The sequence below is a fragment of the Strongylocentrotus purpuratus genome, unplaced genomic scaffold (genome assembly GCF_000002235.5).
Source record: "Strongylocentrotus purpuratus isolate Spur 01 unplaced genomic scaffold, Spur_5.0 spur5_scaffold_1, whole genome shotgun sequence".
Taxonomy (NCBI): domain Eukaryota; kingdom Metazoa; phylum Echinodermata; class Echinoidea; order Camarodonta; family Strongylocentrotidae; genus Strongylocentrotus; species Strongylocentrotus purpuratus.
In genome coordinates this window covers 45,375,532-45,482,235 of record NW_022145594.1, presented here as the reverse complement: position 1 = coordinate 45,482,235, position 106,704 = coordinate 45,375,532, and the positions used below count along the sequence as shown (strand labels likewise).

The 106,704-nt window shown below is 35.8% G+C and overlaps 2 protein-coding genes and 1 long non-coding RNA gene across 3 annotated transcripts; 1 reads left to right on the top strand and 2 right to left on the bottom strand.

Annotated features, from left to right (window-relative positions):
* Positions 1 to 1,293: 1,293 nt before the first annotated feature.
* LOC591425 (protein AAR2 homolog) lies at positions 1,294 to 5,776 on the bottom strand. Its single transcript, XM_790986.5, has 2 exons — positions 5,660 to 5,776; positions 1,294 to 3,603 (listed from the first exon to the last, which is right to left on the bottom strand). The coding sequence occupies exon 2, from the start codon at positions 3,585 to 3,587 to the stop codon at positions 2,460 to 2,462; it is 1,128 nt and encodes a 375-aa protein (XP_796079.2). The 5' UTR covers positions 3,588 to 3,603; positions 5,660 to 5,776; the 3' UTR covers positions 1,294 to 2,459.
* A 7,570-nt stretch (positions 5,777 to 13,346) lies between these two features.
* On the bottom strand, positions 13,347 to 89,083 carry LOC105444985. Its single transcript, XM_030978306.1, has 11 exons — positions 88,823 to 89,083; positions 77,794 to 77,820; positions 71,271 to 71,324; positions 43,907 to 44,008; positions 42,681 to 42,705; positions 39,562 to 39,606; positions 31,158 to 31,224; positions 27,831 to 27,875; positions 24,744 to 24,820; positions 23,647 to 23,722; positions 13,347 to 14,257 (listed from the first exon to the last, which is right to left on the bottom strand). Exons 1-11 carry the CDS (start codon positions 89,064 to 89,066, stop codon positions 14,138 to 14,140), a joined length of 882 nt encoding a protein of 293 aa, XP_030834166.1. The 5' UTR covers positions 89,067 to 89,083; the 3' UTR covers positions 13,347 to 14,137.
* LOC105444984 lies at positions 14,844 to 20,196 on the top strand. The gene is made up of 2 exons (XR_973241.2): positions 14,844 to 14,964; positions 20,028 to 20,196. It is a non-coding gene; the product is annotated as an uncharacterized LOC105444984 (long non-coding RNA).
* Positions 89,084 to 106,704: the final 17,621 nt, after the last annotated feature.

Here is a 106,704-nt window from a genome sequence, read left to right as displayed (position 1 = left end):
TAAGACACTCCTTGCCCAGGCTTTAACCCTTTGAATCAGTTTCACTGCCATTTTATATGCTTTTTACAGGCAGGTCCTATCAAATTCCCCCATCAACGAGCTGGTATAATGAAAGTAATTGTATTCATTCATAACAATTAGTGCCACACTCATCGAGAGGAAAATTTATATCACAAGGGCATTTATATTTTACATTTCCCTCTTCTTTGTCTCATTCAGGTTTTTAGTGGCAGATATCCGGCTCATGCATGATTTCATTTGTAATATCAATTTCTTTCACTTTGGAGCACGTGATTTGGGTTTTTTCCACGTGTAATATGCCAGCGGGTCCCAAGGGCATTAACTCATATCTCATAATAATTATTGAGTTAATGACCTTATGATTCTCAGCCGATGGTGCGATTGTTTATACAACTAGGCTAGTTCCGTGGAATAATTGCATTTGACCGACAGGTGTTATGGTCTTGTAAGAACATCTCTTTTGATTTCGAAGCAGCATCTAATATATGGAAAAGGAGATTGTCAAGAAAGATTACTGAGAAATCTATCGCAAGTTTAGCTATCTTGGAAACAAGGAAAGAGAATTGGAAACTTCTTGAAGGCACTTCCAAGACGTTCTCCACAAGTTTTGTAGACAAGGCAAAAGGGTAAGTAATGTACAAAAATAAAATTGCATAAAGATTTCCATATCCATTTGTTTAAATATGCAAGTGATTAAATGAAACTCTGGCTCTACGAGTACAGTGCAGAGCAGACGGATGGAAGGAGGGAGGGGGCTGGGGTAGAGAATAGAGACAGAGCTAGTGAGAGAGAGAGAGAGAGAGAGAGAGAGAAAGAGAGAGGGAGAGAGAGAGAGAGAGAGAAAGAGAAAGGGGGAAGTATGGGGCTAATAAAAACAAAGGAAGACAATTTTATTGTAGGGTAGGTACAATAAAGACACTAAGGTGATAGATACATGTACCATATATATATATTTAATATAAATGTTTTATGGAAAGTGATTAAATGAATTACTCTAGCACAAATGACTCTAAAAGAAAGAAGAAGAAGAAGAGGAAGAAGAAAAAGAAAAAGAAGAAGAAGAGGAAGAAGAAAAAGAAAAAGAAGAAGAAGAGGAAGAAGAAGAAGAAGAAGAGGAAGAAGAAGAGGAGGAAGAAGAAGAGGAGGAAGAAGAAGAAGAAAACAAATAAGAAGAAAAAGAAGAAATTTAAAAAATATTATGTTGATACTTGCGACAAATGTTAACATGTTGCAATGAATACACTGCACACAAAAACATCACAACATACAAAATTTATGATACCTTTCATTTTATTGCATAAAATTCCTTAGTTACATTATAAGTTGCAATTCTCACAAAGAGATCTGGAGGTCTTACCATTACTGAAGATTATCCTTAAAATATTTTAAAAAATAGATGGGAAACCCAGTATTAAAAAAACAAATTAAAAATTACGAACATACACGTTAAGGCATTGTTTAACAATGTTTCCAGTTCTACAAACCTGAGATGCACGGGCCTACGTGTTATTCGTGTCTGTGATATGGTGTAATACTGAAGCCCTAAAAAAAAAAAGCTGCGCTTCAAAATGATCACGAAGTGATTAAAAAAAGTAAAAATCCTTGAGTGACAGGTTTTACCATACTCATTTTCCCCCAAAAGACTGTAGTGTTATTAACAAACTGTTCAAAACCATTTGGCAAACCGTTTTTGACATTTCTAATTCCAATCATAAATATCTTGATAATCAGACAGGCAATCGACTTGTAAAAGTCTTGGGATTTCTGACTGAACGAAAGACTTATCATTATGATTGCAACATGAGCTAAATCCAGGATTTTGTTTAGAATCTGAGGCAAAGATACCCAATCCCTATAATTTTTAGTTGTGACTTATTGAATGTTGAAAGTTGAAAGTTTTGATAGACCAACACTGGTCATAAATTCTATTTCAGAACATACTTTTTTCCCCGGTTCACTGAATGTACATTTTCATACTATTTGAAATATATATATTTTGTTGTGGATGTTGTTGAAAAGCTCACCTCAAAGTACTTTAGAGCTTCTAGAACTTGTTATTTCACAACTGCTTAAAGGGTATTGCAGGGATTAGCACAGTGAAAATGTCAAGACATGTAAAAGGGCCAAAATGTTGATTAAACAAATCATAATTGAAAACTTTACTAAAACTATGATGGAAAAGTATTGATTATTAGCCAAGTTAGAGTCATTTTTCTTTCTAAATTGGAATTTTTCGAATGGTATTGTTTTATTCACCCCATTCGTTGTGTACAAAATTAGGGCATACATTTTCACTCAAAGAGAGAAAAGCACAGATTATTTCGATCTGAAATTTTGTACATACAGGTACACATTCTTTCACAAACTCATCTCGCTGCTACAAGTTAATACAAGTTATTGAGGGTTTGCCAATCCCTGATTTTGCAAAAGTTTAGAGATCAAAGGTCAACAACAACAGGAGCCTCGTCCTCGGGCTCCTCATCAAAGTCCCAAGTGAAATGTTTTGTCAGGTTCTTCTTGAACTTCCTGCCTTTCTCCTTCAAGGCTCCCTCCGCCTCAGATTGATGCAAGTTCAGAAAAAAGTCCCTCAAGGTCACCGTCAGGAAGTTATTGCTGGAGACAATATCCACAAAGAAATCTGATGGGATCTCCCTGACCTGGAAATGAAGGATACTGACTAACGTGGAGTAGAGGTCACCATGAGTAGCCATTGCTTCGATGCAGGAACAGAGGAGATGGACAAGCTTCTTCCACTGGTCAAAGGCGTCATAGACTTGTCCTACGAGGAAGCACACAAAGGCAAGCTGTAGCTCTGCTAAGACACCCTGAGAGTCTGTAGGATAGTTTTCCGCAAGGAGTTTGTCCAGGATGTAAGTATGATCCAGGCTGTACTTGGTGATCTCCTTGGCCGTTGCGCCCTCTGGGTAGTTCTGTTCGGAGATTTTGGAGAACCTGATCTCTGTTCCTGGTTCCCGATGCATCTGAGGAAGGTGATCCTCGGGGTTCTTGCTCTTCAGGAGTTCCTTGTTGGCTTCTGCCATCAGCTTCCTATCAGCCGTTGTCCTGGTGGCCATGTTAGGGACAAGTTGAGCCACCGATACAATCTTCCCACTCAGCGGGGACAGCTGCGCGACAATATCCGCACTGATAAGATTAGTCAAAGACAACCAGCGTTTCAGACTCTCATACGGATAAGCTCCGAGGGATGGATCACACTCTTGCAGCTGGGCTTTCTCTTCCGCATCAGAACTGTCTGTCACTTTCACATCGACCAAGTCCTCGATTCCTGCATCCCATCGTTTGATGACGATCTCCCTGGGTTTGAAACAATGAAAGAAGCCTGTCCTAGGAGCACAGTCTCTACTCTTCAAATTCACTGCACTGTAGTAGACAAAGTGCACTCCCGGTGGAATCATTTTCACTCCTTTGAAGCGGTTACCGGTGTTCCAAGAATTGTAATCGATACCAAACTCTGTTCCTGGAGGAACGTTAAGGAGGATGAGAGCAGCTCCTTCCTCAAACAGGACATTAGCAGTCTTCTGATCCATAGTACTTGAGGATGCCATTTTGTCTGCTGTTGTCCTAAAAGTAGAATGAAAGTAAATAGAGTACAGTAATACTAGTTTGTCAAGAAGAAACTATCTACCAAAATCCTCCACATATTAATAACTATATATTATAAAGCATATAGACAAACCCTTTCAACTTGAAATGATGACATAATTTGGCGTGAGTGTGACATGCATCATGGAGCATCATCGCTGAATCTGTTTTTTGCATTGCCAATGCGCGGAATCGGAAATAAGGATCGATTGTCTGCGAAAATTTGGAGGTGTACGCAATTTGTCTGTGTTTACAAAGATATCCTCTTTTATGCGGACGATCCTTATTCTCAGACCAGTGGCCATGATCATCTTGATCATGTTACTATCATTATTACAGAGATGCCAAGTTCAAAGATCGGCAATGCGTGACATTTTCATGATTCGGCGCGCGATCGTGCGTGCGAGGGTATAACACACGTGTAAGGTATAGCGGTTTTTCAAAATCTAGCGCACGCGTCGTGCGTAAGAGCATTTTCAGACCCTCGAAATGCGTGATGTCACGCCTAATGCGTGATACTTGGTAGCTCTGTTATTATCCGGAACTTCACTAAAACTTCAGGAAACAGCTTTCCAAAGTGTGTTATCACCAAAGCCCAAGGCCTAACCAATGTAATGATTGAATGAATACGAAGATCAGTATAGTAATACTAGATCTAGTAGAGTATTGTCATGGATGGACACACAGGTTCATGCACAGATGCACATGCCTGTATATTTCACACCTAGATCGATGCGTACACACATTTTTGACATGGCACACACCACACTGCAGCTGCAGTGTGCAATCTTAGTTACATGATACATGAAGTAGCAGCTAATGAGGAAGAAGGACAGCCGCATGCCGCGCAGACACACACATAGGAGCATCACTATCCTGGCTGTGTAGTAAAAGCTGTGCTTTTGATTCTCAACATTTCAAAAACCACTGTACATTATCATAACTCAACTGATTTCACTCAAAATCGCTACTTTAGTGACAATTGATGACACCTAAATAGCAGTAAAATACATCTTTTTCAACTTACTGATGTTAAAAAGAATAATTTAAAAATTAAAATTGCAAGTCTAGTGTCAAACTTTGCTTACAAGTTACAGCTGCATCGACATAATTGTGTACAGTCTATGCGATATTGTGTGCTGTGTGTATCTGTGTATAGACTTCTAGGTCCCTGCCTCACAGCATGTATGCAGTGCTAGAGGTCAATACGCATTTAGCATTGACTCTCTTAGACCGAATTTTCCGTCTCTTTCGTTCGTTAGCCTCTTATTGGGGTAGGGTCGGCTCTCTCTTTAGAGACGGAAGCCGTTTATACACATGTCCTTGCTAACGCCACGGCCAGTCCTGGCCGTAGCGTTTTGCCCCCAAAATCCCCCAAAATGTCATTTTACCTCGAGCATGTTATATTGTAAATTAGGCCTAGGCTATAATAAATCAGTTCCACTTACCAACTTGACTGAAATAATCAGTTTAATAGTCCCTTTTTAGGAAATTATGGGTCAAAATCGGAATCCATGTTGAAAAAGATTTTCAAAATGGATTTCGATTTTGACCCATAATTTCCTAAAAAGGGACTATTAAACTGATTATTTCAGTCAAGTTGGTAAGTGGAACTGATTTATTATAGCCTAGGCCTAATTTACAATATAACATGCTCGAGGTAAAATGACATTTTGGGGGATTTTGGGGGCAAAACGCTACGACCAGGACTGGCCGTGGCGTTAGCAAGGACATGTGTATAAACGGCTTCCGTCTCTAAAGAGAGAGCCGGCCGACCCTACCCCAATAAGAGGCTAACGAACGAAAGAGACGGAAAATTCGGTCTATGACTCTCTATGCTTTGCTGGAGTGCGCAGACAGATCCATGATAACGGACACAGAAGGGTACACATGGGACTGACCTTACAATACACAATATTCTTCCCCTAATTTTGCGGCTCTGCATTTAATGTAGCTGTCAGAATTAAGTTCAAGTGTTGTCTATTTATTACAATTCCTTAGATCTTTCATGGCTAAGTCAATCAAAATCACTTACCGGTGTAATTGTAAACGGAGTATGACAATCGTTGGCAAAAGTTGTGAAATGATTTACAAGTTGTACATAACCTGCCATTGATGGCGCTAGAGTAGAAGTTAGCGATGATAAGATTGACAACTTCTCATGTTTAACTTAAATTATCAAAAATAAAAAGAAAAGCGTTATAAGAACGTGAAAGATGGATTTTGTATCGCAAGAGTGATATTAATTGCTTCAGTACCGTATATCTTCTTTTTATAATCATCTTCTTCAATATGGTCATCATCGATCATCATAATAATCATCTTCATCATCATATTTATCATTATTTTTCATCACTATCATCATAATCATTTTCATCATCTGTACCGTATTACACTATCAATCACAATCATAGCATAATCATCATCAATATCATCATAATCAACATAATTATGTATCATTTCTACACTATATAACATGAACACCACCATTGTCAATCACATGAAGGCCTATTATCACTATCAATCATCATCATCAGAAGCGGATCTAGAGGGGGGGTTGGGGGGGTTGCAACCCCCCCCCCCCCCCCCCCTTGGGCGGCCCAAAAAAAAAAAAAAAAAAAAAAAAAAAGGAAAAAAAAAGAAAAAAAGAAAGAAAAAAAGAAAGAAAAAAGAACGCACGCTGGAGAGAAACCCTTTCAAGTGCAAATATTGTGAGAAGATATTCAACTCATCTGGTAACTTAACCAAACACATGATAACTCTGGATATAACTATGTATTAAACTGTTACTTGATTAAAAAGACGTTATCATGCACTGCTTTTTATGGTCTCCATTGTGTTAATAGATGCCAGGAAAACATCACTTACGGGGTTCAAAAAAACACCCCCCAAAAAATCGGCTCGCCGCTTCGCGGCTCGTGGACGATGCTTCGCATCGTCATTATTTTGGTCAAACCCCCCCCTTAGCAAAAAGCTAGATCCGCCCCTGATCATCATCATCATCAATATCATCGTCATCAATTCATCATAATTATCGAAGTGTGGGGATATGAAGATCTGAGTCAAATTGAAATATTCCATAGAAAATTTCTCAGGTCAGCGTTATGTGTAAATAAATTTACACCAGATTGTATGATATATGGAGAAACTGGGAGGGCATGGTTAGTTTCTGGTTAAGAATAGTAAAAGGTTCTCCCTCTAAATATTCAGTCAAATTTTATTTTTTGCAAAGGTTAATTAGTCAGAATGTAGATATGTCTACATCTTTCAAGTGGTTATCTTGTATTGAAAAAATATTGAACCATGCTGGTCTTGGTATTGTTTGGCTAAAGCAAGGGGAAGGATTTAGCAATAGTTGGATACTGAGCACTCTGAAGTTGAGATTAAACGATATTTCAAAACAAGATGTGATGGCAACAATTTGGACAAACAGTGTGTGCCTAAATTATAGGATCTTTAAAGAGGATTGTCTCTTTGAAAGTTTTTTTTTTAGTATTTAGTTTTGCTGAGTAAAAAAGATAGAATAACACTGAGCCGTTTTAGATGTAGGTCGCACCGTTTACCAATTAATAATAACAGATTCAAAGAAGCTGTTAATGAAATTAGTATTGAATGCCCATGTTGTGATATGCATGAGTCTGGTGATGAATTCCATTATGTTTTTGTATGCCCTTTTTCAGAAAGGAAAGAGAGTTATATTTAGGTCGCAAAGTAATAGTTAAACGCCCTTGCACATCACACATGTTGAATTTATTTTCATGTTCCGGTATAGGACAGCTGAAGAAATTAGTACTCTTCTTAAGGATAATAATGTCATATTTTGCTCGTCTATATACATGTAAATCTGAACAATCCAATCATATGTCGCCCATAAAAAGAAGTGTTAGGTTAATTAAGCAACCAACAATTCTTGATCTGTAGTACAGTCTTTCTTTAGGTCAAGTATAGTTTTGATGGTTTGTTTGTTCTTTTGTTCATTTTTTTTTGTTAGTATACTTTTTGTTTTGTTTGTCTTATTACATTATATTCCATTATGTTTTTGTTTGTCCAATGGACGACTATAGGCGTATTTTGTTAGTCTGCATATATCTTAACAATCCAATCTCAACTCACTTACATGTACAAAAATGAAACTTATAATTTCTTTTTTAGTTAAGACAATAATGTATTTAAAAAAAAAAAAAAAATTGTAAAATTATTTTTTGTTTTTTATCTTTCTTTTTCTTTGTGTTTGTATTTAGATTGTTCATGTGGTATTTTCCACTTTTCATGTATGCTTGCCATATTGTATAATATTGTATTTATGTTTAGCATAGGCTAGGTTTAGATCATTCCTATTTATCGTTATACTTTTATATTGTTGTTTTGTTGTATTCTGTATTATTTGTATTATTAAGCTATGTTTGTATTCTTTATTATGTTTCATTATCATGACATGTACATGTGTTGTACTCTCATACCCCAGAAGGGGGTCGAATGAGTCAATAAATTCTATTCTATTCTATTCTATTCTATTATCATCATCGATCATAAGGCATTACAAAAAAAAGATGTTGTGTTGCCCTTTGAGACTAGCCGACCCCAAAATCTTAAAATCTTCGAACGGCTATTTATATTTAAAAAAAAAAAATGCTAAATAAATGACTAAAAAAGAAAGTATTAAAGCATTCAAAACTGAAAAATATCAGCCCAAAGAGGGAGAGAGAAAAAAAAAAAAAAAAGTAAAAAAACAGAAAAAGATTTTCGACCGACCAACCCATGTTTTGGCACCTTAAGGGCATTACATTTTTTGAAAAGCCCAAATTATCATCACCATCACTAGCCACCACCGCCACCATCTCCTTCCTCCTCATCATAACCATCATCATTATAATCATAATCATACCGTCACTGACCACCACCATTTCCTTCCTTAATCCTTATCATAATCATCATTACCATCATCATCATCAATCTAAGATCATTTTAAAACACAAGCTCAAGACAGATACACTGAAGGCAACTTATTGGCTTAAAACACTTTATTCCAAACTTTAACCGTGAAATGATCAGTAAAAGTGAACAGTAACACAAAATTGGAATTTAATTTTCAAAAAATGAAGAATTAGAACTTGTAGGCCATAGCAAAACGAGAAACCTGAACCATATCCACTGAGAAAAGATCTTCCAACTCTCATTATTTTACAAGAAAGATGATATCTCATCAGACAAACCTAATGGTAAGCACAATTAAGAACGTTGTTAATTTTCTGTAAAACATTCTGTTGAGAATAATCTACATGTACTACGATTTTGCTAGGCTCTGCTTTTGAAATATGCATCTATTGTCACCAATATATCCTCTAAAATTGGTTTGTTTGCTTTAAATGATTCACAACTCTATGATACAGGAAAAAATTATTATTCACTCTTCGGTGGCACTTAAAAAAAAAAGACAGTATAGAAAGAAATAAGTGAAAAAAATGTAAAAGAATAAGAAAATGAGAAATGGGGACAGGCAGAAGGGACGACAGACAAAGATAGAAAGAAAGAGAAACACAGAAGTAGAGATATAATTAAAGGGTAAGAGAAAGAGAAAAAGAAAGGGAGAGAGAGAGGGGAGAAAGAGAAAGGAGAGATAGAGAGAAAAAAAATGCCTATTATTGGTGTTGTTTAAACTTTCAAAGAAAACGCATGTAATTATTTTTTTTAGAGAGCAATGGATATGTTTTTTTTCTCACTGAGTATCAAAGCAACTTCTTCTTTTCTCCACTTATATAATATTCACATACATGTATGCTACAAGCATATCCATGTATGCTACAAGCTTATAAATGTACAATCGGTGTATCTGACACAGTAACATCAACTCACAAGTTAAAAATTAACATCTTTCTATGTACATAATATGTAACACACAGTGTGAACTGAGTCAGCATTGATTGAAAATAAACCAATTATCATGTACAATAGGCAAAGATCTAGGGTCCCATTCAGACAAAGGTTGTAAGCCGCGTAAAGAGCATGTCGTCGCTGAACAATACAACACCAGAAGTCCAGCAAAGAGTTCTTCATTTTTCTACATCTTCTTAAATTCGGGATCCCAGTTTGTTTCTCTATGTGAGCCTGAATGAGAATTTGACATGTGGAGTCCCATAGGTACCGTACAATATAAACCTAAAAAATACTGCCCCTTTCCATTTATTCCGAGAAAGTTTTGTCACCATGTTTTATTTTTTTCTTTAAGAGTTTTTTTCAGTACCAAGTCTGAATGGGCTACAATGATAATCAAATAAGTATCATCATTCATTACATCCCAACACCAATTAATACAACTGAAAGATAGAAAGAATTAGGAGAAGAGAAGAAAATGATAGGGATAAAAAAAGCAAACAAATGATGATAATTAAGGAATGAATCACGGACATAGAAAAGATAATGGCTGTGAATATAATTTGTTCACTAATTTATAATACATACTTTATTGAATGCTCCGTAACTTTATCTACAGCATCAAATCAACCTTAATCAAATCAAATTTAGACAAACAGACTGGTGCTTCAACACTTCTACAATGCATATCATGTAATGAATAGATTTAATCACTACCAAGTAGAGATTGGGCACCACTCAAAGATAGACTTCTATCTTTATATTAAGAATCTGTTAAATTTATTAGATTTTTTTGTCAATGTTGTAAAAATTAACAAAATTACATTGAATGGCTGCAAAATATCACACTCCTTTTTCAAAACGTTCTGGGTAAGTAAAGCAAGAAAATCTTAAGCTGCGTATTGTTATAACCACAGAGCTACAATTTCATGACTTAAAACTACTCAAGAAAGTGAACAGGCTACATGAAATAAGATGGCTTTTCATAATCTGTACATGTATTGAAAACAACAACATTGTATATTCATGATAATTATCATAAAAACAATTGATAAACAATTGATTTCATTAAGTATCTTGAAAAACTAATTGTAAATGTGGATCTCACTGCAGAATTAACCTGCTTAATCCAAACTTGAAAGTTAGTGCTTCTAGAACAGTGACTTTAAGAAGGATAATTCATATCACATAGAGGTTCACAGTCATAATAAAAATATAAATGAAAAAAATAATACATGCACACAAATTATATATTATAGGGATGCCAGTATTCATTGACAATGATTATTTAATACATTAGTAACAACTACAATGATATGTAATAAAACATTATCTAGAGTGAATATAAATTCCAGATAATAATATAATTCATGAAAGAATTACAAATATAAGAATTCACGATCTCTGATTATGGTAAACATCTAAAACTTGACATTTTGCCTTGACAATAACTCAAAGGTCACAAGTTTGAAATCAGCGATACATGAATTCTTTGTTAAGAGACAAAACACAATCACAAACCAAGGCATTATTTAACGAAAGTGTCATAGGGAAAAGTTCATTGACATTTCATTGAGACATGAGGTGTCGACAAACTTGGACTTATGATGGCTTCCACAAAATGATGCCCATGTGATCAACCTTTTAAATAACTACGGTAGCTTCTGGCATAAAATATTTGTAAAGGTCACAAAATTCCACTTCAATTTTTATACACCATTCCTATAAAATATAACTCATTTTTGCTATGCTGTCTCTTAACAGAAAATAATGGAGTTACTACCCTCATCATTAAACACAAATTTTCTCCCCATTTGGAAAGAATTTATTTACATCCCGGATTTTTGCACCAATTCTTGTAGACTAACAACATTCTTACAAGTACATGTATATGTACACGTAGCAATCGTACATTCTACAGTATCAAAAAACACACAAGAAATATAACAATATTTATAAACAGAACGGATACAAGTAACTCATGCAATTAATACATCTCAAACGATAATTACAATATTCACAATATAAATGGATATCCAAAAATGTACAATCTTAAACATGATAAACGCAATCAAAAACTGAAAATTACACATGTCAATTGGCTAAAGTACTTTCTGATTTACACTAAAAACCAAGCTAACTTTTCTTTTTTTTCCTTTTCAATGTTTTGTTTAGAAATGATTTAGCAGCTGAGGGGAGCAGAAAAAAGTTTATACACAGACGAGCTCACAGACGTTGGATGCGAAAAAGGAGAAGCAAATAAGTAGTTATTCCTGAAAAGCAGAAAAAGTCAAGATATCACTTAGGTAAAAATACTCTTTTTGTTTTGTCGAAGCAAAGACTTGTTTTTCTGGTCACAATTATAATTTTGTTTTCTTCTTCTTTTGTGTCTATTTCAAATTGATGATTAATTTAAACATTAACGCTGGGTAAAATATCTTTGGCTTAACTGTCTGCAGAATTTTAATCAAATGGAATGTACATCTTTCAAAACACAAACAAAATTTTAAGGCACAGCAGAATATTTCAAGACAAATTTAAGTAGTTTATTGACATTTTTTCCTAGTACCTGTGACCATCTTATACATTTTGCCTGTGGTTTCTTATTTTCCTATCAGTTTATTTTTCTGGTACTTAAGATCTGTGATCTTGTGTTCGATGCGAAGAATATTATCAAACAAAAAATGCTAGATTGATCCATTTCCATTCCTGTTCCATGTTCCGAAACATCAGTGAAAGAATTGAAATTTTTGTTTCACTAACTATTTTCTTTCTTTAGAAATATAAATAATTCTGTGGCAGTTTTGGATGATATACCTGTAAATGAAGCTGTACACAATGTTATAGTGCAGGGTGGAACACAAGCAGTAGCCAGACACACCCATAGCCAACCAATCAAAGTCTGCATTGCACGCCCTTGGTCCTATCAATTGATAACATTTCAAAATATAAAGAAACTGAACTTGAAAGATATGTTTTCTTGTTCTACCTTTTTTTCTTTTTCAGGGGTTGCCAAATATTTCAATCGTGTTTAGCTATTGAAAGTGGGAACATATCTTTTGATTAATATGCTAAAAGGTTACCCCAAAAAGGTTACCCCAAAAAGGATCCACAGAAATTTTGGAGAATGACCTGCATTCGCGAACAAGAACATACTAAGAGAAAAAACAAGATTAAATTTATTTATATATTAGATAAATATTTTGTGTTGCAAGCATGAATTTGTGATGGGCAGCAAGATTTGAATATATTTCACTAGGTAGCTTGAGCATCAGGAACAGTGCAAAACACCAACTCATTTACAATTTGCATCTTATAATTTTCTTGATTGTTTTTCCTTATTGAATTCCGCAAGCATTGCCAATTTGGCGATCAGCAGGATTTTTTCAAGCAGGGGTATAGGATAGACATGAAAGCACGTTTACAGAAAAATTGCTGGTTTTTCTTCTAAATAGATCATGTACAGTGTCTGATTAAAATCATCATCATTAGATAACTGGTGCATTTCAAAGCATATATGCCATTTAAATTATTGATATGATACCAAATTCTTGTGTACAGTTTTTCACACATTATCTAAAGTTACAACCTAAAGCATAAAAAGTTACAACCTAAAGCATAAAAAGTTGTTGCTCTTGAATAAACGTGATAGCATCACTCTGAATAACTAGCTTTAAACATAAAAATTGGTCACAGTAATAGGAACTCATACTCCTCTATCTCTAGGGAAATGGCGGAACTTGCGAGTTATGGTATAGGTGCAGACACAAACAAAAAAGCATAAATTGGAATTTTAAAGATTCTCTTCCTCTCTCATATTATGGCTACATCGTGCAGAGAATCTGGGTTTGTTTTTATTTTTTGTTCATTATCTTCCAAGAACCTAATGTTTAATACCGACAGACAATATGAAGTCCAGTTTTGTTTTCCTTGGAGCAGTCTTTCTCAGCTGTGCAACAATTATAAAGACCATTCTCCTTGTACTCCTTTCTTAGTCAAACATGCCTTTGTTACAACCTGTATATATCAATCACCTGTCTAGAAAGACCTCTTGGTTGCTTCAAATGATTTTCCAATACAGGTTTGACTGTACATCAACTGTATTTTCATGCCAATTTCATCTTGAAGGAAACAAACGTGTAATGACCATCCTTCCCTGAACCTGCTCAACATTTTCATCTATTTTCATCATTTCATCTATTGAGAACTGAAAGGGCATTAACACCTCATACTTGAACGTATATTCATTTGAGTTAATCCATTGTCAATGGCCCCATTTCACAAAACTTGTCATCAGGGACAAATGACAGCTTTAGTTATAAGCTACTGAAATCCTTGCTTCTGATTGGTTATCAGCAGGTTCATCACTGCTTTTTGTCATTTGTCATTGAAAAAAGGCTCTGTGAAACAGGTCCCAGGTGGTTCCTGTATCAAAACCTAAAGGGATGAGAGAACTGGGTAGTCTGGGGGTTAATACTCTTCTAGTGCTCAATGGATGATCTGTCGTTGTGACAGGACTTTCAAAAGTGTTCTGGATAAAATCATTTTCTGCTCTGTCTGGTAGGTCTTGAGATGCCGAATCAATGATGCGGAGAGGATGTAGTACCGTACAATGATTATTTACAGAGCTTGTGAATCACGCTCACACCAAGATGGAGGAATAGACAACAACATCGTTTTCGTTTTTAGGAACATGTTTGTCGGTGTGGCCCGCCTTGTGTGACAGGTCTAAATCGGCGTAGAGCATGCCTTGTGGCTCATTCTGAAATAAGAGAATGAAATAAAAACAATTACTATGGCAATAACATAGAGTGATTATAACAAAAATAATAAAAGTAATAGTAATAATAATATTAATACTAAAATAATAAGAAACAGATCAAAGAAGAAGAACGAGAAGGAGGAACAAAGAAGAAGAAGAAGAAGAAGAAGAAGAAGAAGAAGAAGAAGAAGAAGAAGAAGAAGAAGAAGAGGAAGAAGAAGAAGAAGAAGAGGGAGAAGAAGAAGAGGAAGAAGAAGAAGAAGAAGAAGAAGAAGAAGAAGAAGAAGAAGAAGAGGAAGAAGAAGAAGAAGAGGGAGAAGAAGAAGACGAAGAGATAAAGAAGAAGGATAAGAAGACAACTTCAAATCATTATAACATCACCATTAGAATTCAAACCAAAAAAGAAATGTGCACCAAACCACTTCCTGGGCAGTATGCCTTAATTCTCTACTACACGCATGTGCATCATCCCCATGCATGCATGCATGCAGGGCATTAAGACATTCAACAAAATCCAACCATTACTGATTTTACCACCCTCCCAGGTCTTGCATCCCTCTCCCGGGTTCAGGGTGGCACATTCATACAAATGCATGACAACGAGACAGACAAAGGTGCAGTGCGTCGCATGATAATGCAGAACTACATGTTTGGATGGATACATTGAGCTGGAAGCTGATTCCCTTTGATTAACATCTAGATTAGAGGTAATCAAACTTGTATTTTGTTTGAAGTTTATTTTTCATGTTTATTTATTGATTATTTTTGCTAATGCACACACGATGATGAGCACAGTATTATGTAATAGTTTGTGGAATGAAGAAAACCAACATATATGTACATATCTGCAGATCTTTCTAAACAGTTTCTTATTTCGACATGTACTAAACACCCTTAGTGGGGGATGGGGTGAAGACGGTGTGCTAAAAAGCACCAAAACGTAAAAACTTGAATTTCTCGTTTGTATTATTTATGAATCGGAGCAAGCTATTGGTAGACGTACATCCACCACAATAATCTAACAACTCCCCCCCCCCCCAAAAAAAAAAACACCTCCAGGGGGGCGTTTCACAAAACTTGTCACCAGTGACAAAAGACAGTTTTTGTTATAAGCTACTGAAATCCTTGCTTCTGATTGGTTATCAGCAGATTTGTCACTGAGTTTGTCATTTGTCATTGAAAAAAGGCTTTGTGGAATAGGCCCCAGGTCAAAACAAAACAACAAATCAAAACAACCAGCAAATCAAATTGGGTTTATATCACAAGGAGCTGTCAAGATACATTATGCCAAAATCTAGGAATGATCATTCCCTCCCCCCCAACCCCCCCCCCCCTCCTGAAATAAAAATATAGATACGCCACTGCTACACTACATGTAGTTCTTGCATGATTGAAGGGCTAGCGTTCTAAACGACAAGTATACACATATCACTGCATTCAATTTGCCCAAATTCTGCAAGCACAAACATCAACTACCTTTAATTTTTTTAAATCAATCAATTTTTGTCCCAATAACCAAGGTTACAATAGCTTCAGACTCAAACTGACAAATTCCACCACTATCATTAGAAACAAAAATACAATCAAGCTTTGACGAACACTTGGCAGGGCAGGTAAATTTATGACCATGAAAATCAGAAGAAAAAAGGGTGAACAAACCTTCAATGCCAGTTTCTTTTTTAGTGAAAGCAGAAAAGAACCAGAGAACACATTTTGAGAAATGTTTAGAAACTTTTAAAAAGGTTTCCAGTATTTTCATCCCACAAAAGAAAGCTTATCCAAAAACAGGATCCCAATTTAGGAAAGCAAGCATGATAATTTTTTTTTTAGCAATTCATGACAAACCCACTTAATTCTTTATGGGGGGGGGGGGGGGCATGAAAAGATAATTAACCAAAAATTACATGTACAATGTACATCTATGGGAGAAATGTTTCTTTTATTTGAAGAAAAAGGGAACTGATGTAAATTTCATGCTTGATCAAGTAGCCATGCAGTGATGGTAATTTAGACGTGACAGAACACAGAGCATGATAGTAAATGAGTGAGCGGGGTACATGCAGATAGTGGGGCCGTGTCAGGAGTACCTCATGCAAGCTATGCCACCTGATATCCAGCATTAGATGCCCCTCTCTGTGAAGTCTTCTGATCGCATTAAAATAAAATGGACACTCTCCAATCAGGCCGAATCAAAATGCATCATTCATTCACATTCTGGGGAGTGTGTCACAAAGACTAAGATCGACTTTAAAGGTAATACAAAGTTTTGGTATGGGGTCATAAATTTGGTTCAAATGAAATGGTCAAGATATTGATTTAGCTATAAAACAATGTTATTTGACTAAAATCGACCGATTTGCTATTACCGTTTGGAATATATATATCACAACTGCATATTCTGAGATTTCCATGGTCGCAGCTACCATCGTTTAGCCGTAGGCGCTATTTGAAATTTATTAACATTTACTGAAGGCACCGGTAAATTTTTATATTCAATTTTTCTCAAAAGCAGAAGTGTTTTAGGGGCTAATTTTTTTAGTGTTTATAATACATCTATATGGGCATCCAAATTTATCAAAATTGTAAAGAATCACTATCCACCTAATTTTCAAAATTTACCAAAACTTTTTAATACCTTTAAGATGGACCTAACTATGGCAGGCCATTCATGCCACTGTTTTCTCTACCATTTACTGGCATTGGTCTCTCAAGAAACGTACAAATCATGGTCACAAATCTACAGAATTTACATATTTTATAGTTCATTATTGATTGTTTTTTATCTAAAGATCATTATGGTAAAAGCAAACAGTGGCATGAATGGGGCCTGCAGTAATTAAGCCCAAGTTAAAGTCGATTTTAATCTTTGTGAAACACCCCCCTGAAATGCACCTTAGAACCAAATTCCATGCCATCATATAGCATTAAAATCCTTAACTAATTGATAAAAAGGGGATTCTTCATATAAATCAGAAAAAATACTGGGTTTTTTGTTAGCTGAGCTTTGTTAGATCCACTGGCCGCTTGTCTCTCAGTTCTATTGGTCTTATATCCTACATCATACAGTGACCCCTAACCCCACTCTAAAACTAACTGGAATTAAGAGCAAACTTGTAGAAAAGCTCAACAAGTCACATTGGTCTTAAACGTTAAAGGACCAAAGAGAGATTAGAACTATACAGATGCCCCCCTACTCAAATTGTAACATTGAGAGTTCATAAAAGATATTTTAAAATCACAACTAGAAGTAATATACCTTTTTAGAAACATTACAATATTTCTTTGCAATATTTAGCGATCAAAATTAAGTATTTGGAAGTACAAATTCCACATTCTGTGGATACAACAGTTAAGTGTCTCCCGTCATCTTTATATTTTAGCAATAAAATAAAAATCTAAGAATTTGTAAGAGTTAAAAGAAAAGGAAATCTGTCTACAGAGTGTTATATACTCATTGATATGGGGGGTGTTTCACAAAGATCCTAAGTAGAACTTGACTCTAAGTTGGACTTTAAAATTATAGAGAGCCATTTGTAGCCTTAAAATGAAATATATTCAAAAGCAGAAATTCAAATATTTTAGACTTTCATAAATTCCACATCAAGGACATGAAATCTCCTTGATAATAGAAAATATGAGCGATTTTAATCAATATTTTATGCCTTTTAAATAACTTTTACAAAATATTTTCAAAGATGCTAACGGCTTTCCATAATTTTTAAGTCCAACTTAAGAGATAAGTTCAACTTAGGATCTTTGTGAAACGCCCCCCTGGACATGTTATTTACTATGATAACAACTGCCAAACAAGGGTGCTTCAAAATTATGTTTTCTTTTTAAAGGAAGACGAGTGGTTCCAATTTTAAGAATTACTTTTGAGAGGGCAAATCTTGAAACAAGGAAATGCGGCACACTTATTTTCAATGTGTTCAAATCTGTTAAAGGTAATACAAAGTTTTGGGAAATTTTGAAAATTGGGTGGATAGTGATTCTTTACAATTTTGATTTGGATGCCCCTGTGGATGTATTATAAGCACTAGAAAAATTAGCCCCTAAAACACTTCTGCTTTCGAGAAAAGTTGAATATAAACATTTACCGGCGTTCCCAGTAAATTTTGAAAAATTTCAAATAGTGCCTACGGCCGTACAATGGTAGCTGCGACCATGAAAATCTCAGAATATGTAGTCGTGATATTTAATTTCCAAACGGGAATAGCTAATCGGTCGATTTTAGTCAAGAAACATTATTTTATAGCTTAATTAATATCTTCACCTTTAGAGGGAGCTATACAACATAAACAGTTTATTATTTATAATTTCATAACTTTAAACTCGATTTCTACGGCGACAACGATCACTGAATATTGTAGGATCGAATATGCTTCTAATAATGTTCATTTGAACCAAATTCATGGCCCCATACCAAAACTTTGTATTACCTTTAAGAAGAGGATAAAGATCGATGGACAGACCACTTGAAAAAAACATTGAAGTTTCAGTTTCCATGAAAATAGTTCCTTAACTCTCTCTTGTTTGAAGTGGAATTTATTACGGAATGTTGAGTTTAAAACTCTTGTAACCTTTCAGACTAAAAGATTGGTGTCCACTATCATATTCAGTGCCCCATGCGTTTAATGCTCTTATGCTTTATGTCTGAGCCCTGCCCTAGACACAACCATAATTGAACATTTCTTCTGTTCCGTAGGATGGTTGAGTCCATCAAAAACACATCCTGAATAAAAATATTGCAAATGTCCAATGGCAAATACGACAGTGTAGGCAAAATATTCTTCTACATATCCTTCTACATATCCTTATCCAAATTTGGACCTGCATTGAGAAATATTATATTACTTTGTTGATGCAATACAATATCTATTTCATCATTTTCCATAGATAAAAGTCTGAGTCATCTCTAGTTTTGTACTCAGCAGGTTAACCTCCAATGAGAACAGAACAGAAATTGGGGGAATTTAAAAATTCATATGAGGATATATACTCTTAAGGATCGTTCAGATGAGGGGCGGTAAACCACCCCCAAAAAGCTGTTACGGTTTTATTACACGTAAATGAATGTCAACTGCACATAACAAAGGACTAGCGCGTATTCACATAGCTCTGTGTTATTACATACAGAAATGTGGAGCGCATTACACTTTACGTCATCATATGTTTGGTCACATGATGCTATGTTGACCAATCACTGAACAGGATTTCATTGATCAAAAATATAATGAAATCTATAGCCATCACTATCTGTCCTACATGATGTGCATGTGAATGGGCATAACTTTAACTGGTTACGTTCTAAAGTTCTGTCAGCATGCCCCATGCACCCTAATGCAGGAATGATGCACCGTTTTTTTTTTACAGGGCTACCACTGACAAATACAAGGGGGTGTTTCACAAAGATCCTAAATGGAACTTAACTCTAAGTTGGACTTAAAAATAATAGAGAGCCATATGAAGCCTTAAAATAAATACATTCAAAAGTGAAAAAATAAGTATTTTAGACTTTTTATAAAATCCACATCAAGAACATGAAATCTCCTTGGTAATAGAAAATATGAATGATTTGAATCAACATTTTATGCCTTTTAAAATACATTTTACAAAATATTTTTGTAGATGCTAACGGCTTTCCATAATTGTTAAGTCCAACTTAGAGATAAGTTCAACTTAGGATCTTCGTGAAACACCCTCCAGGTATGATTGTAAATGAGCCACATGCCATGTCACTCGTAATCTTTTAACAATATTTCTATTATAGATGAAGGAAGGAATGTGTGGACTTCAAAGAGAATCTCGGAATGACTTTTCATCAGCATCAGGGAAGAGATTAGACTTCAGGAATAAGAGGCTTCTTCATCTACAGAGCAGAGGGCAGAGGTTATGTCAAGGGTGCACAAGAATAAGTATTAAGAACCCCCCCCCCCCCCCCCCCAAAAAAAAAAAAAAAAAAAAAAAAAAAAAATAGAATAAATTAATTAATACAAATAAAATAAAAATACAACAACTTGGGTTCAAATTAAACCCAGGTGGATGACTGAAGCCTGCATTGTCAACATACCCCTCCCCTGTATCATGGACGCAGGCTATGTTAATGTTAAGTGGCAAACACTTTGTCCCTCGGATAGGATGTTAAATAGAGGCCCCGTGTAGAGGAGAGTCACCAGCTTTGCATGTTAAGAACCCACTGCACTGCTCATATAAGAGTAGGGGAAAACCCCGGTGTAGTGGTCCCCATGCACACCCCCAATCAGTTATGCAGAGAGGCGAGACCAAAGGGTAAAAGTGATTCATTTCGCTTTTGCCTCCCAGGCACAGGTGAAGCCAAATACTTAATAGTTTGCCATCCATGTTCATAAGGTATGTAGAAGCAGTTTTCAGCCCTCAAATCAGTACTAGGCAGTAGGCAATCCATTATCTCTGTTGGGACATAAACTTCTTTAATTCCGTTCCAAATTTCATCATGCAAGAAATAAACGCATGATACCACATACTTCTGATCGACACAATGCCTGCATGCATGACGTTTAAAGGGCACTGTTTACCAAAGCCAGAAAGATTTAAGTTTTCTCTCAAAACGCCCGTTAGTGACGGGGGTAGCTATAATAAGAATTTCCCTTTTTACGATTATCCAGAACAAAGATAGCGTACGCCGTCTGTGCACCAGGCAAGAGGAAAATAGTCGGAAATGTTAAAAAAGTGGGTAAATGCATGAAATATATTTTTTGAAAGATGATAGCTTATTGGAGGTACTTGACTTGTGCAGAGTTACAGAGAGAGGGAAAGAGAGAGGGAGAGCAGTGTAGGTAATGCAAAGGAAAGATTCTCAAATTTGCATAGATTTTTCAATTATCTTCAAACTTCATGCAAATGTTCATCAAATTCATTTATCAGTAATTTAATCTAAATTACTCTGACTTCAAATCATCATAACAGATCTAAATGTTGTTGCACATGCCACATAAGGTAATGATATTATTTTATCAGAGTCGGAACAATCCAAATTTGTTCAAAGAGCAGAGGATTACAGTCTACCCCTTTCAGGTCAGGATTTATTTCTAGCGCAAAACTGATCACATATTGTTCTTCAAATTAGCAACATTAACATTTTTCTTTTATTGCTACCTTGTTACATTAAATATAAAGCCTCTAACACAATATATATGTATATATATGAAAGAATGTTGTTGAAAAATTGCCAACTTTGATTGAAAAACAATGATTTTTAAATCGCTCAATCTGTTGCCAATTTGAGGATTTTTTAAAGATTAATTTCCTTTAAAAAAATTCCTGTCATGGAATGCAATAGTGTCATGAAACAAAAATGGATGCGGTGTATGCAGAAATTTTAAAATATTTTGTTTAGGGCTCTTAATCAAAAGTCATTTAAATGGCTATTTTAGATGATCTACCAGTAAATTTATTAAAGATTCCTACTGTATCCTGTTCTGTTAGAACGACAGATGAGTCAATATATTCAGTTCAATTCATTTGTCCATTTTTTAGGAAATACTGATGTGGGGTCTACCGTGGCATCCGGTGCTTGGGGATCTTTGGATAAGTACTAGAACTCAGACCATACTATGTGCACCATCTCCACTTCCTACAGAGCATCTAATTCCCCGGTTTTTCCCTAGGAAGTTCATTTGATCAGTTGTTTGTAACCCTGGGTCTAGAGGGCAGTGAAGAAGGGATGTCTTTTATTTTTCTTTTTTACAGTTTTAATGGTTCAGATATTAGCTCTAGTTGCTGAGAAGCCAGTTATACCTTGCGCAAACATCATTCGACGTCACTCCTGAAGCATGATGCATTATGGGTAATTTGTATGTAGTATTTTTCAATTTCTTTGACTATTGCAGAATCTCAATGCAGCTGTTTAGATGCAGTGATGTTCATAAACCATCTCATATCAAATAACATCAAAAGAAATCAAACCAAACCAAACTGTGACACAAGAGGGCTAAATTGAAAACCTACCCCAAATAAGTTTGAATTAGCTTCTACTACACCGGAATCTGAAAGTCACAATGCAATTCGCTGCAGTTAGGAAAACACTGAACTTTCTACTGGTAATTATGCCATTTTCGGTATCGGTACTCCATTAAAAAAAGATAAAGAGAAAGAAATTACAGAATTGAGGCTCATATTACTAGATGGCACTTGCAAGGCAAAGTTCTAGAGAGTTGTAAGTTTTGAATAAGTGTGCACCATAAATTTGACATTAGTTATGAAATACAGAAAAATAGTGAGCTAACCTTTTCTATACTACACAGCTTTAAGTGAACAGGTAAGTACCATGCATAACTTGCCCAGACATTTAACATGTGTACTACAATTAATGCTCGGACAAACACTACATTGAATGGCCTTTTTTCCCCTTCCAGAAGCAAAAGAGATGTACCGTTCCCTAACTCTTGGGATGGTAATTCAGGGGGTTAACACTTTTAAACAAGAGGTCTGATGCACATGTAGGCCCTGAGCAATTACAAGGAGAGGGCCATCAGTTTCCATGTGCAGAAGGCCATAATTCGCTGACACCAGACTTGGTGAAAATACCATTAACGGGTGCACAAGTCTGCACACAGCAAACTGGAACTCCTGTCTTTAAGAGATGACTTTTCCATACAGGGGAATGGGTGGAAAATGCAAAGCATTACATAAGGGCCGGTTGGTCATAAAACTGAAGGCTAATCCTGGTGACTGGCAACACCTATTATTGGGTAAACACCCAAATGGTGTTGAATTCCCCATGAGAGCCCACTACTTTGCGTCTTTAAATCTGGACCCCCATGCACAAACGAGTGGAGTAGAGCCTTCAGTGATTGTCAGTCAAATGTGATGATTAAAGGCCCACTGTACTACTTGTAGCTACTTGCTCCCTCTATAGCAACCCTCCTGGGTGGTCTAGTCCCTCCTAGCCAAACAAGTACAGATGAGCTTTAAAGCCTAAATATACTCTGGGCCTCTGGCACATTTGCTCTGCATTACTTCCCAACATCTACCAAATACATACCTTCAACCCTGCACCCAACGCTATACGTCACCCTAACAACCTAACCCTAATTCTAACCTAACGCCCAGTCATAACTCTAACTCTTTGTCTTTGACAGAATGATAAGGCCTAGAGATAATTTGATCAGAGGCATGTCTCAGACCACCAATTTGACTGATCAGAGATCTATGCATATCTGACAGGATTTGAAAATGGCAAAGTGTCCTTCTGAGAGCGAGGCTTAATGGAACACAGCGCTATTAGATGCCCATCCATCATATGTAGGGTTCAAGCACCAGGATTGAAGGGACTTTAGACAAATATCTGAACAAATATGACCAAATTGGATTAGTTGGGAGGATTGGAGGTGGTGGGATTGTGTGTTTACCTGGCCTGGTCCACTCCCTCTATCAGGGGCATCCCCTCCTCTGCCTCCGGATGGTTTCTTATCTACCATGGCGTACCTGAGAGAGAGAGAGAGAGAGAGGGGGGAGGGAGAGGGGGGAGGGAGGAAGGGAGGGAGAGAGGGAGAGAAAGGGAGGGAGAGAGAGAGAGAGAGAGGGCGGGTGGGGGGGGGGGGGGGGGGGGGGAGGGGGAGGGGGAGAGGAATAGAGGGAGAGGTGAGGGAGAGTGAGAGACAGTCAGAGAGGGGGAGAGGGAGGGAGATAAAGAGAGAAACAGATTGAGGGAGAGAGTGAGAGACGAAGGAAGAGAAGAGAAAGAGAGAGAGAGTAAGAGTAACAAAGAGAGAGAGAGAGAGAGGGAGAGAGAAGGGGGAGAAAGGGGGGGGGGGGGGGAAAGAGGGGCAGGGGATTCATGGATAGAAAGAAGGAGCAAAATTATAAATCTAGAACATTGTGCATTCATGAGCTTACAATCAATTATTTTGTATACTTGTAGTTCAATATTTTTTACATGTATTGGGGGGGGGGGGGGGGGTATCTCTCACTTTTCTTTCCTTTTCCTTTGTTCTTTTTCTTGCGCTTAGAAACATTAGTATTAAGCACTTTATAAATATATTGAATTATTGTATTATCATTTGATGTGTCCTTTCCTTTTTATCATTTTTACTCCAACGTATTGAATACAACAAGCAATCAATTTCAGCTACATTTAACACCGCTGCTTTTCAAGTTAAACATATATATATTTTCATTCACATCAAGGTAAGTTATTCAAACTTTCACCTCTGTGCTTAAAATTTCATCATTTCCTTGAGAGAAACTTGCTCTTAAGCTTTAGATTTCTCATTAAACAAATTAATATACCTTACTTTAAGAATCTTTTCTTATCTTGTCATCTGATAACGGTTGAAAGTGAAATCGTGTTTTTAACTATGCCTGCAAAAACTGCTTTAATATATGAGGCTTAATTGTTTCTATAGGCGCTCGGGGACGTTACATCCTGCTATGACCCCCAAGGCGCGACGCGCATAGCAGTCAATATATCTATTAGTGAATAAAACCCCTCACACTGGTCACTTACATATCTTGATTCGGGTTATCGTTTGTATGCTGGATAGAGCCATGGCCTCTCGGAGCAGCTTCAGGTTTGGTCTTCTCCTAAAATGATGCAACAAAAGAAGAAACAACATTTCATGAAAGTACTGTAAAGCTGATACTCAAGCAAACGACGAGAGAGATCTGGGGGGTGTTTCACAAAGATCCTTAGTCGAACTTATCTCTAAGTTGGACTTAACAATTATGGAAAGCCATTAGCATCTATGAAAATATTTTGTAAAATTTGTTACAACAAAAGGTATCAAATGTTGATTCAAATCATTCATTCAAACCTTCAATTGATGAATGTTTTCAATCTGCACGAAATGATCTTTAAAAACAATTCTATCTGATCAGTGTATTACTGTTGTCGTCTTTTTGTCCCTTTTTCTAAAACTAACTTTTGTATTACCCTGTCATTTCTAGATTTATGTGCGCCTTGGGTGCCACTTTAGGCAAGATATGTGGGTCTATTCAAATCTAGAATTCTGCATCTAATTCTATTTATCGCAGCTACTTAAATTCGCCTTCGAGCTAAATTTCATGAAACTCATGACACAAAAACCCTCACAAAAATAATGGTTTATACAGTAGACAACCCAGGAATGAACACAATGTAATATAGTGAGGGTAAAGGAAGATAGACCATCGGGCAATTTTATCTTCTGACAATGACAATATATGCATCTTTGACAAATTTAGGATTAGGTTTAGGGCAACGAGGTAGGGTTTAGGCATGTGAGGATAGGGTTATGGTTAGGCTTCATATATGTAGGTAGAGTCAATTTTATCATTTTGCTCCTGTATTTTTGTCACAAACACAAAGATAGCCCAAATCTCCAGAAATTGTCTTGAGAGAACAAAACAGACAGATATAAGTGTGAGTACTTGCAACACAGAAGTTTGATACAACATTTATTTACAAAAAAGGATGGGTTTATTTTACCTGAATGCCTTATGTCTTGGAAAAATTGAGAATGGGAAAGAGGGAGGGGAGGGTTAGGGTTAGGGGTTAGGTATCCTACATTTAGTATTCATGAAGAGAATGATGGTTTGAATGCTGGCACATATTTTAAAAGGCAAATTATACAGAAACACTTTCTTTTTGGCTTTGGCAAAATTATGATTGAAATGGAATTACTTCAGTCTGTTAATGCCCTCCTGGCTCTCTGCGTATGAAATGTTCATGATTTATGACCTTCATTAGATCTGTGTATAGATACATCTAATGTATAGCATGAACATGATGCACAACTTTGCCTACTCTGAAAAGGTGAAAACTGATGAAAATGTTCATGCATGTATATGTACTTGAAATGAGATTATGGAAGAGCAATTTGTGATGGTCTGTTTGAAATTTAAACAGAAACAGCATTGTAATATGTGATTTTGAGTCTACATGATATGAAATGACATAAACTAGCTCAAAGAACTAAAATGAGCATAACCTTAAATTAGAAAGCTGATGTTGAACATGTAACTATGGTGATATTAACCTCCTGCTAGTGGCAAGATCAAATCTTTTTGAATATCAAGACGACCTTCCGACTAAAACTTCAATTCTAAAACAATTTATGACTCAGGAGGGTCTTTCCTCTTTAAAGGACCTATGATAATATATTATCCATGATATATTTTGAGTAGTGCCCCAAGGGAGAAGGCACTTTGGAGAAAAACAGAAATTAACAATATTTTTGTACACGACAAATGGGAAAGTTATCTGCGAATACGTCGCAATCCACTGACCAAATTAGCAATTTGAGATATCCAAAGGCTCATTGACCTTATACCTCAAACATTCATTACGTTCTTATTATTGGTCCGATTTATTTCAAACTAGTGCCATTCTTTTTATGTTATTTTTATGCTTTCATTTTGTGATTTGCATAGGCCTAGTGATCTCATATTTCAAACATTCATAACTTTCTTATTATTGGTCTGATTTATTTCATACTTTCCCTATTCTGTCTGTCTCATTTGTTTGCTTGGATTGGATTGCTAATAAAGAGCAGGTAAATTTCGTAATGAAATGACTATATTTGCACAGTAGATGATTTGCATGTGACATAATCCGACCAATGATACATTTGCGCTGTGGTTTACGATTTAGAATACTGGATATGACTACACGTTGACAATGCTATTGACATGAGCTGACAAATAGTAGTTGCATGTTGGTTTCTAAAGCTATGGTCACATTACCCAAAAGTAGCCTGCTCGGCGGCCGAGCGGCGAGTTTTTAACAAATTCTGCCCGGCGGCTGGCCGCCACCGAGCGGCGGCCGCCCAGGCACCGCTCGTTTTTAGGGCATCGCTCGGTCGCCGCTGAAGTTTTAGCGCGGAGTTAAAATTTGGGCGGCGCCTGCTCACTTTTCACTCGCCGCCCAAAATACGCTCGGTGCCTGGGCGGTCGCCGCCCGGGTACCGACCTAATTGCTGGGCGATGCCTAAATTCCAGCAGCGACCGAGCAGGCTACTGATCGGTCGGTCGCTGCTCAGATTTGTGACCATAGCTTAAAGCATGTGGAAATGGCAAGGTCACATTTGTACATGATCTGGTTTATTGCCGTTTGGTGTACAACCACTTCGTCTACTTCCCGATTGGTCTATTGATCTATTCCCATATTGTCTACACTCAGCTTGTCTACTATCCACATGGTCTCATAATCATTTAATTACAAAATCGTTTAATCATAACTAATAACTATAATTATATAATAATTAGACCTCACAGGTCACTGGGCATTTGACAAAGTGGGAATAAGAGTTAATGAACAATATACCAAAATTAGTAGTAGACTTATTGGAGATTAGACCAACTTGTAATCAGACCAAGTGGCTATTATCCTAAATGTCATTAGACCAAATTACAAGTAGACGAAATGATTATTAGACCAGGTAGATAGTACACAGGCTGGGTGTAGACCATATGGGAATAGACCAATTGGGTAGTAGACAAACTAGTTGCATGTAGACCATACAGCAATTCACCCCATGAACTGACCGATGACATGTTTGTGCTAGCTGTGGTATAAGTTTTGCATGTGAAAGGGGGAATAAGATCCCATACGTACCTCGGCGGTAACATCTTTTACACCATTTAATGGTGATTCAACATCCTGAAAGTCACATCAAAGTCATGATTTATTCCAAGTTTAACCTTCAGTTTCAAGATTAATTTTATGCCGTTTTCAATACTTGCTTTTTAAAATTGTTTTCTGTATGTTTTATCATTGCACAGGGAGACTTAATGTGCCATCAGACCTATCGATGTATATGAATGTTGGTAGTGCACAACCGTAGATTTAATGTTTGTATGCAGTACATTATGATATACACTCTATGGGAACAAGCCTGTGCGTGATGAAGGGAAGGTAAGGAGTGGTGCACAAGAAAAGCAGGGACTGTTCCCACTAAAAGTAAATCATGCAAGAATATGATAACAAGTTGAAAAAGAGTTGAAATAGTGAGGGAATCACAGCAAATTTGGGCCACCTGTTTTGTGAATGGTGTTCACATGTGTCCTGGTTAATAGTGGAATATCGACATGTACATTTACAGAGTACACATATTTATCATGGAAGTCTGCACTTAGATGGTTGATCCATTACTTGCTTGATTGATCAATTGATTGAACAATTGAACTGATTGAATGCTTGATCAATTATTTGTTAATTGATTGATTAATTGAATACTAAATTGATTGATTGAATAGTTGATGAATTATTTGTTGAATTGATTGATTGATAGAATACTAAATTGATTGGTTGAATGGTTGATCAATAATTTGTTTAATTGATTAATTATTTGAATACTAAATTGACTGATTGATTTAATAGTTGATCAATTATTTGTTTAATTGATTGATTAATTGAATACTAAATTGATTGATTGAATAGTTGATCAATTATTTGTTTAATTGATTGATTAATTGAATAATAAATTGATTGATTGAATGCTTGATCCATTACTTGCTTGATTGATAAATTGAATACTAAATTGATTGGTCGAATGCTTGATCAATTATTTGTTTGATTGATTAATTGAACAATTGAATTGATTGGTTGATCAATTATTTGTTTAATTGATTGATTAATCGAATACTAAATTGATTGATTGAATGATTGATCAATTATTTGTTTAATTGATTGATTGATTGAATACTAAATTGATTGATTGAATGCTTGATTAATTATTTGTTTAATTGATTGATTAATTGAATAATAAATTGATTGATTGAATGCTTGATCCATTACTTGCTTGATTGATTAATTGATTGAATACTAAATTGATTGGTTGAATGGTTGATCAATAATTTGTTTAATTGATTAATTATTTGAATACTAAATTGACTGATTGATTTAATAGTTGATCAATTATTTGTTTAATTGATTGATTAATTGAATACTAAATTGATTGATTGAATAGTTGATCAATTATTTGTTTAATTGATTGATTAATTGAATAATAAATTGATTGATTGAATGCTTGATCCATTACTTGCTTGATTGATAAATTGAATACTAAATTGATTGGTCGAATGCTTGATCAATTATTTGTTTGATTGATTAATTGAACAATTGAATTGATTGGTTGATCAATTATTTGTTTAATTGATTGATTAATCGAATACTAAATTGATTGATTGAATGATTGATCAATTATTTGTTTACATGATTGATTGATTGAATACTAAATTGATTGATTGAATGCTTGATTAATTATTTGTTTAATTGATTGATTAATTGAATAATAAATTGATTGATTGAATGCTTGATCCATTACTTGCTTGATTGATTAATTGATTGAATACTAAATTGATTGATTGAATGGTTGATCAATTATTTGTTTAATTGATTAATTGATTGAATACTAAATTGACTGATTGATTGAATAGTTATTTGTTTAATTGATTGATTAATTGAATACTAAATTGACTGATTGAATAGTTGATCAATTATTTGTTTAATTGATTGATTAATTGAATAATAAATTGATTGATTGAATGCTTGATCCATTACTTGCTTGATTGATTGATTGACTACTAAATTGATTGGTTGAATGCTTGATCAATTATTTGTTTAATTGATTGATTAATTGAACAATTGAATTGATTGGTTGATCAATTATTTGTTTAATTGATTGATTAATCGAATACTAAATTAATTGATTGAATGATTGATCAATTATTTGTTTAATTGATTGATTGAATACTAAATTGATTGATTTAATGCTTGATTAATTATTTGTTTGATTGATTAATTGAATAATAAATTGATTGATTGAATGCTTGATCCATTACTTGCTTGATTGATTAATTGATTGAATATTAAATTGATTGTTGAATGGTTGATCAATTATTTGTTTAATTGAATAATTGATTGAATACTAAATTGATTGGTTAAATGCTTGTTAATTATTTGTTTAATTGATTGATTAATTGAACAATTGAATTGATTGATTGAATAGTTGATCAATTATTTGTTTAATTGATTGATTAATTGAATAATAAATTGATTGATTGAATGCTTGATCCATTACTTGCTTGATTGATTAATTGAATGCTTGATCCATTACTTGCTTGATTGATAAATTGAATACTAAATTGATTGGTCGAATGCTTGATCAATTATTTGTTTGATTGATTAATTGAACAATTGAATTGATTGGTTGATCAATTATTTGTTTAATTGATTGATTAATCGAATACTAAATTGATTGATTGAATGATTGATCAATTATTTGTTTAATTGATTGATTGATTGAATACTAAATTGATTGATTGAATGCTTGATTAATTATTTGTTTAATTGATTGATTAATTGAATAATAAATTGATTGATTGAATGCTTGATCCATTACTTGCTTGATTGATTAATTGATTGAATACTAAATTGATTGGTTGATCAATAATTTGTTTAATTGATTAATTATTTGAATACTAAATTGACTGATTGATTTAATAGTTGATCAATTATTTGTTTAATTGATTGATTAATTCGAATACTAAATTGATTGATTGAATAGTTGATCAATTATTTGTTTAATTGATTGATTAATTGAATAATAAATTGATTGATTGAATGGTTGATCAATTATTCATTTGATTGATTGAGTGAACAATTGAATGATTGAACAATTGCTTGCTTGGTTCATAAAAGTACTTACCTATCATTAGAGTTTGCACTTAAGAATAATTTGTTGATTAATTGGTGAATTCAGATATTACCTAATTGATAGATTAAATAAATTCCATGTGATAACTGTCTGCACTGGCAGAGTGGTTGATATATATGTAAGTCAATTCAGCTATTATTTACTGTATTGATTACTTGATTGAATGTTAATTAACAAAAGAAAACAAATCTCTTTGTTTCTTTTCCTCCTGGTTGACGCCTTACCCTCTCACTGCCGTTACTGGATCCTACGGCGCTTCCAGCAGGTTTGCTTGATCCACTGCTCTTTGGTCTGAAGGTGAAAGATAAACACAAAGAAAAAAAGAAAAAATGACATTAATGAACAAAATACCTCAATGTTCATACACAAATATGAGCTTTAGACTATGCGTTTACTGTGTATGGTATCAATATGAGCTTGATCTACCACCCTCTGATCTGTAAGTAAAAAGACAGACACAAATAAAAAACAGATTAATCGAACAATAACAAACTACTTAAATGTTTATAACCCAATTTAACTCAAAGTCAACGATTATCCTGAGCATAATACAAAGAGCAATTCCATATAACATGTGCCATAAAGGCATATGACATACTTCTTCATTCTTACCGCTTCATTAATAAAAGAGAAAAGAAACAAACAATACAAAACAAAACAAAACAAAACGAAATAAATCAATTTGGTATAAAGTTCGCATGTAGACAACCGGTAGAAGTTTCTAATGATATGTACAACATACAATAAACAGCCATTAGTGCAGTGTGCATGCATTATGCAAGTAAATAATCATGCATCTACATTTTTCAATAATGCATTGTAAAGCATACATGCATGATATAGAGGGATTTTTCCATCAGCACTTAATGTATAGTTGTGCATGCCATTCGTGTTATCAGTAGGGGTAGTAACAGTGCATGTAGTAGTAGTAGTAGTAGTAGTAGTAGTAGTAGTAGGAGAAGAAGTATAAGTAGTAGGAGGAGTATTAGTGGTAGTAGTAGAAGTAGAAGTAGAAGAAGAAGTAGAAGTAGAAGTAGTAGTAGAAGTAGAAGTAGTAGTAGAAGTAGAAGTAGTAGTACTAGTAGAAGTAGAAGTAGTAGTACTAGTAGAAGTAGTGGTAGTGGTGGTGGTGGTGGTGGTGGTGTCAGTATTAAATGTAGTCCAACATGAATAAAAGAAGAAAAGTGAGTATGATTTTTATGTAGTGGTAACACACATAATATCATTATAAATTTGTTATTATTATACATGTATGACAAATAATTAAAGCTAAACTTTAGTACTGGTAATGCGATTGCATTGTGAAAGAAAAGGTGTGAAAGGATCAGAAACAGTTGATCATGTAGCATGTAAGTATTGGTGTGCACTGCAAGGTTCTGGAGTCATCAAAATCATAATAAATTTGACCGAGTCTTGGTAAAGTAACAAACACTCACATAGAAAGCTATATATGGGACAACACACATCGTGTCGGGGATGGTACTACCTTGGTTTCCTTGTCTTTCTATGCTCATTACTCAGCCAGTATACATTTTCTTCCAAAATTGTTTGGCACATGTCATTTATTTGTAATCTTGAACATTCAGTGTAAGTTTCGTTTGATTCTGTGAGAATTAATTTTTTTTTTTTTACCAGTACTGGAGTTTATCTTTAAATGTACAGTATTGGTACTGTAATTTTTCATTACTATGGTATAGTAGAAGACTAAAAAATCAAATTGAATCTACAACTGGAGTTCGAGTACATATACATGTATCTACATTATGTCCATCAATTTAAGACTACCAGTATATGTTTGGTTACATCGTACGGTTCATATATAATGCACCTGTACATATAGCCCCTTGTAATGGTATGATGGTTTCTTTCAGGCCATGTACATGTATCATTAATAGCAACACAATTATCATGTACATCATCTGTATAGAAGCAGATGTAGATGCATTTAATATAATACCATAATAATAAAAATATTAATAATAATGGTGACTTCTTATATAGTGCACATGTCCGTCGCGTTGTGACTTTACTGGCGCTGCCTTGATTATCAACCAGGCTTTTAATAGCAAGGCGGCCATAACGGTGCTCTAGCATTTCAAGGAATTAATTCCTGCCAGGTACAAATTTACTCCTTGTATAAAGGTTTAGGCTGGAGGATCATGTGATGCACTCCAATTCTCGTTGCCATGGTAACTAAAGTGCGCATCGTAATGGAGATGAGAAATTAGTATGAATTTTTGAGCATTTCTAATGCATCAGCACATCCTTGGTCATACTTCTCTCTGCATAATAAGCAATAGAAGCGTTTCCAATGCTCGCATGAAAAAGGTTTTTATTATTCTATCAGAGCCAGAAGGGTGTTAACTCTGTGGTGAAGTATATGAGTTAATGCCCATCCGGCTCTCAACAGAAAAAGCAGCAATCACTTAAAATCTGTATATAATTAGCAAAGTGCTTCTGCACCCTGTACATTCATTGAAAAAATGTAAAAACATGAATCAAAACATGTTGGAGATATGGAATAAAATTTTCTATAAATCTAATCAAGTGTCATTATATTATATAAATGCAGTAAAACATGAAAACTGCACTATCTATGTAATTGATGTTAGGTATAAGATAAATGTACATGTACATGTCGTTCATGTTTTTTTCTATTTCAGTTTGTTCTATTTAACATGTTTTTCTTTTTTGTGTGCTTGTAAAATATATTAATAAACAATGTTGTTTATAATTCAATGTATCTTTCCCATATGTTTCCGATACTGAAATACAGTGTATATATCACATGAAGTTTTATATTTCATTGTCTTGAAATATTTTGTTTAAAGATGCGCAGAATAAAACATATTGAACAATATTCCACTATGCCCCATCACCCTTGACCAAGAACGGAATATCCAAGATGGATGCCAGGGACGCTTAAGACAATGCTCATCAGCACTCAACATCTAAGGGCCTAAGGATATTTCATCTATAACCCGGCTACCCTCAAACGCAATGATGATGTACGGATGTGGAAAGAGCAGGGTTTCATTGTCAGTAATGTTACTTTTTCTTTGTTAGATGCCTTGAAAAAAGAAAGATAGTTTCTCATATATATATGTTATGTATTTGTACAATGGGTGACCAAAACAAATTTCCATGTATTCTTGTGAATTTGGATGAATAAAAAGAATTGAATAAAATTGAATAATCCCAATTGCTCCCAATTGTGGGTGGGAAATTCAAAATGGATGCCATGTACATCAATCAGCACAATGCTCATTATCATTCAGCTTCAAGGGGCCTAAAGGACTTTCTCTCTGTAACGCAGCTGCTCTCAAACCCATCCACGATGTCGACATTAGCATCGGATGTCATCCCTGCTATCTCAAATTCCCCGTTGCCATGGCGCAGCATCACCTTATTGATGCGGTCATCGTACAGCTCCAGGCTGGGTGTGGTGGATGTGTTAACCTTCACTGGTGCTTCATTCAATGCCAATTCACTTAATTATTGATGGTGAAAATGTGTTGACGTGATGAACACAGAAAAGAACATACAAAATTATACAACCAAAAGTCTTTAAATTGTTGAATTTGTAGATCCACATAACTCGAACCTTTCTCTTTTTATTTTGTTTGAAATTTATTTAATTCACTTTATTTTCAATCATCTCATATTGTGCGTGCAAATGTAAATAGCTTTTTGTTTGAGCATATTGATGAATTGTACTTGTTTCAGTGTATGTGCAGTTTTCATTCATCATCTCATGTAGTATATGGAGATACAAGCATCTTGTGTGATAAAACCAGATGGGAATGCCTTACACAATTCAACAAACTTGAAGAGAGTTCTAGATAAATCTTTTATTTCAACATGATGGAAATAATGATTTATCTCAGCATTTGGTATGCACAGATATCTTGTTAGATTAAAAAAAAAAAAAGATGCAAAAGCTTAAGAAAAAATAAAACTCTTCACATGAGACTATCTCAATATACAATAATTTACAAGCTTTGATGCCTTGTTGCCATGGCACAACATCACTCTAGAGGTGCGTTCATCAATAAAATAAATAAAGCTCTTACTTGGGTGGGGTGGTTATATTATCCTTCATACATGTGAATGATGTATTGTGAATTCTATTAATTTTCGATGGTGAAAATATGATGTGCATACAAGAGGTATAAAACCAAAGAGTAATTCATTTTTGTTTAATTATTTGAAGAAGTTTTATTGTATATTTCAGTATTTGTACAATTTTCATTCATTATGGAGATGTAGTCATCATAAAGCTGCTAATTGGGTGTGGCAGTTATATTAAGTGTTACATGTGAACGATGTACTGTGCATTCATTAATCATTGATGGCAACAAATATGACGATGTGCATAAAAGAGATATGAAACCAAGGAGTAATTCATTTTTGTTCACTAATTGAAGAAAGTTTTGTATATTTCAGTATTTGTACAATAAATTTTCATTCATTGCCTCACACTATGTACATGGACAGATGTCTTGCTGTACATAACACTAGATGCAAAGCTTGTCAAAAAAATGAATGCTTGCAAACAATACCATCGTGATATATGGTACTGAAATAGCTCTGCAGCCTTGTTGCCATGGCGCACCATCACACTAGAGATGCGATCATCACAGAGCTGCTATTTGGGTGTGGTGGATATATTAACCTTTACATGTGTGTGCTTGATGCAAAGTGAATTACATTAATTATTGATGGTGAAAATGTGTTTGAGTGAGAAGATAAACAACGCCAGGAACAATGTACGATATGGATGTACACAATTCGGTTTACTGCATTATATGATGGAGACAATTCAAACATTTTTGCTCATTAACGTGTTCTAGGAGATATTTTGTTGAAATAAAAGATATGTGTAGAAACAAACTAATATCTTTGGTTGCGAAGTGTCTTCCAAAAATGCTTCATTATCTAATCATAGGAAAAATATTAATATATTATGTGTATTATTGTGTAGTATCAGATATTCATAATCAGGTTAATAAAGGTATATTTCAACTTCCCCCTTTTACATTATATAATCAATAGCATTATATTGTTTTTACTCTTACCTTTGTAACATGATGAAAACTAAGCGTTCTGGATTATTATAGTGGTTTGTATGAAGTTTTAAAATATATATTTTCCTATCAATATCATCTTCTGAGGAAATGTATACACCACACTGCAATATGTTTCCATTTTCTTAAACAATGTCATTCACTTTAAATTCTGTTTTCATCTCGAAGCCATTTACATTTTGAAACTTTTGAATCGAAATGGAAAATAACAATACTTGTTCGTTTTCTATATCTTTTAATGTTTTATCAATGTACTTTTATGCCATGTACTTTTTACTCTGTAAATCGAACAATTTCAGCTATTAGCTGCATGTTCGATAATTTTTATCTCTATAAACCCAACCAATACAACACAATACAATGTAGTGTAGGTACATCCACGCTGTACAAATGAGATGGCTGCCATGCTTACACACAGCTTCAGCTTGAAATAGAAGTGAGTATTTTGGGCAGATACTTAGTACCCCATGAGAGCATTTCAGCAGAGAATCAATAATGATGAATCTGTTTGAATCGATAACTAGCCTCAGGTCAACTACTCAGCTGTAATGCATACTATATCGCTATGACAGGAGATTGGTGAATATTATGTACACATTATTCCTGTGTAACTTGCATTTTTAATGTTATTTCTATCCAGTAAAAACATGTGCGGTTCAGAGTATTGCTGCTAAGAAAAAGAGAAAAAGAGAAAATAGGAAAAGAGAAAAGAAGAAAAAGAAAAAAAAAGAAAAAGAAAAAAAAAGAAAAAGGGAAAAGAAAAAGAGAAAATAATACAAAGATAAAGGAAGAAAAAGAGAAAAGAAGAAAAAGGGAAAAGAAGAAAAAGAGAAAAGAAGAAAAAGAGAAAAGAAGAAAAAGAGAAAAGAAGAAAAAGAGAAAAGAAGAACAAGAGAAAAGAAGAACAAGAGAAAAGAAGGCAGAGAGGAAGAGATTGAGAGAAGGGTGGGAGAGAAAGAGAGGATATGGGTAGGGGGAATGACTTTGGGAGAGGAAAGGAGAGAGAGAGAGAGAACATTGTAACAAACTACATGTATGAAGAGAGAGAATGGGAAAAGCGGAGTACAGCAAGATGAAAATACAGCTCTTCTCTGAAGAGAATGCTATAGAACAACATGACACAATTGATACACTATTCTTACATTCCTATGAAACTATGACACCAGGGTATGCATGACCTGTGACACATTGAGGTCAGATGTCAAAGGTCAAAGGTTGAACAGGGGTTCATGCTATATGAATGGACTGAATGTCACATGACCATGCTTGGTGTAATTTACCTGTTGGGACAAGAAGAGACCCGATTGCTTTAGATAGTAATGGTGGAAAATGTTTTGGTGAGAAAAATATAAAAATGGAAAAGTTTTGGTCAGAATATAAGCCACTGTGTGATTAATTAATCAGTGATTGTTCTAAAATGAATAGCAGGCAGTGAAGGGGGAAAGAAGGAGGGAGGTGGAAGGAAGGAGGGAGGGAAGGAGGAAGGGAGGAACAAGGGGGAGGGACAAAGAAGAAAGGGGAAGGGAGAGTGTGTGTGTGTGTGTGTGTGTGAGTGAAAGAGAGACATAGAGAGAGAGAGAGAGAGAATATATATCCAGTCTTGGGGGAGAAGGGGGGGGGGGGCGGGTGCAAAGAGAAAGAGGTGGACCAATAAAATCACTTCATGTATTGTGCCCCCATGTAGCAACTGATGTGGCTTTTAACAGGCACACAAATTCCATGAACATACACGTAGGCCTACTCAACAAAACAAAACATTAGGGGAATTCCCTTTGTTTGAATGTCAGCGATGAGAGAAGGGAGGATAGAAAGGTATTTAGGAATGGATGCATGAGGGGAAGATGAGGGTGAATATCGCACATTCACATAGATTATCATCAGAAGATTAAATATAGATGTACAGGTAATGAAGAGAAAGAGAGAGAGAGAGAGAGAGAGAGGGGGAGGAGAGAGAGAGAGAGAGGGGGGAGGGGGGAGAGGGGGGGGGGTGAGCTATTTGACAAGATAGGAAGATACAATGAATGACATGCAGCAGCTTTTTGGGAGAATTAAAAAATAAAGGGTGAAAAGTTGAGGAAGTAGATTGACAAGATACGGTCACAAAATGAAACAAAGATACAATTGTAGTTGTAGATAATGAGAGAAAGATGGGGGACGGAGAGAAGGGTGTTGGGAGAAATAAAATTGATGGAGGGGACAGAGGGAGACACACAGAGAAACAGAGAGAGAGAAGGGTAGAAGAGAGAGAGAGAGAGAGAGAGAGAAGGGTAGAAGAGAAAGAAGGGAGAGAGAGAGAGAGAGAAAGAGTAGGAGAGAGAAGAGTAGGAGAGAGAAAAGAGATGGGGGGGCAGGAAAGATGAGAGGTAGATTAGAGAAAGGATGAGTGAATAGATTGTTACAGTTGTTGCATTAATGGAAAGAAAAAAACAGTTTCGTTTCACCTATGTAATGCATCATAATAAGTTTTATTCAATATAGAATTTCAACTCATATTCATTTGCATTAATTATGCAAATAAAACACTTTCTTCTGAGTGACTCCTTAGAAGTTTTAGCATCCTAAAGGACCAGGGCCCCATTTCATAAAACTTGTCATCAGTGACAAATGGCAGTGTTTTGTTATAAGCTACTGAAATCCTTGCTTCTGATTGGTTATCAGCAGATTTGTCACTGATATTTGTCATTTGTCATTGAAGAAAGGCTTTGTGAAACGGGCCCCTGTTCTATATCTAGATTTTTTTTAAATAGAAAGAATCAACATTCGTCTATGACATATCATTAATAGAGTATACCCTACTTTATAATACATTAGTAGTTTTAGTACATGACATTATATTTACATGAAAACAGGCACATATATAAATTAGTAGATATGTGTATGTTTTACACAGTAAGGTTCAGAAAGTCATGCATATTTGTCATATTATTAGGTTCCAATATACATGTTAATACACTTTGTAATGTACAATATTAAAATACATGCATGATTTTTTATAAAAAAACATATATCTAGTAAATAGTTAAATATCAACATGTATAAACAATGCATGATAATATTACAATATACAGTGGTACACTTTCACATGCAAATTGCAGAGGCATATATCGTCCATTTGAAACCAGGGGGGTGCTTCATAAAGATCCTAAGTTGAATAGACTTAAGTTGGACTTATCAATTATGGAAAGCCATTAGCATCTTTGAAAATATTTTGTAAAAGTTATTTTAAAAGGCATAAAATGTTGATTCAATTCATTCATATTTTCTATTACTATGAAAGATTTCATGTTCTTGATGTGGAATTTATGAAAAGTCTAAAATTCTTCAATTTTCGCTTTTGAATATATTTTATTCTAAGGCTACAAATGGCTCTCCATAACTTTTGAAGTCCAACTTAGGTTTAAGTTATACTTCCAATCTTTGTGAAACACCCCCAGAACGCTGTTAACTGCTTTCATTTTACACAGAGTTGGCACCCTTGTGGGTTCAAAGAGACGATACAAGGAACATGCAGAGAAATTTCAAGAAAGAACAGAGAACTTACGGGAGTGAACATTTACAAGATGAAAAGAGGGCTTGAAAGCTGAAACTGCATAGAATGCAATTTTTAAATTTTTTTTTCAAAAAGACAACGCAGAAGAGATCATTTAAGAAGAGGAACATGTAAACTGACAACAACAAAAAAGCATACATTCAGCTTGAAATTTGACAGAACACAGAATGCAATATAGTTCTTAGATAGAATATTGTATGTTCAGAGAGAGAGAGAGAGAGGGGGGAGAGAGAGAGAGGGGGGGGGGGGGGGAGAGAAGGGGGGGGGGAGAGAAAGAGAGAGAGAGGGAGAGAGAGAGAGAGAGAGAGAAGGGCATCAACTCTGCATTCAAGTATATGTTATATATTGAGTTATGCCCTGCTGGCTCTACATAAAGTGCAGATATATATATTGAAGGACAAGAAACACAAAATGGTAGTGCAAGTATATTTTACAAAAAGATGTGAGCAACAATATTTGATAATCATTATAAAGAATTTAATTCAAAGAATGCCTCGTCTGTTAAAAGCCAGAATGGCATTAACTTTGTATTAAAGCGTACCAATCACAAAAAATCACAATCACAAAATTTGTTCTGTATGTTATGGGTTATATCTGGCTACACTATTTTAAAAATAGGAGCTTTTAACATTATATATATCTATAAAAAGATACTGCACGTTTAAATGCACTCTCTCGATTATCATAAAAAGTACTTGTGAGTTCATGACTCGATGCACCCGTTTATTCTCAAATGGAATTAGGGCCCGAAGTTCCGAACATAACCCATGTTCTACTTGGATTTAATTTTAACTGTTTCATGTTTTTCTTTAGATCTTCATACTCCTTATCCCCTGGCCAAAAGAATAGCGGGTAAAGTTTATTGAGGTTGATTTTATACAGTCTCGCTGTACACATTTTGTTTTTTATTTTAGTGATTGATATTCTTTAAATTACATGAGTTAACACCCTTCTGGCTTTCGACAGACATGTATTGAAATGACAAGTTGCACTCTAAAAAGAACACTTATTAGTCAAAGATGCAAGAAAAATGTTATAAAGAAGAGCATAGAGGAGCAAAACACTTCATAATCTTGCATCAAAAACTTTCATAAAGTTGAGAACTAAATTATTCATACTCCTTGTAAATTTCATAGTTGTCTGTGTATTCGTAACTCAAGAATCAAAGGCGGATTGGTTGAATTAGGACCTTTGTTGAATACTGTAAGCTTCAAAATGTCACATTCTCAAGAAACATCAATCGGGATCAATTCTTTTACAACTTGATAAGGGTATGAACAATTTAGATGTTAACTGTATACCAAGAAAAAAACACATACATATAATCAATCTTTATTTGCAGGAAAGTATTGCAAGAAAAAGAATGCTCTTTTACAATAGACACGTTTCAAACTACATAGAGAGCTTGAAACTCAAACAAAAATTGTTAACAGAATATGCTTGTTAGAGAAACAAAGGATAGATCTAGAATTACTACATTGAACCATTGCAGTAATGAACTAATATTGGTTAAATGAATAATACATTTCATTTCATGTTAGTACAGATAGAGAAGACTCATTAAAAAAACACTTTTACGTTACCGTAAATCTCCGTGTATAAGGCACACTTTTTTGCCGCCGAAAAAATTTGAAAGTCGGGGGTGTGCCTTATACACAGGTACAGGAAAAAAACGTTTTTTTTTTTTTTTTTTTAGTTTCGATTTATGGCGCTATGCCTGGCAATGTCTCCCAGCTCAGTAATCAGTGTGTTGACTCACCATTTGGAAACTACAACAACACTCAAATTTGTCTGTCATCTTGGTTTGAAAGTAATCTTTCTAATAGATCTCAATATGTAGTTTATAATAATAATTCCTCAATTTTTTTTTTCTATTCATATCATGCATGACTATTGATGTTTGGCATAGAACACAGTGCTTCTGCTAGGTGATGTGATGAGGCTGGTATGGGACACTTGGTATCATGAAGCCTTAGAGTCTGGACCTGTTTTTAATTTACATTGTTACTATTTATTGTGACAAGTTCACAACTTCAACTGCACCTTTATGTAAAATGAAGGTCCTTCCCCGCGTGGATTTTCAGCAACAAAACGAAAAACGATTTTTTCCCCCCAAAAATAGGGGTGCGTCTTATACACAGGTGCGCCTTATACACAGAGATTTACGGTAATAAACAGAGCTCTTCTTTGTTAATTTTAATCAAAGATCTTTCTATATCTGATCACTGCATAAAGTTATTATTCCTATTCAAGTCTCGTTCATGAAAAATATGAAGTAAAATATTATGTCATTCATATTCAGAAATCCACAAGAATTGATATCATATTGGACATTAAATAACCAAACATTATGCTCTATGTGTAATTTTTAATACTCCAATGTCTATATCTACGTCGACTTCTATGTACATCATCACTTATTTATTTAGATTATTACTGCTTTTGCAGTTTTGTGTAACATAACCATTCTTTGTTAATTTGGACATTCCTATATAGAAGAAACACAAGAAGAGATCGACAGGAGTGTATCTCAAAGCCATGGGGGTGGTATTGCACAAACCCCTGTGCATTGTAAGCACTGATAATCTCTTGTTGGTAGATGAGGGACAGAAGAAATTTGAGTGGTGATGAATAGGATATAAAGGGCATGGATCACAAACAGTTCTTGAAGAAAAAAAAAGAGATACCATTAGCATGATCTACAAAGAGCACTAGTGTATCCACTTGGTTTTGAACCCAGGATCTCCTGGTAACTTGACCACTGAGCCATCGTGCCTCACTTGAAACTAACTTTGATCCTTAGAAAGAAACTGCTGAGGTTTTTTTACTGCATTATATGTGAACAGGCTGTTAGATCTTAGAGAGAATTAGAGATAATGTGAACAGTTCATTCTAAAGATGAAGTTAGAGCGATTTCAGACGAGTAACATCATTTAGATGTGATTAACAGCAAGGCTAATTAGTTAGTTCAGAGTCATTCGATCTGAAATATGGATTAAAGGAAAGGACAGACGAATTGACAGATGAATTGAGAAAGGAACAGACGAATTCACAGATGGAAGGATTGAAGGATAGATGAATTGACAGAAGAGTAGATTCGGCACACTCACCCTCCAGCTTCAAAGCAAAAACGTTCTGATGGAGAAAAAAAACAGAGAAACAAAAATAGTTTTAATAACGAATACCGATTAATGTGGGGTAAATATACTATCATTTCAATCTATCGCCTCTCAATATTTTCTCTGCATTAGCACTTAACTACTACTTCAACAAGCATCTAAACAAGCATTATTCTACCATTTACATGATTAATATTGAAGGGACTTGGTAACATTGTTCAGATGAGAGAAAATGGTGCTAAGGTAGTGACTTCAATGCTAGATGTACAATTAAAGATAATCTGAAAGTTTGAGTGAAAACAGACCATTACTAATGATAAAAATTGGGAAAAACTGATCTGATCGATTCCTGAATTCTGCCAACTATATTATTATAACTTAAATAAGGGCAATCCAACCCTTCTAATAAGTTTATTTTAATGAAAGCATAACAATCAGAGAAACAGAATGGCGAAAGTTTGAAATAAATCAGAGCAATATTAAAGAAGTTATGAATGTTTGAAATATGAGATCACTACAGCTGTGCGAATCTCGAATCAGCAATTTTGTCAGTGGATTGTGACGTAGTGACGGATTACTCTCCCGCTTGTTGCGTACACAAATATCCCTTATTTCTGTTTTTCTTCCAAGTGCCTTCACCTTCGGCGCACTACTCAAAATATATCATGGAGAGTACATTATTACAGGTCCTCTAAAAAGAACAAACCATCCCGAGTCATCCATTAATGAAAAATTGAAATTTTTCTTTTTGAGTATTGGAGCAAATGGGAAAGTTGTTCGCCACTACATCATATTGACATTATCAATTCAGCCAATTTGAAGAGCCCATTCCTATTGTAATTGCAACTTTCCAAAAATTGTAACTTTCTAATTTTTTGTCTGATTTCATTCAAACTTTCACTAGTATTCTTCTCTGATTTTTCTGCTTTATTCTTGACAAATTTGCTATCAAGGTTGGATTTCCCTTTAATTAAATGTTAGGTGAATGTGGGACCATATTCAATTCAGTAGGTAGACTAAGTCAGTATTTTACTTTGTAATTTACTTGGCTAAGTAAAGTGCCTTAACTCGTATTCAGATCCTATTTGAGCATTTTACTTTACTACGCCGACTTTATGGTAAAATGCTTACTGATAAGCATTGTGATGTTACATCATCATAGTCTTAATATACAAGTTTCAATGTATTATTTAATAAATTCAATTTTTCAAACTCACCTTCTTTCTTACAATAGCATACGGCGATGACGATGATGACAATGACAACGATAGCTCCTACTACACCACCAGCGATAGCTGCTACGTTAGCGCCATCACCACCTGAAGAGTAAAACAATAAAAAGATATCAAATTAGAACAAAGCAAATACAGTCAAACCATCTTTCTATTATTAAAGTCAGTGACCATCTGTCTATAAACACCTACTTTTTGTCTCCCTTGCAACAATGCTTCTCACTGAAACCTGTGTTTTAAACCCCACCTGTCTATAAAGACCATTTCTTTTTCCCCTTGAAGGAAACAATGATTCTTGTTGATTCATGGTCTTTCCATGTACAGGTTTCAGTGTAAAAGAGCAGTGTTTGAAAGAAAGTAGATGTCATTACCTATATATTCTTTCAATTTCATACAACAATTCATGAAATAGAGACCTGAGATTAACATATATTGAGAAGATAATTAAATATAATTCCATTGATAAATGAGTTTTTAAATATACTTGCAATTAGTACATGTATTATAGTAGTATATCAAAGTTTGATAAAGCCTAATGGGTGAGATATTGCATTTCATTCAAGCAGCCAAATATGATATTCTTTAAAAATTAGATATCTAAGAAATAATAATCTATGAAGGGAAGTTAGAGCAGTCACAGAATAAGATATTCCAGATATTTAAGAGTACAACATTATAATGTTCCCAGTTACAGGTACTGGGATTTTGTGCAATATAATAGACAGAAAAAGTACTGCCAGAATGCAAATCATGAATAGACACCATAGCTGGAATGCTACAAGAATGCATTTAAAAGGCATGACAAAAATAGAGGTTGGTTACATACCCGTAGATAAGTAAATAATTAGTAAAGTTTTCACTGAATAGGAACAAAATTGTTGGCTTTGTTGATGCAGGCTAGAGCCATAATGCAAAAAGTCTAAAGATTATCAATAACCACCTTTTTACAAATCATCATATCTAAAACATTGAGACATAGAAGCAAGTTTGTTAATTGTTAGCTCACTACTGTCCCATAAAGCTAAAAACATGATTTGTTTCAAAAAAGGAACACAAACCAGGAGGAGAAGGGGGTGGGGGGGGGGGGTAGAAGGACGAGGAGGAGAAAAACAAGAAGATGATGAAGAAGAAGGAGAAATAGAAAGAGAAGGAAAAATGGAGAAGAAGACAAAAAGAAGAAGTAGAAGAAGGGGAAGAAGAGGAAGAGGAAGAAGAGGAAGAGGAAGAGGGAGAGGAAGGAGAAGGAGAAGGAGATATAGAAAGAGAAGAAGAAGAAAAAGAAGAAAAAGAAGGGGAAGAAGAAGAAGAAAAAGAATGGGAAGAAGAAGAAAAAGAAGGGGAAGAAGAGGAAGAAGAAGAAAAAGATGAAAAAGAAAAAGAGGAAAAAGAAGAAGAGGAAAAAGGGGAGGAAGAGGAAGAGGAAGAGGAAGATGAAGAGGAACAGGAAGAAGAAGAAGAAGAGGAAAAAGAAGAAGAAAAGGAAGAGAAAAGGAGAAGGTGAAGAAAAGAGAAGAAGGCAAAGATAAAGGAAAAAATAATAAAAGAGGAATAAAAGAAAACGGAAGAAAAAATAATCATGTTCTGTTCGCTTTAAAGTGGTGATCCAATATGATCACAAAAAAGAAAATTCTCACTTTCATTCAATACCTTATTACAGTAGCTCATATAACGCTAGTATACCACACCCAAAATGCTTCAGCTCAACCCAATCACCATGCAAAAACAAAACCTACAGGTCAGCTCAACTCACTAACTATTGTGTGAAAACAGAAAGTATTATATGTCAGCTCAACGTTGGTATCCATTATCTTTGCAAAAATAAAATATGATTAGAATCAAATTCAATTTTCCTTTCCTACTTTAAGATCTATATAAAACAGACATGTAATCATGATATGTTTCAGTGTATTTTTGTAAGCCCATTTTATACATTATTGTTCTGCCTGTCTGATGTACTATATTACAAATGACTCAATGTCAATTATTTGTAAGGCAACAAAAGGTTACATGTATTTTAGGTTTATTGTCAGAGACTGCAGTATTCATACACGTTGTCAATGAATTATGCATCGCATGCAAGTTGTTGCCATATGAACACTATACATGTATTTCAAAGGGGGCAATATGGCTCCTGCAAACATTCACTACAAGTTGAGCCATTCAAGTCAAATTCATTTCAAAGGGACAAGGGTCTCTCTCTGTCTCTGTCTCTCTCTCTCTGTCTCTCTCTCTAACAATCACTAGTCTACAGGTATATACAGACTCTTATTTGTCAATTAAACACAACTCTGTGAAGGCTTGAGCCGAACCTAGCTCTGTCAGTCTCTGGCTGTGTACAGGGCATATGGGGTGTAGTAGACCATGCATTCAACATAGTCTTGCAGTACAGGCACTCTGCTAAACTGACAGGGGTTTGTACCTACAAACTATTAACATTCACCACACATTGAGCCATTGGTGTCATAAAAGGTTTTCCTTCCAAGACTACAAGGGAGTACAAAAGGGGAAGTCCCTCCTACCCAGAGTCTGTTGCCATGGTGACCTGACGTTGATGCAGACCTCATAACAGCCCCATATTGATCACACTCTATTGTGTTAAAACTTTCCTGTACTTGAGCATGACACTGCATATCATTAGAGAGCGTACATTGCTAAGTGTGTTTCAATCTACTATTAAAGCCCCACTGCACTACTTATAGCTACTTGCGCCCTCTATACAGCCAACAATGCCGTAGCGGTAACCGTTGGTCCCCCATGATTTTCTTATGTTAATTGAGAGCTGATTTGATGAGATAACCACCTGCCAGTGACCTTGCAGGAAGGTCTAATCTCTCCATGCCAAACTACAGCAGACAGGCTTAAAGCACCACTGCACTACTTATAGCTACTTGCGCCCTCTAAAAAACAAACAATGCCTCATCGGTTACCATTGGTCCCCCATGATGCTCTTTTTCTTATGTTAATTGAGAGCTGATTTGATGAGATAACCACCTGCCAGTGACCTTGCAGGGAGGTCTAATCCCTCCTGGCCAAACTAGTGCAGACAGGCTTAAAGCACCACTGCACTACTTATAGCTACTTGCGCCCTCTAAAAAGCAAACAATGCCTCATCGGTTACCATTGGTCCCCCATGATGATCTTTTTCTTATGTTAATTGAGAGCTGATTTGATGAGATAACCACCTGCCAGTGACCTTGCAGGGAGGTCTAATCCCTCCTGGCCAAACTAGTGCAGACAGGCTTAAGCACCACTGCACTACTTATAGCTACTTGCGCCCTCTGAAAAGCAAACAATGCCTCATCGGTTACCATTGGTCCCCCATGATGATCTTTTTCTTATGTTAATTGAGAGCTGATTTGATGAGATAACCACCTGCCAGTGACCTTGCAGGGAGGTCTAATCTCTCCATGCCAAACTAGTGCAGATAGGCTTTAATGAACATACGGTCTGTATTATATTAACAGTACCAATCCCAGTACGACTCAACGTAACTTAGGAAAATTATTAATTTAATCCAATCCTATTAAAACATTTGTGACTAACTGGCCAGACTCCAGATTGGAGTCTTTCGTTAAGAAAATATAAACATCATTATTATCTCTAAGATTTATATTTATAACACTCAATCATAATATATCTTTTGATACTAACATCACCAACACTCCATCACGACTCAAAATATATCAGGAAAATGAAGATTTAAATAAAAGAATAAAGGTTGCATGGTGTACCCGATGAAATAAAGAAATCATAAAGCCTACATGCAGTCATGCAATGGTAATGACACCATTTTCAACCATCCTCAATGCAAACAACAATGATCAAATATTTCTTGGAGGGGGGGGGGGGGGGGGGGGGGGAGGGGCTAGAATATAAATATTTTCATCATGTTTGACATGGTATATGTAGATTTGGATTCCATAATATAAAAGAAAATAACAGGCCATGCAAATAGTACATAATATGAAGAAAATTTTGATAGTAAAAATACAACTGTGTTAGCACATTTTCTGATGCAAAATTATACAGGGCACTTTAGTAATAGCCAAGAGGGTTGAAATCAAAACCTCTCATCTGTTTGGATGAGGAGGGTATTACTTCTTTTTTGACATAATGTGAGTTAATGCCTTCCAGGCTCATAACAGATGACATTTTAGTTCCCTGAATTTTATTAAATTTTATTACCATTTATATTTATCATATATCTTATTATATGTGTTGGTATTTGTTAGTGCATCACTATATTGTTACTTCAGCAATAAAGGAATAATAATTATAATTGCTATTATATTCTAGTATAGCGCATATCACATTATAACATCTCTATACGCTTCCAACGAGCTTTGGAAATTATTATGGAACAGAGATATTATGACAAGGCAAACAAAGAAAAGGAGAGCATAATATAAAAAGCCTAGGATTTGACCTGATTAATGGTCCATGCAGGGCAGGTATAATTTATAGTTCATTATATTAAATCAAATTATAGCTCTCCATTCTCTGTTTCATAAAGTATACTACATCTTGACAGCTAAAAGTAATATTGACCTTGCATTAAGGATAATATTTGCGCTCATCGATTGCACCAAATTATAAGAAATAGCATGCATCAAATTATATGACTGGACAGATGTGCAAACGATTTAAACAGCTTTGAACTTAATCTTGGTTATTAAAATGCACCTGTTTTTGTCATTAAAGCGTGGTTATAAGAGAGGGGAGTGAAGCATTCTTTTCACTCCTTATTAGCTCTCCTAATTGCTCTTTATTGGTCCTGCCTTCTGATGTATTACAGTAAAGGCCGTGTTCATTTTGGATTTTATTTCTTTTTGTGCTAAAGAGTAAAGATATCATCCAGCTCTCTCTTGTCTTTTGTCCCTTATTTTTTCTTCTCTCTCTCTCTCTTTATCTCTGTCTTTCTCTCTCTCTTGTTCACTCCTTTCCTTTCTCTCTTCTCTGCTATTCATATTAAAGATAAAGACCAGTTCTGGTCATGCGATTGTATTGTGAAAGAAACGTTGTGGAATCGATCAAAACAGGTTAATCATCTAGCATATATTGGTATTGGTGTGTATTGCAAGGTTCTGGAATCATCAAAATGATAAGAAATTTGGCCCAGTCTTGGTAAAGTTACAAGCACTGTACGCAGAAAGATGTATATGGGACAACACGACACATGTGCAACAAGTGCACGATACCTATCAGGTCCAAATAGATATAATAATTTACCAAATATATGAATTAGTAGGCGGTTCCTCGGCAAAATTTGTATCATCACGTATTAGTCAAAACATATTCTTTCACATGATTGGTAATAAGAGCTTCCATTTCATTTTTGAGAGGGGGCGTTTCCAAAACTGGTCTTTAACTTTAAGTTTGGAAGCCTTGTTGCCTTGCAGGAGAATACAGTACATTTGAAAAGTGTCTGCCCGTTATAAATCTATCTGATAACCCATGTTCAAAATTTATTTGTCATGCACAGAATAAACATTCATTTGGCATTAACATTGTTCTTTCTTTACTCTGCTGTGCGTGTGTCATATTGCTAATATCACTGTCGTCAAGGCTACTTTGTCCTTTGTGTCTTTTATGTTGTATGTACATCATGCCTTGTCAAAATGCCAAGAATAGACAGAGCACAGGTCTTGTTCATGTTGGAAACAATCATGTTATTCTGTACTTTGTCCAATAATGGGTTAGTTCACACTTCAGGGTCATAACCATGGTTATAAATGCACCTTGTGCTCAATCCAAAGGATGCATTTTCATTCCCAGTCTATACTTCTCATTGTTCTAGCTCATTTTAAAACTAATTCTACGACAAACATAGTACCACTAATTTGCCAGATTGCCTATAATATTTGGTGACATTGGGGGGTCCGGTACTACACCCATCATTAACCACACCAATAGTACAATGATCAAGAGATGATGCCTTTGCGACTGTCTATTCTGTCTAATAATGGGTTAGTTCACACTTCACGGTCATAACCATGGTTACATACATGTATGAATGTGTATCATGAACAGGTGGAGGGATGTGATGTGATTTTCATTCCCAACCTTCACTTTTGTTTTAGGTTGTTGTCGGTAAATTCTACAACAAATTGTTAACCACACATTGCGTATGGATGACTAGGCCTGCTACTAAAGATGGGCAGATTGTTTATGTATTTGGAGGATAGAGATACAAGGGGTCTGGTGTCTCTACGGCTCATTAATCACATAGTAATGAAGAAATGAAGCTCTTAGAAAGGAAAGACAATAGGCCTGTCTCCATCAGCTCGAGATTGCCAAATAGCCCGCTATTTCTGATTTCGGAAATAATCCAGAAGTTACAAATCGCGTTTTCATCAGTTCGAGACTTGACCTCGAAACTTGAAACTCGAGCTCAAGAAATAATAACTTGAGAAATAATAGCTCGAGATATTTTGCTCACCGTTCGCGCATAGTGCGAGTCATCGCGCTGGTGAAGACGCACAGACAAATAGCGGGATATTTTGCAATCTTGCCCAAGATATCTTGGGATGATCATCTCGACCAAATATCCCTCTAATTGCAACTTCGGGCTGATGAAGACTCACATTAACTGGATAATTTGCAATCGGGATAGTTCAAATAGCGGGATATTTGGCAATCTCGAGCTGATGAAGCCAGGCCTACTAAGTAACCCAAGAGGCCTGGCCTATCAAGGGGCTGTATATTAACCTTCTGCATTCTACCATGGCTCCTAGTCTAGTTGAGAGAAAAATATCTCTTTGGTAGCTTAAGAAAATAGTATCACTGCACCAGATGAAACTTTAAATAGAAGAAGACCATAGAATACAAGTAGAGAAGGGTGAATGCGAATGCTTTGTCGTAGACAGAATATCATTTTGATATGGCTTTACAAATAATAAGCAAAATTTGATTTTTACCAATTTTAATATCTATGCTTATTAAAGGCATCCCATGATACGACTTCTGGTACAACACACACATTGAAATTACAACAGTTACTGCAATGCTTCTTTTCGTTATATTTAACTTGCAAAAATGAAGAAATGATTAGTAATAATTCAGAGAGCTTCAGCAATTTTTGAGCCATATTTCAGCATAATTTCCACTCACAGCTCAAGCAAAACAAGCCCACCCAAATGGTATATCCCCTATTTAGCCCAAACTGGACTGTAATCAGTCAAAATGCAGTATCCCATTATGATAATGAAATAATTTATTGTCTAGATAATGTGCATGATAAACGCCCCATAATGAAGTGCTCCAAAGTCCATGTATATGATTAACAATTGAATATGGTTGGTACATTTCCCAGGGGTTTGGTACAAGTAATAATCTGGTTTGTTCTTTTACTCCCTTCACATTAATGCCAAAATGTAGGCATATTCATTTGAATACACTGCCAAAACAGTATGCGGGATGTAGCCTATGCCACATTTTACTTTTTAGGGTGATTTTTTTTACAATGAAGCAAATATGGTGATGAAACTGACCTCAGATGACAAATTGAACCATGATAATTTCTTACAAAACAATATCTTCCTACACAAATGTATTAAAGGTATAAACCAGTTCTGGTCATGCAATTGCATTGTGAAAGAAACGTTGTGGAATCGATCAGAAAAGGTTGATCATCTAGCATACAAGGTTCTGGAATCATCAAAATTATAAGAAATTTGGCCCAGTCTTGGTAAAGTTACAAGCACTGTACACAGAAAGATGTATATGGGACTACACCATATCTATCCAGTCCGGATAGATATAATAATTTACCAAACATATCAATTAGTAGGCGATTTCCCGGCCAAATTTGTATCATCACGTATCAGTCAAAACATATTCTTTCACATGATTGGTAATAAGAGCTTCCGTTTCATTTTTTGAGAGGGAGGCATTTCCAAAACTGGTCTATACCTTTAAATTCACCAGGGTTGAGAGAGACGAATATAAATGAAATGCCTTGTATGGGTGACAATCTCAGCTTCATGATTTGGAAAAACAAATAGAAGATACTATTTTCCTCTGCTCTCAAAAAAAGACAAACAAGCAAACATAAAACACCTTGATTTCTTTTTTTACCACTACACCCAATCTAATCCACAACATACATTGTATCATTTGTTTCGAGCCAGAAGCCTGCAGGGCATTAACTGATATATACATAGGGTGTGTTCAAACAATTTTTAGAAGCTAGAAACACAAACATGAATCACAAATCAAAACGCCGTTAAAAAATCACGGTTACTGCGGGAATGAGTTCAAGTGATTTTTCATCAAAGCTGATTCTTGCTCATTTCAAGCCCAGCCACTGCTCGTCACACTGTGCTGTTTGACCCAGGAAGGATAGGTCAACTTCACCGCATGCTTTCTGTCTGTGTTTACGGTCAACTGTCAGTCAAACCGGAAGCCGGCCACGATAATGACGTTATAGAATCATGATTGAGATCACCGTTCAAAACGCATGTTTTTCAGCGTTTCATGTTTGCATTTTCAAACATGTTTATTTCCAAGACCGACAAAAAAAATCGCTTGAAATCGCTTCAACGCAACCGTGTTTGAAACTAAACGTCTTTGAAAACCCTGTTTCTAGGGTGAAAAAGTGTCGATTGAACACACCCTTAAACACAGAATAACGCCCTCCTGGCTCTGAATAGATGATATTTTGTATTTTGTCTTTTCCTTGCTGTCATAAAACAGTTCACAATTTGCTGCACAGAGCATAATATGTTTAAAACAAATATTTAGTATAGCTATATAAACCCAGTATTTTCATTTTTTCATGCTGCTTTGATGAAATTTTGCAAGATTTGAAAATAACAGAATGCAGAGAGTTTGAGACAGGTACACATTAATGAAAGACCTCTTTGAATTTGATGGAGTTGTGTGCCAACAAGTACCAGGTAGTTGCTATTCCCAAGTGATAATTCGCTCTTAAGCACAGAAGGAAAATGATTTTCCAAAACATTCAAGAAAGGTGCAGAATGTGCCTACCACATTGCTTTTTGGTGACATTTTTAGGCAAAGGTAAACTTCTTTGCACTTACTAGTAGTAGTAGAAGGATCGGGCATACTTATATCTGATGTTGTAGTTGGCTCAATCGTTGGTAAACCTTGTTGTACAAAATGAAATAGTTAGCTTAAAATCAAGACATTTAGCTGATACGATTTATAAATTATTTTCCCTCCTTTTCTACTTTACAAATTTAGCAAGCACCATAATTGCACAATTAGATATATTTATTCATTGTGCCCTCTGCAAGAATTATGTTAAAGAATATCAAACTCCAAAGGAATATGTGGAATTTACATAATATCTTTCAATTATTTATAGGGTTTACAAGTGCATGTTGTACTTTTTGAAGAAGAAGAACTAGAAGGGAGGGGGCAGGATGAGAAGAAGAAAAAGAAGAAGAAGACGAAGGAGAAGAACAAGAAGAAGAACAAGGAGAAGAACAAGAAAAAGAAGAAGAAAAAGAAGAAAAAGATAAGGATAAGAAAGGGAGAATTATGATAAATAGGCCTACATAAAAAAAATCTTTCTCAGAACTGATTTAACATCAGAAAAATCTATGCATATTACCCACCCCTTATAATTCACAATACCCCCCCCCCCCCTCCCTCAAGGGTCTTATATCTGCCAACTCGGATGATTATTGGTACCGTGATGGTCTACCCCTATCTAGTATGATTTGACACTGCATGCTAATTGGGGTCATAACTGTCCAAAGCAACACATTGTCACCACTTAAGATCCTGGACAGAAAACACAACTCAATTACTCCAGTTCCCCCAAGTACATCTGCTTGTAAAATGAATCCAATATATTACTTTTCATTTTTTGATACTCTCCGTGTTTTGTTTTAAGGAGGAGGGGGTGGCTTAGAGTTTCACATTCTAATATTGTACTAGTTTCAGTTTCCACTTTCAGATTCAGCTACAAATGCGTTATTATCTATTTCAAGAATATGTAGGCGTGTTTGGTTGCATGTGGAAATTATAATTCTGAAAATGTTTTAAACCATTTTTTAAATATGTTGTTTTAACAACCACACCTTTATTCATAAAAATAACTTGTGAGATATCAGTTTGAGAAAAAAAAGCAACTCCATGTAGCATTTTGTGGTCTAGTGGATATATCAATGGACTGCGAATCACATGGTTCGCTGCACCATTTCATCTGGCAAGACTTAGATCTACAATTGTCACTCTCCACCCCGGTGTTAAATGGGTACCTGGTAGGATACAAACATTAAAGGGGGTTGGATGGGCCTGTGCCCACTTGTAAAATGGCTCCTGGCGGGAAAAATTCCCAGGGAAAAATGCATGTGCACTTTTTTTGTGGCAGTTTACCGGGCCATATCTGTACATGCCTTTAATCTTTTATAAAATGAGAAAGAGGAAGTTTGGAGTGAAAATATATTGTGCTTTGCTTGAAAGAAGCTGTATGATCCATGCATTATCAATGGCAGAAATGGTCTACAAACAAGCAACTGGTGAATTATGGGTAGTTCTTATCAAAACATGCCCTAGAGATCTAGAGAAAAACAACATTTTGAATGCATTGAGCATGCCATTGCAAACAGACAATGACGTTGTCCCACTTCATCATAGCTGCATTAAAGTGTGCATACCCTCAACATTGAATAAGGAAGTAATGTGAAAAGGATTGCTTCGAATTAAGCTTTGATCAGCCCAAAATATATCATTCAAAACCATTGCAATATTATGTAGGGTTTCAATAAAAAAATTAACTAAACAACAGAACTTATCTTTATCTATGAGAATGAATGTATTGCCCTTTTATAACTGATGGAAAACTGTAAGGTAGTATACTAATTACTATCTAATAAGATAAAGAGCTACTTTAGTTACAAGCTCATTAATTCATGTTATTACTTTTTCTTCAATTTGAAAGAGAGAAATGAGTGCTAAGCTAAGCTAAAAGATATAATTTGCAGACAAGAACAGACTGGGTAGGTTACACATGTGTACATATATCAAGTAGACTTTATCCAATGTTAATCTTAAACAAACAAATACGCCTATATTGTCAATAAAGATATAAAAATTATACAAGGGGCAGAAACATGCACATACTACAAATCTAGTGCTAAAAAGATGTTTCTAACTTGGGTATCATCCCACCAGTTTTGGAAACGCCCCCCCCCCCCCCCCCTCTCAAAAAAATGAAATGGAAGCTGTTGTTACCAATCTTGTGAAAGAATATGTTTTGACTAATACGTGATGATACATACAAATTATGCTGGGAAAAAACGCCTACTAGTAATTGATATATTTAATAAATTATCATATCGATCCTGTCTGGATAGATATTCAACATTAAACGTTGAGGCATATATTTCTGTTTTTTGTGAATTTAGGTTGAAGTATTGCCATCTAAACCTCAGTAGGCGATATTTAATGCTAACAAATATTTCATCTTGGGTGTCATCCCACTAGGTGAAGTACAGACCTTAAGCATCCATACATAAAGATTAATGAAAGATCACATACAGTGTAACCATGTCTGCCAACCTTCCACAACAGGCCCCCCAAAAAACCCTAAGAAGTAAGAATCTCTTCAGGCAAAATTAGGAATACGTTGTATCTCTTACATCTTTAAACACGAGTTTGTATTAAAGGGAAAAAGTTGAAAGTTCAAGAAATTAGTCAAGGTCAAATGATAGGAATCATTCCTCCAAAATAGGAATGGTTAGCAGCTATGCATAACTATACACAGACTACAATCCTACACAGGTATGCTAAACAAGTTTATAAGCCATTACATACATGTACTTGAGTGACTTCTCCCTTCAAGACCATCTACAATGTACAAACCTACATTGAGAATAAATGCTCAACTAAAAAGCTACTTAAGCCCTCTTGTATACTTGAGTGACCTCCCCCTTTAAGACCATAGATTGCTAACATTTACACAGCGTACAGGAAACCCATTCCTCTATTGACTGACAACAGTGGTTGATACACTTTGAACCCTGTGGTCCCAGACATAGCTTTTCATGTTACTCCCTGTTCAGCCACAGCACATATCCCTGTAGGGAGCCAAGGTGACCATATCTCAATTCCTATCAATAATAAAATCACTCTGTTTTGGGTTATTTCCTATGCCTCTCTCTCCCTCCTCGATTGTTTCAGATGATAATGAATCTCTTAATTCCTGTTCTGTACTGCGTAACTAAAAGATTATATCCTGTTTGGAGCCTAAAAAGTTGTGAACTCTGTAAAAATGATTTGAGTTGACTGACTTTAAACTTCAAACAGATGATATATGACCTGCCAAATACAGCTGACTATATTACCCAACATGTACGATAGATTTCCTACTTCTAAAACCTCAAAATATCAGTCACATCCTATTTTCTGTGGCTATTTGGTCAACAGAATAACTACTGACAGACACAGCCGATACAATTTACTTTCACATACATAATTCTGCAAGATATATTTGCAGGACCATTCTTCTAATAATAACCTGGTTTATATCTATCCAAATAAGCTTGCTGATGATAAACATAAATTATTAGAGTTGACCGACACAAATTATGAATTATATTGTCTGAATCTGATTATGATTATTCATTTTTCTTCAGAAAGAGAGAAACAAATCTTGGAATGTTGTCAAATATGTTTTGCCGGCCAATTTGATCAAGGAAATTAACTAAGTAAAAGAGTTATCAAAAGGAAATGCTTATCCTAGATACTAGACACATGCTTACAATAAAATTCTGGAAGAATTCCCATTGAGAAGGGAAACTAATATACTCCCTACCTTCTACTGAAAGTCTGAAATGTAAAACAATGCTTTTACAATTAATTACAAATCAAAATAGTTTATTATTGTATGGTATTGCAAATAAGTGAGAAATGACAAATAGCCTGCTTGGGAATCAGCGATGAATCATATAGGGGCCTATGTAGCCTATAGTAGAATAAGATGAATAGACAACAATTGTTGTAATGTAACCAAATTGTATGCACCTGCAAAGTGCCTGTAAATGAATGATTGTATTACAATAGTCAGAATGCAAAATGCATATATTATGTGTTGTCAGGTTGGACAAGCCATAATATTTATCCTACCTGGCAACAACATACAGTGTATGTATGCAATTTGCATTCTCATTCTCACTATTGAAATACAATTATTTGTAACACATGTATGAAATAATTTATATTGATGCACTTAACATCTTGACAAGACTGCCTCGTTCTTTTATTTGTACACTTGATGCTATGTATAAAAATTTGCATCTGTGCTGTATTTCTGATAAATGTGTATGTGTATATGCTTTTATTGGAATTAAATTTGAACTTGAACGAAGACATATATATATGCATAAGATTTGGTTACAAAACAAAAATGGTGTATTACCTCCTTGTTCCTACCATGTTCACCAATTCTGAATTAGGGAATACTTTAGTGTATATTTAAAATTCACCCAAAGATTCAAAATAAAATGAAAAATAATGCTTTCACAGTGAATCACAAATCATATGTGTGTATTGTGCATACCGGTATATTAGAAAGTTTAGAAACTACAAACTATTATAGTCCTAAATAAATCATGAAACCAATATTTTTGTTAATATAGCACAATGTAGAGGTGATTAGCACTTTGGCTTTTATAACTGGATACCGGTAGTCTAGTTTTTAAATGAAATATACATAGCAAATATTTGTGTAGCACATTCCATAGTACTGATTAAGGAATTTGATGAGCAATACAACAACTACCCTTTCAAATGGATATAACATATGATTACTGTGCAATTATGTCAAAGATAGTGTTTTCACTGTTTTGTATTATGGTTCAGCCCTGGAAAACTAAGCATTACATTTCCTTACTCATCCTAAAATAGCTTTCTTGTTTGGTCATTTCCTCCTAATTCTGATACATATGAAACCACACACACATATATATATTCAAAGAAGCTACACACTCTAGGCAATATCCTGGTTTGCTTTCAATGTTTGCATTGTGACATCACAATGGGTGACACCCTACTGCAGTGATGACATAGTCTGGTCTTGCTTACTCACTTGCACAGTATAGGATTCTATTGTGTGTGGGTGTACTTGGTAGTAATACAAATGGAATGCTGTGATTTCTTCCCGATTTGGGCTGAAATGAGGAACTTCAGAACTTCCTGTAATTTTTGTCACAGTGTCTTTAGAGAAGAAAAACCACAAACTCTTGTTCGCTGCTTCGCTCTCTTACCCCCATCCTTGAAAATTGAGGGTCATAAAGAACTCGGTCAAGTTTATCCCTAACGTCAATAATAACATGTATTGAAGTTCATCATCACTAGTTAGTTATAATAGCTAGTTATAATGCATTGAAATTATGTAAACAGATTTTGTTTATGTTTAAGCCTGGTTAGTAACTTCTTGCTTGAATCACTCTTCAAGATTCATAATAAATAATAATTAATTGCTCTTTCTGTAATTGCTGAAGGAAATTTACTCATTGGAAATGTATGTAGGTGTCGTGTTTATCATTCATCAATTTGGAATCATAAAAGCTAATATAATTAAAGAGAGCAAATACACTATAAATCCATTCACTGGTTCTTGGTGGAATGTGGTTGTGGTTTTTCTTAGATCATGCAATCACCGATTTAAGCAAAGGATTAAACAAAATGTAGGCGGCAATGTATATTATACACAACTATTACTATGATGTGTATGAGTGACTGTTGGAAAAAATTGTCTACATGAATGGAGTTGGCATTCTTCTGGTTTGACATTTAAAAACAAAATGAAAAATATGCAAACCAAAACTTTACAAAACAAAAGAACCCTACTTCCTCCCCCCCCCCCCAAAGCAATGAATAGGCCTACTATCTATTTGATTCTGCAAATTAGACTTGTACAGAAACATGTCAGCATAGCATATTAAATTAGTATTATTTATTACTGCAAACAGGGTGATTTTCTGTTGTTTTAATATCGGTGCACATAGGCTTACGTTGAAGATTTAAGGATTGAATTGTTTCCCAGTAATGAGTATTATTCTTTGTATGAGGAAAGGAAATGAAAAGGGTCCACATTATTTTGACAGATTGAAAAATTATGAAGACACATTTCCCTATTTTGGTTCTTCTTCACACCTTACTCATATTTTCCCTTAAAAAAAATAATTTCACAAAGTCAAAACTCTTCTTTCGAGTATGTAGGAGGAAAAGAATCCAAGATCCAAGAACCAAGATCCACGGATTAATTGGTTTCATTCACATAGTACTTGCATTTTCTATGCACACATGTAAGTCAGGATTGTCAACCCATAAACTCCTTGGTGTACTTATATACGAACAGAGGCCAGTCTGTGGGAAAATATGCCCTCCTAACCCAACCTTGATGACTAAGCCCATGCAGGCAGGGCCCCCCTCTCTGCACACACTCCTAGCTTTATGAATGAATCGAAAGGAGGAGCAAGGATGCGAAGGAGGAGAGTCTTATCCCTGCACTTGACCTCCAAGGATTGACCCCAGGGTCATGTCGAAGCTAACTTCCTCCTGAACCGTCCTCGTTTCTATAAATAGCACTGACAAGGCTCAGCTGGCATGTGGATGTGAAATGGATGATATCCATTCCAGGAAACTTGACCCCATAATTCATCATAATGATCATGTGGTTGTTGGTATTACCTAGAATGGGATATTATCACTCATTTCTCTTATATGTTCATAATCTATTCAACAAAGACTACAATGATAAGTGACATTTAGCCATGGTTTATCTGGGAAACTGAATTTACTTTCTCTTCTTCACACGCATCTGTATGCAGCCACTGATAAGTTTAGTATAGTTATGACAATGAATACATCAGTCCTTAAAATAAAGACAAAACGACTTTCGTGAATATCAGTTATCTTCTTTTTTTCTCACAAACCCTCTCTAACTCTTTCTCTCTCTCACACTCTCTGAGCTGACATGACATTACAATTCTTTGCCATCTAAAATGCTTGAACTATAATGAGTTCTTTCAAATGGTGCATGTACATGTAGTATTGCAGGTCCAGTGATAGTCCTACAAATCAATAAATCAATGTGCTTTGAGCTGTTGACTGTGCCACAGGGCTTAACCTTGGGGCCTTAATTGGTCTGCAGCTAAGCCCTGTATTACAAGGAGCTTTAGGCTTACAAGGGAATGCCCTATATTAATGGAAGGATTCACCATATATATAATTGCTGCGATGGCAAATGACACATTCATTAATAAAAGCAGATAACTAAATATCCTTGATGAAATATGTTGACTCAGGTGACTCCTGTTCAATGAATATTATAAAGTATGATTGCTAACATTTAACACATGAATGTAAAGATGCATTTTGGGCTTCTTAATGCCGGTATTGAAATACTTCTTGAAACTTGTTACTTTAAATTCTGTTTTGGTTATTTTAGAACATAATTTACAATGTCAAACCATTAGTACAGTGCATCTTTCTATATTTACATGTATACATACATGTAGGTAGTAAACCTACATGTCCAAAAGAGGACATTTCCTATCAAAGAATCGCCCAGTCAAAATGAGACATAATGAGCTGTTATAACATAATAAGGAAGTTTTATCGAACAAGGAAATCAGTGTTTATTATGGTCAGGCCTCTTTAATGTGGCAATTATTCTTGTTAGCGGAGAGACATGATTCATTCTCAAAATAACCTCAAGAGTCAGACATAAAAAATAATACTGGTGATACTTTTATACCTTTTGGGTGTGTACAACAGGGACACCACCACTAAAATTGGGGGGGGGGGGAGAAGAAGGGGGGGGGGGGTGGGTATTTTTCAAGGAACAATGACTACTTTCACAAGATATAATGATATTGACACTGTTTTGGTGTAAACTCAAAATGGTATACCCACTATAAAAGTACACACCATAACAAATTAGTAGTTCTATTTGATAGTTCCTGGTGAATATTACTTTAGACTTTGGGTATGTACTGTGTATATACACACTTTTATGGGTGTAGTTATGGACATGACTTTAGCCTAGTCTATGGGTGTGTGTGTATGGTAGGAATACAAACAAACAGGCTGGGAGGAGGAGGAGGGGGGCTTTTTTCATATGAAAACAATGACTGCTTTTACAAGATAAAACTATAATGACACCAATATGGTGACAACTCAAAATGGTATACCCAATATACACAGTGTTAATGATTAGTATTTAGTTCCTGGTTTATTCTTTCTATTGTTCCTCTCTTTCATGGTCTAGTATTACTTCTCTATTGTGTTCCAAACCCACAGGGAGCTGAAACTAGTCTGCCATTTCAGACCCTAATAAGGACACAAGGCCATGGGCAATGACGTATCTTTGAATGTTGTAATGTAATTGTAATTTAAATCCTATCCGCACTAGTTTGGCCAGGAGGGATTAGACCTCCCTGCATGGTCACTGACAGGTATTTATCTCATCAAAACAGTTTTCAAATAACATAAGTAAAAGGGGATCATGGAGGACCAACGGGCACCACTCAGGCATTGTTTGCTATATATATATATATATATATATATATATAGACGGCGCAAGTAGCTATAAGTAGTGTAGCAGGCTTTAAACGAACATTTAAAAACAGAATAAAAACCCAAGTATGATATTTACAATTTTTAACAATCTATATATTCAATAACTACACAAAATTATGTCATATTTGAAATCAATATTTTAAAAGTTGTTAATCACACCAGTAACCCATGTGTAGTTTGGGAACAGGAGACTGATTGATAAAATCTAACACCTTACAATATTATTACCATTCTGTTTATCATGAGAAATTCAAGAGCCTGTTTCTTTCTATCTGCAATAATGCACACTTGTTCCAATTTGTTCCGGTGATGGCGATTGGTAGGCATACAGCCAAATAGGTCAGAAGTTAAATCCAGCAAAATACATTGCAACAGTTTTTGTTTGTGCCGAAAACGAAATGTCACCCAAGTTTGGTGGCATATTAAATACTCTAATTTATTAATAATAAATGAGAATGAAAATGGAATAACCAGTGCTTTCATCGATTCTCATCATGAAGGCAATCTTCCTCGCGAGAGTGCAACAGGTTTTGCAGACAAGACTATCCTCCATACATACCAGAGGGTTCTTTACAGCACATGCATGCCTCAATGCTTGTATTATTCAGACTGTGTGTGACTCAGATCATTGACTGTGCATACAATGCATGTGTGTGTGTGTGAAAGCCACTGCCAGTACATGTGGAGTGCAGTAGTAACGGCCGACGCCCACCCCTGATAATACATGCTGCCTATACTCAACAACAGTGAATTACCGTTGAGCTATAGGCGGCAATCATTGTAATCATTGCACCCGTCTAATGTCGATCTATACCGTTTGTTATTGATAGTAAAGCCAAAAAAAGACTACTACTAAATACTACACGTGCATCATGCATTAGTAGTAATCAATACATGTACATGTAGGGATTTGCGTACCATGCAATTTACCATGCATTTCATACAAGCATACTGTACATATTTACTGAAATAATGAAGTTTGGAATAGAGGAATCTAACAAATAAACACTTTGTATATATATGCTTGATGTATAACTTGAGCCAATCCAATTTAATGTTGCACATAACATCTCTACTCTCTAGTCTAGACTCCATCTTTGAAAACTGTTTTAATAACGTTGATTATGTCTGTTAAACTATGCTAGCCTAATGCTTTCTGTTTCACAAAGTTGTATATGTTGTTGTATTCTCATCTATAATTATGTATAGCACCATGAGTGTCATGCTTGACAGACCTAAGTGCTTCATAAGAATTAAACCACTATTATCATTACTAGTAGTATAACTATTTGAAGAGAGTATCATTTTAGAAGCTTAGAAGAGATTATATTATTCAACAAGAGTTTAATATTCAAAGAGAGTATACTATTCAAAGGGAGGAAAATAGAAACTATATCAATTGCATGAGTACTCTTCATACATTACTCCAAACTGCTTTATAATAACAAATTGAACTTTCATTATCATACTCCTAATTAATAATACTGGAAGTAGTAAACAATATGAAAGTGAAAGTCATAAACAAGCACTTGCTACATGTACATGTACATGATTAAAGAGTGAGATGGGGAATTCCCAGGTCACATGCCCTGCGTGACGACATCATGCCATCTTTGCAAGAATTCCTCAGGAAGTATTGGGGGAGGCCCCAAACATGAGTGTTTTGTTTCTTTTGCCAATAACTTCCTTCATGGTACCTTTTCATCACCACACCTTAGAGACATGTAATAGACTATGGGTATTGGGTAACATTCACAGACAAAAGTACAATCCCCCCAGCCCCCCCCCCCCTCCAATTACTAGAATTACAATAGACAGTGTACTGCAGACTAGTAGGTTACATGCATTGCATTTCAAAGTGGAAAGTATTCAATGATGTAAAACAATATCTCAAAATATGCCTATTTTTATAGCCAAAAGCTTACATGGTTACTGACAAAAGTAGACACTAAAGACCTCTTTCCAAACACATTTCTTCCTCTTTTTTTTGAGTGTGTTTAATCGTACTTTCATAACACAATGTGTGAATGATGCCAAAAATGATCACCTCAGTGTTAAGAGCTAGCAGGGCGTTACGCTGTACACTTTAACACAGAGTTAATGCCCTTCTGGCTCTAAACACACAATATGAATTTTGGATCACACAAGAATATTCTGTTTGTATATGTGTGTCATCTGTTTTAAGCCGGAAGGATGCTAATTCATATACGTTGTACTTTAAAGTACACCGTTCTGGCTCTCAACAGGCAATATGGGGTTAGGATTGTACATCAACATGTTGTGTATTTACATGTAATTACCCTGCGTGGTGGTGGTTATTTTACCTGGCTGCTAAGAAAGCATAAATGCTTGTTAGTAAGCAACCAGACAGCCGACGGCTTTAGGTCCTCTCCGAGGGACCTGGTAATGAGGATTAATGCCTTACCAAAGGGCACTACATGTAGCGCATCGACTTGGTTTTGAACCCGGGTCCCCAGATTACGAGACCACTGCTCTACCAACTAAGTTATCGCGCCTCCTCTATCGCGCCTTATTCTGTTTGGAGCCAGGATGTTAATTAATATTCATTAATCATACGATCATACACAAACAAAATTGTTTGGCAAAGACCTACATGTACATGTAATGCCTTTCTGGCTTTCAATAGGGAATATGAGACTTAAAATCAAACACAAACATTTTGACATAAACTTGTATGCTAAATGAATACAATGGTCTGTTTCAGATCGCACAGATGGAATAATGAGGGGTGGGGTAATCTACCTTGACAATGAGTACTTCCCCAGTGGGGGTAATTTACGATCAAGTATGGTAATAAACATAATGAGTCATGCAGCTACCAGACACACCCTTATTAATGTACATGTATGCTAGATCAAAGATAACCTTTATGTATGTGCTATGGTTTCAGTTTCTATATCAAAATTAGCTGGCAGATGTTCAGGTTTGACTAGCAGAGTAGCGCAGTCTAAAAGTAGACATTTTTGTTTTGTTTTCACTATCATCAAAATTAATTGTACTTTTGTACGTTCATAATAAACAGCAAGAAACGTAACGTTCTTAATATCCAACACTCTATTCAATTAAAAAGAAAAAACCTACATTAGCATAATGAAGTTTATCAACCCATCATCGTTTTCCCTTCCAAATTTATCCCCACCTATTTTTCCTTTCTTTCCCCAATACCCAGTATCCAAGACCGAAGATTTCATCAAATTCATGGATACTCTTTATCCAAAATCATTCTACAATACAGCAATGCACCTCTTTGATATCAGTGTAACATCCATCAACATTGCCCAAATCAAAAATAAAATAAAAATAGAAATAACATCTTCTTTTAGAATATAATTTACAAACTACTACATGTACTGTACGTACACTATTACAAGAATCCATTAAAAAAACATCTGTATTAACTTATTTTGTTTTTGTTTTGTTGTGAGTAGTGTGCATACGTGACTCGTTGCTGCTCTGTATGTGATAACAGGGAAGTGAGGAAAGTCACATAAGCAAAAAGCAGAATATTTTTTCTTGTGGTGCAAATGCCCCTGATATAACAAGGGGAATTTCTGGGTCAAGACAGTCCTATAGAAAATTAGAAAGTGAATGAAAAGGCTGTTATCCCCTAAGATTCTCATTGTATTTGTGCACAAATGAGATCAGCTCCTCCCAAATTAGCTACTTTTTTTCTAAGAACAAGATACAAAAGCACTACTTCCTTATAAAAGTAGCCTTCATATATATATACTGAGTATAGGCCTACATGTAAGGAACATCTCCTTCCTATGATTTAATCTACATGTTCATATGCTGATACCAGTCACACCCAATCACAAATCAGACAAGTATGGCTGTATAAACGCTATTAGAATATGAAGTACTGCATGTTATAGCTCAAGAATTTCATAATATGTACCAGCAGTTTTATTTTGATGACATACTTCCTTGATTATCATAGAAATTATGGGGGTTGTCCCTCGACTTGAGTGGGCATGTTATCAGAACATGTGCTGTATAAATGTCATGTCTTCATGGATGCTATCTTGAACAAATAGCCACAAGCATTACTGTTTCTTTCCATAATTAAAATGCCATCATATTAATCCATAATTACATTGAGTATAATACATGTTGGATACACAGACTACAGAGTAACAGAGTTACTTGCACAGATAAATGGCTACAGGAATGCAAAGTACATGAACAATTACAATATTAATTACAATATTAATTACAATATCACCATAAAGGTCCTTGAAAGCTGTCCACAGTGGGACATACAAATGTATAAATGATCTTGTAGATCTACAGGTATAATATTCTGGGTCAAGTGTACTTGGAATGCCATTGATAGGCATACTCTGACATAAAACCATCAAGATTGTGTTTCTATTTTGTAACCTGTTGAAGATTTGACCTACAGGTTGTATCATGGAGTTACTAACAACTCCATGGACCTATATTGTGGTTAATATTGTATTAAGCGCTTTATAAATGTAATTTATTATTATTATTATTATTTAATATTGTACATGAAATGCCATTGATAGGTCTACTCTGACACAAAACCATCAAGATTGTGTTTCTGTTTTCAACTTGAAGATTTGACCTATATTGTGGTTAAAAGGTCAGTGTCCAAAACACTTTGACCAGACAGACAGCAAGTAGTGGGTCATGTGTAATTCAATTGGGCGACTGGGAAGCAATTCATTAAGACAGCTGGTAATATCATTTCAGTGTCAGTCAGTCAGTAGACTTGTGATAATTGGGTGACGAGTGACAATCTATTACAGTGTAAGAGCCTATTGATATTATACATATCAATAACTAAAGCCTATAATTTCTCTCTCACTCTCTCCCCCCTCTCTCTCTCTCTTTCTCCCCCTCTCTCTCTCTCTTTCTCCCCCCCTCTCTCTCTCTCTAACTGCCCCCTAGTTCATGCATACCATAGTCATAATCCGCCACCATTCTGTTTCTTAAAATGAAATTATGTTTTGTCTGTTTCATAATTTATAGAGCTCCCACTATCTAATCCTGTATAAAGACTACAAATAATCTATCTTTCCCTCTATGCAAATTATCTTTCACATCCCCCATCCCTCTCTTATCTATTTCTTTCCATCTCTGTAAAAAAGAGCATTGTTGAAAATGCACAGTGCTTTTAAAATCTATCAAGATTTTCCTATCTTAAAAATGTACCCACCCAGTTGCCTTCATTATCTGTGTATCATAATTTGTCTACATTTAAAAAAAAAAAAAAAGAAAAGAAAAGAAGAAAATTAGCAAACAAACATTCCGACTCTCAAAAGTTTGTGATCTAATGCATTAAATGTATATAAATAAATAAAATGTGTTGGTGTACCCGGGAGGCTGCTAATTTCTCAAAAAATAATCTATTAAATCTCCTAAATACAAGAGGATCTGTTTAAGACCTTGCTGTCATTGAATGATAACAAAATACCTTGCCCAGTTTGATACAAGCCTAATGATCAATGCATATTCTTCATTTACTAATTAGCTACATGGAGCAGTGCATCACAGACCCTACAAATCAAGTTATACACATGTATGTAGGCCTATTAAACAGGATATATGAAGAGGCCTATGAAACCTTCGTCCTTGACGAAGTCCCACACAAAAAGCTGCCCACAAGTATACTAATATGTTATCATGTAGTATTTATTGTGCCTATTATCGTACTACATGTATATATGTCCCCTGCAGATTATATAGGGGTTTGACACGAGGTCCTTTATCTAATATTGTAAGCTTTTGGACTAAATAGAACTAGAATGATTTCTTAGATAAAGCTAGCTGGCATTTTCAAGGGAAATATTCAGGACCTTCACATGAAAGATCTACAACAATAACTCCAAAATTTGTGTAGGAATACAAAATACAAAATAAATATTTTGGATTAATAGGCCTAGCCCCACACCGTATTCTACTATCTGCATTTTACAGCGTGCCTGTGAATTTGGACGTGATTACTAATAGATCTACAAAAGGCATTTGAACAAATCTTTCCTCAATCTCTATGCAAGCATACAGTATATACATGTATTTTGTTCATGAAAAGGCCCTAATATGCTCAAGCGACCACTTTAGGACAAATATTGTTTTGTTTTTTTCTTTTATAAAAGAGAAAATTACAATATAAATCTCCACTCATGCATGATTTATGTACATGTATATATTTTTACGATGAACTGTTTTTTAATCTGGTTTTCCTATAAATACAAATTTAAAAAGCAATGTTTTCAGCTTGATATAAATCTACAAATAGGACGCTGGTTAAATTTTAATGAACAATTGTCCTTTGTTTGTACACTGACTAAGTCTTTCAGTATTTTCAAGGTCCATGCCATTGATTATACCAAGTGTCAATATTTGTTTACTTCAAAACATGCCTAGTGTAAACAAGAACTAATCCCACAATGTAAACAACCACTCCATTGATAGCTCAACTAATTCAAAACGATATAGTTAAAGCCTGTTCAGATATTACGCGACAAAACCTCTGCACTTTCAGATTGTATTTATGTAAAGCGTGATACGCACTACATTTCTGTATCTCATTACACATAGCTCAGTGAATACGCACAGGACCGTTGTTGCGCGCAGTAGCCATTCATTTACACATTTTAAGGAAACGCGGCGACCCTTTTTTGCTGCGCTTTCTAGCATCATACCTGAACAAGCTTTTAGTTATTTGGATACAATATGTTAGCCTATAACATTTGTAGAAATGTTCAACTGAAGTTCAACATATCATTACAATTTAGTGAATTTCTTGATAAAATATGAACTTGAAAGAAAGAAAAAATGTATCTTTCAATGTATATTACATATAGTACATACAGAAATGTATGGCAAACATTGAAGAATTTTTTAATTTTAAAAACAGACAAAAACGTTCCATGTTAAATTGAACACAAAAAGATTACAGCAATCGTGCATTGTCCATAGACGATTTCCATGATATTGTCACAAGTGTACATCTACATTATGACAGAGATCTAAACAGGACACTTTTCAATGAGTAGAGTTTGCTAAACAGGAAAACTAATTTCAAAGGAAGGAAAACTGAACACACGTCAACTAAATAAACTTCAGGAAATGTCCTTGATTTTTGTTTTCCACAGCACTTTAAATCCTCTCCATATTGACACTGAACATTGTAGTACAATTATGTGCTTACAAGCCAACAAATAGACCAATAAAATACCATGTCATCAATGTCTGCCCTTATTAATAAAATAAAAAATGTAAAAATTGTCAACCAGACACGACAGACAAGAAGAGAAAATACTGTTAAGTATGTAGTTTAACCTAAAAGAAAATAGGTAATTAACCGGGACATCAGATGCGGACCTGTCTATTTGCAATATGTTGAGGGAAGTTTGTGGATTTTTATTTTTAATTTAAATTATTCATACACCTTGTAAATTGTGATGTTTTTGTTTAGTGTTTTCCTTAACTCAAGAATGAAAGGTGGACTGGTTGAATTAGGGCCCTTTTGTTGAATAGTTTTAGATTTAAGCTTTAATAGGTCTCATCCTCAAGAAACGTAATTAAATCAGGGCAAACCAATTTCCACATACTTACAAAATTACAAAACTTGGCAATGGTATGAAATATTGAGTTGTTAACCTGTATATTTACATTTATACATTCTTTTAGAAGTTGCAGCTATCTCTAATTGTGTTAGTATCTTTTTGTGATAAACAGATGAAAACTAAACAGAATGAAATTCAGCTTATATGATCTCTTTACAAACCTGACAAATTAACCAACAAAAAACTGGTCATCAACATTCATCCTTCTCCATCCAAACATGGAGTCTGGACTGCCATACAAAGACAATATAGTTACCCTGACAACCACACTGTGTCCAGGTCAAAGGTTACGCACATTAAACAACAACAAAATTCACAACTTCTGCTAAAAGTGCTAGTATTGACAGAGAAATATTCAGGGGAATTCAAGAACACATTATATCTATAGATAGGTTTGTTAGAGAAAGAGAAACAGGAAGTTATGGGGAAAATGAATTTATTATGAAGCATTTATAACAATGAAAATATTGTAAAAACATGATAGGTACATGTACTTGAGCAAGAACGATACCATAATTAGAGGAACTAACTGATTTTCTTTTTCTTTTCAATTTGCACATGACCAAACTTTCAATTTTATATTGCCTGTACTAGTATCTCATGTACATCATATTCCACGACCTCCTTTTTTGGTCCCATATTTAAAGTTTGCATAAAGTTTTGACTCAAATATAAATCCAACACATTTTGCTCACATACTGTACCTACAGTTTTTTGTCTGTTGATAACTTGAGGGCCAGAAGGGTATAAACTCTGAACACCCTTCTGGCCCTCAACAGATTGGAAGAAAAAGGAAAGAAACAATAAAATTGTTATCCAAGGTCAATATTGACGGCTTACTTGGAACCATCCGGTCATCATGTCGGGTCAGGTGGTCAAGTGACATGACCCTTTGTAAAACAAAGATAGAAGATCTTGTGTTTTTCGTAGATGATGGGTAAATTGGACCAGACCATTTGTACATGAGAGGGATTTATTTCGCGGACATAACCACCACTATTTCGTAAATAAAGGGGCATGTTTTCCCGAAGAGGTAACATGAAGGGGTAACATGACCACCAGACCCAACATGAGGACCCGATGATTCGAAGTAAGCCTATATTGACCACTGTGTAATTAAAAGCAGGAGAAGACGAGAAGGTTAATATTCCCAGTCAAAGAAAGCTCTGTGGGTTAGAAATTTCAAGATTAGTATAAGTGTGAGGAAGTAAAGACTTCAATGTGCATGTGTATTCTAGCCTTGCTTTCAGCTTAAATGAGCATTTTATTCCCATCCTTTAAGTCTTAATGTAAGACTATGCATTGCAATATGCACCCGTAGAACCTCAAATTAAAATGACATAGTCTTTCACCCAGACTTACATGAAGCGTAATGTCTGTTGAGAGCCAGAAGGTCATTAACTCCTGTTCTTTCACATGGAGTTATTGCCCTTCCGGTGCTCAGCATACAATGTGATTCTAGGATTGAGGGGAAAAAATCTCATGTCGGCTGAATGCTAGGCTAGAAGTGTCACAGCAGAATTGAAAGTGATGGAAAAGCATTGGCTTGTATTCATGTAGGCAGACTGAGATAAACCTAGTTTAGCGAATTCCACCGATTTTTCAAGCGCCTTGTGTCAGGCTCTTTATTTGGTAAAAATTAATTAATTCTGCACCAGGGTGATTTAACAAACTAAATCCAGTCATGAATATTGGAAAAAAAGTTTGTCGTAAATAGCGTGATATTGATTTGTTCATTTAGTTACAGAATCGTGCTATTTTTCAATAGGAAAATGCAATTGAGCACTCCACGAAACCAGTGGAGAACCATAAAAACCGTAAAATTGCGCAAATTGATAAGGACAGAATTTGTTTTCACAGGGAGAAAGCTTTTACAACAATCAAGCGTTGTGTCAACTATTATTCAATCATTTCGCAGCATGCCACTTTCACGAATCCGAGTCGATTGTGAAATCACTAACATTTTGAGCATGCAAAGTTTCTGATTTTACGCCAATGTGTCGGCCGGGGTCTAAATCTTGATTAAGTTAGTACGCCTTCATGAATACTGGCCAATTAGTTTACACCATGAGTATTAAAGCTGAAGGAATATTCTGGAAAGCAGATAGGAGATCACATCAAAACTAGAAAGAGAAGGATAGAACATTCAACGTAAAGGTTCCACATACCGGTTCCTCCACTGCCAGTTTTGTTTCCAACCTTTGACGTTGCTGTTTCCAGGGCTGGGATGATACATTGGGGGATAGGGACATTCATATCAATTTAACTTGGGGACACAAAAAGATCACAACGAACTTAACATGACCTCAATATTAGTTCATTTCACTAGGGCTTCCAGAGTTAGAATACCAACCTACATGTACATGCATATAGGCCCATCAATAATTTGATCTTTAGTACTTGAAGTAAAGTAGACCTTAATGTTGCAAATATTTTCACATTTCCACCTAACTTTTACCAAAAAAGTGGATCAAATTGCAAATTTTATCCATCAAACCCCAAATAAATGAAATTATATATTTTAACTACTGTAGGTTACTTAATCCTTATAAAGCAGCAACCATAATTAAATCACATAAGATTATTTCTATAAAATATACAGATTATTCATGATAATCTAGAGCAACAAAAAGAACATCCCCCTTCCATGTTTTAAGATTTTTTCATTAACTACATCTAAAGATTGTCTAGATTGGGCTTGGGTTTTTCCCGTTTAAATGGAAAGCATGATTTAATAAATGTTTACCAAAATATATCTGAAATAGATGTAAGCTGTTTAGCATAAATAAAACCCAATAAACTTAACTAAACAAAAAAAAAAAAAAAAAAAAAAAAAACAAGCTTGCATAAAATCTAAGTTTCCAAATTCTATACTCAGTTACCATCAAAATTGAAACAGCAAACAGTTTAATAGCAACTTAGATCAAATTCAGAATAACTAAAATAAATTACTTTAAAACGTTAACAAATTAGATTTGAACCATAAATTTCTAAAAATTCTAGAACTAAATCAATTCTTGAAGAAAGAGAAGTCAGTGTCATCTGGAAAAAAAGGAGACATTAGGACAGAGAAAAGTAGAAGTTAGAATGAGAAAATGAACAAAAAAAAGGCAGGGGTTGGGGTATGATCCAGGAAATGTTACGGGGGTAAAAAAAAATGACCAACAGTTTACACCAGTGTTAGCAGAACAATGTTTGATGAAGAAAATCTCTGCTTTTCCTGTGAAAAAGGTGTTAGCTCAGGGTTTTATTGGGTATTAGTTTGACAAATGTTTTTTACACCATTGCCACAAAAGAGATTTGAATATAGGTGAAGCTGCTAAGTAATTGGGAAAGAAGAAGAAACTGAAGTTAGTAGAATACTAAGAAATAATTAGTCAGCCTGAGAGCAAATTTGTTACAGAACCTGTTTTTTAACTTGATGAATGATTGTCAGAGGGCAAATTAACGAACAGTTCAGCTAAGAGTTGAAGTAGCGAGACAGAATAATTAATGTACCAAACATTTGCATTAATAATTGAGCTATAATAGCATTCAATAATAGGCCACCAATAGCATCTCACTTTTTTCCTTCACTATTCACCTCCTTCTTTCTCTTCTCTCTTCATCACTTTCTTCCATGACTTGAGCACATGACCCACCAAATGATGTGAACATTGTAGTAATTGACTAATTGTTCATCTTTAGAATACTAAATAAGTATACCAATCACCTAAAAGAATGATTTGTGTACCGATAGAATAATAATAATAATGATATCTACATTTATATTGTGCATATCCGTCCCACGGGATGTTTGAGGGGCTTACAAATTAGTATTATAACCCTGGCTTTAGCCCAGCTTCCCTAGCACTAAAAGCATTCAAGGAATAACTTCAGGTACCCATTTACTACACCTGAGTAGAGAGTGGCAAATGTACCGGTAGATAAAAATATCTCTCCAAAGGACATAAGTGCTGCGGCGGAACTCGAACGGCGAACCACATAATCCACAGAATGTTTAAAATCAACTTCTAAAAAATTTACCTGCTATTTGGTGGGCTAATGAAAAAGGAGTTTAAAATACATAAAGAATACCATAAAACCCCACATAAAGAACCAAAATATTTGTGACTTGTAACCTACTACTTTTCCTCATTTATTCATTACAGAACTTCTCAGAGATGTAGATCTCTTCATATTTAGACACAGCTTTAAACGCTTGTCAGATAATCTGAGGTAGCTAATCTGCACTAATCCCCCTTAAGCTCTTAATTGTCAGCAAAGATTTAGAGGCTAAATTTTCCCTTTCCCTGTAATGCTGCATTTGCAGTACAGTCAACTGCATATCCAGAACCATGTTTCAGTCCTCAAATACTTGTATCTCAAGTATACAAGTATATCAACGTTTTATCATGCACTAAATTCTTTGAAAAGAATGATTATCAGAGAAGTTTAAAAATAATGTTAAGTGAGTATTAATTACAAAACATTTGTTAAAGATATAGTCCTAGTTAAGTTCCCCAAATTAATTCTTGTTTACTAAATGACAAGACATATGATTTAGAGGATGTTGCAACTATATCAAATTATAACAAAATATTAAGTAGAGTTCCATGGTTGCTTTCAAGGCATGCATGGGATATAATTAGAACTAAAAGTACAATCACTTCCTTATAGCATCTATGCCAGTCTGTAACAGCGTCAGCGGCAAAATTACCATGAAGGAGTTGCCAATTTAAGGACGGAAAACTGATTAATTTAGAGAATAAGGACACTATTCAATTCAAACAGAAAGGTAAACAAAGATATTACATGTTTTTCATACATAATTCTTTTTTTCTGGTAACTATACAAATAAACTTTGCACATAATATTACAACACTATGAACTGGTATGGGTAAAATAGGAATCAATAACATCTAGTTTGTTGTGGTAATGACCTTTGTACCAAGGTAGCTAAGCTTCTATTGTTATGCTGATCAAGGTTGTAAACCTCTTGTATTGATGTAAATGTAAGTGAAGGGACGCCAGACAAGGAAGTGATTGTGTAATCATCGAACCGATATGTCACAATGGATACTCTGTATGTGTACAATGTACATGTGAAGCCAGATGGGCCCTGTATTGAGTTTATGGGGATTAGTTGAGAATAAAGTATTCCTAGCGCTATTATGCTGCTAATGTCATCATCATAGATCCAATGCATATCATGTGCACAATATGTACATTGATATGAAATTGTATGCCACTGTACCACCTTCAAAATATGTTTTTCTACCCTTTGGATATTTTCATACTTTCCATCTTTGATAAATATCAGAAGAATCATCATACTCTTATATATTTCACCTTTACAGTGCGACTAGAAATATCTCCAGTCTACATGGAAAGCCAAAATGTCTAAATGTGTTGTGTTGTAAACACAGTTCTCCAAATCGTCACTCTAGATCTCAACTCTCCAGAAAAATACAAGTATGGAGGCTTGATCCACAAACAGAAAATGAAAACTTGGTTCTAGTTCGAAAAGTTATGAACCAGAGCAAAATAACACTTACATGTAGTTCCTATAGGAAATTTATTTATTCAGATGGTCATATCTCAGCCAATACTTAACATATTCAATTGGTTTTTGACATTTGGCCATTATTTTTGATGCTCTTTCGGAAAATGAAGAAAATATTGAGAAATTCTAAAAATGGATTTTTGATTACGTCACACTTCACCACTCTATACATACATGTAGGTATTATATGACAATCTCTCTCCAATGATACCTGTAAGCTCCTACATACATGTATAGAGAGCTAAATGTTATAAATGTGCTACCATTATGGTGCATATAGATTTATTGAACATTACATATTAGATTATCAAAACAAGCTACTCCTACTTTCAACATAGCCATCCAAGGCATCATAAGGTAGAAAAGGGCATACCTATCAATTCCACCTGCAACCCACAAACTCAGAAGCATTCACAAACTCTTTTTTTTTCAATCGTTCTCTAATATCTGAATGGAACAACCTTCCCACTTCCACTGTGAAACCACCATCAATATCCACTTTAAAAAAGCATTCCTTTCAGATCCACAACTTAAAATTAAAAAGAATTACTCTCTTCGACACACCTCCAGTCAAAACTCCCATTGGAGTGTTTCGGATGATTACCAACCAAGTATCAAGTACCAGTTGCCTTGGTCATTAATTTATGCATGATGTAAATATTGTTTCCCCAGACAGAATTATAAATGAATGTTTGAAATGATAGTGTTCTGTATTTGTAAAAGTAACTTATTAGCATCAAGCGGACTGTGTGCTCAAATTCTCCAGGACACTTTAGATTCCATTAGTGGTTCAAATGCATGCAAGTTGTTAATAAGTGCAATTGAAATATCAATCTCTATTTGATTGCTATGTTAAAACTACTAACAAGTTAAATTTGTTAAAATGGAAGCTAAAATAATTGTATAGAGTGCTTATGCAATGTTATAGATGAGCTAATTATTTGTTAGCAATGCATTGTGGCTCTAGCTTGGGACCTACATGTACACATGTACATTAATTCAATTCAGAAGAAAGAAACTTCTAAGTTATAACAGGTCTCTCCCTCCCCTACTTTGAAATCAATTTTTTTTAAAATCTAAAATTAGCTTTCTGTTTTGAAATACACTTTTGATTCGAGACACAATTCTTAATCTATAGTTCCAATTCAGAAGAAATGTTTACTTGTTAAGCTGATTATATTACAAAAATATTGCACAAGACAAGACAAGACTATCATTGTTATCTTTTATAATTAGGCCATTATCTTTCCATTTTCAAACGGTGTCTTATTTATTAATTAAAACTAAAAAATTATACATTCAATTCTTTCCGTCCTTTGATTAAAATGTATTGTTCACCTACATGTATTCTTCATTGTTTAAATTTTGAGAGAGAAAATAAATCAAAATAACATACATGTACTTTGGTAGTATAAGTTAGCTATTTGTTTAAATGAATCATTACAAAAGTAAGCAAAATTCTTTTAAATCAAACAAAGGCATTTTTTTCCACGAAGATTTCAATGTTCAATTTATTCCAAAAAACAAATTAACAAAAAAGAGAGAACTCTTTTGAAAGTGAATTCAAACATCTTGAACAAAAATTCCCCTCACCTGGCGTAGTTGGCGTATTTCCTTCTGTTGTAAATGGTTCTGGTGTGTTTAGAGCACATACATAAACGTTAGAATTGTCATACTGTATATGGATGATATATATAAACAAATTATATTTCTTGTCAGTTTCAAAGAGATAACAGAACATCCAAATGTTAAAGCTTGCAAAGTCCAGAACAATTGAATAGAATATATTTAAAGAGTATATGCCTAAAATGAAATGGTTAAAATCAAAGGCTATTCATTTAGCGGCTGTAGTACTAGCAAAGAAAGCCATATAAGATATATTAAAGCATATTAAATATACCTATGAAGAGTGTGCCCCTTTCTAATTTCTACAACCATAACTTTAAGAATATAATTTTATTCTTCACAAAATACATAATGGCAAGTTTCATTACCAGCCATTTTAGTTCCAAAGTTCGGTTTGAAAGCATAACGTACATGTACGTTCTAAAGAAGAATATAGGGTTATACAGTGTACATGACTTTGTATGAAGAGTACAAAAACATGACTTGACCAGATTCAATGCGACACATGAAAAAAGGTTTAACTATTTAAAGCAAAGTGAAGAAAAGAGTTGGGTATGAGGTTGGTCTAAGAATTTAGGTCTTTTTATTCTCCACAGAGCCTACGATGCATAGTCCATTTCTAAACAATACAATAAATGTTAACTGCGGGTAGGAAACAGTTGGAAATGGAATATATTCTACTTTGAATGTTTTAATTTGAAAATAGAGGACAGGGTAAATAAATGTGAAAGGATACTGAAATCTATATACGGTAGAAACAATTCACGAGTACATTGAATGCAACATGTGGAAGTGTCGTGTGTTTAGTGGTCTAAAGTAAAAGTCAATGTTTGTGGAAAAGTGAAATTATTTTGCATCATGAAAAAAAAAATGTGCATCAACTACAGACCAAATAATTGGAATTAATATTTTGCAAATAGTGCTTCTGGAATCCTCATGAGAATAATGAATAGAGTTACAGGACAGTTACCATCAATACTACAAGCTAATATACCTTTCAACTAAATGTTAATGGCAAAGGTTACGAATAGTCACTTACTATTAACAGTGGGAGGACATAACTATTAGTATATGCAAATTTGTGTAGCCAGAAAAATATCATGCATGATGAATGGTTGTTAGAGGGAATACTGATATGAGTTTCATGCACATGGAAAAGGGGGTGAACAGTTAAATGTACGTCAAAAGGATGACAAAGAAATGAAGAAAACAACACAGAAAATGCTGACACAAAAGAGGACAGGCAAAACCACAATTTCTAAAATATAAATAAATTGTTTCTGATGAAAATAAATCAACTAAAATTATATCAAAGCTAAGAATAAGAAAAAAATCAAAATGTTTCATATTTAACAATCTCAATGCCTATTTGAATCTAAAGTTGAAAGTCTAATTTGTTGGTAACTGACAATATTAAAGTATTTGTGTGGATAATAACACACACAAATGTTTGTTTTTATGATGAGAATAAATGAATGAAATGAATGATAATAGAACGGAAGAAAAAAAAATGGACATACCGGTCGTTGGAGGAGGGGCGGTTGTGCCTGTTCATGGTATGGGAAAAGAGCAAAATGAAAATAAAACAAATAAAAAAAGGGGATGTTAGACAAATAGCCGTTTGTATGACACATGCACAATTTCACCAGGAAAATATGAATTTATGTACATGTATGATTGATTCCCTGTGTTGCGTGTGTCTAAAATCTCAAAATGTATCACATCTCTGTGAGGGTAATAGATGTGCTAATTTTGTGGATTGTGTACTTCTAGTTTAGTCCTGAATTTGTGCAGATACAATGTACACATGGACATGTACTGTACTGTATTCAGTTTTAGGTCAACTACTTTAATAGTGGACTATAACAAAAATAATCACAAATAAAGGCACCTCTCAAGATCTGGGATAAACAAGTGATTTGCCAGAAAATTTAGCAATGTTTTGATGACTTCAGGGACCAATCAAGAGAAGCAGACAATGTCCTATAACTAATGAACATAATTTCAGTGAAATTATTTCTCAATTCTTAGAGTTTTATTGATTTTAAACATGAACTAATGGATATCACACCATTGTATATAAAGAGGGAAGTGATGCTGATGATGATAATAATAATATAATATTTAATTTTTATATAGCGCTTAATACAAATGTCTCTAAGCGCTTTACAAATATACTATTACCCCGTTCATTGGATTCAGTGCTTGCCCGCACACACTGTGTGCACAATCTCCACTCCCTGGGGAGCATTCCAGCCGGGCGTTACTTGACGCTGACAAGCTGTTTGACCAACAATGATGGTCGCATCCTACCGGGTACCCATTTAACACCTGGGTGGAGAGTAGCAAGTACAGGTTAATATCTTGCCAAAGGATATTAGTGCCGTGTCGGGATTCGAACCCTCGACCTTCGCATCTCCAGTCAAGCGCCTTAAACCACTCGACCACGACACTCCCACTGATAATTGTATTATAATTATAATCCTTTGCTTAGAAACATTCAGGGTAAGTAAGGAAGATTTATAGATTAAAAAACACTGAAATATTAGGACGCTTTTTAATTGAAACACCTACAATGGGGTCTTTCTAATAGAAGCCACGTAATGAAGCTACAGTACAACTGATTTCTTTATTTTGTTCATAACGCTGCATTTTTTCATCAAATGAAACCATGCCCTAAAATTAGAGTGAGATGACAGATCAGACAGTTAAAATGACACTGGTGAAGTAAGAGAAATAAGTGAAGAAGAGACGATGATATAGGGTGTGTAAATGTGTGCATTGTTCTGAGACATCGCCTGCTTATAAAATGCTAATTTGGTCCCTTGAGTGATGTCACAAAACTCGGCAGTGTTCTGATAGCTCTCTAAGTGCGAAAGTGGGGAAGTATTTTACCGTTTTAAAAGTGATAATAATTGTTACTCTTATCCCAGAACAGGCAGGCTTCAGACCTGGAAAACCATGTACACTGGTCAACTCCTGAACCTCACACAATTCATTGAAGATGGTTTTGCAAGTGGAAAATCACAGGTGCCTGCATTTGTTGATCTTTCTGCAGCATAGGACACAGTCAACCACCAAATTATCATCAAGAGACTGTATGAGATGACCTGAGATGTCAGAATGACTGAGCTAATTTGCAACATGTTGCCGAATCATAGATTCTTTGTACTGTAGACGTACATGTCAGACAGAGTAGATGGCAGACACAGAAGAACTGGCTCCCACAAGGGAGTATCCTTGCCTCTCTATTGTTTAATATCTACACAATGACCAACACATCCACCCAGGAACCAGATGCTGATGCAATGCATCTCAAAAGTATGAGAAGTAGAAGTTTCACTTAGCAATGCCCTTGACGGTCTCATCCCTTTCTATGCCAATCATCTGAGAGCTAACCTAGACAAAACGTAACTTAGCGCCTTTCATCTTAAGAACAGGGAAGCTATTAAACCACCAACTACAGATTAGCTGGCATTGGAAACGGTTGCAACACACTACCAAGCCAGTCTCTTTAAAATTAAGTAATCCTAATGCTACAAGTAGTTGTAGCTTCTTTTTTGCTAAATTTTTACATTTAAGATTTCAAGATTCAAGATTTCAAATTTATTCATGTTTCCAACAAAACATTACAAATCAAATATAAGCATTTAAAACAAATTTAAGATGAATGCTTTCCAATGCAAGAAATATTAATTCAAAGTAAATGTATAAATAAGCCATGGATGAACAGAGATTTATTAAAAAAGATAAGGAAAAAATGGCGTTTACACTGAATGCAGGAAAAATGTGTACAAACAATTTAGAAATAAAATTACATATGAAATAAAAAAAAGTTAACTATCAATATTATAAAAATAAATTAAATAAGGATATGGGTACCGTAATATGAAAGCAACATAAAAAACTATAAATGAAGCACTTGGATCAAACTCATGTTCTAAACAATGTGGCTTCAAAAGACTTAACTCTGTTTCGTTGACGATCAGCCATGCACAAAGAAGACGAAAGACCTGATGCATGGCTGATCTTCAACGAAACGGAGTTAAGTCTTTTGTAAACTCTGTTTTTTGCTATGGCAGGTAGCCAGTGAAAACGAACTCGTTCGATAAAATTATGGAAATGCAAGCATTGCTTTAAACAAACAGAACTTTGTTATTCCTGGCTCGATTTTCCTGATTGAGGTGTCATATAGGCTTGGGAGCGAGCGCCGAGTACCCGATTCTACCCGATTCTGAAATCCAGAACCGAGGAGTCGATTCCAATCTCTAGAGAGTCGATTACCCGACCACGTCGGTTCCGAGACTCCCAGGCCCGATTCTTCGGTGCTGGAGTCGATTCCACAGTACCGAGAATGAGAGCCAACTCTCTCAAAACAGAATGCATGCGATCTATGAGAGCGCTGATACACACATTTGTGTGTCAGAGTAAAACGTGTGTGCATGTGGTCGGCAATACTGCTGTGTGCTGTAACTTTGCAAGTCATCTGCCCCCCCCCCCCCCCCCCCATTATTGACCCCATTACGAGCCATTCTTTACAAGCCGTGTGACCACGGTGTGATCATCAAGGAGCTGAGTTGATTCATACATTTTTCTCTCGTGAGCGAACTGATTTATGTGATTTTTGTGTTTATTCTTTCTATCTCGCCTTGTCTCCCCCTTCCACTAGACATCGTTTAGTTTTCTTCCCCAAATAAACATAAGTTACAGTGTCCTCCTCCTTTCTCTCTATTTCTTTAATTCTCCTCATCGCGTTTTTTTTAAAGTTATTTATTTTCTTCTTAAAGAATAAGTTTGACAGGTCTCCATCTACTTTTTCCTCTCGCATTCTTGTTATCAAATATCTTTGTTTTCAAAACATTTGCTGCATTATGTAGCCTCGTCTATTTCCAAGGAACAAGTTATTGCAATGACGACCTTCGTCATTGCCTTGTTTTCGTTCACATTCTGCCCCATTAATATACTTATCCTTATCCTTATCGTCCGGAAATCTCATTCGTTTTGCACGTAGTGTTTGTTATTCCTAGTTAGGTACTTTCCTCAAGTCCTTTTCCTTTCAAATTTCGTAGGCGTCATCTCTGATATCTCCTCAAGGTCACCTACTTTTTCGATTTTCGAAATCAGTCATGCATAACCATCCAGGCGCCATTGTGTCCGTTTCTGGTCCATTTTAAGGCCTTTCTTCATTCCTTCCTATCTCCACTATCCTAGATCCTACAAACTTCTAACAAATTCCTTTAGATAGTCTAAGAGATGTTCTTTCATCTGCGACGCATAACTTGACCTTCAAAATGCCATCTTCATACTTGAATTTCAAATCTAAAACCGACTCCGTCAAAAAAATCTCAAGTTCTTGAAAAATGGACCCCTAAATAATCTAAAACTGCCATAACTTTCTCATATAAATTCCGTTTTGTATTTAAATCTTACAGTATCTTCATCTCATAATTGCACATAGCCGTGCCAAATTTCACGCTCCAATGGCTTTGCACAACATAAATAGCGCCCTCTAAAGTTTTGGGAATTGGCTTTCTCTCTGTGGCCGTATCTCCATAATGGCTTGGCAAACCCGTACCCTTTTTTGGATTTAGATACTTGAAGATATGCCCTTTCCAGCCATATACAAAATTATTTACCCTATCACTGACCAAATTTGAGAAAATTGCCCTCCAAATTCGCCATTTTCAAGAAAATTCCGAAATAACTTCAAATTGCTCTAAAATGGCGATCTTTATACCTAAATCAATGAAACTTGGCAGACATATGTATCCATATACGTGACAACTGTTTATTAAGTTTGGTAAAATTTGAATATGTCAGCGCAAAGTAATCGCCAAAAATGATGAATTTACTATGTATTACATAATAGCGCGTTTAATGCGTGCAATACATTGCGCGCAGATGACAATGGTGTCAAACTGACCGCAATGAAGTGCCCTTTCGAATGATACCAAGTATAGTATATGTTCACACAGAAAATTGTGAGTAAATCGCATTTGAACAAAGGTCACTACACGAATTCCGCCGAGTTTCCGCCCGAATCTAACATGTATCGGCTATGACGTCATTTTTTCAGACTGCTTTTCGCCCCTTAAACGACCTTTTTTTTCCTTGAAAATTTGCAGTGACATGCCGAGTTCCAATACGCAGGGCACCTCATGGCCGGATTTTTAAAATTGGTCAATGGGGCCATTTAAGACGCCATTTTGTCCTATAAATCTATTTTACATCACGTGTTTCGATAGGATTATCATAGAAAAAAAAAAGTGGTTTACAATAACAATCATGAAATTCTCTTTCTAATGATACTAAATACGGCCCATAAAGAGACATAAAGAGAGGGAGAAAAAACAATTTAACTTCCGTCAAAATACAGATCCTGTACGTTTTCCGCTCATGCAGTACACGCATTGTCCTATGGGGCATATTGGGTTCACGCTTTTGACCCCCAGATAGATCTTTATTGCAATGACGAACATGCACCAAATCCCCTTGGTTTTTGCACGCAGTGCTTGCGAGCCCTTTCTACGTCCTTTCCCATATCCCAATTTCTTTCAAACTTCGTAGGCATAGTCACTACCATCCCATCAAGGTCACTGTTGAGGTGTTCTTTCGCCCTACCTATCTCCAATATCACAGAAGCTACAGACTTCGTACAAATTGCTCTGGATAGGGCGAGAGAAGCTCTTTCGTTTGGCACGTAGAAACATGGCGTCATTGCACGCACATCGTTGTGACACGATTGCATTTCTAGTTTATGTTCAAGTAATTCAACACTACCACAGGATTACAGGAAGAAGAAGAAGAAGAAACAATATCGACTAGTCTTCTTGATAAGACCAGCTTGTAAATATGTAAATATAATTTGTCGACTCTGACGGCATTTCTTTTCTAAAACGTATATTTAACTGTTCTTAGAAATGATTTAGTATCAGCATTAATCAAGTGATATTTCATCATTCATGTCAGACACAAACATGAGTTTTATTAGTCGATATGAAGTGACAACAACATTAAAAAATGTCGTTTTGGCATTAGCGCAATCTCTAACAGAGGCTGAAAATGCAGACTAATATTCCCCATACCAAGATTTAGCGCGCACCGTTATCTCAGGTCCCTGGTTATCTCTTGTTTATTTCTATTGTGCGAGAGAAAGCACATGGTTGTAACCATGGGAATGGTGCCAATGGCTGCGGCTGGGGTCATTCATTGACAAAGTGCCTTGGTGGCATGCATTGGGCGGACGGTCATGTTAGCATGAGTTATTTATAAACACCCTGGACTTATCACCATTCATCTCTTGTTTGCTTGTAATTGTAGAGATATCATGAGACAAAACAGAAATAAATACAACACCTATTTACACTCACATACATTCATACTTTGTTTTGATACTCATTTTTCAAAGTAAAGCTTTTCACAAGAAAATCAGAGAAAATCAACGTGTCAATGGTTGCAGACATCTCCCTGGTTGCACGAAACCCCCACGTTTCCCCAAGACTACACACAATCAGAACCGTGAGAGCTAGCGTAGCTCACTTTGACATTGCTATTTGTTTCCATCATTATTGCTGCGATATGTACATGTATATACTTTTCGTGAATAGAGGTATGAAATCAAAGCTTGAATTGTGATTATTCTAGCCATGTATATTGAATTGTGATAATCATTTTTTAAAATCAAGTTTTCACAAGAAAATCGGACAGTTGTTGTGACAATAAGCCAGTTCACGGTTGCAGTCTGAGCATGAGCAGATAAAGGTCATTGCAGAACGAATTGTGAAATTCACGGAGACGGAATACTGGATACGTGCTCATGAAAGTTATGTAATCACTATTCAGTTATGCACAAGCAGAGCACTCCATGATACACAGGTGGAAGTATTCTTTGAAAAGGGGAAACAAAGGCTGAGTATGTAGCATCTCCATCGATGTAGGAGTAACTATTTCAAAATGTACAAAGTGGGCCCTCTTCATGTTTTGAAGATCTGTGGATATTCGGGGTCATTGCAGTGATGTGCTAACCGTGAACTGGTCTAATAATTGCACGCTGCCCTCGTTAATATCAATGCAGTCCCACACTCTCGATTCTGTGTGGAACCGACATCACAGTCAGTACATGCAGAGTATGTGTATGGCCTTTTAGTGCATTGCAAATCTGGCAGCCAGCGGGAGTCGATTCCACTCGGAACCGAGGCCGAGAGTGGGAACCGAGATCGGTTCTCATCAACAAGAGAACCGCCCAAGCCTAGACTGTCATATAAAGGGCAGAAATTGAACTTTCTAGAAATGTGATTTTCTCTTTAAAATTCAGATACCACCCGCCAAATGACTTTTTGGTTTCCTCTCTTCAAATTGCTTTTGATCACTCATGCGTGAGATATGAATCATATGACTTGCATCAAATGAAAGAGGGTGATCTAAGCTTTTCAAATATGTGTCATTTATTAATTATAATTGTGATTAAGTTATGATAAAACATTGATAGTTCTCAGATTCGTTTTTTCTGGGACGCACTGTAGTTTATAGCCGTTGTGGACGATCCCCTGACTTTAGGCCCGTCTTCACTATCTCGAGATTGCCAAATATCCAGCTATTTGAACTATCCCGATCGAAACTATCCAGCTAATTTGCGTCTTCATTAGACCGAAGTAGCAAATTAGCTGGATAGTTGGTCGGGATAATATCCCAAGATATATCGGTCTAGTTTGCAAAATATCCCACTATTTCTGAACTAGCGGGATAGTTTGCGACCGTCTTGATTAGACCGAAGTACGGAGTCAAATATCCCGATCCCATCATGCACAACGATGTCCGGCGCACATGCGATCTATATACCGCTCAGCGCGCTGGTACAACTAGTAAACACGGAAAACCGGAAATTGTTGTGCATGATGGGATCGGGATATTTGACTCCGTACTTCGGTCTAATGAAGACGGTCGCAAACTATCCCGCTAGTTCGGAAATAGTGGGATATTTTGCAAACTAGACCGAGATATCTTGGGATATTATCCCGACCAACTATCCAGCTAATTTGCTACTTCGGTCTAATGAAGACGCACATTAGCTGGATAGTTTCGATCGGGATAGTTCAAATAGCTGGATATTCGGCAATCTCGAGATAGTGAAGACACGCCTTGTGTGAACGAAATTGCAGCTGGACTTGGTGTCGTTGTGTGGGCATTTTCGACGTCCAGCTGAAGCAAAATGAGTGACCACTGGTAGCGTTAGACAGGTGGTCGTTTTTGGACACTGGTTCTCAACTACATGAAATCTCAAGGGGGGGGGGGGGGGAATTTAAGTGGTCGTTATGGACAGGTGGTCGTCAACACAGGTTTAACTGCATACATGTAAATACCACACGTCATATTGCTGACTTACGTACTTTATTACTTTACTTTACTTTAATATAAATAGTTACATGAAGGCAAGATTTTTTTTACTGATATCATTACTGCATATAAGTATGCTGCCTGACCTGCCTCATAAAAAGGCCTAATTTTTGTACTTGTACACACCAACTCATAAAAGGGGCTATATTTTGTATTTTCGTAGCCTAAATAAAAGGGCTGCATTTTTGTTCCACTCTAACTATTTTGTTAGTCATTTTAGGTTCAAAACCAGGACCTTAGTTCTTGTACTTCGGGGCAGTCTTCCGCAAGACAAGTAGACCACCACATAAGGTTGTCATTATTTATTTGATCCATTTCATTTTTTTTTTGGTGACGGTTTATCGCATACATGTATCATTAATTAATTGTACATTTGTTACCTGTCTAAATATACAATGGATCATACCATTTAAATAAACCAAAGTTTTCCTCGTCTGATTTCGCAATTTAAATTGATTGAGAAAGTGATTGGGTGTTTTTGATTGATTGATCCCGTGATTGATTGTCGATAAAGTTGTTTTCTATGTGGTTCCGTTAAGAGCGTTCCATAAGCAAATTTAACCCTCTAACACCAACTCAACACACTGAATAAGAAAAACAAATTGTTGCTTAAAAAAATAATTACTCCGAACTTTTATGCATTTCAAGGTAAATTTCCAAATCTGCCTTGCTTTTCATGAAAATTTCTGTTGAAATTGATTGAATGACAATTCCATAATTCATTACCGGTAAACCTTATTTGGTATGTAAACATGTACATGTACTACTTCCTCGGAACATAAATCTGTAGTAATGGCCTCTACGTTATCACTATTAAAAATGCCTACATGTACGTGTACATGTATGTATTATGACTGTCCTGTAACTGTAAGCACTCCTTATATTTAAGGAGCAAAATCTGTAACAGAACGATACTGTTGAGGAGCCAAGACACATTAAAAACATGTAAAAGTGCAGAGGGAATCTGTTGAGATGGGGTTTGCTGAAGAATGTTTAAAAGTGAGAGAGAAAGGGGGGGGGGGGAGACAGACATAATTCTTTAAAATATGGCAACCTGCAGTGTATTGAGGATGCATATTTAGCTTAATGGACACATTTTAATGCAAAACACTAACCATCATATTATGTCATTTTCCTCTCAGGATGGGCACACTTTTCAATCACAAAAGGGAAAAATGTCATCGCTCAAGGGTGTATGCCCCTTTCATCCCAGAAATGGGTATTCGATTATGCACCCCTACATGTCTTTTTGCATGTAACGTTTACACCGTTTTACCAAAATCTGGCAGAAATGGATTAACATTCAATTTTCAAAGCCATGTTGGTAAGTGAAGCATATATGGATTAATGCAATCGAAATATCATTTGAAAGCATATATTAACTTGAAGTTAAAACTACTTTACAAGTTAAAGGCAAGGACCTGTTTTCAGAGAGCTCACAGTTTGCTTTCGGATTTTGTTTCATACAAATTAAATTGTAAGTTTCACTTTCATTGGAGTCCATACTTGTATGTGTAATTGAACACACACATCCACTGTTCAAATATGAATGCAATGAATTAATGAGGAAAATGCAGGCCGCCAATTAGGATTTTTTTTTTTTTGGGGGGGGGTTAAGGCCACTTTGCTTTCTAGAGCACCTTTAAAGGGATCCGGTTACTTTGTCTTAGATCCTTTAAAAATAATCCTTGATTTAGCTCATGCTGCAATGATAATTATAAACCTTTAGGTCAGTCAGGAACTCCATGACTTTTACAAGCCGATCGCCTGTCTGATTATCAAGATATTAATGATTGGAATTACAAATTTTGAAAACCGTTCACTGAACGGTTTTCATAACACTACAGTCTATTGGGGAAAACGAGTATGGTAAAACCGGTCACTCAAATTTTGTTACTTTTTTGAGGCACTTCTTGATCATTTTGAAAGCGCGATTTTTTTAGGGCTTCAATATTACACCATATCACAGACACTGGTAACATGTAGGACCATGTATCTCAGATTTAACATTGTTAAACCATCCCTTTAAACAAAAAGCGCAAATGGCCTTGGAATTAAAAAAAATATACATTTAGATACATGTACATGTATCCATCGACAGTGTACAAGTTGTAAACAAAATATATAAACAAATAAAAAACAATAACAAAATGGAATACATGTAGCTAAAACTATAGCTGTTTAATACATTTCTAACCACCCAGAATCAATACTAAATGACATTACACTTTACATGTAGTAAATATATTACAAAAGATATATATTGAGAGAATTAATCTTTAAACATTGTAAAGTAGTTATCAAGAAGCCTCATTGGACCAATATTCCCTTGACAAAAGTTAAATCACAAAATGTTGGCTCCTTCCCCCCCCCCCCCCCGACAGCCCCTTTCAATGCATAATATCCTTGGTATATATGTTTCGTATTTGCCGGCAATAAGGCCGCAGCGCCGCATAGGCCGCACCCTCGATTCTGACATTTAAAAAAAAAAAAATCTTTTTGTCGAAGGCGGGATTCGAACTCTTGCAGAGATGTGTAGATTGGAACCCGAAACCAGCTATCCCGAATCTAATGCTTTCCCATGCAGCTTTTTCTTGTGTATTGCATTGCACCATAGCTTTGATCGCGCGATCTGAGGATTGAGGTTGCTTTAGCTATGGCAAAAACTTAAATCTAGATCTACCAGTAGAGTTTGGTTGGTAAGTTATGAATTTTATTTACAAGATTGACAAAACTTTGCCCTTCATTTAAAAAATATAACACATAATTGTCGGTAAGACATGTGTTATTCTAAACAGAAAAGAATTCCGGTTGGAGAAGATGGGTGGTAGGAGCCATCTTCTCCAACCGGAGCTATAGTTCTCCTTAGAAATAAAAGCTAAGAAAGATAACCAACAGCTTTTTTTACCTTTTCAGGACTCCCCAATCCTCTCCCGCCCCCCCCCCCTCTCTCACATGGTGCAACAGCTAGCCGACTGTAAATGTATTCTTGTATTTGATTTATGCAAACATAGTGATCTACATGTATGCATATGTACGGAGTACAAGAAACAATGACAGAAGTAAAAGAGAATAAATACACAGAAGCATAATAACAAACAGACAAACAAAAACAAACTCTCATTCCACTGATGATATAAAAGCATAATGACTTACGGGTTGGTATTGTCGTTTGACTTGTTGCAATTCCAAGATAATTCGATGCTTGGCAATAGAACTCTGTTTCGAGGTCGAAATCTGTATCTGGAACAACCACAAAGTTGATTCCTGTTGAAGATTTAGGAATCTCAGTACCATCAGAGAATATGGAGTAGTTCCTTGGAAGTGGAACAGGTTGGTCTGCACCAACAATGTCACATGACACTCTGAGGCTTGTACCAGGGAACTCGAATGTCACCATCAGACTATCATTTCTGGGGGCACCTGAATAAAAGTAAAAATGGAAAATTAAAATATGCACTGATGGGATAATAATAATTATTCACATTACAAAAATTCAGGGAAAATATATGAAATTTCTTTTTTTTGAGAGCACCTGAAAAAAAATGCAAGTAAAGATTTTCCCGAAAACAACAATGAAATAAATTTAAGAATGACCCTGAGAGATACCAACAATGTATCGTTCAGCTTTAACAATGTCCAATTTAATCACCTCATGTATAGAGATATATACATGTACATTTTAGAATGGAGGAAGGGGAGGGTAGAGTGAAAGAAATACCTCTGAACCAATACCCTCTTGTCAATCTGGCATTGAAAGCTATAATATTCAAGGTACATCTGTTGCATGACAATCGCTAAATTACAAACACATACATGTACATGAGGAGAATTTTTTTTCTCCCTAAATTGATGAATACTTTTTAGTTATCCTTAGAGGAATTATTAACATTGTCTGTTTGGAGCCAGAAGGCTCTTACCTCATATCATTGTACATCACATGAACATCCTTCTGGCTTCAAACAATACTGGTCTCATGTAAAAGTTATTGTTTCTTTGAATTACTACAAACAATTTTGCAATAGTTGATCTCAATTTTTGTTTTCAATAGGCCTACTATATTATTCTGTTCAGTACAAATGATCAAATATGCAAAGAGGTCACTAAACTTACTATGCGTTTCAAGAGTAGCTGTTACTTCTCCATTGAGACTAGATACATTATGCCCGCTGATGACACATGTCAATGTTTGACCATTGTTGTCAATGGTAGCTTGAAATGTGCAGACGCTCGTCTTACTAGACAGACCTGGTGCAGGAGTGGGGTCCGCTTCTCCTTGATCATCACATGGTATAGTACCATCACCTAACATCCATGTGATGGTTTCTTCTGGTCTACCTCCTACAGCTTCACATGTTGCTTCGAACATGTCATTAATGTCGCTCTTTATTGGACTAGCTGGCAATACGCTCCATGTCCCTTGGACTGCAAATCAAAAGAATTAACACATATTAAAGGTGGTAGGTAATACATTTAGTAACATCACTAAAGTGTGACAATGTAATTTAAAGGCCTTTACCTTTCATTGAAATGTGTTTATCAAGCTGACAGGAAAAATGCTACACAACAGGTAAAGATTTTCACCCCAATCCCCATGTGTACTTCAGGGTAAATCCCCCCCCCCCCCTCCCAATGTGTAATGACAACTTTGGTGATAATAATACATGTATACATTTTAATACACAACACGTTCTCGTGCCCATTAAATATGTGGTGATTTCTGATTTAAGTAGTCTCTTGTAACTGGTCTTGAATGAATCCGCCCTCTTTTGTTAGCTTTTTAGCTTGTGATCCTCGACGGGCGCGTGTCGGGTTGCTGAACTTGTCTCCAAGCTAACAACAATGGTTGGCATGGTAGCCACCTTGCATGCGTCCGCCGACTTTACCTTGCATTTCAACTTGTACTTAGGTTTTTTTTTTTTTTTTTTTTGTACTTTTCCTCTGAACAGCAGCAGTGCAGCTGCCCTCCCAATAACTTTCTAAACCTTAATATGCCATGTACTTTCTCCCTCTTTTCCTTTCTCTCCTAACTCTTGCTTACCTTCCTCGTATTCACCTCCTTCTCTCCCTCTCTCTCCTTTTCTTTCTGTTACCATACTTTCCTTTCTTTTCCCCCCTTCTTCTTTCTTTTCTCTTTCCCTATCTCTAATTCCTTATGTCTTCTTCCATTTATCCTTATGTTGTTTGTAATTTGTAATTGTATTCTATGTACAGTATTCATTTCATACTTTTGTATTTTGTATGCATTTGAATATTTTGGTATGATTGTAATTATATTATAAATTTTGTATAAGTTGTGAAATGTTTATGTATATGTATCACCTGGAAGGAAAGTTTCTTCATTCTTTGGAAGAAGACGATAAAATTCTATTCTATTCTAGCCAACACATGTAACAAACTGCATGAAACAGTTTGCTTTATTCAGGTCCTGGGTCCTTCTAAATTATTTACATGTTTATTTATTATACCTTGGAGGACACACATTCGTAGCGCGGGAAGTGTGCGCAGCCAATGCGCAAATTAGTCCTTAACTAGTCGTAAATATGCGTGCCCATAAGCCAACGGACACGCATCGGCATGCATCGGCGCGCACTGCCACAACTAGGTAGCGTTGCCAAACAAAATTGTTGTGCCAAAATTTTGAAAATTCTTATCACGCATTTCACGCACGGCCCACATCCTCCCACACGTTACCACAAATACTTTCCGCATTGGCACGCAAGGGTATGTGTCTATGCGCAAACCAAAATGCAGGCAAGTGTCAACGAGGCATGAGAATACCAGAAAATTATTTGCTTTATATATGCAGGGCTGTCAACCCTCCCGCATTTGGAGGGAGTCTCATGCCACCACGCTCACTCTCCCGCCTCCCCAAAAGCTTGTAGCGGGAGACTTCCGCCACCACGTCTTCCTCCCGCTCTCCCGCCAACGATGTAGAATCTCCAGGTTTATTAAAAAAAACTTCCTGCCAAACCGTACCGTATACCCCCCCCCCCCCCTTTATTCAGCGGCTGGCTGAGTCATTGCGAAATTTTCCCGCTTATTCAGCGGTTGGCTTGATTTGGCACTCAATATTTTCTCCAAAAAAAATCTCCCTCCAAGCAGTTTCCCAAAGTTAACAGCCCTGTGTATGCTTACCCTTAAAAAATAGTGGGTACTTGTTTTGTTTTTGTTCCTGATTGACAAATTAATTCTGCCAGGAAGTCCCTGTGCACTACACCCCCCCCCCCCCCCCCCCACTCAGTGTTATTTAGGGTATGCATATATGCATGTTCCCTCCTTTTGAAAGTCCGATGTGTAAAGTCAATACGGGCCGGATTTTTGTGTACTACGAGCCAGACTTTAGTGCGTGAAAAGTACCCCTATACCGGACATTTTGGTAACATGCATGGTATCCCTCCCTTCACGGAGTGGGGGGGGGGGGGGGGTCGGGGCACTACTACATGTACATGTATGTACCGGTATGCATTTAATTTGTACATGTACAGGGATCTATTAAACCAACAACTCTGAATAAAGAAAAAGAATGACATACACCACAGAGACAGAAAATAGGATTTCATTATCGTGTTGTACAAGTACATGTATACATCCCAAATTAAAGAGAAGGTTGAGTATTGGGAAGAGGTGAAAAATAATTTGTGAGCGTTATCATTTTATTAAAGATACTATGTCCCTTTTGCAGCCAACATCAAATGCTGTAGAACTTTGCAGGAATTGTCATGTACAGGAAAATATACCTTTATGAACATGATAATAAATATCTGATACTACACAATAATACAAATCAAATTTTAATATTTTTCCTATGATTACCCAAAGATCAAGTATACTGTTAACTTACATGTAAATGGAGAGCTACATGTACATGTACATACACGTACATGTACATACATAGGCAGGTACAACATTAATATTCAGTAAAAAAGATTGTTATAAGATTTGTATGACCCACCTTCTACTGTAAGTTCTGCCTCATCAAAGTTTCCTGCTCCTTCAGTACATCTATATCGTCCTTCATCTTCAATCAGAGTATCGCTGATTGTCATAGTGGATGTATCCCCATTTTCTGCTAAATTAAAATTGACATATTTTGGATATACCAAGGGATCGTAAGCCACTTCCCCGGCAAGGAAGATATTAAAACCTGATTCCACCTCTGAAAAGTCTTGCCATAAAAACACATATGGCGATGGTCCTCCAGTACAGGTGTAAACTGTATCAGTCCTTTGCTGTATCGCACCGGCAGGAGGACCTTCCAGATTCACAGTTTGGCCACATGTTGCTGAAATAAGGAAGAGCGATTTTGAAAATATAGATTAGCCACTACATACTACAGTAAGTATCCAGTACCACTAAACATAATGCAATATTTCCCTGCATCCCCCTCCCCCCCCCCCCAAACAAACAAAATAATTATAATGAATTTTTAAAAATTGATTAAAAAATATTACTTATTGAGTAAATGTAAGGTTTTTGTTTACCTGTAGCTCAATTCAATCAATTTTGCAAATAATAATCTAAACGGAGGTTAGAATCTGTGCTACTATACTTTGTACACAATTTAATACAGTTTGAGATCATTCACTCATACATGTATCTTCATGGCAGTGCATTATTTCACTAGTAATGACGTAGACCTAGGGTTTCCATTATAACTGGAGAATGTAATTTGTCTGGTCCCTATTTACCAAGTTTCCCCATCAATGATCCTGCACTTCTTCAGATAATATTTTTGAAAAACCATATTACGTTTACCAGTTGCCATCTAGTCAAGACAATTTTTCCAATTGTATTAAAGGCATTGTTTAAAGCTGATATTCTAAGCAAATAAACGTCCCTTAATTTGGTACCTACGGCAAGCATAATGTTATTTACAAGTTTTTCAATTACAAAGTATATTACAAAAAAAATCTGGCTATTCAAAATCCTCCATTGAAATGTCGAAAATATCCGCCTCTCTTTGCATAGAAATCAGTCACGGCGCTAGTCTACTATTTATGACATCAAGTCCGGGAAAGAGTTCACGTACCCGGATGTTCCATAGAAAGCATGTGCAGAGAGATATGATTTTCTGCTTATTTTGGTTCAAAGGCTGAAAAGTCTAATAAATCACAATTCTATGTACAATTCTTTACCTTCCCCTAATATTTCATTGTATTAATATCAATTCCCCTTTTAAAAATGTTGGCATATATATGCCAACGATGGGCTATTAGTCGTTATTTTCACCATGTAATTTTTGTTTTTGTGTTGAAATCGGCCCAGGCCGCACGGAGTAAACAGTAGCTGTCTGGTACTGGTAAGTGGACCCATGCACAGTTCACTACCATACAGCGATCTCCGATGGTTTCTTCTTCCTTTTTCCCATGTCTTTCGCCTTCCTTGGCCCTGAAGATCCCTCATCTTCTTCCATGCTGTGCATTGTGCGATCTACCAATTCTGACACCGGTAGTCACTGAGGAGCAGGTGTTTGTTATTTGTTTTTCTTAGCTTGTAACGTCGCTTTCATTCTCTTGCAATTGCTGATAAACATGTAACTAGCGCACGTACGTTCCATCACAAACAAGCCACGCCTAGAGCAGCGGCCTGGTTTTACATCCCGATTCTCCTCGCTTCACGAACGATCGTGCTAGAGCCGCACCACTCACGGATGAATATCGTTCGATCACTAATCTTAGACGTTGTCAAAATAGTATAGAGGAAGCGCACTTGCATGATCTCATTCAAGTTTGATATTTTACAACATTTAATGTTAACTGGTACTGTATCCTTTTTTTAGGCAGTCACACACATCTATGATAAGCACTATTATAGTACTAGGCCTATATTCGTTTTACAAAACTGCTCCTGTACCTTATCTGATGACAAGATAATGCATCCGCCTACCATACGTGCATGATTTAACCTTGTTTCCCAAGCAGTAAACTCGTCTTAAATCTCTACCAAATAGGTGAATATGAGGATATAAAAAGAAATCAGCGACTGGAAAATGTGGCTTCGTTATTCTTTATTCAAATAAAAACAGAAAATCTATACGCATTGACAACAACAAATCTAAGCTCTGACAGGATAGCATTTACGTAGGGATATCACTGCCATTCACTCTCACTGAGCCCACGAGTCCCGTTCGTGACGTCACGGATAGAGGCCCGACTCTACATGCACTTCCGGGTTTCAGACCTAAATATTTTGGTAGAGTTTACTCGCATAAATTCACCATTCTCAGAGACGCCAAGTTCAAAGATCGGCAATGCGTGACATTTTCATGATTCGGCGCGCGTGCGAGGGTATAACACACGTATATTAGCGTTTTTTCAAAATCTAGCGCGCGCGTCGTGCGTAAGAGCATTTTCAGGCCCTCGAAATGCGTGATGTCACGGCTAATGCGTGATACTTGGTAGCTCTGCATTCTAAACTTGTTTTTGTCAGTTGGACACCATTTAGTGTTATTCTGGGGGTTAAAGGCTTTCTATTGATGTAATTATCTCAATATTTGGGATTGTCTTAGAATATCAACTTTAACAATGTTAATCTGAGATGCTATGTGTTGTCAGTGTCTGTGATATGGTGTAATATTGAAGCCCTAAAACAATTGCGCTTCAAAATGATCATGAAGTGCCTCAAAAAAGTAAAAATCTCTGAGTGACCGGTTTTGCAATACACATTTTCCCCAATAGACTGTAGTGTTATGAAAACCGTTAGGAAAACGCAAAATTTGATTTTGATTTCCGATCATAAATATCTTGGTAATCAGGCGATTGGCTTGTAAAAGTCATGGGATTGATGTATGACCCAAAGGTTTATAATTATCATTGCAGCATGGGCTAAATCAAGGATTTTTTTTAAAAGCTGACATTCTAAGACAATCCCAAATATTGAGATAATTACATCAATAGAAAGCTTTTAACCCCCAGAATAACACTAAATGGTGTCCAACCAAAACTCCACCAAAATCATGAAGTCTGAAACACGGAATTGCAGAGGAGGCTATTTTCAACATTTCAATTGAGGATAGCCTATCGAGTACCGGTAGCCAGATTTTTTTGTCGATATACTATGTAAATGAACAACTTATAAATAACACGTTTGCCATAGGTACCAAATTAATGGACCTTTATTTGCTTAGAATGTCAGCTTTAAGGATCTGAGACAAAATTACTGGATCACTTCAATCAGCAAAAATCCTACACAAGTTTAGCCTTTTAAAATGAAAGAGATACATGTAAATACCTTGGATAAAAGCTAGAAATATGAGAATAGTTGATCCACAATCCATCGTTAGATAAGCATGTATACCGAATCTGCCACAAAGATTCTTGAGGGGATGCCCTGACAGCACTATTGAGTATCCTGTTGATGAAATATCCTGTATGAACAACAACAAAAATATAAAGAATAATCAGGGGAATATGACAATATAAATTCCCTTCTGGATTCGATCCATGCACAATTCATTGGTAGAGGCTATAGCCATAGTTTGGTAGAATACACAAGTTGTCATAAAGGAGATCTCACTATGTTGAATAGAATCATCAGACAGGCCGAGAAGATAATAGGACAAGAATACACCAGTTTACAGTTACATCAGTGCGCATGCGCAGACAGGCTGACCTCAGGTCATTGGCTTTGAAACAAAGCCAATGAACTGAGGTCAGTGGTATTTATGCGTAAATTAAGATTGCGCCCATGCAAATGATGATGTGCGCGCACAACGCAGCGCGTAGGCAGTGATGTCATCATAATTTGCATGGGCGCAATCTTAATTTACGCATAAATACATGACCTCTAGGTCATTGGCTTTGTTTAAAATGGCGCACACAATCGTAAACTGGTGTATTAAACGTTAGAGATTTATTTTAAAATAGGATAGTAGAAAATGCAAAATCCCTCCTAAAGAATAACCAGCACCCCTTGAATGAAAACTACCATAAATCTCTGTGTATAAGACGCACCTGAGTATAAGACGCACCCCTATTTTGGGGCCAAGGAAAGAAGAGGAAATTTTTTTTTTTTTTTTTTAGGTAGTACACTGTATACGTATCACCTATTGATTTCGTCAAAATTGTTATTATTTATTTATTATTCTGCCATGAATTTGTTCACAGGATATCTCCAGAATGAATAAAGCCATTATCATGAAACTTGCCATGATGATAGATCTTAGTCTAGCTTAGAACTGCGTGATTTTTCGGTGACTGAAAATTATCGTGATGTCATCCAGGCGCCATTTTATGAAAATCAACTAATGATCATATCTTGATAACCTAAAGTCATTTCTCATTCATATTTATCATGATCAAGGTCAATAAATGCGTGCAAACGTGCGCGTATGCGTATATCCGCGCGTTAACGCGGGCGTAAAATTTTAAATTGCTCAAAAACGTCTTAATTTTTGTTTGCATTATATACGTTTCAGACTATTATGAGCATTTGCCAAAAAATCACGCACGATGATAGATCTTAGTCTAGTTTAGAACTGCGTGACTTTTCAGTGACTGAAAATTATTGTGACGTCATCCAGGCGCCATTTAGGGAAAATCAACTCATGATCATATCTTGATAACGGAAAGTCATTTCTCATTCATATTTATCATGATCAAGGTCAATTTCAGGTCAATAAATGTGGCAAAGATGCGTGTATGCGTTAACGCGCGCGTAAAATGTTAAATTGCCCGAAATCGTCTTAAATTTTGTTTGCATTATACATGTACATGTACATTGTACATTTCAGGCCATTATGAGCATTTGCCAAAAAAATCATGCACATGCGCGTTTTCGTTCGTCACGGCCGAACGCAAAATAATTACCCCTCAATTTTCTTTGACAGGATATTCCTCATATTTTTCAGAACAATTTGATACCATGTTTATCTCTTTATGACCATTAATAAGGGAATGAGCGTCCATTCAAGATAACACTCTGTGCGCCCGAACTCTTTACACTTAGCTACATGTATATCGGCAAAAACAAGCCTATACAAAATCCATTATACATGTAGCTCTTTTGTTGGAAAGGAACCCTCAATTTTTTTCATATTTAGATAGAGTATAAGTCGGAGATCTATGTATGATTTCATGTCTCATTTGGCCATTAAAGATAAAGACCAGTTATGGTCATGCGATTGCATTGTGAAAGAAACGTTGTGGAATGAACAGAAAAGGTTGATCATCTATATACATATAACTGTAAGTATTGGTGTGTACTGCAAGGTTCTGGAATCATAAAATGATAAGAAATTTGGCCCAGTCTTCGTAAAGTTACAAGCACTGTACACAGAAAGATGTATATGGGACTACGCACACGTGCGCGACACGTGCGTTTATCTCTCACAGTCCAATAGATAAACTAATTTACCAAATATACATGTATCAATTAGTAGGCGGTTTCCCGGCAAAATTGTTATCATCATGTATTAGTCAAAACATATTCTTTCACATGATTGGTAATAGTCCGGCAGCCATCTCGATATACCTTGTTTTAGGGTCTATAGTTTTTTTTGGGGGGGATTATAGTTCCTTAGACCATCAATTTGAAGAATCCGATTGCTGACACTCTGTCAGCATTGAGCAATTTGAGATATGTGACGTCATACAAAATGGCCGCCAAAATCCCCTTTTTAACCAAAATTAATGATATAAAAAGTGTTAACAGCATTTTAGTACATTAAATGGCAGTCAAATATCTTGATTTTTTTCTAGAATCATCACTAAATAAAAATTGCGATGTTGTATGATCACAAATGATATGTAAATTTGCATAATTCGGAATGGCGCCCTCTATAGACACATTAATTTGCATAGTTCAAAATGATAGCCAAATACCAATTTCTAACATGAGATTATCATATGTCATGAGTCAGATGCACTGGATACAGCGAGTAAAAATTGTGCTGCACATTTATTTTTATTTTGTGATTTAATACTCGAAGAAAACACGATTGAATTTTGTGCTCTCTGTCCCATAGATATGAGGTGGCATATGCTGATAAATGCCCGTTTTCAGTGACAGCGTTAAGAAACTAGATTTGTATTCTAAGGTACTAGATTATTTTATATGAACCTTAAAAATACGAACTACCATTACGATGCAGGACTATATCCGTTTATAATTTTGCTTCAAAATCTTGAAATTTGTTTAAAAGCCCTCTAAAGTGTTGGGAACCCTAAAATATTTCATGCGGAAGAGGGTGTCATTTAACACTTAATTCTGGAAAAATATTAAAAACAAATGTGTTTGAAGTGAGGTCGTGACTGTAAGGCGTGCTTCCACACACATGTTTGCAAATGAGCTCTCTGAACATTTTCTACGAACGCTTTAGTAGTTTGAGGTAGTGAGGCAAGGTTTGGGTTATTTGTAGCTCCTAGTCTTCGGACCCTTGATAGCCACACGCTGATATGAGCCTCTGACATTGAGCTGGTTGTTGACTGTCCATAACATGAGAGTAGGTTGAGTGATGACATATGACCATGCTGCATCAACATTGCCAACTGAGTCCTAGGGGAATCGAATCTTCTGCTTCATCACTTTCAGCATTGTACCCTATCCAATGCCAAAGTATGCCCCAAGAGTGTCGCATCCCGTCAACGCATGTCCTGCCAACATCGATGGAATGATATCTCCTAACTTGTCTACAGTGGCAGGAACATCAATAACAGTTCGATCTGTGATGGGCGTCTCCATGGTCATTGGCGTTTTATAAGTCTGTCATGAAGATAATAATGCAAAAGTAGTACGTAGACGTCTGTGTCATCCACTAGGACCCTAACATACCTCTTCTCATTAGCAGCAATTCGAATCGCTTGCTGTACTATGATGTTGCCTGCTTATTCATAATTATGTTGTGGACAGACCTTTCCTTGGCATGAAATCACTGCCTGGAATCACTTCAACAGGAACCTCATCTTGACGGTAATGACCAGCTTGTGCTTTTGCCTATTTCTGAACACCCAATCATCCTGCAGACTCGCGCATATATGATGTCGATCAACTGTAGTTGGTTGTCATGAAAAGATAGTGAAGTTAGCAACACTAAGGACATGTTTAAAGTAAACACATCAATCACCGACCAAGAAACCTTCACCTAAAGTTATATGTCTTGAAGGATGAAAATTGGAACATTTTAACAGAGGATGAAGATACAAAGGCAAGGTGGAAGAAGTAATATTGTGTAAAACCGTATACTGGAAAAGAAACTGAGGAAGTTGATACTCATGAAGGAGTAACTCCGAGTAAGCATCGAGGACGAGCCCTTGCTTGAACCTGACATCTTACAAAATGGAGCGAAGGAAGCAATAAATCATCTGAGACCTGGGAAAGCACCTGGTATTGAAAATTCCCTGCGAAGCTTTTCAAAGAGAGTGGAGAGGAGGGCGTAAATGTCTTGCATAAGCTGTGTAACAAAATATGGAGACAGAGAATATGGCCACAAGACTGGAATAGAGCTGTTTTTCTCCCACTCCTAAAGAAAGGTGTTACAAAATGAATGTGCCAACACCCGCACTATTTCTATTTCTATTTATATTTCCAGTAAGATTCTTCTTCACTTAATTGCTGAAAGAATTAGAAACAAACAGGGTTCAGAACAGAAAGAGGGACAAGAAACCAAATTGGCAATTTCAAAAATTTGATGGAGAAAAGCAGAGAATTTAAAAAACTTTTCTCCCTAGCTTTATTGATTATTCCAAAGCTTTTGACTGCGTACAACATAAACGCCTATGGAAGATTATGAGCTAGATGGGCTTTCCAGCACATATTATTCAACTCATCCAGTCGCTTTACCAAGACCAACTTAAGCAACAGTAAGAAAAGAGAATGGCTACACCGAAAGGTTCACTATTGGTCAAGTTGTTCGTCAAGGCTGCATCCTATCACCATAACCTTTCAACATCTATGCTGAATTCATCATGAGAAGGCTTTTTATTGTCAAGTTTCTGTTGGTGGACGAATGATCACCAACCTAAGATACGCCGACAATACAACACTCCCTGACGTACTGATTGGGGAGGGGAGGGGGGGGGGGCTTGGGGACAGTTGACCCCCCAAATAAAATTTAAACTGTTTTTTTCTTCATATTCGATACCAGTGGTTTACAAATGTTGCTGAAAAGACATGATTTTCCTGGTTTTTTTCTCACTTTTTAGTAAATTATAATTTGTTAAGCGTATGTTGGAAAATTACAAATCCCTAAATTCAGTCAAGCAAAAAATATGCTTATTTAAAAGCCTTCATGTCAGGGTCCGCGGAACGGCAGGGCTCAGGGGACTCGAGCCCCCTCACTTTTTGTATAAAGTATGTTAAAGAGAACTAGAAAGAAAGTGACCCGAGGTGAAATGAAGTATCAAAATATGCTCATCTGACAGTTATTAAATGCCTAAAACCCACTGAGCTTCCGGGGGCTGTGCCCCTTGAACCCCACCTAGGGCCCTAAGGAGGGCCCCTGCATGGATGCTCATCTGACAGTTATTAGCTGCCTACAACCCCCGAGCTTCCGGGGGCCCTGCCCCCTGAAAGGCACCCCACGCCAATTTGCGCTCCTCTCTTCCTGATCGTAAATACTTTAGCCCCCCCCCCCCCCACCCCCGCTTTAAAAAACGTTCCGCGGGGCCTGCATGTAACATGTATGAGTGGTGGTGATGCAGATTGTTTTTCTGCCCCTCTAAATGTTTTTGCTCATGCCACTGACAAGAACATCAGAATAACTACTAGAACTCCTTAAAAAGAGTGAAGGATGCAAGTGAATAATTTGGACCCTACCTCAATGTGAAAAAGACCAAGATCATGATTGGTGGAAATTAACTACATGCAACCAGGGACGTGATAGAGAAGGACTTGAATCAAGCCGTTCTCCTTTGACCCCATGCTCCAAGCCGCCGGAAAGTTATGCGCTAATCTGCAGCTGTTGACCAGGTGGTGAGATAAAAGAGCGCATGAAATTTTAGGATTTAGAATTCCTACATCAGAAAATGGTATCACAGCAACTGTTCGCTGTCCCTTCCAATGATTTCTCATCCATTGTTGAATGTGTAAAGAGAAGAACAAGCGAACACAAACTTGTGTAATTTCATTCTTTTTTAAACTTGAAAAATACAAAAAACACGCGAAAACATGCATTAGCAAACTTAATGTAATTGAAGATTGTAAATCATGGATCAAATAACGGGACATTAAAGCATGCACAAATTAGCGCATCATCCTAAAATATTGAGTTTTTGACAGGATGTCATTTTTCTTTCACCAACTCTGGCACACAATTTAAAGGCAGGACGGAGTTCTAAATTTGAAAATTTGTTTGGTGCACTATAAAATTCCCATATAAAGTTTTTAATTTACACTGTAATTTTGCCGGTAATTTAATATTTTGTAATAAATGTAAAACTGGTGCCTGGCTTCCGAAATTCCCCGCAGTGGAAGCACGGTTCGGAGCATGGAACTTCAAAGCCAAGTGGAATGTTACACATCCCATTGTTACGCTTTAGAACTCAAGAATGCGTTTGAATAAATTACAAGAGTTTCGCCTCCTGTTCTTTCACCTCCCTGATGCAACAGAGCATGGTGGTTGATGGAGAAGAAGTTGATCAAGTGGACAAGTTTATATAATTTTCTTGGGTCAATGATTGTCAAGGAGGGTGGAAGCTCGGTAGATATCAAGAGACAACTGGCCATGGCTAAACATCGGCCTCAACACTGTCAAATATCTGGAAGGACAGGAACCTCACCTTGGCCATAAAGATCCAAGTAATGAAGGCATTGTTTTTCCAAGTAGGAACTCTATGGCTGCGAAACATAGGCATTAGGAAAGGCAGAGAGGGGAGCAATATCTGCCTTTGAAATGTGGTGTTGGAGGAAGCTACTTGGGATATCATAAAGAGATTACAACACCAATGGACACAATTAATGTCCATCATCGGAGATCAACCGCCACTTGCTACCAGGATTGACAAGTACAAGCTACAATAGTTTGGTCACGTTAGCAGAAGATCAGGAGACAACCTTGCCAAATTATCATTTAAGGTACCTTTGAAGGAACACATAACAAAGGAAGACTCAAGCTCAGATGGAGTGACGACCTTAGGGAAATCACTAGCCACCCTCTAAATACTAAATACACTCTACCGAATTGCAGGAGACAGATGCCGATCGAAAGGTCTCATCAAACGGGTCACAAGGGTGAGCCATGATCTATATGACAACGACGACGACGATGAACAGTGAGAGATAGTTTCTTGGAGGGCAGCAGTTACGCGGGATTCAGTTGGAAGAATCTCAACCCGGTATGACCTCTAGATACTCTTGGATCTGTCAAACACCAAGCAAACATCATCAGATTTTCATCCACAGTAGAGCACAACCATCAATGACTGTACAAGGTTCTTGCAGTGTCTCATGCCTGACTGACATCTCAACTTTTGTCAAATTCTATAAGTCCGCCTTTGACATGGGATTACTCGTTTCCAGAATCATCAAAGAGTGCTGTTGGAACTGGTGAAAGTTCTTATGGCAAAATGTCCTTGACATTGACCTCTCTTCAACTTTTCATAGACTTTCGTACCCCAACATTCATTGACTTCTTCATGGCTGCCATGGTTTGAACTTTCTTGGAAATTGTGTCATAGAAGCCACAAGGTAATTTCTTTTGAAACTCATGCATCCGTCTAGTACAGATGTCAACTGCTTTATCCACATTCACTGACATTGGAGCAATGCTGGTCTAAATAAAACCTATCAATGGAATAATAATGTGTGCCGTAAAACCACTTCTCACCGATTTGATGAAAAATGAATTCTTTCATAGCTATTTTTGTTTCTTGACATATAGGGTAGGTGTAGGGAATTGGAGACCACCAAGCTTGAACCATCACTGTCTGTCCGTGTTGGCTCCAATATTACTATAGCACCATATTATGTGACCTTTAACAACACTACTGCATATATCCAATTCATTTCAAAGACTACAATGCATCGTAAAATTTAGCTCTGATATAAAAACACAATTTTCACTGAATATGTGGTGTATGCAGATATTTAGGGGTGGCTCTTAAAAATTAGTGTGCTAACGATCACAGAAAACTTATGGCCATTGTGTGTTGTGAATAGGTGTTGCAATGCACATTATGAATGGTGTCTGATCAGAAATGTGTGTAGGCAATGGGGGACACCAGGTCCAAGATGGGGGCCTACTTTCCCCCAGTTGTCCATTTCATGTTGAAAGGCACTATCATGAAACATATTTGGTTGTTCGTGTCACCATTCTAATTTGAATGCATTTCATTTAAGAAGTTGTTTCTATGCTGTGAGTTTGATCAATGTAAAAGTCACATTGCCAGAACATTATTCTGAAAGTATTTAAACATAATTCAAAGCACCTTTATTACTGTAAACAAAAAACTACAGAAATATTTTGGGCCACATTGTTTTAAAATCGTTTCAAAATTACAGTAAGTTCATTGGCTGCATTGTATCTCTTTCAAAAAGTGTTTGAACTAACTATAACAATCCCATTTTCATTCAAATTGTATTTAAAGTGTCTTGATTTGTAACTGTCCCTCATTACCTACACATGTAGGTAATGAAAGAACTGGTGGTGACGTCATTAATCATTGTTATCTTATTAATCAGTTACATCATGACCACAATTTTGTTGCCAAATAAAGAGAAAAAATTACTGAAGAGAATACAAAACTTTCTGTATGTGTAACATTGTTCATGTTTATGTTAATTATGCAAATGTGCTTAAGGGTCTCCAATTCCCCACACCTACCCTAACTAAATTTGGACCAAACAAGATGAAAGATGAATGCAGCACAACTGCAATTGTTGCCAAAAAAAAGCATTTAATATGATTTCAAGTTGACATAGATTTAAAATATTGGCATTTGGCTGGCACACATATTTTATTCACATTAATATGTTTATAGAGGGCGCTATTTCAAAATATGCAAATAAACTGGTCATCTATAGCCATGCAACATCACAAACGTTTTTTAAGTGATGGTCCTAAAGAGATACAGACATTTGGCTGCCCAAAATTGTAGAAAAAAATCCTTATTATATATTTATTATTAATTTTTAAAGGAAAATCATGTACTTTGGCGGCCATTTTGTATGATGTCATATATCTTAAATTGCTCAAGGCGGACAGAGTGTCAGCAATTGGATTCTTGAAATAGAAGCTTTAGGCAATCAAAATCCATTGAAAAAAAAACTATAGACCATAAAACAAGGTTAGGCCAATAATCTGGGTTTGGCTGCCGGACTATAATAAAGAGCTTACATTTCATTTTTTTGAAATTGGGGCGTTTCCAATACTGGTCTTTACCTTTAAGTATATTTTGACATTATCATATTGATCTTGGATCTCAAAATACGAATTTGCATATTATGACATCAGCATACATGTATTTATGGACAATGATTATATCTCTGTAAATATTGTTCAATTTTCTTCTAAATGTTGATATGTTGTAGCTAAGACGATCTTCTACACGATCAGTACACATCATTTTTCATTTCGATGACGTCATCATACATGTAGTAAAAAATTCAATTAAAGGCCATATGTCAGAATTTTCTTAATTTGCGTGTTATGCCTATGGAAGGTGAATATCGTTCACATCATGAATCTACATGACCTTCATCTTTGAGCACTATCTACATGTAGCTTATTTGCGCTCTAGTTTCTCCCAAATTTTGGTATATTATAGCTGAGAATCATGTATATGGGCTATCAAAATGTGCCTTTTGTTTTTTAATCAGATGTTGGGATCATACAAGATTTTCAATTGAAAGTTGAAATTGCAAATTCTGTAGAACTTTGCAGGAATTATGAATATGTCACGTATGTCCTATTTGTGAAATTTAAACTTAGTATTCAAATTATGCAAGGTATTAAACCCATCTACTTTGTAGACTTTACTGTCAGACACTATTGAGTGACTGACTGACTGACTTCTTTTTGTTCTCTGGTAATAAAATAACTAAAATGAGCTTTATAGGGAACATGAGCATTTGTCTACATCAATAACCCACTTCTTGTAATGTTCCAAAATAAATTGATTGAATCTCTGCGCAGAACAATATACTGTAGGTAGAACATGACGGGTAGAGCATTACATGGAATAAGATGAAATTGTGAAATGTCAGTTAGGGTCAAAGTGGTAACTGCTTATTGTACGGGGTCAATTGTATCAATCTATCTTCCATAGATCCATAATGGTTAATATGCTACAGAGTTATGGATAGACCATAATGGGAAGAGCTTTTAAAAGCTCATATACAAAAGTGAACATGCATTCTTGATTATGTAAAACATTAGCATATGTATCACCTAATTCGTCAAAGTGACGAATTAAAGTCAATTTTTTTTTTTGCCGACTCTGTTGGCAGCAAGCCAGGTCTGTGTTGAAAAACCCACGCAGGAAGGACTTTCATTTAACTGCGAGGTGCAGTTGAATGTGTAAGATCATTACCGTAAATCATAAGGCGCACTTTTTTGCCGCCGAAAAAAATAGAAAGTCGGGGGTGCGTCTTATACACAGGTACATAATTTTTTTTTTTTTTTTTTTTTAAGTTTCGATTTATGGCGCTATGCCTGGCAATGTCTCCCAGCTCAGTAATCAGTGTGTTGACTCACCACTCGGAAACTACAACAACACTCAAATTTGTCTGTCATCTTGGTTTGAAAGTAATCTTTCTAATAGAACTCTATATGTAGTTTATAATAATAATTCCTCAAATTTTTTTTCTATAAAAAACATGATCGTTAGAGAGTAGACGCCATTTTAGTTAGTGCTCCGCCAACCATTGCAATTCTACACAATAGCAGCTAACTCAACAGAATGACGGGCGAAAGCAAATCTAATCGTACTAGATCAGAAAGCCAGGCTGATAGACGCCCGAGAAGAAAAACTAAGCAAGACGCCGAGAAAGCTGCAGAAATATTAAGTGATGAATGTGAAGAAAACAGCCAAGATCTGACCGAGACAATTAAATCAGCCTTTGAAACCCTGCTTACAGACAAGTTGTTCGTCGATAAATTT

Excerpts from the sequence above, each read along its gene's own strand:
- LOC591425 (XM_790986.5), bottom strand. The coding sequence starts at position 3,587 with ATGGCATCCTCAAGTACTATGGATCAGAAGACTGCTAATGTCCTGTTT.
- LOC105444985 (XM_030978306.1), bottom strand. The coding sequence starts at position 89,066 with ATGGTGACATTCGAGTTCCCTGGTACAAGCCTCAGAGTGTCATGTGAC. Across the intron at positions 71,325-77,793 it reads CGCCCCTCCTCCAACGACCG|CCCTGGAAACAGCAACGTCA; the intron begins GTATGTCCATTT and ends GTATCATCCCAG. Across the intron at positions 31,225-39,561 it reads TCTTGTAAATGTTCACTCCC|ACCAAAGAGCAGTGGATCAA; the intron begins GTAAGTTCTCTG and ends TTTCACCTTCAG.